Source organism: Acinonyx jubatus, chromosome X, assembly GCF_027475565.1.
Source record: "Acinonyx jubatus isolate Ajub_Pintada_27869175 chromosome X, VMU_Ajub_asm_v1.0, whole genome shotgun sequence".
Lineage (NCBI taxonomy): Eukaryota > Metazoa > Chordata > Mammalia > Carnivora > Felidae > Acinonyx > Acinonyx jubatus.
In genome coordinates this window covers 72,342,276-72,486,454 of record NC_069389.1, presented here as the reverse complement: position 1 = coordinate 72,486,454, position 144,179 = coordinate 72,342,276, and the positions used below count along the sequence as shown (strand labels likewise).

The 144,179-nt window shown below is 36.0% G+C and overlaps 2 protein-coding genes and 1 long non-coding RNA gene across 6 annotated transcripts; 2 read left to right on the top strand and 1 right to left on the bottom strand.

Annotated features, from left to right (window-relative positions):
• Positions 1-30,877: 30,877 nt before the first annotated feature.
• FAM133A (family with sequence similarity 133 member A) lies at positions 30,878-86,123 on the bottom strand. Its single transcript, XM_027053557.2, is given in 6 exon segments — positions 30,878-33,974; positions 33,977-34,157; positions 34,159-34,525; positions 49,973-50,056; positions 85,158-85,227; positions 85,999-86,123. Coding segments are annotated over 3 exon segments (684 nt in total). The 5' UTR covers positions 34,396-34,525; positions 49,973-50,056; positions 85,158-85,227; positions 85,999-86,123; the 3' UTR covers positions 30,878-33,708.
• Positions 86,124-86,206: 83 nt separating this feature from the next.
• Positions 86,207-129,816, top strand: LOC113597447 (uncharacterized). Of its 4 annotated transcripts, none has more exons than XR_008289793.1 (3): positions 86,207-86,506; positions 93,479-93,566; positions 128,111-129,816. It is a non-coding gene; the product is annotated as an uncharacterized LOC113597447 (long non-coding RNA). The 4 variants fall into 4 exon arrangements; XR_008289794.1 differs by lacking the exon at positions 128,111-129,816 and adding an exon at positions 124,579-128,104 and having other exon boundaries at positions 93,479-93,570; XR_003418212.2 differs by lacking the exon at positions 128,111-129,816 and adding an exon at positions 107,679-108,514.
• NAP1L3 (nucleosome assembly protein 1 like 3) lies at positions 86,504-88,405 on the top strand. The gene has a single exon (XM_027053558.2). The coding sequence runs from the start codon at positions 86,585-86,587 to the stop codon at positions 88,016-88,018; it is 1,434 nt and encodes a 477-aa protein (XP_026909359.1). The 5' UTR covers positions 86,504-86,584; the 3' UTR covers positions 88,019-88,405.
• Positions 129,817-144,179: the final 14,363 nt, after the last annotated feature.

Sequence of the window (144,179 nt, the reverse complement as noted above, 5' to 3'; positions counted from 1 at the left end):
CACCCAGTGTTTATAGCAGCATTATCAACAACAGCCAAATTATGTAAAGAGCCCAAATGTCCAGTGACATTTGGATATGGATAAAGATGTCCAGTGACTGATGGATGGATAAAGAAGAGGTGATAAAGAGGTGAGGTATATATACATACACACAATGGAATATTACTCAGCCATAAAAAGAAAATATCAAATAAAATCTTATCATTTGCAATAACGTGTATGAATGCAATAATGTGGATAGAGTATTAGGCAAAGCAAAATAAGTCAGCCAAAGAAAGACAAATACTGTATCATTTCACTCATATGTGAAATTTAAGAAACAAAACAAATAACATAGGGAAAAGAGAGGCAAACCAGAAAACAAACTCAACTATAGAGACCAAACTGAGGGTTTCTTGAGAAGAGGTGTGCTGGAGGATGGGTTAAATGGGTGATGCATTAAGGAGGGCAGTAGTAGCTGTGAGCACAGGGTGTTGTATATAAGTTACCAATCACTAAATTCTACACCCGAAATTAATATTACACTATATATTAGTCAATGGGAATTTAAATAAAAACCTGAAGAAGAAAGATCTTCTTTATACCTTATAAAACTGATATTGAATACTATGGCCTCCATGAGAGGTAAAGTATGGTTCTTAGCACTGAATCCCTAATTAGGCCGACTCATGTGCTTAGGTAACAAGTAGCCATAGAACTTCTAGGCCTTGTACAGAGGGGCTTGGCCTTACTGCAAAGCATATGCAGACAGAACCCAAACAGGATAGGTGAAGTAATCACTGAGCTACACACACACTCAGTTCCTTCTCCTAAACTCATTATTCAGAAAAGTGACTAATGGAGTTCCCTCCACATGGAAGAAAACAAAAGAGGTAGGGAATAAATGTCCCCCCCCCCAACAGTAAGATTCTACCCCTTTCTGCTACCAATTAGTCAGCCATTTATTACGAACAATCAAGAGAGATAACTGATCCTGAGTAAGATACAAAATGCTAGCAGGAAAATAAACCTATCTAATCTTACACACAATTAAATGATCTGCTCAGTTTTAAAATTCAGAAAGGATGATCTATTAGCAAAATCTTTTGCACTTTGGGACTATTAAAAGTGTCATTTGACATCATTAATTAACATTCCTACAATGTGTTTCTAAGCTTTTATAACTACTCTAAATTTGAGGGGAATTTTTCTATTAAGAGAACTCATATATATATATATTTTTCCAATTAGAAAAGAGTAAAAACAAATGAATTGGTAAATAAAGTCTCAGAACAATATGAAGACACTGAGAATACGTAAGCTAACAAGTTTATTTACCTATTGGCTGTCATACATTGGACCTTATCATTGTTCAGGGCTGCTTCACTGAACACTAACCTGTCAACATTGCTTTGGGTGTTTTTATTTCCTTATTCCTACTATATTCTTTAAGCTTATCTAGTTCTCTGGTCCCTTCATCTTTTCCTTTTTCCTCAAATCATCAGCCCCCTTCTAATATCACTTTCCTCCCTATTCAACTCTAACCCTAGGATCCATCTCTTCAACTACTCTCATGTTAACATCCTCTGCTACCTTGTTTCTACATATTTGCACTGATATTGACCTTCAAATTCCAAAACCTGGATAATTTCGACATATTAACTCACTGAATCCTACATTAGGTCACTGAGATTGGCCATCTTCCCATAAATATGATTATTTGTACAATTACAAATACATAGATTCCAACCACAGCTGAGCTCTCAGCAAAGCAGGTTAATTTGTTTAAGTGTCCCTGGGAAGATCCTTCTTCCATTTCCCACATAATCTATTCTTCACAATTTTCTACTCACCTCAGAAAATAGATGTCTTCAGGAAAAACTACTGCAATTTCGTGTTTCCAACCTGCAAACTTATCTGTGCCTATGTATAACCTTATTTCTATTGGTTCAGTCTTTCTCTTTCCAAGATGAATGTTTCTGCCAATGCTCTGAGATATATTCTTTCTTGTCTCCTCTGAAATATTGCTTTAACTACTTTTTTTCCTTTACTGTATCTTCAACCTATCCTCTATTTTCTGTCTGGTTTACTTTGGCCTATAAATATTTTAAAGTCTCTGTACACCAAAAATATTAAGTCCTTGACCCTTCTGTGCCCTCTTCTAGTTACTAGTCCCTCTCCATTTTCCTTAACTATTAACCTTAAAAGGATTTTCTATACTCACTCTTAATATTCCCCTCACCTTTCATTTGGTCTACATTTCCATATAGTCTAGCTTTTCTCCCACTACTACATCAAACCTGTACCATTCATCTTCAATATATCAGTCAGGGACCCAGCAGAAAATAGATGGCATCCTAAAATTTGATAATTTAATGATAACTCAGTAAAGGGATTATTTATAAAGATATGGGCTTAGGTGTAGGGAAACAACTGTAGAATCTTAGGGTTAGTAATAGTGTGGTCACTTTACCACCCTTCTACCTGAAGAGGCAAGAGAAGGAAGCAGTTCCTAAAATCCTGGAAGTGGAGAAAACTGTTTGCAGATAGACACTGGGCAGAGGCAGTGACTTTCCATCATTTTTCTGTCATGAAAATGTCTAGTATATGCTAACACAGGGAGGGAGGGAGTAAGATGAATAAATATCCAAATCTAACTCTTCTCTTTCCCTGAGATCTCCTTCAAGGGCTCCCCAGCATTTAAACCTAAATCAAAGTCCATTGATGAGGTTTATACACATCAGACACCCAGGCACAGATCAGAGTGCAATGGAGAAAGGTAAATGATGGATCTGGAGAGGCCTACAAAAGATAATTAGCACATCTATGTTCCCAGATCCAATGACCACCTTATAATTCTTAACTTTTTAAATATCTGCAACATTTGACCCTGTGGTTTTATCTGATCATTTTAAAACTCTCCCCTCCAATGATTTACGAATTTTTGCCCTTTAATATATATCTGACCTCCCTGATGGCTCTTTGAATTTTTTGTCACCTTTTCTTTCTTTCCCTTCCTACCTCTTACCTATGGTATATCCCAGGATTTTGCCCTCAGCCTACTTGTCTCAAAATGTGGTCCTTAGTTTTATCCCAGTCACATATAATATTTCAACCTGTGTGCTGAAAAATCCCAAATCCATTTCTCTTGGACATAATTTTTCCTGGAGCAACAACCTGTTTTTAATTCTTAATAGTCTAATTTCAACTTTTCCATTTTCAACAATTTTCAGTTCCTTATTGGACATTGTTTTCCAGATGTCCCACAAATAACTCCATTTCAACAGATCCAAAATATAATCTTTATTTTTACTGAAGTAAAGCTATTCCTTTACAAACCAGCTCTTCTTCCTGTGTTCCCTATTTCAGTCAATGGAAACAATTATTCCACTATCTGTCAAAGCCAAAAACTGGGTGATACTTTGTCAGTTCCATCTCCTTTACCCCACATGCCTGAGCAATTCTTAGGTCATTTAGACACTACCAATATAAAATTTCATATCTATTTTCTCTTCTCTATCATACGGCTACTCTCTTACATTAAGTCCTTATTTCTCCCCTGGACTATTGTTGTAGTCTTCTGATTTTCTTGACTTCAAATGTCATTCTCTATTTATTGTGCTGCAGAATTATCCCTTAAAAAGGCAAATATATTCATGAAATTGTCCTTTGGGAGCAAAATGGACAAGGTCTTTTCTGATTTAGCCATTGCCTATCAATATAACCTAATCACCATTCTCTATGCAGATGTTCAATGAATATTTGCGTAATAAATATATAATTAATGACATTCAGCTGCTTATAATAATTGCTACCATATGTAGAGGAATTACTAGGTGTTAGGCACTGTGAAAAATGCTAGATGTGAGGCTTATTTCACTTAAACCTTATGACAATTCTGTGATACACATATAGTTTTCCCTGTTTTACAAATGAGGAAATGCAGCTCAATAAAGTTATATACCTAAAGTAATAAAGCTGGGAATTGACAAAGGCTGCAGTGTAATCCAAGCTGTCTGAGCCCAAAGCTTATGTATCTGGCAGTATACACATGGCTTTACAGATCCAGAGCTTTGGAGTCAGATTGCCTAAATTTTGTTCTGTGTTTGGAAACTTTCTAATAGTTATGATGATTAAAAGAAACTATGTCGAACCCTTATAAAAGTGCCTGTCACTTGGTAAGTATGCTAAAAATGTTAGCTACTGTTATTAGACTGTAGGCTTTAATGATTTCTGGGACCTGAAAGAGTTAATTGATTTCTAAAGCATCTACATTGATTACTTTTCTCCCCTTATTTTTCCATTGCTTTTCTGTAGGAAACTTGATCAAGAATGGTGCTGATCCTTTTTCTGCATACAAGGCAGGTTTTGCCTGAAAAGGGACTTCATGTAGTCTCGTTAGGAATTCAAGACCACATTCACCTGAAGCCTCACAGTGAGAACTTATCTTTTTGAGCAATCAATTTGCAAGACAACTTGAAAGCCCCAAGTCCAGGTATAGTTACTCATTTTGTAGGTATGGGGAGGGGGGATTGCAGTTTTTGTTAGTCTATTTGTTTGTCTTTGAAGGAAAGGGAAGGAAGTGCCAAACTGTCTTTATGAATATTTGGAGAAAAGTATAATACATCAATATTAAATCAATTTGTGGATAGTATTGGACACACACACACACACACACACACACACACCTCCTTTCTTTTTCCTAGCCCACTCTCTGTCTTTATAGCATGGATTAATCATCTACCATCATGACTACCTACACAATAAAGAAACAGCAGTAGCCTGTGTCCTTCTGTCACTGACAAGGGCTCTGGATCTCCTGCTGCCTAATGAGAGGGCAGCACAGTTGAATAACCGTAACATTTGCTTTTTACCAAGTGCATATTTGTTTTCAATGCCTTGTTCCAGAATCTCCTGAAAAACGGTGCGCTTCAGTTTTTACTAATGAAATAAATTAACCATGCATACTCCTCTTTCTTTTTCTTTTTTTTTTTTTGTTTGTTTGTTTGTTTGTTTGTTTTGGCTTAAGAATTAAACCAAACAGTTTCCTAACAGGTTTTCAGTAAAATCCACTTCTGGCCAAAACTCATTTTTTAGATATTATTATTTCCTTTTATCCCTCTCTCCTGTAAGCTCAAATAAAACAGTTAATTAAAAAAATTTCTTGCTCCCTTCCATTATGCCAGACACTGCACTTGTCACTGAGTATTCAGGGGATTGGATCTACTTCCTGCCATGAAGGAGCTTACACTTTAGAAAAACCAGTTGCTGTCTCTTAGGTAGCTTAATACCCAAGGGATCAGTGAAATCAGTCATCTTGAAGTCACTTAGAGATAGGTGCACCCAGAAGAATACATCATCATACTGCTTTACTTTTAATTGCTTAGGAGATAAGCACCAACCCAATGCATTAACAACATAAAGTTTTTATAAGTTGAATCAGTATCATTATAATAAGATGAGACATAAATAGTCAAAGTTTTTGTATGACTAGAATTTTAAACAATTCTTATTCCATATCAGTGTAATGGTTACTTCCACTTATCTCAAAGAATAGACTGAAATACAATGATGTGCTAATGCATACTGTGGTGTTCACCAGAAAGTTTTGATCCAATTCAGTGTTTCATCATTAAAAAGTCCATCATTCTCCTATGATGAGAATGTGTTCCTTTTCATATATATTTGTATGTTGGTTCAGAGTGATTCTCAGGTGGATAAATGAGATGGAGGTTGGATACAGTTGCATGGGTACTCCCCTCTTGTCCAATTCCCCATGTTATCCAAGAAGATGTTTTTGTTTAAAGATAGCTAGTTTGTATCTTTACCATGATACCATCTTTGGTCCACCTTTGGACCATGAACCAAAGCAAAAGTCACTAGGTTAACAGGAAAATAAATTGAACAGCTTCTACAACTGGATCTGAATAAAAATATAAATTATGTCACAGTGACCTTTGACACAGCTTATCTTATCTTTTTATTTTTTTGGAAGAAGGATTGGAAAACTTTATTTTATACATCTGGTTAGCCATACTGCCTAATTTTCAATAGACTATTATAACTTATATTTTAAAGTTTTTTTAAACAGCTTGCACACCAGATTCTTTTAATGTTTATTTTTGAGAGAGGGAGAGAGACAGAGACAGAGACAGAGACAGAGACAGAGAGACAGAGCATGAGTTGGGTAGGGTCAGAGAGAGGGAGACACAGAATCCAAAGCAGGCTCCAGACTCTGAGCTGTCAGCACAGAGCCTGATGTGGGGCTCTAACCAATGCACAGTGACATCATGACCTGAGCTGAAGTCAGATGGTTAAGAGACTGAGCCACCCAGACATCCAAGTTTTAAAGTTTTTATTTAAATTCCATTTAGTTAACATACAGTGTAATATTAGTTTCAGGTGTACAATATAGGGATTCAGCATTTCTGTACATCACCTGGTGTTCATCACAAGTGTACTCTTTAATCTCTATCACCTATTTCACCCACCTCCCACCTGTCGTAGACTCAAAGTCTAAAGTTCTCTTTTGACCAGCAAAAGAATGGACACAGGATTAAAGTGAGAGATGGCTAATGTCTGCGGAAAGACAAGAGCCCCAAATAAGGGTCCTTGCCCTGTATTTATTCATATCAGAAGGCTTACAAACGTGATGGGCATGTACAAAGAGACAAAGAAACTGGAAACATTAACTTGGGGGCATGAGGAAAGTGGGGGGTTTTGAAGATATACAGTGTTTGGGGTTTGGGTCAAGATAAAACAAATTCCAGGCACCAGGTAGTCAGTAGGAAGGTTTCCAGCAGACAGAAGACAGCACCTCTGTTTATCTTAGTTAGCCTAGGGGATAAGACAGATAGGGGAAATCACCTCAGGGTTAATAAGGCACCTTTTCTTTTGTTAACTGTCTCTTCTCTGGGCTGCTTTGCCTGCTGCAGCACAGCAGTCCATAGTCCAATTCACCAATTTACCTAACCTGGCCCTATTCTCCTCTGAAAGCAGCTTTTCTGCTATAGTACTAAATTGGGGGTGCTTCCACCCTGAATATCTAATCTTGTTTATTTCATATACCTATGTATTGGGCACCTTTGAGCCATTCCTATTTTAGGACTTTGCCTCTCCCTCTCTATTCTGGGGGCTCTTCACCCCCTCTCTATTTTGGGGTGCATTTGTACCTCCCTATTCTGGCACCTTTGAGCATCCCTATTCTCAGGGTGCCTTTGCACCCCCTATTCTTGGGGTGTCAATCTGATTTATCCAAACTCGGGTGTGAGCATTTTATGACTTTGTATTTCTTTATGCCTTGTTAACCCATTGGTGTAAACCCAGGGGATTCCTAAACTTATCCCCCACACTCACCCACCTCTTATATTTTAAAATATTTGTCAGACTTTATTTCTCTTGTATCATTAGATATCAAGTGCCTTCCTGCTACACTTATTGCTCTTCTATTCCAGAATAAGAAAGTATTGTATATACTAATGAATACCAATAAAGAAGTTTTATATATCAATAATTAGATTTCAAAAGAAGAATTTTCAGAAGATACAATATTTAACCAGGTGTTTCTCATACCACATCATGCAGCTGGCCATTTTTCATTAGGTTAGTCCTTATAACATATTAGATCTGGGTTCTGACCAACAGTTGTTTAGGAAGAAAGTCTCTGGGCTGCTGGACTACAAAGCACTTATTGGTCCCTAGTGAGTCAGGCCCAACTAGGATACAAATGAGTTGGTGGATATAAGTCTCCCTTCCTCATAGAAGCACACCATATATCTGATGGTCATGCAGAATGAGGATCTGACCACATCAGATGCACACCAAAACACAGACTCTGCCTTCTATCCCATTATATTTGGGAAAAGCCATATCGAAACTTTAAGATGTATTGCCAAATAAGTCCCTGGCATTCAAACTTTCAAGTTTTCTTATTGAAATCTATAGTAAGAAATATATTTTATATCTTGAATCATTAAATACACACATACACAAAAACTTAAAGTTCCACAAAGGAATACTTATCATTATTGCTTAAGATATACTCATATCTCATTTTTAATTTTTATTTAAAAATAAAAAAGAATTGTCATGACCTACTAAATTGATTTACAATCTACTAATAACCCCAACCGACATTATTAAGAAACACTGATATTACTAATATAAGGTAATTCCATTCCACACAAGACCTACAAGTTTCCTTGTTCTCTTTCTTAGTGAGTCATGAACCACACAGTGGCCCTGCTCATTGATTACTAAATATCATGACTAAAAACTGGAGGTACCTCATTGACTACCTGACTTATTACTAGGGAATTCGAAGAACAAAAGTCTCTTAATTACAAGGCTAATTATCACAGACTTATTCCACCCTATGTTCTATAACATTATTAAGGACTATGATTCTTTTTTTTTGTAAATCATCTTAGATAGTAAGAAAATACATGCTGAAAAGCTGTTTTTTTTTAAGTTTTTGAGGTAAAATTTTTGTATAATAAAATTTTCCCTTTTAAGTATAGAGTTCAATGAGTTTTGATAAATGTATACAGTCAACAATGTAATTAGCATCATACACAATATATAGACTATTTTCATCATCCCAGAAAGTTTCCTTGTGCTCCATTCTAATAAATTCACTCTATGAACACCCAGGCTCTGGAAACTGCTGCTCTGATTTTTGTCCCTACAGTTTTGCCTTTTCTAGAATCACATATAAATGGAATCATACAGTATTCAGTCTTTTGTGTCTGGCTTTTATCACTTAGCATAATAGTTTTAAGATTCATTTATGTTATTACTTAGCATAATACTTTTAAGATCCATTTATGTTAAAACTACAATGAGATACCATCTCACACCTGTCAGAATGGCTAAAATTGATAACTCAGAAAGTAACAGATGTTGGTGAGGACGCAGAGAAAGGGGAGACCTTTTGCACTGTTGGTGGGAATGCAAACCGGTGTAGCTACTCTGAAGAACAGTGTGGAGGTTCCTCAAAAAATTAAAAATAGAACTACCCTATGACTCAGCAATTGCACTACTAGGTATTTATCCAACGGACATAAAAATGATGACTCAAAGGGGCACATGCCCCCCAATGTTTATAGCAGCACTATCAACAACAGCCAAATTATGGAAAGAGCCCAAATGTCCATTGACTGATGAATGAATAAAGAAGGTGTTGTGTGTGTGTGTGTGTGTGTGTGCGAAATAAGTCAGTCGGAGAAAGATATCATAGGATTTTACTCACACATGGAATTTGAGAATCTCAACAGATGAACTTAGGGGAAGGGAAGGAAAATAAGATAAAACAGAGGGAGGCAAACCAAGGGAAATAACATAAAACAGAGAGGGAGGCAAACCATAAGAGACTTTTAAATACAGAGAACAAACTGAGAGCTGCTGGAGGGGTCGTGGTGGGGAGGGGGGTTAAACATGTATGGGCATTAAGGAGGGCACTTCTTGGGATGAGCACTGGGTGTCATATGCAACAGATGAATCACTGGATTCTACTACTCCTGAAGCCAAGATTACAATGTATGTTAACAAACTTGAATTTAAATTTTAAAAAAGAGAGATTCATTTATGTTATTGCATGTCACTGCTGACATTGTATGAACATAACTCAGTTTCTTATCCATTATCCATTTACTATTGATAGACAGTTGGGCTGCTTCCACTATGTGACTATTATGAATAATGATGTTATGGACATTCACATAAGGTCTCAGTATGAAAATGTGTTTCATTTTCTCTTCTGTAATTACCTACGAGTACAATGGCTGGATCATACGATAAGTATATTTTTAACAATTTAAGAAGTTGCCAAAGTGTTTATCACAGTGAATATGCAATCTTTCATTCCCACTAGCAATGAATTACTAATTACTCCACATCCTTGCCAAAACTTGGCGTTTTCTGTCTTTTTAATTTTAACCATTCTAGTTGTGCATAGTGATGTTTCATTGGGAGTTTTGACTAGTTTTTTATAATAGTATTTGAGAAAGAAAACTTAATTAACATATACACTACAATTGTCATATTTAAATAATTGAAGGCAGGGTGCCTGGGTGATTCAGTCGGTTCAGTGTCCAACTTTGGCTCAGGTCATGATCTCGTGGTTTGTGAGTTGAAGCCCGGTGTAGGGCTCTGTGCTGACAGCTCAGAGCCTGAAGCCTGCTTCAAACTCTGTGTCTCCCTCTCTTTCTTCCCCTCCCCCACTCCCACTCTGGTCTCTCTGTGCCTTTCAAAAATGAATAAACATTTAAAAAAATGTAAATAATTGAAGGCACTCATTCCATTACAAAAGCTAGCCAGATGACAGAGCTTATTGCTAAAACATCATTCCAAATCTCTCTCTTCTTATGATGCAATGGCTTTGAAGCCCAAAAAAATACATTGATTTTCAGTACATCTCCTTTTTGAACACTGCATTGTTAAATCTTAAATATTTTGCAGGTGTACAATTAAAGCCTGTGATCTGCCTTTTCAGAATGTGAGGTTTGTTGTTGTTTGTTGTTGTTTTTAATATTTGATAGGTTTAAGCATATAATAGGGAATAGGTCACAAATCTTAGTCCCAATTAAAACAAAACCACACCAAAAAGAGCAAAATTAGAACCTAATAATTGTTTTGTGATGAAAATGCTATCTAAATTGAGAAGGTTTAGAATTGAAGTGGATTATGGAAAATGAAATTTGAATGGTATTTTATCTTAAATGCTACGACAAGGAACCAAATATTGAATGACTTTTAAAGCAGACTCCAGACTGAGCTATCAGCACAGAGTCTGATGTGGGGCTCGAGCCCACAAACCATGGGACCATGACCTGAGCCAAAGTCTGACCCTCAACTGACTGAGCCATCCAGGCATCCCTTACTTGTTGATATTTGTGTATGCATACAACTTCATGTATTGCTGTCCATATTTTGTCTGGTACTGGCTTTACCCACATAATAAATATTTCTTTAGCAAAATCTTCTACTGAAAACTCCCCCGTCTGTAATTTCTTGATGTAGCTACCCCTGATCACTATTTTAACCTTATCTATGTTATTTGTCTCAGCACAGACATTACTTGACCCAGCTCCCATTTTGAGTTAGGTGGCCCTCCTCTGTGATCCTATAGCTATCTGTGCTTAGCTCATCACACCTACCAATACTGTTTACCTTGCACTTTAATGGTATATCTACTTGTCCATTTCCCCTATCAAACTAGAAATTCTTTGAAGAAAGAGACCCAGTTATTTTTTTCACCATTGCACCAACTAAACCAGGTACAGTACTGAGTGCATAGTGGATACTGAATAAATATTTGCTTGGTGAATCAACCATTTCTACTCATTTATGGCTGGTGCATTTAACAGGAGTATTCAATGTCTTGCAAAGATGTGTTGAATACTGAAATTTTAATCAGGCCATGTATTGAAATAGTCCTTGGATAAGGTATCAGTTACTTTCTTATCCAAGAGTAGTCCTGCCTTCACACCCTACCCCACTTCTCTTATGTCTGCCTTAATGTTTTAAGTGTCCATGGAGAGTTTTAATAATGCTTTTAACTCAATCTCAGAAAGAGAGGAACTTGATCCAAGGTTTCTGTAAATTTGGTATCAGTCACCCTTAAATATTTCAGATATACCTTCTTTGACTAAGGTCTTTCTTCCCTCTATATTTATTTGTTCCCCAGGTCCTATTTTAAGATGCATACAATCCATTTTGTGTCTCTAAGTCAGCTTTGTGTCTGTCTATAATGTCTCTGTGTATAACTTAGAGTTTGCGGCTTGACGTGGAAGAATGCAAAGAAAGCATGAATGTGAAATTTTTAGACTCCTTCTATATCCCCTTAGGTCTGTATATTTGGCACACAACAGAAGTCATTGTCTGATTATGTGAATTCTCCTTAAGAACTGCTTCTCTCATTTCGGCAAAATCTTCTTTCCTGCACGGTGTTCTCCTTGCCAAATAATTGTCAAACTGAATAGATTCTTAGAACTGAGACCATTTAGATAAATGTGTTATTAAAAAAGCAAAAAAAAAAAAACAAAAAAAAAAACAAAAAAAAACACCTCCCAAACCCTGAAATTCACAGAGCTAAAAAGAAAATTTAGATCATTTTTACTTTAAAATCTGATAAACAATGTTACTTCCATTCATTTAAGAAGCTGATGTAATGAATGGCCAGAAAAAAATTGATTCTAAGTCTCAGTCAATAGCAGCTAGCAAATGATTCTAACAAGTACCCTTCAAAACGTGTTGCATTTAAAACAAACTTTTCTTTATGTTAATATAGCTATATAAGAAGAACTGATTTTTTTCTTTCAAATGATTACATTTTGAAGCAATATTTGCTGTTGATATAAACATAGTTAAGAAACTGCTTGTTATGTGTGTCAACACTCCAAGTGGTTGTGTCCTAATGTATCAATCAGAAGAATAAGGAAATAGTGGGTAAGAAACCAGAAGACTTACAAATTAACTAATAGGATATTTTATATTACTATGGCATAATTAGCACAAGAATAAATATCTCAGCAACTGAGTGATAGAAGGTAGAGGAGGGTTAGTAATGAATCCACCAGACTGAGAAGGTGCTTTGAGACGAAAAAATAAAGCAAGCCACCGCATATCATTTACACTGTATTTATTTATTTATTTATTTATTTATTTATTTATTTATTTATTTATTATTTTGTTATGTATTAATTATTTTTTTCTCAAGTTAGCTAACATACAGTGTAGTCTTAGCTTCAGGACTAGATTCCAGTGATTCATCACTTACATACAACACCCAGTGCTCATCCCAACCAGTGCCCTCGTCAATGCCCATCACCCATTTTCCCCACCATTCCAATCCCCATTCCCATCAACCCTCAGTTTGTTCTCTGTATTTAAAAGTCTTTTATAATTTGTCTCCCTTTCTGTTTTTATCTTATTTTTCTTTCCCTTTCCCTATGTTCATCTGTTAAGTTTCTCAATTTCCACACATGAGTGAAATCATATGATATCTGTCTTTATCTGACTGGCTTATTTCGTTTAGCATAATACCCTCCAGTTCCATCCACATTGTTGCAAATGGCAAGATTTCATTCTTTTTCATCACCGAGTAGTATTCCATTGGGTGTGTGCATGTGTGTGTGTGTATCACATCTTTTTTTATCCACTCATCAGTCAATGGACATTTGGGCTCTTTCCATAATTTGGCTATTGTTGATAGTGCTGCTATAAACATTGGGGAGGATGTGCCCCCTCGAATCATCATGTTTGTATCCTTTGGATAAATTTCTATTAATACAATTGCTGGGTGGTAGGATAGTTCTATTTTTAATTTTTTTGAGGAACCTCCATACTATTCTCCAGAGTGGCTGCACTAGTTTGCATTCCAACCAATAGTGCAAGAGGGTTCCCCTGTCTCCACATCCTAACCAACATCTGTTGTTTCCTGAGCTGTCATTTTAGCCACTCTGACCACTATGAGTTGGCATCTCAGTGTGGTTTTGATTTGTATTTACCTGATGATGAATGATGTTGAGCATCTTTTCATGTGTCTGTTTGCCATCTGGATGTCTTCTTTGGATAAGTGTCTATTCGTGTCTTCTGCCCATTTCTTCCTTGGATTATTTGTTTTTTGGGGTATTGAGTTTGGTAAGGTTTTTTAATAGATTTTTGATACTAACCCTTTATCTTATATGTCATTGCAAATATCTTCTCCCATTCTGTCGGTTGCATTTTAGTTTTGTTGGGATTGTTTACTTTGTTGTACAGAAGCTTTTTATCTTCATGAGGTCCCAATAGTTCATTTTTGCTTTTATTTCCCTTGCTTCTAGAGATATGTCAAGTGAGAATTTGCTTCTGCCAAGGTCGAAGAGATTGCTGCTTTGTTTATCCTGTTCGATATTGATGGTTTCCTGTTTCAAATTGAGGTTTTTCATCTATTTTGAATTTATTTTTTGTATGGTGTAAGAATGTGGCCCAGCTTCATTCTTCTGCATGTTGCTCTCCAGTTTTCCCAGCACCATTTGCTAAAGAGACTGCTTTTTCCCCCACTTTGGGTACTCTTTCCTACTTTGTCAAAGATTAATTGGCCATATACTTGTGGGTCCATTTTTGGGTTTTCTATTCTATTCCATTAGTCTATGGGTCTGTTTCTGTGCCAATACCATACTGTCTTGATGATTACGGCTTTGTAATAAAGGCTAAATTTTGGGATTGTGATGCCTCCAGCTTTGGTTTTCTTTTTCAACATTACCCTGGATATTAAGGGTCTCTTGTGTTTCCATACAAATTTTATGATTGTTCTAGCTCTGTGAAGAATGCTGGTGCTATTTTGATTGGGATTGCATTGAATGTATAGATTGCTTTGGGTAGTATAGACATTTTAACACTATTTGTATTTCCAACCCATGAGCACAAAATGTTTTTCCATTTCTTTGTGTCTTCTTCAATTGCCTTCATAAGTTTTCAGTGTACAGATCTTTTACCTCTTTGGTTAGGTTTATTCCTAGATATTTAATGGGTTTTGACACAACTGTAAATGGGTTTGATTCCCTAATATTTCTTTGAGTTGCTTCATTATTGGCATATAGAAATGCAACCGATTTCTGTGCATGGATTTTACATTCTGCAACTTTGCTAAATTCATGTATCAGTTCCAGCAGTTTTTTTTTTTAATCTTTCAGATTTTCCATGTAGAGTATCATGCCATCTGTAAAGAGTGAAGGTTTAACTTCTTCTTCACCAGTTTGTGTCCTTTTTATTTTGTTTTGTTGTCTGATTGCTGAGAGTAGGAGTTCCAACACTACGATAAACAACAGTAGTGAGAGTGGACATCCCTGTCATGTTCCTGATCTCAGGGGCAAAGCTGTCAGTTTCTTTCCCATTGAGGATTATATTAGCTGTGGGAATTTCATATAGCTTTTATGATGTTATGGTATCTTTCAATACTGACTTTCTTTAGGTTTTTTTTATTAAGAAAGGATGCTGTATTTTGTCAAATGCTTTTTCTGCATCTATTGACAGGATCATATGGTTCTTACCCTTTCTTCTATTAATGTGATGTATGTATCATGTAGATTGATTTGTGAATATTGGACCATCCCTGCAGCCCAGGAATGAATTTCATTTGATCATGTTGAATAATTCTTTTAATATACTGTTGTATTTGATTTGCTAGTATCTTGCTGAGGAGTTTTCCATCCATGTTCATCACGGATATTGGTCTGTAATTCTCCATTTTAGTGGGGTCTTTGGTTTGGGAATCAGGGGAATGCTGGCTTCATAGAAATAATCTGGAAGTTTTCTTTCCATTTCTATTTTTTTTGGAAGATTTTGAGAAGAATAGGTATTAACTCTTCTTTAAATGTCTGATAGAATTCCCCTTGAAGACATATGGCCCAGGACTCTTATTTGTTGGGAGATTTTTCGATAACCAATTCCGTTTCTTCACTGGTTATGGTCTGGTCAAATTTTCTAATTCTTCCTGTTGCAGTTTTGATAGTGTGTGAGTGTCTAGCAATTTGTACATTTCTTCCAGATTAGCCAGTTATTTGGCATATAATTTTCATAATATTATTTAATAATTATTTGTATTTCTGTGGTGCTGGTTGTGATTTATCCACTTTCATTTGTGATTTTATCTACTTGGGTCCTCTCTCTTCTTTTTGAGGAGTGTCACTATGGATTTATCAATATTCCCCTTATTCTTTCAAAAAATTAGCTCTTAGTTTCATTGATCTGCTCCACTGTATTTTTAGATTGTATATTGTTTATTTCTGGTCTAATGTTTATTATTTCTCTTCTTCTGCTGGCTTTGGACTTTCTTTGCTGTTGTCTTTCAACTTTGTTGTAAGTTTTGTCATGAATGGATTTTGCACTTTGTTAAAAGCTTTTTATGCATCTATTGAAATGGTCATATTGTTTTTATACTTTCTCTTGTTAATGAGATGTATCACTTTGATTGATTTGCTAATATTGAACCACTTTTTCATCCCTGGAATATATTCCACTTGATTGGAGTGCATATAGCAGTCTATATTAGATTGAAAGTCACTTAAGTTTGAACCCATTCTAAAAGCAATACATTTTTACTCCTCCTTCCATGTTTTATGTATATGATGTCAAACTACATATCTTTTTATTTTGTGAATCCCTTGACTGATCTTTATAGATATAATTGATTTCACTGCTTTTGTGTTTTTATTTCTTTCTGGTTTTATGTGATTAATCTACTAGTTTTATTATATTGGTTGTACCTGTGAACTTTCTCTTTCCCTAATTGTTTTTACTCTTGATTATGGCCTTTTCTCTCCACTCAAGGAATTCCCTGTAACATTTCTTGTAAGGCTGATTATTGGTGATTAATCCTTAAACTTTTATTGGTCTGGGAAACTATCTCTCCTAGTCTGACTGATAGCCTTGTTTGATAGAGGATTCTTGGCTGCAGGTTTTTTTGCTTTAAACACTTTGAATATATCACACCACCCACTTTGTCCTGCAGTTTCTGATGAAAAATCAGCTGATAACTATGGGGTTTCCTTCGTGTAACATTTTGTCTTCTTGCTTTAAAATTTTTCTCTTTATCACTACTTTCTGCAATTCATTATGTGTTTTCCTGTGGACCTCCTTAGTTTGATTTTGTTGGGGGCTTTCTGTGCCTCCTGGATCTGGGTGTCTGTTTCCTGCTCCAGACTAAGGAAGTTTTTAGCTATTCTTTCTTTCTTTCTTTTTTTAAAATTTTACTTATTTTAATTTTTAATGTTTATTTATTAGAGAGAGAGAAAGAGAGAATGAATGGGGGAGGAGCAGAGAGATAGAGAGACACAGAATCTAAAGCAGACTCCAGGCTCTCAGCTGTCAGCACAGAGCCTGATGCTGGGCTCGAACTCACAAACTATGAGATCATTAAGTGAGCTGAAGTGGGATGCTCAACCAACTGGGCCACCCAGGGGCCCCAGCTAATTTATTTCTTCAAATAAATTTTCTGTTCACTTTTATCTCTCTTCTTCTGGGATCCCAAAATATGAATGTTATTATGCTTAAAGATGTCATTGAGTTCTCTTAACCTATTCCCAATTTTTACTAATATTTTTTTTGTTTTCTTTTCACTGTTCTGCTTGGTTGCTTTTCATTACCCTGTCTTCTAGCTTGCTGATCCATTCTTCTGTTTCCTCTAGTCTACTATTTGTTCCCTCTGGTGTATTTTTAATTTCAGTTATTTAGTTCTTATTTTTGATGGTTTCTTTTTAATGTTTCCTATACCTTTTTTGAATGTCTGAGGTCCTCCACTCTTTTCTCAAGTACAGAAAGTATCTTTATGATCATTATTTAGAATTCTCTATCAGGAATATTGCTTATATCCATTTCATTTAGCTCTTTTGCTATGATTTTGTCCTATTATTTTATTTGGGACATATTGCTCTGTCTCCTCAGTTTGTCTAAATCTCTATGTTTGTTTCTATATATTCAGAAAGCCAGCTATGTCTTTTGATCTTAAAGTAGTGGCCTTGTGAAAAAGAGTTCCTATAGTGTCTTGTAAAGTATCTCCTCTTCACCACAACCTGGCACTTCAGGACTATCTCCTATGTGTGTTATGTGCACTTTATAGTTGTCACAGAGTCATCTTTGACTTCAGTCCTGTTGACTAAAATGGTCCTCTTCGACTTTAATGGGTAGTATTTGGTCCCTGTGCTGTTAAGGGGCATGTCTGGGGCCTCCTTGGTCTTACAGTTGGGTCAGATCAGATACGTGTCCTCCGTCCATTTGCTGGAACTGCATTTGCACCAAACTGTAGGGCTTTCTCCCAATGTTGTTCCCTGAGGGGTTTTCTTTGGTGGTCAGGGCCTTCAGCCAAAGTAGATATCTGCCCCCAGTCTGTCTGCTGTATTCGCAGGGACCCAAAACTACAAGGATTTCTCCTTGTAATATCCCCTATCAGGTTTTTGTTGGTGGGCAAGACTGGCAGTCAGAGTAGATGTTTATCCCTGGCCCACTGCTTGGCTGTAGTGGAATTGTTATTTGTGGTTATTTTCCCCTTTCCACAGGGCAGGAGTCCCTTTGGAGTGGTATTTGTCACTTGTTGGAGCTGCTTGCAAAATAAAATGTGTCAAGCACCACTTTCGTGGGACTCCTGCCAAGTGGGGCAAGTTGGATGGGGCAGTACACAGGAGAAAACAGGGTTGTGGTGTGTAGTGTTAGCAATGTATGTGCCATTCCCTACTGTGGCTGCTTGCAAGATAAGGCCTGGCTGGAGCTGCTCTGGAGAGAGTCCCAGGGAATGGGGCAGGTTAGATGGGGAAGTCCACAGGAGAACATGGCACTTCATGTGGGGCACACAGTGTTAGCAAGCTATGTTGACAGTGTTCCTGGTGGTTCCCACAGGTGTCTGGCTATCTAGTCTGAAGGGGGAATGGAATGGCGCCAACCAGCTTTTTTGTTTTTGGAGAAGCCTCCTAAAGATTCCTGTCCCTCTCATGAATTTTCTTAGATTAGTACATAAATCTTATTCCATATACCCCAGGAGCTTTTCAAATTGCTGCTTCTATGCTGTATCTTGGCAGGGTTGTTTTTCATGCTGTATTTTTAATGGCGGGGACTAAGTTTCTAGTCAACATCCAGCTCCTCCAGAGTCAAGCCCACTGAGTTTTAAAGTTCCCAGCATTAAGCTCCACTTATTATAAGGTAAACCCGTCTGGTTTTCAAAGTCAAATTTCATGAGAACTCATCTTACTAGTGCAGGTCACCTATGTCTGGGGTGCATGGTGTAGAGTATGTTCCTTTCCCTTCTTTGTATTTGTAGTGTCCCTCCCATTTGTGATTATCCTCACTGGTAGTTTGGTTCTAGACTGGGACTCTGCCCTTCCTCCCATTTTCAATGTGGCTTCTTTTCTACAAATAACTGTGGACGGTCTGTTCTGCCAGTGTTCAGTTCATTTTCTGGGTTAGTGACACTGATGTGGCTCTTTTCTAGGTGTATCTGTGGGATGAGGTGATCTTATGATCCTCCTACTTGGCTATCTTCCAGGGTCCATTAATATCTTTATAGTTGTAGCCTGATTGGCTTTTCTACAGGCAAAGGCTTATACAAGTCTGTGGAAGTATCCACACAGGTCAGCACATATTTGCTCCATTTAGATACTGGCAATGGGCCTATGTAATCTTTTAGCCAGCAAGAAACAGGGTATGTAGTCTGCCCAGTGTGTCCTGGAGTGTGGTACAGTGGCCATTGCCTGAGGCAGCCTGTGGCCAGTTTTTGTCAGTGCTTGTAGATTGGAATATTTTAAAAGCCGATGCTGTCTTTTTACTATTTCCCGAGTCATTTTGGGACAGTGGTGTCTTGATTTACAGTGGATCCATTCTGCTGCATCAGGCTCAGCATTTCCTCCAGCAGAAGGGCTCATGCCTGGACTAGAGCTTCTGCCTAATGATTGCCTGGTATTGTGGATGTGGAGTTGAGCAGACACATGCCAGAATTAGATGCCTGAATTGGGTTTAGGGCATACTTCCCAATTCCCAATTATCTTCACATAGTTCCACTCTCCACAGGGGTCTATTTAATATAGAGCAGGCTTCATTGTGCCACTGGAGCATGCATGTTGCTAACCCTTTCCACACTCCCCAGCTGTCAGTAGCCAAATTAATGGGCATGAGTTCATTCATCAACAAAATCCATACTGCTCTCAATTTTGCCTACTCAAACCAAAGTGCATAAGAATCCAGTTGTATAGGAGAGGAATGCCAAATAGGTGGGTTTTCCTGGCAACTGCTGTCAGTGTACCATGTGCCTGCTAGAGGTAAGACCACCCCTTTCTTTGCTTGGGTGAGGGGAGGCATAATGCCGGCAACTTCTGGAAGTTGGGCTTGGTCAACATAGGTGACTTGCCCTAGTAATGAGTGTAGTTCATGAGATAGTAGGCTGATGTTGTAATTTCTCTTCTGCTGTGTAAGCATGCCATTTCTTTAAGGTGATTACCTGGGTACACTCTTAGGCTTGCTGAATATGTCCTTAATATATCCTCCTACCAGCAAAATGATTCATATCATCATGGGCATGTTGGCAGTCAGTCCTTCCATCTGTTGCAGTGCAAGATTATGCAGCTAATAGTTGTTTCTTGATTGGACTATACCTGGCTTCTGTTCTCTTCCATAATTGAGACCAGAATCATAATGGGATTTGTTTCCCATTTTGTGATTGCCACAAGCCCCAGTCAAACCCTTGTGGATATGAGCTTATATCTAATTAACAAACTACATCTAGCATGAATATCCCCAGGGCCTGTACTTGTTTCACTACCATTTTTTACCTTTAAGAAAGCCTCTTGTTCGTTAGAACCCCAATCCCATCAGTTTCCCTTTTGTAACCAAGGCATATAAGAGTCTTAATATCTGTGCTAGAAGGGAAATAAAAGGTCTCCCATAACTTAATAAACCAACAAAACCTGTAATTCCTTTACCATTTCAGGGATTATGGAATGCTTCTTTGTATTGGTAACTGCCTCCAGCATCACTTTTGTTTTACCTGACCAGATCATGCCCTGGAACTTTACTGATTGACTCAACACTTGGATCTTGTTGGTGTTTACCTCTCATCCTCCTGTCTTTAAGTAGGCCTGTAAAGACATAACTGTTTGAGACAGAAAAGATAAGTTATCACCAGTTAAAAGCACCATTTCCTTTGGCAGTACAATTTTCTCAAATCTCTGGCTACCATCCTGTGACAAATTCGGAGATTATGGAGATACCCTTAGGGCAATGCCTGTAAGGTCGATTGTTTCCTCTTCCATGGGAAAGCAAGTTGGTTTTGGGATTCAAGTCCTAATAGAATACTGAAAAAGGTGTTAGAAAAGTGTAGTACATACTGATATGTCTTAGTGGATGTCCTGTTTTTTTCCTAACCAAAAGGATATATTAGGTACCCCATGGGGCTGACTGCAAGATATTGTCTTTCATACCAGAGGAAAATAATTCTTTCTCTGTTCACATATAATTTCTTGTAGTTCTTCCACTGAGATCCAGCATAATGGAAGGGAGGGAACAGCCCCTTTGTTAGGCCGGGTTATCTTTTTTTTAACTTTTTAATTTTTTAATATAATTTATTTACAAATTGGTTTCCATACAACACCCAGTGCTCATCCCAACAAGTGCCCTCCTCAATGTCCATCACACACTTTCCCCTCTCCCCCACCCCCTATCAACCCTCAGTTTGTTCTCAGTATCCAAGATTCTCTTAAAATAGCCAAATGATGGAAAGAGCCTAACTGTCCATTGACTGATGAATGGATAAAGAAGATGTGGTTGATACATACAATGGAATACTACATAGCAATGAGAAAGAATGAAATCTGGCCATTTGCAGCAATGTGAATGGAACTGGAGGGTATTATGATAAGTGAAATAAGTCAGTCAGAGAAAGACAGATACCATATATTTTCACTCATAGGTGGATCTTGAGAAACTTAACAGAAGACCATGGGGGAGACAAAGGGGAAAAAAAAGTTACAGAAAGACCAGGTTATCTTAATGCTATCTTAATGCTCCAGTCAGTCAAATTAGCTGAGCACCTGCAATTCTTGGCTAGGTCCGGTTATCTTAAGGCTAGCATTTATCCAGACAATCAAATTAGCTGAGCACCTGCATTTCTTGCTCATGCCTGTGGCACATAATATCAGCTGCAGGGTAGACTGAGTAGTGACTGAGGCCATTTCTAACATCTCAAACCCATTTAACATAGTACCATCTCTCCCAGAATCCCATAGTTGCAACATCCAATCTGCCACCACCTATCAGCCTCCCTTCTCAAAGTAGCTGGCTAGCTACACCAATTCAGTGGCAGAATATTCCCTCATAGTCATCTTCTAAATGGTGGGAACTTCCTCTCGGCCATCTCTTGACTCCAAGATGAACTTGGTCTTTGTTTGACTCAAAGGATATGCCTGAAAATCATTTTCCTCCTATATTATAATGTCTTCCTCATCAGAGGAGTCATCATTCCAGGGATCTTATGCCTCAGGGACACAACTCTCCTGAGATACAATAGTTTTCACTTCGATATGAGTCAGTTCATACCCATACATCCCTGCTTTGCCACATGCCACAATCTCTAAGTATTCCTCCCTGTTCTGTTCCAATTTTCTCCTTACTCATAATTGTCTTTCCATGGCATCTCAAAATGTTTAGATCAATGGCCAAGCTATTGCCACAATAGTTTGGTCACTTTCCCTTCTCCATTTCTCCCCACCTTTTTGGATAGGATATCCAACAACCCCTTGGGCATTTCTAGGGCATCCCCCTAGTCATGCACTGCTCCAAAATGCTCAAAAGACCTGGCCAAATTTCCCCACACAGTGTGACTAGCCAGTTTGGGATTTCCCCCATGGACAATGGGCTTTCCTTCAGCACATCCCCTTTACCTTTGCTTGTTTCATTGTTGGTCTTCTGGCTGGTTCACCAATTATTAGAAGGTGGAGGAGAGTCAATAATGTACCCTCCAGGGGCACCTGGGTGGCTCAGTCAGTTGAGCTTCAAACTTTGGCTCGGGTCATGATCTTGCAGTTCGTGGGTTTGAGCCCCATGTCAGGTTCTGTGCTGACAATTTGGAGTCTGGTGTCTGCTTCAGATTACATGTCTCCCTCTCTCTCTGCACATCCCCTGCTCATGCTCTGTCTCTCTCTCTCTTTCTCTCAAAAATAAATAAATGTTAAAAAAAATTAAAAAATATAATGTACCCCCCCCGAACTGAGAAGATACTTTAAGACTGAAAAATGAAGCCAGCTATTCAATACACAACTTTATTCAGGATAGCTTGCTGACAGGATAGATCTGGAAGCAAGATATATGATTCAGGAGGTACAGAACCATTCTCTGACCCATTTTACATTGAGTCTGGGCCTTAAACCTCAGCTTTTATGGAGTGAGAGGCATGGTGGTGTGGTCACAGGGCAAATATCTAAAGCAGTGCAATCTGTGCACCAGGGAATGTCTAGTAGTTATATAAAGTGGGGCTTTCTATGTGCCAGTCATCTCTCCTAGTTATCTTAAGTTGGGTCTTCTGTGTGCCAGTCAACTCTACTAGTTATCTGAAATGGAGCTTTTTAGGGATTAGAACAAGACTTAGTGCATTCCACTCAAGGCATATATTAACCTCCATGGGACCTGGGAAAATAGCCCTAAGTGAAGTCATTGCACAGGCATGAACAAGATGGAGGGCCAAAGATGGAGTCAGTGTTGTCAGCACTTGTGCAATGAGTATGGAAAACAAACCTAGAAAATGGTGGAGTCCAACAGAGTAAATAAATTGTGGTGTGTGTGTGTGTGTGTGTGTGTGTGTGTGTGTAGATTGTCAAGGACAAGAAAAGAAGAAAAGTTAAAGAAAAGCCCACAGGTTTATGCTAAGAAGAAATGGTCTAAAGAGCAGCACATCATGAGGGGAGATTTAAGGAACAGAGCTTGAGATCTTGGAAGATGGCAGTGTTGGAGGACGCTGGACTCACCTCATCCTGCTGATCACTTAGATTCCACCCACATCTGCCTAAATAACCCAGAAAACTTCCAGAAGACTAGCAGAATGGACTCTCTGGAGCTAAGCATAGACAAGAGCCAACAGAAGAGGCCAAAATTCCAAAAGGAACCAGTTCCCCTCAACGAACTTGCTTGCACCACACGAATGCCCAACACTGTGCTTCTATGGATCCATCACTCCAATAGGCCTGCCTCCCTCTGGTGCTGCAGGGTCCCTCCCTCAGGGGACCACCTATGACAAAGCGAGCTAAGCCTGCCCTACTACCCCTGTGCACCTTTGGGATCCACCCCAGCTAATACTGCCTTGGCCAGATCCCATCAAAGCAGCACCACAAGCCTGGAAAATAGCCCAGATAAGGAACACACCACTCCACAGTAAGTCCTGCTCCTGGGAGAGGGGAAGATAAGGTATAAAGCAGACTGACTGTGGCCCCAGCTGTGAGCTGGGGGCAGACATCTGGTCTGACTGCTGCCCCTCCCACCAACAAAAGTTACTCTGGACAGCACAGGGGAATTCTCTGCAGTTTGCAGCTACCGCAGTGACTACCCAAAATGACAACATGGGGGAATTCTCCTCAAAAGAAACTCCAGGAAGTAGAGACAGCTAACGAATTGATCAAAACCGATTTAAGCAATATAATGGAACAAGAATTTAGAATAATAATCATAAAATTAATGCTGGGCTTGAAAAAAAGCATAGAGGACAGCAAAGAATCTATTGCTACAGAGATCAAGGGACTAAGAAATAGTCATGAGGAGCTTAAAAATGCTGTAAATGAGGTGCAAAATAAAATGGAGGCAGCCATAGCATGGATTGAAGAGGCAGAGGAGAGAATAGGTGAATTAGAATATAAAATTATGGAAAAAGAGGAAGTTGAGGAAAAGAGAGCTAAAAAAAATACAGGAGTATGAGGGGAGAATTAGAGAACTAAGTGAGCAATCAAATGGAACAATATCCATATCATAGGAATTCCAGAAGAAGAGAGAGAGAAAGGGGCTGAAGGTGTACTTGAACAAATCATAGCTGAGAACTTCCCTGATCTGGGGAAGGAAAAAGGTATTGAAATCCAAGAGGCACAGAGAACTCCCTTTAGACATAACTTGAATCAATCTTCTGCACAACATATAGTGAAACTGGCAAAATACAAGGAAAAAGAAAATTCTGAAAGTAGCTAGGGATAAACAGGCTCAAACTTACAAAGGTAGACACATAAGAATAGTAGCAGACCTATCTACTGAAACTTGGCAGGCCAGAAAGGAATGGCAGGAAATCTTCAATGTAATGAACAGAAAAAATATGCAGCTGAGAATCCCTTATCCAGCAAGTCTGTCATTCCGAATAGAAGGAGAGATAAAGGTCTTCCCAAACAAACAAAAACTGAAGGAATTCATCACCACTAAACCAGCCCTACAAGAGACCCTAAGGGGAACTCTGTAAGTGAAATGTTGCAAGGACCACAAAGTACCAGAGACATCACTACAAGCATGAAACCTACAGACATCACAATGACTCTAAATCCATATCTTTCAATAATAACACTGAATGTAAATGCACTAAATGCTCCAACCAAAAGACATAGGGTATCAGAATGGATAAAAAAACAAGACCCATCTATTTGCTGTCTACAAGAGACTCATTTTAGACCTGAGGACACCTTCAGATTGAAAGTGAGGGGATGGAGAACTATCTATCATGCTACTGGAACTCAAAAGAAAGCTGGAGTAGCCATACTTATATCAGACAAACTAGACTTTAAAGTAAAGGCTGTAACAAGAGATGAAGAAGGGCATTATATAATAATTGCAGGGTCTGTCCATCAGGAAGAGCTAACAATTATAAATGTCTATGTGCCAAATACGGGAGCCCCCAAATTTATAAAACAATTAATCACAAACATAAGCAACCTTATTGATAAGAATGTGGTCATTGCAGGGACTTTAATACTCCACTTATAACAATGGATAGATCATGTAGACACAGGATCAATAAAGAAACAAGGGCCCTGAATGATACATTGGATCAGATGGACTGGACAGATATATTTAGAACTGTGCATCCCAATGCAACAGAATATACTTTCTTCTCGACTGCACATGGAACATTTTCCAAGATAGATCACATACTGGGTCACAAAACAGCCTTTCATAAGTATACAAGAATTGAGATCATACCATGCACACTTGCAGACCACAATGCTATGAAACTTGAAATCAACCACAGGAAAAAGTCTGGAAAACCTCCAATAGCATGGAGATTAAAGAACACCCTACTAAAGAAGGAATGGGTCAACCAGGAAATGATAGAAGAAATTGAAAAATACATGGAAACAAATGAAAATGAAAATATAACAATCCAAATGCTTTGGGATGCAGCGAAGGCAATCCTGAGAGGAAATTACATTGCAATCCAGGCCTATCTCAAGAAACAAGAAAAATCCCAAATACAAAATCTAAAAGCACACCTAAAGGAAAGAGAAGCAGAAGAGCAAAGACACCCCAAACCCAGCAGCAGAAGAGAAGTAATAAAGATCAGACCAGAAATAAACAATATAGAATCTAAAAAAAACTGTAGAGAAGATCAATGAAACCAAGAATTGGTTTTTTGAAAAAAATAAACAAAATTGATAAACCTCTAGCCAGGCTTCTCAAAAAGAAAAGGGAGATGACCTGAATAGATAAAATCATGAATGAAAATGGAATTATTACAACCAATCCCTCAGAAATACAAGCAATTACCAGGGAATGCTATGAAAAATTATATGCCAACAAACTGGACAACCTGGAAGAAATGGACAAATTCCTAAACACCCACACACTCCCAAAACTCAAACAGGAAGAAATAGAAAGCTTAAACAGACCCACAACCAGTTGAGGAAATTGAATCAGTCATCAAGAATCTCCCAACAAATAAGAGTCCTGGACCAGATGGCTTTCCAGGGGACTTCTACCAGACATTTAAAACAGAGATAATACGTATCCTTCTCAAGCTGTTCTAAATACATTTGACTGAGAACAGAGCCAAATTAATTGCAATGTTGGTATACAACTGTTATTCATTCCACACTTTAATAAAACAGAATATTAAAATATGGAACCAAAGTGAGTTTCTAATGAACGATTAGGCCACCCACGAAAAAAAAAAAAAGCTCTTTGAAGCAATTCCATGGCAGTCAAGCTATCAGGTGATAGTCTGAATGATGGGAACTCTAACCTCATAGTCTGTGTGACTATAACTCAGTAGGATGCAGAAACCAAATGCAGAGACTCCAACTATCCAGGTTTTTCTCCTTGTGTGGAGAAAACCTGGCTTTTACAAGGTCATATTTTGATTAGCTATTCTTAGATAGTATTACTAAAAATATCTGGTGAAGATTTATTGAAAAATGAATTCCATTTAAATATTTGGTGACTTCCTATAACCATTTCAAGTGATAAAAGTAGTTATTTTAAAGGTTGATAAGTTGGTTTCTATTTATATTTTTGTAAGTTTCCATAGAGCTATAGCATTCTGATTTCTCAGTAAGATAGAATGAGTGATCATTTTGTAGTATATAAAGTAATTTTATAAACCACATTTCAGCTCAAATTCAAGAGAAAAATAAGAGATTTACTTCCCCCAGATGGGCAACAAGGTGCAAAAATAGCAATTAGATCATTTATAATGGCAACATTACTAATAATGATAACCGTTTAATTTTAGTAAACATCTTCTGGGAAAAGTTCTGAAAATACCATATAGTGTTCTTGATTATACCATTTAGAAAAGTAGCTTATTGGAGGAAATATTACCATAGAAAAGTAGCTTATTGGGGGGAATATTACCAATCCAAACTCTCCTCAAAACACTTCTATTCTTGCCAAGTTTCTGAGCACAAAAACATACTAATATTGTATCATTGTTATCAGCCTCCATTGCAAAAATTGATCCAATTTCCTCTTATGAATCCTTTGAACATTTTTACATCCAGGAAATATAATCCTTCAAATAATCTGCTGCATCATCAGGATTTTTAAAGTAGTGCAAGGCATATTAATGGTGCCAAAAATATCTATGAAAGGTGTTGTTTCTCCTGGTTCTAGCCGAAACTTGGTAGGATGTACTAGATTTTCTTTTATCTTATCTTGGCATAAAAATTCTTTATACATGCTACAAAATGAATGTACCTGGAAAATACTATGTTCCAATAAAGAAACCTGCCACAAAAGACCATATATTGTATAGTACCATTTATATGAAAATTTCAGAACAGGGTGGTCTATAGAGACAGAAAATATGTCAGTAGTTGCTTCTTTTGGTGGGGTAAGTTAGAGAGACTGGGGGTAGTAGGGAGGACAGGATATGGAGTTTCTTTTTGAGGTGATTAAAATGTCCTAACATTTATTGTAGTTTTGATTGCATATATCAGTGTGTATATTAAAAACATTGAATTGTATATTTTACAAAGGTGAAGTATATATCTCAATAAAGTCTTTTAAAAAGTGAGACAGTTGACCCTTGAACAGCATGGGTTTGAACTGAACAGGTATTCTTACACACAGATTTTCCTTGTTAAATACAATACAGTGCTGGGTAAATGTATTTTCCTTATGATTTTCTTACTAACATCTTTTACTTTATTGTAAGAATACATATAATATAAAAATATGTATTTTAAAAAAAAATTAATGTTTATTTGTGGGAGAGAGACACAGAGTATAAGCAGGAGAGGGGCAGAAAGAGAGGGGTACACGGAATCTGAAGCAGGCTCCAGTCTCTGAGCTATCAGCACAGAGCCTGATGTGAGGCTCAAACTCACAAACCGTGAGATCATGACTTGAGCCGAAATCGGTTGCTCAACTGATTGAGCCACCCAGGCGCCCCAACATAAAAATATATGTTAATTGACTATGTTATCAGTAAAGCTTCTGGTCAACAGTAGGCTATTAGTAGTTAAGTTTTGGGGGAGTCAATAGTTGTACACAAATTTTTCACTGCACAGTGGTTGGCGCCACTAAACCCCCAAGTGGTTCAAGGGTCAACTGTACATAGTGTTGCATTGCATTCACTCATATTCTATCTCCCAGGACCTAACCAGCTAACTCAAGTAAAATAATGAGGAATCTGTGATATGCAATATACTGTGTACCATGATTGCAAAAGATAAAAGATTAAACAGCCTCTAACTTTAAGGAGTAGGGGGTGATATATTAAAAATAACTATACTAATGATGATGGTGGTGGTGGTGGTGGTGGTGACGATGATGATGATGATGATAGGAGGAAAAAGGAGAAATAACATTTACTGAGAATTTACTATATGCCAGAAATTGTGTTAAATGCTTTAAATGTTATTATGTCTTATTCTCATAACAATCCTAGAGATATACACTATTAATTTTGAGTTTGTACCTAAGGAAATTGAGACACAAAGAAATGAACTAAGGGTCACATATCAAGAAATGGAAGAGTGAGAATTTCAACCTAGTGCTTAGCCAAAAGCCCATGTTTTTAACAACCAGAGTCTATAAGTATATAGATTATATACTGATATAATACAAGGTAGATTAAGGTAAGTGTTATGAAAGAAACAAGTAAAAGTGATTGAGCCATTTGAAGAAAGAACATATCCTGTTTGCAGCTCAGGAAAGATTAGGAAATTCGGTTCAGTTGAAAAATACATAGGTATTTTTGAATGATAATTTTTCTGAGTCATAAAGTAGCTACAAACCTACACAAGTATTTTTTGTAAAATAAATATGATCAAACAGAAAATGACTACAGAATTACAATTTGCAACTTTCAAAGGTGCAACTTTCTCCTCAGATAAAGTTATAATAAAGAAAAGAACTATTATTCCAAGATGCAAAACCAGAAACCCAAATTTTATTCACTCATCTTAAGTCCAATCTAATGTATCTTCAGCCTGAGATCTTTCAAATTCTTCTTTTGGTGCTTACAATTACATTCTTAATCTAGATTGTATTGATTTTTCTCTTCTCTCATCTACTTTCTTATTGATTTTCTCATTGTTTCTCTTCCCATAGTCAAAGTTAGCTGAATGTTATGTCTAAAGCTCTTTTTTTAAGTTTTTATTTTAAATCCAGTTAGTTAACATACAGTGTTATATCAGTTTCAGGTGTACAATATAGTGATTTAACATTTCCATACACCACCCTGTGCTTATTGCAACAGGCGTACTCCTTAATTCCCATCACCTATTTAACCCTTCCCCCTCCCCCATTCCTCTCCCATGTGGTAACCAACAGTTTGTCCTCTATAGTGAAGAGACTATTATTGGTTTGCCTCCTTCCCTTTCCCCTTTGCTCATTTGTTTCTTAAATTCCACATATAAATGAAACCATATGGTATTCGTCTTTCTCTGACTAATTTCACTTAGAATAATACTCTCTAGCTCCATCCATGTTGTTGGAAATAACAAGATTTCATTCTTTTTTAGAAGTTTATTTATTTTGAGAGGGGGAGGAACAGACAGACAGAGGGAGAAGAATTCCAAGCAGGATCCCCCCCCCCCCCCCCCCGTCAGCACAGAGCCTGAAGTAGGGCTTGATCTCAGGATCAGGGCTTGATCTCAGCAACTGTGAGATAATGACCTGAGTCAAAATCAAGAGTCAGATGCTTAACTGACTGAGCCACCCAGGTGCCCCAAGATTCCATTCTTTTTTATGGTGCAGTAGTATTCCATTGTACATATATACCACATCTTTTTTATCCATCCATCAGTTGATGGATATTTGGGCTCTTTCCACAATTTGGCTATTGGTTATAATGCTGCTATAAACATCAGGGTGCATGTACCCCTTTGAATTAGTATTTTTGTATTCTTTGGGTAAATACCTAGTAGTGCAATTGCTGAATCATAGGGTGGTTCTACTTTTAACTTTGTTATGAGTCATATAAAGTGAGTCACGAATAATAACTTTACTGCTTTTCACATAAGGGTAAATTATTTTGTTTTCAATCTGAAGGCTAACTATTGAATGTTCACCTAAATCTATTTAATCTATTGTCCTGTATATAGTTTCGTATCATTTCACCATATCATCTATACTTACATCTAAAAAATTGCATTCTTCTTCCTTATCAAGTCCCCATGAGTGCTTTTAAATTTTTCTTCTAAACGCTTTATTGGAAGATTATTTTGGCTATATTCAGAGGAATAATGAAATAGTTTTGCTTTTTAGACAGCATTGTTGATAACCATAAGTGTTATGCTAGACCATCCTCTTCCTCAGTCATTAAACACCAATGCAAATAAAATAACATTTCCTTCTATTATGACATAAATGATAACCTCTGAAACAAGTTGAAAAAAGATGTGATAGAAGTAAGTTATTTATGTAAATAACAAAATAGACATTCTAGAATGCTACAATATTAGATTAGGTTAGGTGAAGCTGTGGTAATAAAAAAGACCCAAAATCTCAGTGGCTTAACACATAACAGTTTATTTCTTACTCTCAAAAGTTTCACTGCAAGTCCATCAGCTCTCCAAGGCAGGTCCCTTGTAAAGAGTAACTTAGAGATACAGATTGCATCCATCTTATAGATACACCATTTGGAGTACATTGCTTTCAGGTCACCATGGCAGGTAAAGAGAGGGCTGGAAGGTCACGCAGGACTTTTTCTGCTCCAGTATTGAAATGACACCTCATTTCTGTTTACAATCTCTGTAATCCCTCTGCTAGAAGTAGTCAAATGGCATTACCTAAGTACAAGGGGCTGGGAAGTAAATGAGAGCACACAGATATTTGGTAAGCTGTTAATGTCTTTACCATATTCTACAAATAATATAAGCTTCTTTCATATGTTAATCAAAACCAAATTTGAAAAATTCTATATGGATATAAGATATCCCTTAACTATAATATTTTTATCAGCATATATAGTGCTGTTGTTTTTTTTTAGAAAACAACTAAAGTTATGAAGCTTTAAGGTGATCTATCAGGATATTAAATATATAATGTTCCAAGAAACTTACTGAGAGAACTGCAAAAATTTGGGGAGCCAATATTTATTTACTTGATATTTTCTATCTTTATAATAACTTTACCTGTGATTCAAGGAGGTTGATATGAAATCAGCTATTAAAAAGTAGCTATTGATTCCCTCATCATGCCAAAATATTTTGTAAATATGTTACAATTAGCACATCCTCTGTAACAGGTGGGTTTTTTTGAGACATCAATTTATAATTAATATTACTCTGATATATCAATATGTAAAATAAAAATAATTCTCAACTCATTTCAGAATTAGTGGTAAACATTAATCAGCAACAAACATGAGGCACCATTTAATAAAATATAACACAGGAAGATCAATGATGTCATTATCTTCTAAATTCAACTCCTATTTTAAATCAATACTAATGCTTAAGATACTGAACTTCTAAACAGAATACTTACTAAGATTTTGGAAATAGTTTCATGTAACAAGACACATAGCGTACTAGAGGTCTGGCACTTAACTTGCTTGCAGTAAACAAGCTTCAATATGAATGAAATATAGTAATGAAATATAGTAAGATTAAGAAATTACAAACTTGTATCCTAAGCATAAATCATATAAAAAGGATTAATGGTTGTATAGAATATCCCTGGATAATCAAAAATTAATAGTATAAAACATGCAAAATACTTCACATCTTTATTAATAAAAAAGATACCAGGGTTTATATAAAATGATTCCCCTCCAAATGGCATCAAAGTTAATTCAAACAATGTAACACTCTAATGCTAAACAGTATTCAGTACTATTGAAGTGGAGGTAAATTTCATAGAAATGGGGGTTTACTTATCCTTTCTTCTTGTTCACATGAAGGAGCACACAACATCCCAGAATTTCACCAAATAAGAATAGAATGGCTGTTGCACTGGCAAAGATAGGATGTGTAAAGATCAAAGGCACACACTATTCAGCTAGCTAAAGTTATAGCAAACTCTTTTTTCCCCCCACAGGCCCTTTCCTCATGTAAACTAAAGTTTATTAAGAAGTAAAATAAACTAATTTTCAAAAGTAAGGATTCATAGTATTCCCTGATAATTGCTTGTATCTCTGAGGGATTGGTTATAATAATTCCATTTTCATTCATGATTTTATCTATTTGGGTCATCTGCCTTTTCTTTTTCAGAAGCCTGGCTAGAGGTTTATCAATTTTGTTTATTTTTTCAAAAAACCAACTCTTGGTTTCGTTGATCTGCTCTACCGTTTTTTTAGATTCTATATTGTTTATTTCTGCTCTGATCTTTATTATTTCTCTTCTTCTGCTGGGTTTAGGCTGTCTTTGCTATTCTGCTTCTCTTTCCTTTAGGTGTGCTGTTAGATTTTGTATTTGGGATTTTTCTTGTTCCTTGAGATAGGCCTGGATTGCAATGTATTTTCCTCTCAGGACTGCCTTCGCTGCATCCCAAAGCATTTGGATTGTTGTATTTTCATTTTCGTTTGTTTCCATATATTTTTTAATTTCTTCTCTAATTGCCTGGTTGACCCATTCCTTCTTTAGTAGGGTGTTCTTTAACCTCCATGTTTTTGGAGGTTTTCCAGACTTTTTCCTGTGGTTGATTTCAAGCTTCATAGCATTGTGGTCTGCAAGTGTGCATGGTATGATTTCAGTTCTTGTATACTTATGAAGGGCTGTTTTGTGACCCAGTATATGATCTATCTTGGAGAATGTTCCATGTGCACTCGAGAAGAAAGTATATTCTGTTGCTTTGGGATGCAGAGTTCTAAATAGATCTGTCAAGTCCATCTGATCCAATGTATCATTCAGGGCACTTAAAAGTAAGGATTTAGAGATATCATTAAGTCCATGCTTCAAAAATGTCAACTATAGTCATCTAGATATTTCTAATTACATTTTATATGTGTATCCAAATTACACACTTTTAAATAAGATACATTCCGGGGGGTCAAATTATTATCTAAAACATTTAAATTCAATTCCAAACGTCTTAACCACTAGTATGAACAACAGGGTTTTAGCTCCCAGAAGAATTAACCAATGGAAGGAAAAACACACAAACTAACAAAATTATATATTTGTGCTGCAGGCAATGATTATGGCCCTTTCTGGCACAGTGGCATATGACTGACACTCAGTCCAGGAATAATTCTATTAGCACAGGGAAATTCATGCATTTTTGTAAATATGCCCTAACATTCACAGTTAAAGTTTCCTTAAGTGCTTGTTTTTTTAAATAGGAAAATCTTACTTCTTTATGTTATCCTGACTTGTGACTTGTACCTGACTTCTTTTTCTTCTTCTTACTATGTTTCTTGTGATGTTTCTTCTTCTTTGCTTTTTCTGTTGCTTTTTCTCACTCTTCATGTCTCTTCTTTTTTGCTTGAACTTCCACTTCATAATCTGATTCTGATGAGGATTCTAATGAGAAAGGTTTATCTTCAGGCTAAGTCTTCTTTCTTTTTTTGCTGAGTCTTCTAATATACTTTTCTTTATCTGTTTCATCCTTTGACTTTTCTTTTTTACAGATTCCTTGCTTTCTGATTCAGATTCATATGTAGAGCTTTCTGATGACCTGTATGAACAGTTCTTTTCCTTTTTTCATTGTTTCTTTTCCTCATTCTCAGAATCTGAACTGCTTGAAGAATCAGAGCTTGATGAAGAAGATGAATACTGATAAGATTTCTTCTTTTTCTTTCTTTCTTTTTTGTTTGGATGAACTTTCATTTTCACTTATTAATTTCTCTCTGCTTTTTTCTAATTATTTTTTCCAATTCCCATTCATTTTTTCTTCAAATTAAGCTAATGCCTTGGAGCCTTTCTTTTTATTTTCTAATTGTTTCTTCACTTCTTCCCAGGTGGGCCTTGGTCGATTCAGATAATCTTGTATTGTTGGGCCTACAGATTGAGTTGGGCCCCTCCATCTGGCCATTGATATAGGATTCATAAAGTCCACTCAATTATCCCACTTCCCCATGGAGTCTGAAGGCTCCAAGAGCAGACCCTCAATTCTAAGGAGAATAAAAATAAACCCTCCTTCAGTTCTTCATTTCCTGGTATATCAAGCAGGCTCTATTCTGTTAGAGAAACAGATGGAATGGTTACAAAACACCTTTAATGTAAGAAAAAAATAATAATCTTAATTGTTCACTATCGTTTACATAGTACAATAGACATTTTCAAAATCTTCGACCTTGAGAACAAAGAATATACACATTTAAGACTTTTGCATACTTTTTATATTGTGGTATGAATATAACATTTTATATATCTCATAAGGTTCTCACTTATCTAAAAGTTTTACTAAATATTTCTTTTTATATTGTATGATACTTACCTTTTTTTCTTTTTTATTTGGCCTTATATAGTATAAAAAGAGAGAGAGAAATATTTCTATAGCTGAAATCTGTACCAGGCAGATCTTCCCCAACTTAGAAAAGTGCAGCAGAATCCACTCCGCTCTGACAGAAACCTAGGAGTTATATATGGAAAACTCTCTACTTCATCTCTCACATATAATTCATCACTACATCCTGCTGTTTTAAACCTTGACAATAGGTCTCATATCCATTCACTTATTTCCAAATATATGGTCATCAATTTAGTCGAAGCACTATCACTTGGACTATTAATCTCTGGTATCAATTAAGTGTTATTTGCCAGGGACTGCTTAGTGTTTTCAAATGGCTTATCTCATTCAATCTCTAGACTAATGCTAAGAGGTTGATTCCATTATTATCCCTGTTTCACAGATGAATAAACTGAGGCTTAGAGAATTTGAGTAACTTGCATAAAGTAACAGCTAATAATTGTTAGAACTAGGATTTAAACCAAGGGAGCATGACTTCAGTGTCTTTTTTTTTTCAATATATGAAATTAATTGTCAAATTGATTTCCATACAACACCCAGTGCTCATCCCACAAGGTGCCCTCCTCAATGCCCATCACCCACCCTCCCCTCCCTCCCACCCCCCATCAACCCTCAGTTTCTTCTCAGTTTTTAAGAGTCTCTTATGCTTTGGCTCTCTCCCACTCTAACCTCTTTTTTTTTTCCTTCCCCTCCCCCATGGGTTTCTGTTAAGTTTCTCAGGATCCACATAAGAGTGAAACCATATGGTATCTGTCTTTCTCTGTATGGCTTATTTCACTTAGCATCACACTCTCCAGTTCCATCCACGTTGCTAAAAAGGGCCATATTTCGTTCTTTCTCATTGCCCTGTAGTACTCCATTGTGTATATAAACCACAATTTCTTTATCCATTCATCAGTTGATGGACATTTAGGCTCTTTCCATAATTTGGCTATTGTTGAGAGTGCTGCTATGAACATTGGGGTACAAGTGCCCCTATGCATCAGTACTCCTGTATCCCTTGGATAAATTCCTAGCAGTGCTATTGCTGGGTCATAGGGTAGGTCTATTTTTAATTTTCTGAGGAACCTCCACACTGCTTTCCAGAGCGGCTGCACCAGTTTGCATTCCCACCAACAGTGCAAGAGGGTTCCTGTTTCTCCACATCCTCTCCAGCATCTATAGTCTCCTGATTTGTTCATTTTGGCCACTCTGACTGGCGTGAGGTGATATCTGAGTGTGGTTTTGATTTGTATTTCCCTGATGAGGAGCGACGTTGAACATCTTTTCATGTGCCTGTTGGCCATCCGGATGTCTTCTTTAGACAAGTGTCTATTCATGTTTTCTGCCCATTTCTTCACTGGGTTATTTGTTTTTTGGGTGTGGAGTTTGGTGAGCTCTTTATAGATTTTGGATACTAGCCCTTTGTCCGATATGTCATTTGCAAATATCTTTTCCCATTCCGTTGGTTGCCTTTTAGATTTGTTGGTGGTTTCCTTTGCTGTGCAGAAGCTTTTTATCTTCATAAGGTCCCAGGAATTCACTTTTGCTTTTAATTCCCTTGCCTTTGGGGATGTGTCGAGTAAGAGATTGCTATGGCTGAGGTCAGAGAGGTCTTTTCCTGCTTTCTCCTCTAGGGTGTGGATGGTTTCCTGTCTCACATTCAGGTCCTTTATCCATTTTGAGTTTATTTTTGTGAATGGTGTCAGAAAGTGGTCTAGTTTCAACCTTCTGCATGTTGCTGTCCAGTTCTCCCAGCACCATTTGTTAAAGAGACTGTCTTTTTTCCACTAGATGTTCTTTCCTCCTTTGTCAAAGATGAGTTGGCCGTACGTTTGTGGGTCTAGTTCTGGGGTTTCTATTCTATTCCATTGGTCTCTGTGTCTGTTTTTGTGCCAATGCCATGCTGTCTTGATGATGACAGCTTTGTAGTAGAGGCTAAAGTCTGGGTTTGTGATGCCTCCTGCTTTGGTCTTCTTCTTCAAGATTACTTTGGCTATTCGGGGCCTTTTGTGGTTCCATATGAATTTTAGGATTGCTTGTTCTAGTTTCGAGAAGAATGCTGGTGCAATTTTGATTGGGATTGCATTCAATGTGTAGATTGCTTTGGGTAGTATTGACATTTTGACAATATTTATTCTTCCAATCCATGAGCAGGGAATGTCTTTCCATTTCTTTAAATCTTCTTCAATTACCTTCATAAGTTTTCTATAGTTTTCAGCATACAGATCTTTTACATCTTTGGTTAGATTTATTCCTAGGTATTTTATGCTTCTTGGTGCAATTGTGAATGGGATCAGTTTCTTTAGTTGTCTTTCTGTTGCTTCATTGTTAGTGTATAAGAATGGCAACTGATTTCTATACATTGATTTTGTATCCTGCAACTTTGCTGAATTCCTGTATCAGTTCTAGCAGACTTTTGGTGGAGTCTATCGGATTTTCCATGTATAGTATCATGTCATCAGCAAAAAGGGAAAGCTTGACTTCATCTTTGCCAATTTTGATGTCTTTCATTTCCTTTTGTTTTATGATTGCTTCCAGCACTATGTTAAACAACAACGGTGAGAGTGGGCATCCCTGTTATGTTCCTGATTTCAGAGAAAAAGCTCTCAGTTTTTCCCCATTGAGGATGATGTTAGCTGTGGGCTTTTCATAAATGGCTTTGATGATGTTTAAGTATGTTCCTTCTATCCCGACTTTCTCAAGGGTTTTTATTAACAAAGGGTGCTGAATTTTGTCAAAGGCATTTTCTGCATCGACTGACAGGATCATATGGTTCTTATCTTTTCTTTTATTAATGTGATGTATCACGTTGATTGATTTGCGAATGTTGAACCAGCCCTGCAAACCAGGAATGAATCCCACTTGATCATGGTGAATAATTCTTTTTATGTGCTGTTGAATTTGATTTGCTAGTATCTTATTGACAATTTTTGCATCCATATTCATCAGGGATATTGGCTTGTAGTTCTCTTTTTTTACTGGGTCTCTGTCTGGTTTGGGAATCAAAGGAATACTGGCTTCATAGAATGAGTCTGGAAGTTTTCCTTCCCTTTCTATTTCTTGGAATAGCTTGAGAAGGATAGGTATTACCTCTGCTTTAAACGTCTGGTAGAACTCCCCTGGGAAGCCATCTGGTCCTGGACTCTTATTTGTTGGGAGATTTTTGATAACCGATTCAATGTCTTCACTGGTTATGGGTCTGTTCAAGTTTTCTATTTCCTCCTGAATGAGTTTTGGAAGAGTGTGAGTGTTCAGGAATTTGTCCATTTCTTCCAGGTTGTCCAATTTGATGTCATATAATTTTTCATAGTATTCTCTGATAATTGTTTGTATCTCTGAGGGATTGGTTGTAATAATTCCATTTTCATTCATGATTTTATCTATTTGCGTCATCTCCCTTTTCTCTTTGAGAAGCCTGGCTAGAGGTTTGTCAATTTTGTTTATTTTTTCAAAAAACCAACTCTTGGTTTCGTTGATCTGCTCTACAGTTTTTTTAGATTCTATATTGTGTATATCTGCTCTGATCTTTATTATTTCTCTTCTTCTGCTGGGTTTAGGCTGCCTTTGCTGTTCTGCTTCTATTTCCTTTAGGTGTGCTTTTAGATTTTGTATTTGGGATTTTTCTTGTTTCTGGAGATAGGCCTGGATTTCGATGTAGTTTCCTCTCAGGACTGCCTTCGCTGCATCCCAAAGCATTTGGATTGTTGTATTTTCATTTTCGTTTGTTTCCATATATTTTTTAATTTCTTCTCTAATTGCCTGGTTGACCCACTCATTCTTTAGTAGGGTGTTCTTCAACCTCCATGCTTTTGGAGGTTTTCCAGACTTTTTCCTGTGGTTGATTTCAAGCTTCATAGTTTTGTGGTCTGAAAGTATGCATGGTATAATTTCAATTCTTGTATACTTATGAAGGGCTGTTTTGTGACCCAGTATACGATCTATCTTGGAGAATATTCCATGTGCACTCGAGAAGAAAGTATATTCTGTTGCTTTGCGATGCAGAGTTCTAAATATATCTGTCAAGTCCATCTGATCCAATGTGTCATTCAGGGCCCTTGTTTCTTTATTGACCGTGTGTCTAGATGATCTGCCCATTGATGTAAGTGGAGTGTTAAAGTCCCCTGCAATTACCACATTCTTATCAATAAGTTTGTTTATGTTTATGAGTAATTGTTTTAAATATTTGGGGGCTCCGGTATTCGGCACATAGACATTTATAATTGTTAGCTCTTCCTGATGGATAGACCCTGTAATTACTATATAATGCGCTTCTTCATCTCTTGTTACAGCCTTTAATTTAAAGTCTAGTTTGTCTGATGCAAGTATGGGTACTCCAGCTTTCTTTTGTCTTCCAGTGGCATGATAAATAGTTCTCCATCCCCTCACTCTCAATCTAAAGGTGTCCTCAGATCTAAAATGAGTCTCTTGTAGACAGCAAATAGATGGGTCTTGTTTTTATATCCATTCCGATACCCTATGTCTTTTGGTTGGCGCATTTAATCCATTTACATTCAGTGTTATTATAGAAAGATACGGGTTTAGAGTTATTGTGATGTCTGTATGTTTTATGCTTGTAGTGATGTCTCTGGTACTTTGTCTCACAGGGTCCCCCTTAGGATCTCTTGTAGGGCTGGTTTAGTGGTGACAAATTCCTTCAGTTTTTGTTTGTTTGGGAAGACCTTTATCTCTCCTTCTATTCTAAATGACAGACTTGCTGGATAAAGGATTCTCGGCTGCATATTTTTCTGTTCAACACATTGAAGATCTCCTGCCAATCCTTTCTGGCCTGCCAAATTTCAAAAGAGATACCAGTCACAAGTCTTAGAGGTCTCCCTTTATATATGAGGGCACGTTTATCCCTTGCTGCTTTCAGAATTTTCTCTTTATCCTTATATTTTGCCAGTTTCACTATGATATGTTGTGCAGAAGATCGATTCAAGTTACGTCTGAAGGGAGTTCTCTGTGTCTCTTGGATTTCAATGCCTTTTTCCTTCCCCAGTTCAGGGAAGTTCTCAGCTATAATTTCTTCAAGTACTCCTTCAGCACCTTTCCCTCTCTCTTCCTCCTCTGGGATACCAATTATGCGTATATTATTTCTTTTTAGTGTATCACTTAGTTCTCTAATTTTCCCCTCATACTCCTGGATTTTTTTATCTCTCTTTTTCTCAGCTTCCTCTTTTTCCATAATTTTATCTTCTAGTTCACCTATTCTCTCCTCTGCCTCTTCAATCCGAGCCGTTGCCGTTTTCATTTTATTTTGAATCTCGTTTAAAGCGTTTTTCAGCTCCTCGTGACTGTTCCTTAGTCCCTTGATCTCTGTAGCAAGAGATTCTCTGCTGTCCTCTATACTGTTTTCAAGCCCAGTGATTAATTTTATGACTATTATTCTAAATTCACTTTCTGTTATATTATTTAAATACTTTTTGATCAGTTCATTACCTGTTGTTATTTCCTGGAGATTCTTTTGAGGGGAATTCTTCCGTTTGGTCATTTTGGATAGTCCCTGGAGTGGTGAGAACCTGCAGGGCTCTTCCCCTGTGCTGTGGTGTATAACTGGAGTTGGTGGGCGGGGCCGCAGTCAAACCTGATGTCTGCCCCCACCGCTGGGGCCACAGCCAGACTGGTGTGTGCCTTCTCTTCCCCTCTCCTAGGGGCGGGATTCACTGTGGGGTGGCCTGCCCCATCTGGGCTACTTGCACACTGCCAGGCTTGTGGTGCTGGGGTTTCTGGCATATTAGCTGGGGTGGGAAGGCAAGTTGCACGGGGGCAGGAGGGGCAGGCTTATTTCACTTCTCCTTAGGTGATCCACTTCAGGAGGGGCCCTGTGGCACCCGGAGGGAGTCAGACCCACTGCCGGAGGGGTGGCTCCTCAGAAGCACAGAGTTGGGTGTTTGCACGGAGCAAGCAAGTTCCCTGGCAGGAACTGGTTCCCTTTGGGATTTTGGCTGGGGGATGGGTGAGGGAGATGGCGCTGGCCAGCGCCTTTGTTCACCGCCAAACTGAGCTCTGTTGTCCGGGGGCTCAGCAACTCTCCCTCCCTTTGTCCTCCAGCCTTCCCACTTTCCAAGCAGAGTTGTTAACTTATGACCTCCCAGATGCTAAGTCACACTTGCTGTTGGAACAGACTCCGTCCGGCCCCTCCGCTTTTGCAAGCCAGTCCTGGGGGCTCTGCTTGGCCGGCAGGCTGCCCCTCCGCCCCGGTTCCCTCCTGCCAGTCCGTGCAGAGCTCACCGCCTCTCCGCCCTTCCTACCCTCTTCCGTGGGCCTCTTGTCTGCGCTTGGCTCCGGAGAATCCATTCTGCTAGTCTTCTGGTGGTTTTCTGGGTTATTTAGGCAGGTGTAGGTGGAATCTAAGTGATCAGCAGGACGCGCGGTGAGCCCAGCATCCTCCTAAGCCACCATCTTCTGCTTGTCCTCTAGCTGTTTATTTTAAAGACACAAGTATTTCACTTTTATTAATCTTAATATAGTAATATTGTGTATTTTATATTCAGAAAAACAAATCATTGGTATTTTTAGCTTTTATGCTAATGAAGTCAAATGCTTTTTATTATTTTTATTAAAAAAATTTCAATGTAATATAACATACTATAATGTGGTTATATATGAATTCTGGGTAGGAAAGGACTTTTTTATTGAAATGCAATTGAAGTACAATGTTATATTAGTTTATTGAATTTTATTGAAGTACAATGTTATATTAGTTTTGGGTGCATATCATAGTGATTCAACAATTCTATACATTATGTAATGGTCACCACAATAAGTGTAGATACCATTTGTCATTATACAAAGTTATTACAACATTATTGACTATGTCCCTATGCTGTACTTTTCATCCCCATTACTTATGTATTTTATAACTAGAAGTCTATACCTCTTACTCCATTTTTTTGCCCATCCCCCTGCCCCTCTGGCAACCATAAGTTTGTTCTCTGTATTTATGAAATTGTTTGTTCATTTGTTTTGATTTTTAGGTTCCACATGTAAGTGAAATTATATGGTATTTGTGTCTGACTTATTTCACTTAGCATAACACCCTCCGAATCCATCTATTTGTCAAGAATAGCAAGATTTCTTTTTTTTATGACTGAGCAATATTCCATTTTACACACACACCTTTTTTATACATTAATCTATCAATGTACACACATTGCTTCCATATGTTGGCTTTTGTAAACAATGGTACCATAAGCAGGGATATATATATATATATATATATATATATATATACACACATACATATATATATATATATATGTTCAAAATTAATATTTTCATTTTCTCTCTGGGTGAAATATCCAGTAGTGGAATTATTGGGTTGTATGTATTTATATTTTTAATTTTTGGTGGAACCTCCATACTGTTTTCCATAATGGTTGCAATAATTTACATTTTTCACCAACAGTGCACAAGGGTTCCTGTTTCTCCACATCCTTGCCAACACTTGTTGTTTCTTTTTTTTTTTTTTTCAATAGTAACCTTTCTGACTCTTATGAGGTGATATCTTATTGTGGCTTTGATTTGAATTTTTTTTTATTATTAGTGATGCTGCACATTCTTTCATTTGGCCATCTGTATGTCTTCTTTAGAAAACTGTCCATTCAGGTACTCTGCTCATTTTTAAATAAGATTACTTGTGAGTGTGTGTATGTGTGTGTTGAGTTGTATGAATTCTTTATATATTTTCAGATTAACCCTCTATTGGAAAAATCATTTACAAATATCTTCTCCCATTCAGCAGGTTGCCTTTTCATTTCGTTGATGGTTTTCTTCACTGTGCAAAATCCTTTTTATTTTGATACAGTCCCAATAGTTTTTTGTTTTTGTTTTTGTTTTTGTTTCCCTTGCCTGAGGAGACATATTAAAAAAAATGTTGCTAAGGCCAATGTCCAAGAGATTATTGGCTATGTTCTTTAGGAGTTTTATGCTTTCAGGTCTTATATTTAGGTCATTAATCCATTTTGAGTGAAATTCTTTCTTAAAATGATTTTTATATACTTGAGAATATTTTTAGCTTTACATAAAAGTTGTAATTCCTGTATCTGCTGTACCCAGTTTCCCTTTTTTCTTTCTCTTATTTCCCTTATATCCTACATTAATATGGAACACTTGCAACAACTGATGAGACAATGCTGATGTATATTAACTAATGTCCATTGAGTATTCAAATTTCCTTAGCTTTTAGCTGATTTTTTTTGTTGTTGTCGTTGTTAGTTTGTTTGTTTTGTGTGTGTGTGTGTGTGTGTGTGTGTGTGTGTGTTTCTATCACAGGAATCAACCCAGAATACGGTGGTACATTTAGTCATCATGTCTCCCAGGCTCCTTGTGATTATGGAAGTTTCTCAGAATTTCCTTGGTTTTGATGACCTTGACTGTTTTGAGGAGTACTGATCAGATATGTTTTAGAATCCTCTTCAATTTGGGTGTCCCTGATGTTTTTCTCATGGTTGGAATTAAGTTTAGGTTCTTGGAAGAAAAGAACACAGGTAAAGTACCATTTTCATTACATCATCTCAAGGGTACATACGTTGATCACCTAACTGATGAGTGTTCGTCAGATTTCTCCACTGTAAGATTATACTCCTTGTCCATACTATACTCTTTGAAAGGAAGTCAATTTTTGCAGCCCACACTTAAGGAATGGAGATTTACCCTCCACCTCCTTGGAGGAGTATCTATATTAATTACTTGAAATTTGTGTGTATGGGAGATTTGTCCATTCATAATCACTGATTCAGTTTTTCAATCATTTTTATCCATATGGGTCAAGAGTACTGATTTTTATAATTTGGTGAATATTTCAGTGCTACTTTATTTTGCTGCCAAAATAGTTCTAGTTTTGGCCTTTGGGACCTCTTTTAGTTGGCTCCTGTGTCCTTTTGACATGGCCTCATCATTTTTTTTCTTAAGCACTCCCTACTTTCTGGCTAAGACACTCCAGGATATTTTGTATACCACCCGCATTAGCCCTAGAATCCTATCAGGGAATCATTGCACTAGGTCTTCTCAGTAGACAGGGCCAGGAAGTATATGAAGTGGTTTTAATTCATTCAATCACATATGAAGTTTGAAATAAATACATGACATTTGAATATAAATTATTTACAGATGGTATGCAGAACACTATGTTGACTATAATATGACATCCAGGTCATATGACTGAGTCATCATCAACAGAGTCTATGTTATGATTATTTCCTGATTAATAGGAAAGGAGCTCTACTACATATTTCTGAAATTTCTTGAAAAGTCTAATGGTCTAAAAAAAAAAAGAGCAAAGGTCCTCAGAACTAGCTCTGCCCCTTTAGCATTTGCCCTAGTCAACAAGCCATGAACAAAATAACAGTACTGTTTATACTGTCAATGTCAATGTTTTAAGAAACCCTATGTAGAAAACCATTATATACAATGTTTTAAGAAACCCTATTAAGAAACCATTGTATACATAAGTATAAAATTCAACTACGCATTTTCCAAGAAAATGCATTTGGCAAGTTTTGGATACTCACTGGCAACTTTCTTGAGTCTTCCTTAACAACAAATTTTGCCCTACAATGTGTGTTTAGATGTGATATGACTATATGTGATGTAACTAACATATCCTTGGAGCACTGAAAATTCTAGTTCTTCTATTCAAGGAGTCCTCTTACATAAACCAAAGCTATTTGGATACTAGTTTCTTTCCATCTGTGTGATGAGTCCTATGAAAATACACCTCAAAAATAAGGTTTGCTACATATCTTCTCCATACTGACCCGGTTTCTATTTAACAAATGTCTCATTGTATGAATTCTGTAGAAACCCTTGACAAGATCCCTCAAGTCCTAAAGTTTATTGAGTTTGTTTGTTTGTTTGTTTATTTATTTATTTATTTATTTTTAGCACTGAACATCTAAAATCAGTTTGCTCACATTTGGCCAGAGCGTAAATGGAATACCATTAATATATGAGACTTTCAAAGTGAGATAGAACTGCATCTATCACATATTCCTTACAATTTCATCTACATGTTTGTGTTAAAAAGTGATATATTCTTTATTAGAGAATTTTGATATGTTTCTTGAGTAAATACACTGTGTACCCAAAGTCATTTGTAATCTAAAATCTGCCAAATATTCCCTAGGATCTAGTTGTTGCAGGATACACTTGTCCCTAAGCATAGAAAGCAAAATACCAGGGGAACCCTTTGTTATTCTGCCAGAGAACACAGTTCAAAACCACATCTATGGCTTTAAATAGCCTTACTTGGTTTTACATGAATCAATGTTTCAGTCACTACCTTCTGTACCCTGCTACCCTAACACAATATTTAAATGTATTTCTGAAAACAGAACAGATAATTTGATGTAATGTATACAGATGAATATACTGGCTATGAAATAGCTAAAAGCATCAAAGTTAGTTACTGAATCTGGGTACATTTACATGAATCACATCTCTTCTCATATTTGAAATTACTACATGTGCAAATTTCCTAATAATTCAAATGCCAGAGCATATAGACTTATTTGTTACAATAGCTAAATTATGATGCTTATCAGAAACGATAGTAAGTTGTGCTCAGAAGCATCACAAACTAAAAATTTGTATTAGCATTACTTTATTATATTAGAATCAAAGGGGACTACATTTCTGAATGTAGTCCCAAAGGGGACTACATTTCTGAATCCAGAAGATTCAGAAATCCATGACTGGCCTGATTTGAAAACATATGTGGGAAAATAACTCAGTATGGAAAGGAAAAAACAAAACAAAACAGATTTCAATTCAGGAATAACACTGAAGAAGGGTTGGCTTGATGAAGGCAGATAAAATGTAGGGAAAATTCACTAGGCAGGCTACTTCACACATGCAGCAAATCATCATTAGAATTCATTATCATTAGAGTTGAAAGCCTAGCTTTCCCATTTACTTGCTGAAGCTGTCAGACAAATCATATAACCTCTCTGTGTCTCAGTTCTCATTTCTGAAATTAACATATGATCATTCTTTTTTATAATCTCATTCCCTGACAGGTTCAAATGGAATACTGTTTGGCTCTCATTCACTGTTCATGGTGAATACTGAATAGTGAATTCACCATGAACAGATACTGTTCCAAGTAGTTTACATGGTTTATCATTTAATTCCCATGAAGTAGATGCCATTATTTTCCCCATTTGACAGATGAAGAAACTCAGTATCCAGAAGGTTAAGTAATATGTCCAAGGTTTCATAGCTAGTAAGTGCTAGAACCAAGATTAGACACCTAGCAGCCTGATTTAAAACCTGCATTATTAAAGAATGTTATAGCATGAAAAGTGGCCATAAATTCTAGTTGAGAACTCTAATGAAAATATGATGGTTATTTGTAGTTGTACCTCTATCCCTCAAGTTCAGAAGGTCACAGGACAAGTACTTACTTGAAAGGGCAGAAGAGAGTCTAATGTTAATAAAATTTAAATTGGTTGATAGTATCAGTTTCTATAAATTGGGACAACTTGAATCAGGAGTTCTACTAATTTGTTAAATCAATCTAAAATTTTCAGATACATGAAGCATACATCTCTCTTTGGTTGTGAATGGGGATGGAAGTCTAGCCTAAACTAGTCAATGTTTCTTTTTGTATTACCAATACCACTAAATTTTATGATAATGAAGATTAACTTGAGAAAATGGAAATATATAGAAAACTTTAAAACACCATTATTTTCAACTTCTTTCCTTGCCCAACCTGATGATTACCAGAATTGTTAAAATGGACTGATTCAAGTTTTCCTTCTCTTTTCAAACTTGCAAGTGTGGCAATGCATAAGGAACAGTGTTAACTATAATCAGCAAAAAATAAAATGGAAACTATCCCAGTCAGCCTGGATTATCTACAAACTCTACTAAGAGTTTCTTCCTTTTAGATTACAGATTACTTACTACCTAGCTCTGTTCCTTTGTATGACTGTATATGTTTCTGTATTGTAGATTGTCATTTCTTTTTTTCTTAATATTTACTTATTTATTTTGAGAGAGAGGGAGAGGGAGACAGAGAATGAACAGAGAGGGCCAGAGAGAGAGGGAGAGAGAGAATCCCAAGAAGGCTCTGCACTGTCAGCACAGAGTTGAACATGGGGCTCGATCTCACAAACCATGAGATCATGACCTCAGCCGAAATGAAGAGTCAGACACCTAACTGAATGAACCACTCAGTTGCCCTGACTGTTCTTTCTAATTTCCTTTTCCCTCACTGAACTGCAGATCCCTAAAAGATAAAAGAATAGCATGTGCCCAAACTACTATGCCCTATCTACTGTGTTAGCAGATATTCTGAGTGACAGAATTTGCTAACTTGACACTTAAAAACATATCATATCACTTATTTTCACCTATTTGTTATATAATTGCCAGTTTTTATGCAGTATTCAGAAATATAGGAAAGTTCCACACTGGGAACTCAGATGTTTTTACTTAGACTCTTCTGAATCTTTTTTACCGTTTTACTGACACTGAAATAATCTGCCTATATAACTGCCTAAATCTGAAGATTCAGAAATCTGAAGGTTCAAGTACGTTTGTTTGATTCACTCCAAACTCAGTAATTCTAGATAACTTTCTCTCTATACAAGAAGTCAATTCTAACCTGAAATTATTCAACCACCTTGAATAGAAGCATACAGATTACTTAATGCAATCCCTTAAATCTTTTGATAGGCAGTCCTTCCAAAACCTTGTAATATTTTTGGGTTAATCTATTCTAAAATGTTTGAGCATGAAATTCCTCATCATGGAAATAAAGTTTGTATCCTAAAAATTAATGAAACATCTAAAATGTTTATCCATGCTAAAATGGAAGAAAACTTACTTTTCATCAGTACAAATTACTGGCCTAGAAAATAAATCATGGTTCTAGAACTTTATTCTGACTATACTAAAATTTAAAATAACTTAAACTAAGGTTCAACCTATATGGCAGAAATACATAATCTGAATGAAGGCGATTCACTTATTCACATAACAAATATATACTGAGATTGTACTATGAGATAGGCACTAGTGTTAAACAAGACAGATCAAGTCCGTGACTTCATGAGGTGTACATTTTAGAAGAGGAAGATAATTACAAATTTGGGCTTTATTCCAAGTATGTCATAATACATGTAATCAAGACTCTAATAGAAAATACTAGGTGGGGGATATTGAAGAACAAATTAAATGACATAATGAAGAAACACATAGATAAATCCAAAATATGGGACATTCTATAAAACAAACAGCTTGTCTTTTATAACAATTACATGGAAGAAAATGAAGATGATTCTAGAAAAAAAAGTTTTAATGAGACATAATTAAATGCATGAACTTTGATTTTATCCTGGTTCAATAAAAAACAGGTATATGAGGTTTCTTTTTAGGAGTGATGAAAATGTTCTAAAATTAGATTGTGGTAACAACTGTACAACTTCTGTAAATTTACAGTAAATTACTGACTCTTACATTTAAATTTATATCCCACAAAGCTGTTAAAAAAGATTTTGAGGGGACACTGAAGATACCTAATATTGATGGGTATTAAATGATATCAGGAAATTATTTTTAATTATCTCAAATATTATAATATTGATAGTACAGAAGAAAACATCCTTATTTTTAAGTGATGCATGCTGAAAAATTTTCATCTGAAGTATCATGATGTCTATAACTTACTTTTAAATTGTGCAGCAAAACAGAGAAAGCAAATACAGCAAAATGATGTTAGTTCTTGACTCTAGGTTGTGAGTATATAGGTATTCATTGCAAAAGTCTTTCAAGTTTTCTACATTCTTGAAAATTTAATAATAAAAAATTGTATATTAATTTTCAAGAGGGAAAAAAAGATGGGTGCCTGGGTGGCTCAGTCAGTTAAGCATCCAAGTTCAGCTTAGGTCATGATCTTGATGTTCGTGAGTTTTGAGCCCCAGTCCTGCTCTGTGCTGAGAGCTCTGAGCCTGAATCCTGCTTTGGATTCTGTGTCTCCCTCTCTCTCTGATGCACTCATGCTGTGTCTCTCTGTCCCAAAAATAAAAAAAAAAATTTTAAAAAGAGGAAAAAAAGAGAGCCATTTGAAGACATTAAGTAAGGAGTGATATCTGTTGTTTTGGGGCATCTTAAATTGGATTTGTCTACTGTATGATTTGATAAGTTATACAAAAATCCCTCAGTTGCTGAAAACTGAATAAATTGAATATATTGGGAAATAACTGATTATGAAGCTACAATATAGACTTGGCCTAATGTTCTGTCTCCAGCAGGATAAATAGTGAACAAGCAATTCACCTTTCTATTTTGCTTCCTGTCTCTTTCACCTTTAACTTTTCAATTCTGGCTGGTTCACTTTTTTCAAAATCAAGGATCCCTAATGCTTTTGGCATTAAAAAAAGACAAAGTGAATTTACAGGCTCCAGTCTAAATAATCTCATCAGTCTACATAATCTCATCACTGCTTATCTCTTCCTCCTTACCTTCTGCCTCACTTATCTTCCTTCCTCTCTCACTTCAAAATCAATGGCTTTCTTTTCATATCTCAGATATGACACATTCTCCCCTAACCAGAGTCTTTGCCTGTACTATTTCCCCTCCTAAGTGCAACTTAAATATCATTCATTTAGAGAAACTTGTCTTGATGTTCTTGAAAAAGCTAGGTCTGACAATTATACTCTCTGATGGAACTTTGTACTGTTACTTTTAATATTCATTGCAATGATAATTATCTAATTATTTGTGTAATCACTTAATATAATTTCCTCCCACTAGATTATGAGTTTTATAAGGAAAGGATTCTGTGTGTATTGTGCTCACTAATGAAGATTTCAGGAAAACATTAGCATATATATATGTTATTGTTTCACTTACAAAGCAACAGAAAACCACCTTTCAACCCCATTTCTCCTATTATCTAACACTCCATTTCTCTGTTACCCTTCTTTAGAAAAACCTGTGGAAAGGGCTGTTCATACATTGTTTTCAAGTCTTCTTATTCTCTCTTGAACACACACCAATTTGGGGTTTTGATCTCAACCACTTCATGAAGACTTTTGTTGTCTAGGTCACTAATGACCTCTATGTCACTAAATTTAATGATCAATTTTCATTCTTTATGTTAATCTCATCAACTGACATCAATTGACAGAGTGAATGACTCCCTTTTCCTTGAAACATTTACCTCAGTTGGCTTCCAGGATTAAACACACTTGGTTTTCCTCTCACCTTCCCACCTTTTTGTTCCTTCCAGTTTCCTTTTCAGGTTCTTTCACATTGACCAAAAAAATAAGAAAAAATAAGATAATATTTGTTAAAGTTCTTGCACTAAACTGGTGGTAAGTTTTAGGTTATAGAACTAAAACTTAACGTAACAGAAAATGTAATAACCGAATTTGAAAAAGTATGCTAACCAAAACAAAAGACTCTTTTACTCAAAGCAATAATCTACCTTAAAGTGTTATGATTAGCACTTTAACCATTATTATTACTTAATCAATTGTAAATAACTACTATAAGTAACTATAGGTTGCTCCCTGTTAATCACACTTTCCTACCTATAATTGGTCACCTAATACATTCTTCCTCATTGTTGAAATTCCTCTACTCTCAAAGGAATCATTGTTCTGAAACCCAATTTCTTTAAACAAAATTCTGCTCCAACATCTGGACCCCTAATTTTATATTTCTATAGTGCTTTCAAATTTACAGAGTAAATTATTCATAAAAGCAATATTGGAGTAAATTTTATGAAATAATTTAACAATCCATCACAATCTATGGAACAAATTAATTTTCTATCTTCTTTGACGTCTCTAAACTTTTATGACCAAAATGGACTGACCCACAAAAACTTTTCTGATAGCAAAAAACAGATATTACTATAAGACTATAACTCAAAATGGGGCCCCAGGACCCATGGGGTTCTCCAAGATCCTCTCAGGGGTCTGCAAGGTTTTCATTTTTCCAATTATGTTATTTGTATGAGGCCTTATTTTACTCATATACTTCAACCAAAATATCATATCACAACAGATTAAATGCAGAAACATATATGAGAATTATTGTCAGTATTAAAGAAGTTTAAAAATATGAAATGATATATACTGTTCACTAAATATTTTTAATTTGGAAGATATAATTACTTTTAATAAAATGTTACCCAGTTAAAATACAATTGTCTTATTACTGGTATTTTTAAATGAGTTAATAAGCATTTTAAACATTTCTTAGTTCTCATCTTTAATATCATAAATATCAATAGCTATTTTTATCAGATATTATTTACCATATAAACAAATGTACTTTGGGGTTCTCAGTAATTTGTCATGAAGTAAAGGAATCCTGAAACCAAAAACATTGAGAACCATTTTCATTGAGAAAATGTTTCTGAGTATGTGAACTGACCATGTGCATCACAGCCATCTGGGATACTTGTTAAAAATATATATTTCTGGACTTCAGAGACCCAGGGGTCATGAACTTACATTTTTAAAGCAGCTCTCAGGTGACTCTTATGCATACTAATACTAGAAAATTCTAATAAAGAGGTATATTGACTTTGGAGTTTGATGGATTCCAACCCTAGTTGTGCTGCTTCCTTGTTATAACCCCAGCCTATACCACTCTTGCCTGATTCCCTAATCTTACTTTTTGTCCCTCCCTCCATCTCCCGAATCCTCTTCCAACTGCACATTCTCAACTAAATAGTTCCTCATTTATAGAGGAAGCCCAAAACTTTCTATGTAACAGGAATTTAGAAGCAGCAATCTAGTTCTTAAAGAAAGGGGCCTAAAGTTGCACTTCTAAAGCAAGCACATTGCTTTTACTCAGGTTGTTTTACTGGGGATGACTAGGGAGATATCTGGTGGGGGCATAATATTTCCTAGGCTACTCATTGGCATTACCACCTACCTATATGCTTCTGCTCCTAAACAGGGTAAGCCTCCTCAAAGGATTTTATTTACTGTTCTTTACTTCGAAGCACATGGAACCATGAAGCTGGCAGCCATTTTGTCTTTCCTTAGCCCCACCCCAAATCAATTATCCACCTAATGCTGCCATCTTCTACTTCCTCAATGTTTACTGTGATTTGCATACATTGTTCCTACGAATCAGAGGCCTGGAACTGTTTATGATGTTATCAATTTAGCCAATTAACAGAAACCAATGAAATTTTGCCCAGCGGTGAAAAAACACTTTCAGCACCACAGGGTTATTTAAAGACAGCAAAATTCTCTGTAGAACAGTGCTGCTCAAGGTATAGTACACCAACCTTCAAGATCAGAATCATATACGATGTTTTTAAAAAATGCAGATTACTGTGCTCCATCCCAGACTAAGTGTATCAAAATCTCTGGCAGTGAGTGAAATCTAGGAATTTGTAATTTTAATAATTTCCTCAGGTTATTACACTATAAAGTCTGAAAACCATTGCCATAAGGGAAATTTCAATCAGAAACAATAAAAATAGGAAAAATAAGCATATTCTGTTTCACTACCTAACTGTTTTATTGATCGTAAATGTATGTCACCCATGTGCCCTTCCACACAGATTTAATATTTCCTTCCTTCTGTGTAAACATTATTTACTATTCCATCAGTGTTCCAGTAGTATCAGGATTAGGGAAGTTAATTCAAACTAACTACAGTTACAAGATATCAATGTATAAAACAGAATGCCCATCTATTAGTTTATAATGGGAAATATTTGTAAACACAGGGATGTTTAGTTTGATAACCAGCATATTCTGAATCTATCAGATAATACATATACAAAAATAAATTATAATAAGACATTACCACGGTGAGCCAGGAATCATTAGAAAAGTAGTCAGTAGATATTCTTAATGACTACTGCTTTAATAGTTAATTTGATCTGCCTATCCATCTCCAATATTGGGTTGAGGACTAGAGAATGTCAATCTGATAATTAGGGCATTTCCTTTCCTATACATTGCTGGAAACTCACAGCTAACTCTCCAATTTTCTCTAATACAGTAATTTTCTTTCTGATAATTCAGTCTTCTGAATTAAATGATTAGATTTTACCTTTTAAATTTATCAACACATTCTATTCATGCTTCCCTGCAACTCAACCAAAACTTTTGGTGTTTCCAAATCAAATTATCTACTCACAAGCAGTCTCTTGGGCTAATTCTGCAAGTGGCTTATCTTACTGTGGCTCTTTATTTTTCTTAATTTCACCTCGAATTTCTAACCTTAATTTCCTTGATTTTATAAGACACTCAGAATTTCTAACCTTAATTTCACCTTGATTTTATAAGATACTCAGAATTTTGCAAATATAAATAATAAATTTGCAAAGAGTTCTTAAGAATATTCAGTATGCTGTCTCTATATTATATTCTAATGTTTAAAAGTATCAGGACAGAAGTTTCATATTATAATTCTTATATTATGGTAATTGGAGAATATTTTTGAAATTTTTTCCTGTGTTAAAAGGCACTGTATAAAGATGGCAAGTAAGCACATGAAAAGATCTTCAACAACATATGCCATCAGAGAAATAGAAATTAAACCAGCAACAAGATATCACTACACACCTATTAGAATGCCCAAAATGTAGGACACTGACAACACCAAACATTGTCAAGGATGTGGAGCAACAGGAACTCTCATACATTGCTGGCAGAAATGTAAACTGGTATAGCCACTTTGGAAGACAGTTTGGCAATTTCTTGCAAAACTAAATATACTCTTACCAAATGATTTAGCAACTGTGCTACTTGGTATATACCTTAAAGAGTTAAAAATTTATGTCTGTACAGCTATCTGGACATACATGTGTAGAGTAGCTTTATTCACAATTGCCAAAACTTGGAAGCAACCAAGATGTCCTTCAGTATGTGAATGGATAAATAAAGTGTGATACATCCATACACTGGAATACTATTCAGCAATAAAAAGAAATAAGCTATCAAGGCATTAAAGGACATGAAAGAAATTTAAATGCATATTACTAAGGGAAGTAAGTCAATCTGAAGAGGCTATATACTGTATAATCCCAACAATATGACATTCTGAAAAAGGTAAAAGTATGGAGACAATAAAAATATCAGTGGTTTCCAGTAGTAACAAAATGAAAAGGCAGAGCACAGAATTTTTAGGACAGTGAAACACTCTGTATGATACTATAATAGTGGATATATGTCATTATACATTTATCTAAACCCATAAAAACCAAGAGAAAACCCTAAGGTAAACTATAAACTGGATAATTACGATGTGTTAGGAAAGGTTCATCCTTGGTAAAAGAAATAAAAAATACCATTCTGGCAAGTGATATTGGCAATGGGGGAGCCTATACAGGTATGGAGGGCAGAGGGTGTATGGGAAATCTCTGTACCCCACTCTCAATTTTGTTGTAAAGTTAAAACTGCTCTAAAAATTAGTCTTAGAAAAGACATTCCAAACAAAACTATTACAGATAATAAACATGCTATATTATCTTTCTCAAAAGATGTTCAACCATATTGGCATTTCCATCTTTTTGCATTTCTATTCTAGTTTCTTTCCATCCTTTATTCACCTTCTAAATGTAATGAGATGATCCCTGTTCTGCCAACCCAACGCAATACTTTTATGTAGACAGTCATTCTTTTCTTTTTAAAATTACCCTTAGATTTTTTAAAAGTTCTAAAATATGGGTGTTATTTTTAATAGATAATAATCATCATTTGAATTTTTATTTTCATTTTTTTAGTGTTTTTATTTATTTTTGAGACAGAGAGAGACAGAGCATGAGCAGGGGAGGGGCAGAGAGACAGGGAGACACAGATTCTGAAGCAGGCTCCAGGATCTGAGCTCCCAGCACAGAGCCCAATGCAGGGCTCGAACTCACGGACAGTGAGATCATGACCTGAGCCGAAGTTGGATGCTTAACCAACTGAGACACGCAGGCACCCCATCATCTGAATTTTTATGACAATTAAATTTATAATCCATTTATCTATGTAATTTTTTGTTTAGTCTTTGCTTAGGCCTTATAGATTGTGGAAATATTTCAAAAGGGCAGCCTAAAGGTAGCAAATGCTAATCTTTGTTGTTACTTCAAAGTTATAAGAGCTTGTTGTGAAACCTTTATTAAAAGCATTAGTTATAAAAAGTAACAACAGTAAAATCAGTACTAAAATGCATGCAAATGTGCTGAATTAAGAAGGGCCTTGGACTTAGAAAAGAGTTCTAATGCTACATCTCACTTATGCTAGTTATATAAACTTAGGATGGTCTTTTAGCCTGTGTGAAGCTCTGATAAAATAAGAAAAGCTGTCTCTATTTTATGAGTTTTGGTGAAAATCAAATAAGGTAGTATATATGAACATACTTCAAAAAGGTAAATGTGTCAGGCTTATATAATTTCATATTGTTAGAATTGTTAGTATTATCATGGTATCATGAGGGTATAATAGGAGGACCTATAACCATATTTAACAAAAGTTTCAAAGAAAATTCTGAAATTAAATAATATATATCTGAATGACATTACACACACATACACAATGGTAAATGTTTAGGAGGGTCCTATAAATAATGCAGATTACTATGCAAATGCTGTGCACCAAGTATGCTCTACTTGCATACATATTTTTCTTTACCCTATTCTCTGTCCAGTATATCATCCACACTGCCAATTCTAGTTACCTTCCCTAAAAACAAAAACAAACAAAAAAAAAAAAACTCATTTGGTCACTCCTTAATATTTATTTAATTACATTTGAATTCCCTAGTTAGGCAGAAAGATCTTTGCCTTGATCTAACCTCATCTCCCCTTAACTCTCTTCCTCTTATTCTCTCTTCTTCTTCCATATATCACTGAGATCCTTATGCTTTCGTCACAAAAGGTAGCTTACTAGTCTTCAAATATTCCAAGAACTTGCCTAACTCTTTGACTTTACACAAACATGTTTCTTTGCCTAGAATATTTTCCCTTTAATTCCTGACTGTCCAGATCCTCCTGGAAGGAAATAATGTCTTTCTCTCTTATATTCCTATACTATATCCATTCATTCATTTATCCTATATTTATTGAGTGCTTACTATGTGCCCAGGACTGTGCTAGAAAGCACTGGTGACATTGCACAGTTATGGTCCCTAAACTCATAGATTTTATAAAATGCTCACATTAAATAAATAATCCACAAATAACTACATAATTAAAACTGTAATAGTGCTATAGGGGCACGTGGTGGCTCAGTCGGATAAGCATCTGACTTCGGCTCAGGTCATGATCTCGCGGTTTTTGAGTTCGAGCCCCGCTTCAGGCTCTGTGCTGACAGCTCAGAGCCTAGAGCCTACTTCAGATTCTGTGTCTCCCTCTCTCTGGCCCTACCCCTCTCACACTCAGTCTCTGTCTCTCTCAAAAATAAACATTAACAAAATTTTAAATTGTAATAGTGCCATAAAGAAAATGTATAGAGTTTGATGCACTTAACTAATACTTAGTCTATGGGATCAGGGAAGACCTCTCTTTGAAAGTATGATTTAAAATAAGACTTGAAAGATGAATAGTCTTTGGCCAGGTAAAGTAGATTGGGTCTTGTTCTGCGCAGAAGGAAATCATATGTGAAGGTATAGGAATTAGCTTGGCTCCTTCAAGAAACATTAGGACAATATGACTGGAGGGTAATAATCAATGATTATGGTGGCATGACATGATGCTGGAGAAATGGGCAGGAGCATGATCATGAAGAAACTCGTGGGCAAAAGTAAATATTTTGAAGTTTTTCCACAAGGCCATGAGAAGAGTTCTGAATAAAGGAGAAAGAGAGATATATTTAAATTTGCATTTTATAAAAATTATTCTCTCTGTAAACAATAATAGATAGGTAAGGCTGTATTCAAAAGGAATGTCAATCTAGGTGAGAGATGCTGTTTACTTGGACTATTTTGGGACTAGAATGTCACATCTCTTAAATGACACCCTTAATTAAGCATCATACTATATGCCAGGCGGGAAGCCACTGAAAATTTTAAGCAGAGAAGTGATGTGATCATACTTTCATCTTAAAAAGATCATTTTCCCCCTTGTGTGGAGAAATAATATTAGTGGGCTAGGATGGTATGCAGGATTATAAGTTAGGCAGTAGTCCAGGTATGATAGTTTAAATTTTCTTAATGTTTATTTGTTTTTGAGGTAGGGGAGGGGTAGAGAGACAGGGGACAGAGGATCTGAAGTGGGCTCTGTGCTGACAGCACTGAGCTTGATGTGGGTTCAAACTCACAAACCATAAGATCATGACCTGAGCCGAAGTTAGACACTCAAGACTGAGCCCCCCAGATGACCCCCAGGGTAGGATAGTTTCGAATGCAGTGGTGGCAATTAATGATGATAATCTGGACTATGACCTTGGAACTAGAGTAGGAGACAAATGGAAATATATGAGATACGATTTTTGGAGGTAGAACTAAGAGGACTCAAGGACTGATTGGATATGAGGTAAGGGAGAAAAAGGAGTCAAAGATGACTACCAAGTATCTAGAACTTGGCAGAGAGAGGTGCCATTTATTGAGATGGGGCTCACTAAAGAGGATTAGTAGCAAAGGGTGGGTGAGCAAATTCATTTTCACACATGTTAATTTTGGGATGCCTACTAGATATCTAAGTAGAGGTTTTGAATAGTCAATTGATAATATGAGTCTGGGGCTCAAAATAGATACACACTTGGCTGTCTACTTTATACTTCAATTAGTTTAGACTCTAACACTACATGGAGAATTTTGGTAAGACAGCAATAATGGTTTATTCATCTATTATTTCCTGTGGAATCAAACATACATAGGAGAGGAGCTAATATGGTAGCATAGTAGGAGGGCCCTAGACTAGGCTTGTCCTTCAAACAGAGATAACTGTCAAATCATTCTGAATACCCAAGAAATCGACCTGAGGACAGAACAAACTCCACATCTAGAATGAGAGAACAGGCCACAACATGGAAGGTAGGAAGTACAGAGACATGGTTTGGGGAAGAAGGGATCATGGGTGCTGCGGAGGGGAGGGAGCCCTGGTCACAAAGAAAGGCAAGACAGAAAGGAGCACACAGGGAAACACACAAGGAGAACACTTCCCCAACGCCATTGGCTGGGGAAAAAAAAGGGGAGGTCCGATTTTGGTGAGTTTCTAATACCAGCAGAGCTCAAATACTTGAGTTTTAAATGTCTGCAGGCTTGGCTGGGATAGAGACCTGAGGGTGCTGGAGTAAAGGCAGGCAAGCAACTCTGAGCAGATGGTGAAATCTGAGGATTGTCTAAGGTGCACTGGGCGGGGGGGGGGGGGGGGAGACTGTTCACTTTTCTTACAGCACATCTGTGAGGGGTAGCTTTCACAGAGACATCTCTCCAGGGACAAAGGAGCCTGTGGGAGCAATTTCCCTCCTCTACCCCTCAGCATAGACACAGAGACACCTGCTGAAGGCTTCTCATCCCAACAATGGCTGTTTAGCTTGCTTGCACCAAATCCCATAACCCTGTGTTTTGGCACTACTGCCCTTCTCTGTCAAACCTGCATCCATCCCAGCACAGCAAGACCCTCCCCTAGAAGATGAGTACAGGTCCCCACCATGGCAAGTCCTTAAAGTTTGGAGTTGTAAAAGTCACTAGACTTGGTTGGGATAGAGCTCACAGTACACTGTATTGTTCCAGGCACACAAGCAACCTGAAGACAGCTTAAAAATGGAGACCTGAAAAATGGCTGGGACACACAAAGGGAGATTATTTACTCTTCTCTGAGTGCTTACTTGAGAGCAGCAATCAAGAGCGTACTTTCTGGGGACAAAGGAGCTGGCTGGCATGATTTCCCTCCCCTGCCTCTCAGCATAAACTAGCTTCAGTAAACAGCACAGAAGCTATACTAGCTGCCTAATCTGCTTACACCAAGTCCTGCCCCCCTGCACTCTGCTGATATCGTGTTTCTCCTGCAAGTGTGCCTAAGTCCCAGTGCAGTAGGCTGCTTCCCCAGAAGACCAGCAGATACTCTTACACACACCACATCACCCACAGAGTCCTGAAGGGCGTCATTTCTAGGGCAAGAAGCATCAAATCTCTTGTAACAAGCAGACCAGAGTACATCTAGTTAAAAGTCACCACACTCTGGTCAAAGTCCAAACACTGCCCACTGCAGACAAGGAGAACTTCTGCAGACAACTGACCTAAGGAAGAGAGTAGCCAAAACACAGCAATAGAGTGACCACAATAGTGGAAGAAGCAGGAGCACAAATAAGTGATATAGAAGATAAAATAATGGAAAATAATGAAGCTGAACAAAATAATGGAGAATTCTGCAACATGAGAACATACTCAGTGATGCCATCAAATGTAGTAACACTCATATAATAGGAGTCTCAGAAGAAGAGAAAGGGGGCAGAAGGTTTATTGAGGAAATAATAGCTGAAAACTTCCTTAATGTGGGGAATAAAACCAACATCCAAATCCACAAGGCACAGAGAACTCTGATCAAATTCAACAAAAGGAGGCCAATACCAAGAAATATTGTAGTAATATTTGCAAAATATACTGATATAAAAAAAAAATCCTAAAAGCAGCGAGACAAAAGAAGTCCCTTAATTACAAGGGAAAACCTGTAATGCTAGCTGCAGATCTCTCCACAGGAACTTGGTAAGCCAAAGGAAGTGGCATGATATATCAAACATGCTGATTGGGAAAAATCTGCAGCCAAGAATACTCTATCCAGGAAGTCTATCATTCAGAATAGAAGGAGAGATAAAGAATTTCCCAAACAAACAAAAACTAAAGGGGGTCCAATCCACTAAATCAGCTCTGCAAGAAATATTAAAGAGGACTCTTTGAGTGGGAAGTAAAGACCAAAAGTGACAAAGACAATAAGAGAGAAAATCCAGAAATGGCAAAACAAGTAATAAAATGGCACTGAATACACACCTATCAATAATTACTCTGAATATAAATCAAAAGACATACGGTGCCAGAATGGATAAAAAAACAAGATCCACCTATATGCTGCCTATAAGAGATTAATTTTAGACCTAAGGACACTTGCAGTTTGGAAGTGAAGGGATGGAGAAATATTTGCCATGCAAATGGATGTCAAAAGAAAGCCAGAGTAGCAATATTTATATCAGACAAACTAGATTTTTTTTAATGTTTATTTGTTTTTGAGATAGAGAGCACCAGTGGGGGAAAGGCAGAGAAAGAGGGGGGACAGAGGATCCAAAGTGAGCTCCATGCTGACAACAAAGAGCTTGATGAGGGGCTCAAACTCATGAACTGTGAGATCATGACCTGAGTTGAAGTCAGATGCTCAACTGACTAAGCCACCTAAGCACCCCAAACTATATTTTCAACCAAAGACTGTAACAAGAGATGAAGAAGGACACTATATCATAATAAAGGGGAATTCCAAAAAGATCTAATAATTGTACATATTTATGGCCTCAACATGGAAAACACTCAAATATATAACATAATTAATAACAAACATAAAGGAATTCATTGATAATAATACAAAAATAATAAGGTACTTTAACAACCCACTTACATCAAAGGACAGATCATCTAAGAAAATCAACAAGGAAACAATGGCTTTGAATAACACTACTGGACCAGGTGGACTTAACAGAAATGTTCACAATGTTTTATCCTAATGCAACAGAATACATATTCTTTTCAAGTGACATGAAACATTACCTGAGATAGATCACAGACTAGGTCATAAATCAGGCTTCAACAAGTACAAAAGACTGAGATCATGCCATGCATATTTTCTGACCACAACTCATTGAAAAACTTGAAGTCAACCACAAGAAAAATTTTGGTAAGACCACAAATATATGGAACTTAAATAACATGCTACTAAACACTGAATGGGTAAACCAGGAAATCAAAGAATAAATTTAAAAAGATACAAAAACAAATGAAAATGAAGACATGATGGGCCTGCAAAAACAGTCCTAAGAGGAAAATATATAGCAATAAAGGTCTACCTCAAGAAGCAAGAAAAATCTCAAATAAACAACCTAACCTTACATGTGAAGGAGATAAAGAACAAATGAAGCCTCAATCCAGCAGAGCAAGAGAAATAATTAAGATTAGAGCAGGAATTACTGATATGGAACCTAAAACACAATAGAACAAATCAATGAAACCAGGAGCTGGTTCGTTGAAAGAATTAATAAAATTGATAAACTCCTAGCCATACTTATGAAAAGAAAAGAGAAAGGGCCCAAATAAATAAAATCACAAATGAGAGAGGAGGGATCACAACCAACACCACAGAAATACAATTATAAGAGAATATTATGAAAAACTATATGCTAACAAATTGGACAACCTGGAAGAAATAAATTAATTTTTAGAAACATATAACCTACCAGAACTGAAATGGGAATCAATAGAAAATTGGAACAGACCAAAGACCAGCAAAGATTGAATCAGTAATCAGAAATCTCCCAACAACAAAAGTCCAGGGTCAGATGGCTTCACAAGTGAATTCTACCAAACATTTTTAATACCTATTTTTCTCAAACTATTCAAGAAAATAGAAATGAAAGGAAAGCTTCCAAATTCAATCTATGAGGCCAGCATTACCATAATTCCAAACTAGACAAAGACTCCACCAAAAAAGAGAACTACAGGCTAATATCCCTGATGAACATGGATGAAAATATTCTCAACAAAATACTAGCAAACTGAATCCAAGAGTATATTGAAAGAATCATTCACCATGATCAAGTGGGATTCATTCCTGGGCTGCGAGGGTGTTTCGATACTCACAAATCAATCAATATGATACACCACATTAATTTTAAAAAGTATAAGAAAATTTTCTCTCAATAGATGCAGAAAAATCATTTGACAAAGTACAGTGTCCGTTCATGATAAAAACCCTCAACAAAGTAAGGATATTGAGAACATACTTCAACATCACAAAGGTCATATAAAAATATCCATAGCTAATATCATCCTCAATGGGGAAAAACTGAGTACTTTTCCTGCAAGGTTAGGAACAAAACAGAGATGTTCACTCTCACCACTGTTATTTAACATAGTACTAGAATTCCTAGGCTCATCAATCATACAACAAAAATAAATAAGATGAATCCAAATCATCAAGGAAGAAGTCAAACTTTCATTATTTGCAGATGACATACTATATATATATATATATATATATATATATATATAACCCAAAAGAATCCACCAAAAATTGCTAGAACTGATACATAAATTCAGTAAAGCCATAGGATACAAAATCAAAGTATGGAAACCTGTTGCATTTCTATACACCAATAATGAAGCAGAAAGAGAAATCAAGGAAACTATCCCATTTACAATTTCACCAAAAACCGTTAAGATACCTAGGAATATATCTAACCAAAGATGTAAAAGATCTGTACTCTGAAAACTATAAACACTGATTAAAGAAACTGATGGTGAAACAAAGAAATGGAAACACATCCCATGCTAATGGATTGGAAGAAAAAATATTGTTACAATGCCTATGCTACCCAAGACAATCTACACATTCAATGCAATTTCTATCAAAATACCACCAGCATTTTTCACAGAGCTAGAGCACACAATCCTAAAATCTGTATGGAACTACAAAAGGCCCAAATAGCCAAAGCAACCTTGAAAAAGAAAAGCAAAGTTGGAGGCATCACTATTCTGGACTTCAAGTTATATTATAAAGCTGGTGACAAGACAGTATGGGACTGGCAGAAAAACAGACACAGAGATTAATGGGACAGAATAGAAAACCCAGAAATGAACCCACAACTGTATGGTCAATTAACCTTTGACAAAAAAGGAAAGGATATCCAATGGAAAAAGACACTCTTCAACAAATGGTGTGGGAAAACTTGATGGCAACATGCAAAACAATGAAACTGGACCACTTTCTTCCTCCATACATAAAAATAAATTCAAAATGGATGAAATACCTAAATATGATACAGGAAACCATCAAAATTCTAGAGGAGAACAAGGCAGTAACATCCTTGACATCAGCCATAACAACTTCTTACTAGACATGTCACTGGAGGCAAGGGAAACAAAAGCAAAAATAAATTAATGGGACTTCATCAAAAGAAAAATTTCTGCACAGTTAAGGAAACAATCAAGAAACTAAAAGGCAACCTACAAAATGGGAAAAGATATTTGCAAATGACACATCTGATAAAGTGTTAGTATCCAAAATATATAAAGAACTTATTAAATTGAACACCCAAAAAATAATCTAGTTAAAAAATGGGCAGAAGACACGAGTAGACATTTTTCCAAAGAAGACATACAGATGGCTAACAGACACATGAAAAGGTGCTCAACATCACTGATCATCAGGGTAATACAAATCATAACTACAATGAGATATCACCTCACCAGTAAGAATGGCTAAAATTAATAACACAGGAAACAACAGTGTTGAGGAAGATGCAGAGAAAGGCGAAACCTCTTACACTGTTTGTGGGAACACAAACCTGTGCAGACACTCTGGAAAACAGTATGGAGATTCCTCAAAAATTTAAAAATAGAACTATCCTATGATATAGCATTTGCACTACTAGTATCTACCCAAAGGATATAAAAATACTGATTCAAAGGGATACATGATCCTGAATATTTATAGCAACATTACCAATAATGTTTATAGCAACATTATCAATAATGGCCAAATTATGGAAAGATCCCAAATGTCCATCGACTGAGGAATGGATGAAGAATATATGGTGTGTGTGTGTGTGTATACATACATACATACATACATAATGAATATTACTCATCCATCAAAAAGGATGAAGTCTTGCCATTTAGCAAATGTGGATGGAGCTAGAGAGTATTATGCTAAGCAAAATAAGTGAGTAATAGAAAGGTAAATACTATCTTAGTTCACTCATACATAGAATTTAAGAAGCAAATCAGATGAACATATGGAGAGGAAAAAAAAATAGAGAGGGAAGCAAACCATAGAGGACTCTGAACATTAGAGAACAAACTAAAGTTTGGTGGAGGAAGGCGGGTGGAGGATGGGCTACATGTGTGATGGGTATTAAGTAGGGCATGTGTTTTGATGAGCACTGGGTGTTATATGTAAGTGAGGAATCACTGAATTCTATTCCTGAAACCAATATTACACTATATGTTACCTAGAATTTAAATAAAAATTAAAAAAAATAAATTTAAATAAAAATAAATAAATTTAAATAAAAAAATAAATTTAAATAAAAATAAAATATATATATATATATATATATATATATGAATTCTGCAAAAAAAAAGTCAGTCAAAGACAAATACCATATACTTTCACTCACATGTGGAATGTAAATTTAAAAAATGAACATAGGGAAAAAGAGAGAGGAAACCAAGAAACAGACTCTAAACTATAGAAAGCAATCTGATGGTTACTGGAGGGGAGCTGGGCAGGAGATGGGTTAAATAGGTAATTGGTATTAAGGAGGGCAATTGTTATGAGGAGCAGCGGGTGTTGTATGTAAGTGATAAATCACTAAATTCTACACCTAAAACTAAGGTACAAGTGTTTGGAAACTTATGTATAGAGGCATATGAGAACAGACCTGTTTTTACCCCATTGTAAATGCACTATTTATGTAAAAATAAAAATCATATATATATATACATATATATATTTGCTTTATATATCTATTCATTTGAATTAAATTATATACTTAATCTCAGTCATTTTTATCACAACTCTAAACATAATTAATGCAAAGTAAAAAAATATCCAATCCCATATGTTTTATCTTTAAAGGACAAGTGGTAGTTTTATATGTTTTCTGACTGAACTTGCATAGATCAATTGATATCATGTCACTGGGCTTTTGGAGTTAAAAGTGTTTGGAACACAATTCTCATGGTACATGGTACCATGGCTCATGGTACTTGATACACGATACATCGTTCTCAAAGTTCATGGTAGTACTTCTGTCATTCTCTTGGGTGAGGAGATAAGGAAATCTTCTTCCTGGAAAGCACTATAAACTTGGACAAAGTTAACAAAAGCAACCACTTCAGCACTCTGGAAATTGACCAAAATAATATATCCATCCTACAAGTGTTTATTCTTGAAAAATTGCTGACTGTGGGAGACAAAGTGTGGGAATCAATGGCACTAGGGCCTGGACCTGCTCCCATACTCCCAATCCCCAGTTCGTTCAGCTCAAGAGTTCTGACTACCAAAATATGATCTCAGTTCTTTGTAGAAATTGACATTGACAAGCTGATCCTAAAATTCATATGGAAATATAAGGTACCAGAGCAGCCAAAACATACTTGAAAAAGTGGAACAAAATTGGAGTATTCACACTTCCCAATTTCAAAATGTAAAAGCCAGTTAATAAGACAGTGTGGTATTGGTATAAAGAGAGGAATTTAGAGAAATAGAACAGAATTGAGAGTTTATAAATAAATCCTTACATTTATGGTCAATTTATTTCTCACAAAGGTACCAAGACAATTCATTGGTGAAAAGGATAGCCTTTTCAGCAAATGGTGCTAGGACAATTAGATACCCAATTAAAAAAGCAGAGAAGAAAATTATACCCTTATTTCATACTATATACAAAAAAAAAAATTAACTCAAAATGGATCACAGACCCAAATTTAAGAACTAAAACTATAAAATTTCTAGAAGAAAATCCAGAAGAAAAAAATTATGACCTTGGGAAGGGCAGAGAATTCTTATATACAATATTAAAAGTATGATCCATAGAAGAAAAAAATGATAAATTAGACTTTATCAACTTTTGCTCTTCAAAGTCACCAATAAGAAAATAAAAATACAAGCCACAGACTAGAAGAAAGTTTTTGCAAATCACAAATCTGATATAGGACTTATATAGAGAATATTTGAATAATACAACTCAATAATTATTAGGAAGAAAAAATCCCAATTTAACAAATGGGCAAATAATTCAAATACACATTCTACCAAAGAAGATATATGGACGGCTAAAATAAGACGTGAAAAGATATGCAACATCATTAGCCATTAGGAAAATGTAAATCAAAACTCCAACAAGAAACTGCTACATATCCACCAGAATGGCTAGAATCAAAAAAAACAAATGATACCAAATGCTGAGGAGGATGGGGAGAAAGTGGACCACTTGTGCGCTGCTGGTGGGAATGGTAAGGACACTCTGGAAAATATTTTGGCGGTTTCTTAGCAAGTTAAACACAAATTTACCACACAAATATCAGCAATTTTACTCCTAGGAATCTAACCATGAGAAATGAAAGTATATGTCCACAGAGAGACATGTGTAAATATTCATAATAACATTACTCATAATAGCAAAAACTGGAAAAATCCAAATGTCCATCACCTATTAATTAAAAGGAACAAGCTATTGATACATGCTACAACAAGGATATACCTTAAAAACAGTAAAAGAAACTAAACACAATGGACCATATATTGTATGATTCCATTTATATGAAATGTACACAAAAAGCAAATTTACAGACAGAAAACAGAAGAGTTTTTGCTTAAGAGGGGTATGGTTGAACAAATCTATTAATTTACAGAAATAATTGAATTAAACACCAATAAGCGTGAATTTTATAGTATATAGATTACATTTTAATAAATTTGTTGAGGGGCACTTGGGTGGTTCAGTCCATTAAGTGTCTGACTTTGGCTCAGGTCCTGATCTCACGGTTTGTGAGTTTAGCCCTGCGTCAGGCTCTCCGCTGACATCTCAGAGCCTTGGAGCCTGCTTCAGATTCTGTCTGTCTGTCTGTCTCTCTCTTTCCTTCTCCCACTTGTGCTCTCTCTCTCTCTCTCTCTCTCTCAAGTAAATAAACATTAAAAAATTAATAAATCTGTTTAAAAATACAGGAATATAGTAAATGGAAGCATTTGGTGTACTTTAAGGCCTCCATTTGGCTTTCTTTCTTAATGTTTATTTCTTTATTTTGAGAGAAAAAGAGAAAGGGGGGGCGGGAGGGGGAAGGAGACAGAGAGAGAGAGACAGAGAGAGAGAGAGAGAGAGAGAGAGAGAGAGAGAGAGAGTGTCCCAACCAGGCTCTGTGCTGTCAGCATAGAGCTGGATGCAGGGCTCGATCCCACCAACCATGAGATCATAACCCGAGCCAAAATCAAGAGCCAGACACCTAACTGAATGAGCCACTCAGGCACTCCTTCATTTGACTTTCTTTAGGCCTACTGTATGTACTAATTTTTGTAATTTCTCCATCTAGACTAACACTCCTTACACACCAATGAATCACAATCCTTTATCTCCTATATGTAGGCCTTGACTGCTAAGCCCTTTTCCAAGTTCTAATTCTCATATATCCAGTTACCTATCATACTGCTTGCAAAAGTTAACAAACTCTTCTCTACCTTTTACCTCAATAAATTTTCCTGAACCTCAATTTTGTCATAACTATTAGTGTTACTTATATCTGTTCTGTATTTCTCACAACTTCAGTGTTATTTTCAGTCTCATTACCTTTTTTGACTTTTCTTTTAACTGTTGATTTATTGATTCAATGAAAGTTTTTTTTTAATCTCCTGTACATTCAGTTATGCTTTAAGTATCACATTTGTAGCACTTTCAGTCTCCAAATGAAAATATTCATCCTTTGTCTAATCTCATCATTACATAATTTTTCTGAGCTTCTGTAATACTTGGTTGGGGTTGTTTTCATGAACACATCCATAGTACTTAAAAGTATATATTTAAAAAAATAATATTTATTTACTTATTTATTTATTTTTAATTTATTTTTTTAACTTACATACAAGTTAGTATATAGTGCAACAATGATTTCAGGAGTAGATTCCTTAATGCCCCGTATCCATTTAGCCTATTCCCCCTCCCACAACCGCTCCAGTAACCCTCTGTTTGTTCTCCATATTTAAGAGTCTCTTATGTTTTGTCCCACTCCCTGTTTTTAATATTATTTTTGCTTCCCTTCCCTTATGTTCATCTGTTTTGTATCTTAAAGTCCTCATTTGACTGAAGGCAGTCTCATTACCTTAATCCGCAAATTAAATTGGAAATTTAGTCAAACTAATTTTTCCCCAAAGCGTTTCTTAAGTTTCCCCTTTCCACTATCTAATCAAGAATCCTAGCATGTCTTGATGGCTTTAGGGCCTTATATATAGATGTTAAAGCAATTTCCCTCAATTATTATCTTTTATATTATGTCCTTGAAAACCTATAGTACTTTTTTTTTAGTTGTCAGTGCCATTGATTTATTCAGAATATTTCCATGAATATTTATAAGATCGTAGTGTATCATGGGTCAAAGGGATTTTTGAGACTTTGGAGTCTGGAGTCCAGATTCCTATATTTATCATGAACTGAGGCTCAGTGATATTAAGACTTGACTATGTTTACTTAAGCAGATAAAGGTGAATATCTAGATGTAAATATCACTGAATTAAAAGAATGGAAAATCTGAATTGGCTGCCATGGAAAGGTAAAAGCACTAAGGATGGAAAACCTATAGTACTTTTTTTAAGTTTTTTTTTAAAGTTTATGTATTTATTTTGACAGAGAGAGAGAGAACACAAGCAGGGGAGGAGCAGAGAGAGAGGGAAAGAGAGAATTCCAAGCAGGCTCCACACTGTCAGCAAAAACCCAAATGTGGGGCTTGAGCCCATGAACCATGAGATCATGCCCTGAGCCTAAATCACGAGCTGGACGCTCAACCAACTGAACCATCCAGGTGCCCCAAAACCTACAGTACTTTTAAGTATACATGTACATATTTTTTTCTGTCAACCAAATATATCTGTTGGAAAAATTTTAAAAAGCAACCATGGAGTACACCACCTACATCCAACTATAATTAGTACCTTGTTGAGTATAATTCCAGATATTTTGATGTGTTTTTATGCCCTTTATTTAAAAAAATAAATTCATGTACATAATATTTTGTAACCTGTTTTTGTGGCTGAATACTATATTTTGATCATATTTCTAAGTCACTAAATAATCATCACTGTGGGTAGCAGATTAATGTTCCATTATGTAAATAAACTTCATTCCATTTAGTGAAGCTATTGCTGTTCCCTCTAAATTTATAAATTTATTTTTCAAATACTTCCCCAACCCTGTGTTCTCTAATACTATCTTTTATTATTTTCCAACATGAACCCTTCATCCTAGACAAGGCAATCTGCTTGTCCCTCACATCTATCTAGTTAATTCCTGCTTTTTATATATTCTTATACTCTTAGTGTGGATATCAAACATATTCACATGATAGTTTTTACTTATTAATATAATTGCTCTTGAGGTGCTTCATGTTCTTACCTTTTTTCTCTCCTAAATTAAACTGCAAGCTTTATCGAAGGCAACTTTACAGTTTTCATCTTTTTTCTGCACCCTCAAAACAATCACCACACTGCTGAGTATAGAGTGTGTGATCATTAAATGAACATTGATTGAAATTAATAATTCATATTCTTGTATCCATTTACCAGAAGTTTATGAGCACTTACTATGTGCATGATACTGGGTTAAATGCCATCAAGGAAACAAAGAAAATATGATACATTATCTCTCTTCTCAAGGAGTTACAATCTAGATAGGAGAAAAAAGGCACAAGATGGGTTAGATAGTACAAAACCACTATTCAAAAAAGATGTCAAGAAATAATACATGATTAAGAGAAAATGAGAAAAAGAAAATCAGTGATTCAGGGATCAGAAAAAGAGCTAAACTAAGCTTTAAAAGAGATAAATAGGATATTATTAAAAAGTGAGAGAGGTTGAGAGCATTTCAGACAGGGAAAATGGACTGAGTAAGAAGGACAGAGCTGGATATTAAGGGTTTGCAGAGGATTCAGGGGAAAATTAAGTTTGAAAAGGCAGTTTGATGACAGAAAGTGAATGACCATGAATGCCTGACTAAGTCGTCTAGACTTTGTCTTGTTAAAATAGCCATTTACTGAGCACCTATGTGACTGGTGGTTTACATGCATAGTGGGTATTTGTTATGTGCTGGATATCAGGCATCCATTTTTTCAGTCTCATAGTACTGATTTTCCTTTGAGAAGAGTCCAGTGGGACTATAACTAGAAGTCTTACACTCCCATAGTGAAGGGACAAACAATTAAATTGAAAATGACTGAAGCTCCAGTTTATCTCATCCTCAACATCATGGTTAGACAATACTGGTTATGAAAACCTTGTGTTTTCTGCTTCCTAGGTATCCAAAGCTATTTCAGTTACTGTCTATTCCTGGACCTGATTCATTAGCCTTCCACAGAATTTGTAAGACCATGTTATTTTTTCCAATGAATCAAATTTTGAGTAAGACAACCAGCACTAGTTGATATTGCTTACAACTCAAAAGTCCTAATTGATATACATTATTTTCCACATTTCACTGATAAGAAGACTGGATTAATGAGATTAAATAAAACCCCAAGGCCATATAGCTAGCAAGTAGCAAATGTAGTTATGTTTGACTCTGGAATCTAAATTCAATAAAATTACCTACTAGAGGTTACATGGCGGGACCAAGATTCAAACTCTAATCCATCTGACTCCAAAGCTGGTGTTCTTTTCCTTATGCTATTCTGCCCTGCAATGGGGATTCAGTGCGATTTTCAATAAGGGTATGATATAAAATGGAATTTTAGAAAGGTTAATTTCACAGCAGAATATACTTTGAAGGGAAGCAAGAGAGCTTGAGGTAGTAAGAAAAATGACAAAGAAGAGGTAAATAATCCAGATGGGAAATGACAGCAGTCTGAAACAGTGAAATAACAGTTGGAATGCAAGACAGTAGAGAAGGAAATAGTAACTTGAATACTTTATCAGTTGTGATGCTATCTCTCTGAAATGTACATCCCATTACTTGCATAACTTCAGTGCAGTAATTTCAAATTTCAGTCCCGTAAGCATATGTCTTTTACTGAACTAAACAGAATCTCTTAGTATACTCATACTATAAACTTATAAGAAATGTAAACCATTTGCACCTAAAATATATAAACATCCTTTGCAGAAAAAAAAATGCAATGTGCCTAGTGATTTTATGAGCAAGCAACATTTTATGGATTGAAGTTTCAAGTTATCACAAACCCACAGGAAAAAAAATATCAAAAATCCAAACATATTTATAGGAAATAGCTTATTTTTTCCTCATAAAGATAAAAATAAAGTTGTCAAAGAATGGTTGATCTACTCATGATCTTCGTTTTCTGGGCAACATAAGTCACTAAAAGTAAGAGACATTTTCACCATTAAAAATAGCTGTACAAGTAAATAGGAAAAATGAGATGAATTTCAAAACAAGAGGAAATGATTTGAATGAAAAAAAAAAAAAAAACTTAGAGGGGGGGATCCAGCCCAAGATGGCAACGTAGGAAGACTCTGAATCCACCTCATCCATGGAACACACCAAATTATATCTATTTATAGAACAATTCCTCTTGAACATCTGAGGGTCAACTGAACAGCTTCTGTACAACAAAAGATAGAATGACAAAAAAAAAAGAACAGCAAGAGAGACAGAGACATGGTAACAAAGGGAACCCCAACCCTCTACCTTGTGAATTTCATTGGGGTGGGATAGTACTGAGGGGCTGAGAACAGATTCCTATGTCCTTGGGCACAATAAAAAAAAGTCTTGGGTTTAAAAAAAACAACTAGCATATAAAAAAGTCAACCCCAGAATTCTGCCAAACAGCAGAGGACCTGCAGGAATGCACTACAGGTCAGCGGGATTGAGCAGCGACATGGGTTTATGCTCTCTCTCCACCTTAAAAATGGATACTGGAGTAGGAACTTATCACCATAGCTGGCTTGCCACCTCAGCAAACCCCAGGTCCACAAGCCGACACCAGCCCTGGTCACACCGAGGCACAGAAAAAAGCCACGGTTTAATAGAGCAAATAGCATACAAAAGAGCCAGCCTTAGAACTCCACCAGAATGGCAGGGAAAGCTGCCTACACTTCCACCCCCCCACCTTGAAAGCACAGATAGGTGCACAGTACCGGCACCCAAACTGGCCTGCCACCTCAGTGAGCCTTAGGTCCCTAGTCCACACCAGCTACAGCCATCCCACCAAGGTGGCCACAAGGCAGTGCACACCAGGGTACCCCTGGTTAGCACTCTCTGTAGCCCCAGCTTTCATGCCAAGGTGAAACAGGTGCAAAGAACCCTGGAATATCTCCAGGCCTATACCACTTTGGCTTCAGAAGGCTTGCGAGGGCACCCCCGAAGCAGAGTGCTCTAGAGCCACCTGGCTGATGTCCCCTTTAGACCCAGTTGCCCTGCCAGGGAGACACTGTATGGAGTACTCTGGGAATCCCTGGCCCTTTTCTGCATCAGTTCCAGCCATTCTGCCGGGCACCCCCTGCATGAAGTGCCCTAGAACACTTCTGTCCATACCTGCCTCAGTTCCAGTTGCGAGGCAAGGGCACCTCCTGCATTGAGCACCTTGGGCATCCTGGCCCGCACCTAATTTAGCTTCAGCTGTCCTGTCAGGTTGCCCTCAGTTCAGAGAGCCATGGGACACCCTGGCTTGCAACCACTTCAGCTTCACTTGTCCTGCCAGGGCACATTTTTTCAGAGAGCCCAGGGGCCACAGTAGCCCATGCTCACTTTAGCTTTAGCTGTTGTTCCAGGGTTCCCCCTGCACAGAGCAGCCCAGAACCTCCTGAATGATACAGTGCCTTGGCTCTATACACCACTTCATGGAACCCTCTATGCAGAGATTCCTGGAACATCCCAGTTTACACTCACTTCAGCTTCAGGTATCCTGCCAAACTGCCCTCTGTTCATAGAGCCCTGGGTATGCCCAGCATGCACCCACTTTAGTTTTAACTATTCTGCCAGGGAACCCTCTGCACAGAGAGCACAGGAACATCCTACTTGTATACTACCTTGCTCCAGAAATTCTGCCAGGGCACCCCTTGCACAGAATACATGGGATACCCCAGTTTGTACCCAGAGTACCCTCTGCATGGAGAGCTCCAGGTGCTCCCAGCCTGCTCACCACCTCAGCTTCAGCAGCTCCACCAGGTACTCCCAGCATGGAGTGCCCCAGGATCCCCCAACTTTCATCTACTTCAGCTTTAGTTGTCTTGCCAGGGTGCCTGCTGCATGGAAGTCCCTAGGATGTGATGGCCCACAATATGCCTCAGTATCAGCCACCTCACCAGGGCACCCTCTGGGTGGAGAGTTCCAGGATGTTCCAGATAACATCACTTTAGCTTCAGCTATACTGCCAAGGTGCTCTCTGCATGTAGATCCTTGAGACATCCCAGCTTATGTCCTCTTTAGCCTTAGCTGTCTTACCAGGGTACCTGCTGCATGGAGAGCCAAAGGAGCACACTAAACTGTACACATCAGCTTTAATTGTGCTGCCAGAATGTCCGCTGAGTGGAGTCCTATGACCCCCAGCCAATGCACACCATAGATCCAGCTAGCTAGCAAAAGTAACCAAGCATAGTCTACACAGGGGATGACCATACACTAGGCCATTCCTTCAAGTTTAGGCGAAGTAGCTGTTCCACCTAATCCATTGAAACAAACAGAGAAAGTCAAGGAAAATGAGGAGACAAAGGAATATGCTCCAAAAGAAAGAACAAGACAAAACCTCAGAAAAAGATCTAAATGAAACAGAAAGCAATATGCCTGATAAAGAATTTAAAATAATGATTGTAAAGATGTTCATGAGGGTGGAAAGAAGAGTGGAAGAACTCAGTGAGACTACCAAAAAAGAGATAAAGAATATAGAAAGGAACCAATGTTAGTTGAAGATCACCATAACTGAAATACAAAACATACTGGAGGGAATTAACTATAGATTACCAGATGCAGAAGAATGAATCAGTGATTGGGAAACAGAGTAATGGAAAGCATAAAAGTTGAACAGCAAAGTGAGAACAGAGTGAAAAAAAAGTGAGGATAGGTTAAGAGATCCCTTGGATAACATCAAGCAAAGAAACATTTGTATTATAGGGGTCCCAGAAGAAGAAGAAGAAGAGAAAGAGGTAGAAATTTTATTTGAATAAATAATAAATAATAAATATAATTAATTAATTAATTAATTAAGATAAAAATAATAGTTCCCTAACCTGGTAAAGAACATAAACATCCAGGTTCAAGAAACACAGGGAGTTGCAAAGAGGCGAACCCAAAAAGGTCCACACCATGACACATAATAATTAAAATATCAAAGGTTAAAGATAAACAGAGAATTTTTAAAGCAGCAAGAGAGAAGCATGAAGTCACCTGCAAGGAAAATCCTATAAGGCTATTAGCTGATATTTCAGCATAAATTTTGCATGTCACCAGGGAGTGGCATGATATATTCAATGTACGGAAAGGAGAAAAAAAAAATACAACCAAGAATATACTACCCACAAGGTGATCATTCAGGTTTGAAGAACAAATCAGACAAACAAATGATAAAGGGGTTTATCACCACTAAGCCAGGATTACAAGAAAGTTTAAAGGGATTTATTTACATTTTTAAACTTTAACATTTATCTGAGAGAGACAGCACGAGTGGGGGAGGGGCAGAGAGAGAGGGGACAGAGGATCTGAAGTGGGCTCTGAACTGACAGCAGAGTGCATGATGTGGGGCTCAAACTAATGAAATATTAGATCAAGATCTGATCCAAAGTCAGAGGTTTAACTGACTGAGCGACCCAGGTGCCCTGACCCAAGTGCCAGGACTAATTTAAATGGAAAAGAAATTGCCATAATTAATTAGATACAAGAAAATCATGAATAAAAATATGTAAAATAAGATAGCATATACATAAAACATGGAAGGAGTAAAAAAGAACTTCTTTTGAATGTGTTTGAACTCAAAAGACCATCAAATTAATATAGAGAGTTATATACTTGGGATGTTATGTATGAACCTCATGGAAATGAAAAACCATGGAAATGACAAACCCAAAACCTATAATAGATATACAAAAAATAAAGAGAAAGAAAGCCAAACATAACACTACAGGAACTCATCAATCACAAAGAAAGAAAGAAAAGAAAATGGGTAGAGAAGAACTATAAAACAACCAGAAAACAAATAACTAATAGTTACTTTAAATGTAAATAGCCTAAATGCTCCAATAAAAAGACATAGGGTGACAAAGTGAATAAAAAAGCAAGGCCCATCTATATGCTGCCTATAAGAGACTCACCTCAATGGAAGCCAAAAAAATAAATAAACAAAGCTAAAGTAGCAATAATTAGATCAGACAAATCAGACTTTAAAATAAACACTAAAAAATAAGGACAATATTTAATGATAAAGGGATCAATCCAAAAAGAGGATAGAACACTTGTAAATATCTCTGAACCCAACACTGGAGCATGTACATACACAAAGCAAATGTTAACAAACATAAAAAGAGAGATTGATGGTAATAAAATAATAGTAGGGGACTTTAATACCCCACTTACATCAATGGATACATCAACCAAGCAGAAAACCAATAAGTAAGCAGCGACTTTTTTTGTTATGTTTATTCTGTTTTGAGAGACACAGAGAGACAGAGTGTGAGTGGGGAAGGAGCAAAGAGAGAGGGAGACACGGAACCTGAAGCAGGCTCCAGGCTCTGAGCACATAGCCTGACATGGGGCTCAAACTCACAAACTATGAGATCATGACCTGAGCTGAAGTCAGCCACCTAACCAACTGAGCCACCCAAGCGCCCTGTAAGCAGTGACTTTGAATGACACATTAGACCAGATGTACATAACAGATATTTACAGTGCATTCCATCCCAAAACAACAGAATACACATTCTTTTCCAGTGAACATGGGACATTTACCAGAATACATCACATGTAAGGCCACAAAACCAGCCTCAATAAAATTAAGAAGATTGAAATCATACGATGCATCTTTTCTAACCACAATGGTATGAAACTAGAAAGCAATCACAAGAAAAAAAATGAAAAAATCACAAACACATGGAGGCTAAACATGATACTAAAAAATAGGTCAATAAACAATCAAAGAGGAAATTAAAAAAATACATGGAGACAAGTGAAAACACAATGTTCTGAAAACTCTGGGATGCAGCAAAAGCAGTTCTAAGAGAGAATAAAAAGGCACACAGCCCTAGTTAAGAAATAAGATAAAGCTCAAATAAACAATCTAAACTTACACCTAAAGGAACTAGGAAAAAAAGAATAATCAAAGCCCAAGGTATACAGAAGGAAGGAAGTAACAAAGGTCAGAGCAGAAATAAATTACATAGAGACAAAAAACAAACAGACAAAAAAACAAACCAAAAACAACAAAACAAAACAAAAAAAAATCAATGAAACCAAGAGCTGGTTCTTTGAAAAGATAAACAAAATTGATAGACCCTTAGCCAGACTCATCAACAAAAAAAGAGAAAGGACCCAAATAAAAAAAATCAGAAATGAGGAAAAGAAGTAACAACTGACACTACAAAAATACAAAGGATTATAAGAGAATACTACAAAAAATTATATGCCAGCAAACTGGACAACTTGGAAAAAATGGATAAATTCCTAGTAACATATAAATTACCAAACTTGAAACAGGAAGAAATAGAAAACTTGAACAGACTGATAACCAGCAAAGAAATTGAATCGCCGATAAAAATCTACCAACAAACAAAAGTCCAGGGTCAGATGGCTTCACAGGGGAATTCTGAATTTAAAGAGTTAATACCTTATTCTCCTCAAACTATTCCAAAAAACAGAAGAGGAAAGAAAGCTTCCAAGTACATTCTGTAAGGCCAGCATTACCTTTGTAACAAAACCAGAAAGACACCACAAAAAAAGGAAAACTACAGGCCAATATGCCTGATAAACATGCATGCAAAAATCCTGAAAATATATTGGCAAACCAAATCCAACAATACATTAAAAGGATCATTCACCATGATGAAATAAGATTTATCCTGGGATGCAAGGATGGTTCAATATTCACAAATCAATCAATGTGACATACCACATCAACAAAACAAAGGATAAAAATCATATGATCATCTACATAGGTGCAGAAAAAGCATTTGACAAAATACCACACTCATTCATGGTAAGAACTCTCATCAAAGTGGGTTTAGAGGGAACATACCTCAATCTAATAAAAGTGTATATGAAAAACTCACAGCTAATATCAATGGTGAATCTGAGAGCTTTTCCTTTAAGATCAAGAACAAGACAAGGATGTCCATTTTTGCCACTTTTATTCAACCTAGTATTGGAAGTCTTAGTCACAGCAATCATTCAAAAAAAAAAAAAAAGAGGCATTCATATGAGGAAAGAAGTTTCACCAGTTGTGGGGCACCTGGGTGGCTCAGTTGGTTAAGCGTCCGACTTCAGCTCAGGTCATGATCTCACAGTCCGGGAGTTCCAGCCCCGTGTCGGCCTCTGTGCTGACAGCTCAGAGCCTGGAGTCTGCTTCAGATTCTGTGTCTCCCTCTCTCTCTGCCCCTCCCCTGCTCATGCTCTATCTGTCTCTGTCTCAAAAAAAAAAAAAACAAAAAAAACATTAAAAAAAAAGGGTCACCAGTTGTGGATAACATGATACTAATACATAGAAAATCCTACAGAATCCACAAAAAAACTAGAAGTAATATAAATGAATTCAGTAAAGTTGTAGGATCCAAAGTTAATACCTATAAATCATTAGGGTTTTATACACTAATAATGAAGCAGCAAAAAAGGGAAATTAAATAAATAATTCCATTTTAATTGCACCAAAACAATAAAATATCTAGGAATAAACTTAACCAATGAGGTGAAAGAACTGTATCTGAAAAATATAAAGCACCGATGAAATAAATTAAGTACAGCACAAACAAATGGAAAGATACTCCATGCTCATGGTTTGAAAGCATTAATATTGTTAAAATGTCCATACTACCAAAAGAAATCTATAGTTTCAATGCATTCCCTACCAAAATATCAACAGAATCTTTCACAAAACCGAATCAAATGACACTAAAATGTGTATGGAACCACAAAAGACCCCAAATTAATAAGCAACCTTGAGAAAGAAAAACAAAACTGGAGACATCACAATTTCAGATTTCAAGATAAACTATAAAGCTCTCATAATGAAAACAATATGGCACTGGTACAAAAATAGACACATAGATCAATGCAACTGGATGGACAGCCCAGAAATAAACCCATACTTATACAGCCAACTAATCTACGACAAAAGAGGCAAGAATATACAATGAGGAAAAGGCAGTCAGGCAGTCTCTTCAGTCCTGTTCCTTGTAGTGACAAATACCTGGAAAAACACAGAATGTCCATCCAATAGGTAAGGCCTCAGTTTCCCCAATATGTGTATGGTTATTGGGCTAAATGATTTCTAAAATCTCTTCCACCTCCAACAAGGATAATATTTTCACACAGCTGTGAGTTAGGCTTGAGACCATTACTCTAAACAAGATGAAAAAAAATAGGAAAATCTAAGGCATTTGGTGGATATTTAAAATTGTCACAATGCATAGTACTCTAACCACATAAAAAGTTAAAAAAAATGTTATTAATATCAAGAATAGAAGTCACTATTTAAGACATTGCGAATTACTTTATTATATTTTCATATATATATATAGTTAATTGTATGCAAATATTATATTCTTAATCTTTATAATGGAATAAAAAATAAATGGCATCAAAAATAAACATGAGATATAAATTTGAGGTTTAGGTAATGAAGATTGAGTAATTTAGGGCTGTCAGGAAGTTTAATAGCTCTCAAGAAAGAAAGGATGCTGTGTGAGGTGTAAAATATTAAAACAATATTTGGCTTGGAATTTTATTTGTGTCGTGCTGATTTTTCTTCCTTTGAAATAACAGGAGAACTTCTGTAGGCAGATAATGCCAACCAGGATGAGTAGCTATTTGACCTTAGAACTATCAAGATCTAATACTATTATTAATATCAAGGAGTTGCCAATATCCATGAAATGTCTACTTTCATGCATATTATAGATGGAAAATTCATATTTGTAGATTCCTGTGCTGCTTCCATAAGAGAAGTCACAGCATACTGACTTCATAGAAATGCTGAGTGGCTTGAGACTATATACTAAGAAAGGTTTCTTTAAAACACTACCTTGATAAATAATAATACAAAAAGTAGTAAACAATATTGAATTGTAGTTCTATGTCCCATTCTTAGCCCCATTTTAGAGAGGGAGAACAGAATAAAAGTGAGGTAGCTTGTCCAATATCTAATGCAACTAGTAAGAAAAAAAAAAAAAAAAGGATTCAAGCCCAGCAATTCTGACTCCAGCACCTACACTAACAATCTGGTCATAATGTCTCAGTAAGGAAATCAAATGCTAAGGTTTGATGATTATTTGGATTCTCCTCTTTATACTCTAAAAAAGGTTTTTGTGAATTACATGTATGTTGTTTGATACAAAAATGACCATCACCTCTGAAGAGCTGTGGAACATGTATTTGTTCCTACCAGCAGGAATATTTGCAGTATCATAAGACTCATTTTTCCTCAGAGGATGCACTAAATCAAATTGATTAAGTATATCTGGGTATTCTGGATAAAATTTGGCAGAGAATATCCATTTGGGCTTGTTCTACATTGTCCAAATATAATGAAAAATTTAAAAATAGTTATTGTGGTCATATATACATGCAAAGACATTTAAATCCTTCAAAAATTTTCCTCCTTTAAAAAAATTTAAAGTTTATTTATTTATTTTGAGAGATATAGAGAGAGTAAGTGGGTGAGGGGCAGAGAGAGCAGGGGAAAGAGAGAATCCCAAGCAGGCTCTGTACTATCAGCGTGGAGCCCTATGTATGGCTCCAATCCATGAACCATGGGTTCATGACCTGAGCCAAAACCAAGAGTCGGTCGCTTAACCAACTGAGCCACCTAGGCAACCCCTTCCATTTTTAGTAGCATTAAATAAAATGCTTCCAAAGTTGCAATAAAAAAGATTTGCTTTATTTGAGTTTTAATGTGAGAATTCTTCAAATGAGCACCAATGGAAAAAGATCCTTGAATGCCCTTGTAAAAGTGTTCCTCTGCAATGTGGATTTACGTTTTTGAACATGTATGCTATTGTTAAGTTGAAAACTAGCATTAGAACAATATCCAAATTAGTAACTGATTCACCTACTCTGCCATTGCATTAATTGTAAGTGCCCTTTCAAACACCATGAAGTTAAGGCTATAATGCCAGAAATGTAATTCACAAATATTTCCTTTAAAAATCAAATTTTATAGCTATATGCCATACTCTACTCATTTGTGTGTGTCCTTAATTTAGGAATGAGTATGGAATGAGATAATTTTGCTTTGAAACTCACAGTATGAAATAATAACCAATTATTCATAACAATTCTGTCTTTAGTTATAATTTATTAATAGCCTGAAAATGCTTTCTACTTACATTTAACAAAGAGATCTTTCTTATCAAAGGTTGAGAAAAGCACAGGCATTATTCGTGCTCTTGAATAATACTAGCTACCATTCCTGTGGCTGGGCTGTAGACAGCCATACACTGGCAACTCCACAAAATAGAAAAGCATTTCTGTTTCTTGTTTTGATTTGTTTTCTAGGTTAACATTGCTGTTATTTTCCTTTTCTGTCAGATATTTGGGAGCAGAAATGAAAGGCTAAGGATGAAGACCTAGCTACTGTAATTGCCTCCACTATCATGAAATTCTATTATCCCACAATTTGGTTCTCATTCCCTCCCAAATATAAACATAGCTAACAAATATTTACAAATTAGGAAGTTAAAATAAGCACACAATGGAACAGAATAGAGAGCCCAACATACACCCACACATATATTGACAATTTTTGATGAAGATACAAAGGTAATTCAGTAGAGAAAGGATAGTTTTTCAACAAATGATGGTGGGACAACTAGATGTCCATATGTAAAAAAAAAAAAAAAAGAATTTCAATCCATATCTTGTACCACATACAAAAATAGATCCAATCTGAATGTGAAACTAAGCATAAAAATTCTAAAAGAGCATAGAGGAATGTCTTAGTGATCTTGGGATAAGCAAAGATTTCTTAGAGATGACACCAAAAACATGGTTCATAAAAGGAAAAAAAAAGATGATAAATTGGACTCTATCAAAATTACAAACTTCTGTTCTCTGAAAAGCTACGAAAGGTACTGCTAAGAGAATAAAAATAAAATCCATGGATTGGTAAAAAATACTTGCAGAGCTTTTATCTCCTAAGGACTTGTATCCAGAGTATATAACAAATTCTCAAATCTCGATAGTAAGACCAGAACCCAATAGAAAAATGGGCAATATATGAATAGACAGTTCACCAAAGAAGTTATGTGGATGGTAAATCACTACAAAAAAGGTGTTTAAAATCATCAGTCATTAGGGAAATGCAAAGTAAAACCACAATGAGATGCTACTACATACCTATTAAAATTGCTAAATTTAAAAAGACCAACGGTACCAAGTGTTGGCATTTCTGATACGAATGCAAAATTGTACAACCACTTTGGAAAACAGTTATTTCTTAAAAAGTTAAACACAAACATAGCATGTGACTCCTCCGTTCATTTATATAACATTCTACAAAGTGCAAACTAGTCTATAGAAACAGAAAGTAGATCAGTAGTTGCCAAGGTAGAGACAAGGAGAGGCATAATGAAACTTTTGGGGGTGATAAAAATTTTCATTTTCTTGACCGTGGTGATGAATTCACAGGTGTACAGATTTATTAAAACATCATATTGTACATTGTATGTACAGTTGTATCTACTATAGTTCAATAAAATTGTTTCTAAAAAGAATTACCTTAGGGGCACCTGGGTAGCTCAGCTGGTTGAGCATCTAACTCTTGATTTTGGCTCAGGTCAAGATCCCAGAGTCATAGGATTGAGCCCCGTGTGAGGCTCCATGCTGAGCCTGCTTAAGATTCTCTCTCCCTCTCCCTCTGCTCCTCCCCTGCTCATGCACAAGCATGGGTACACGCATGAGTGAGCACTCTCTCAGAAATAAATAAATAAATAAATAAATAAATAAATAAATAAATAAATAAAGAGAGAGAGAGAGAGAGAGAGAGAGAGAGAATTAACTTATATGTTCAGATAAAATCTGTCTAGATGAACAAGAACAACAACAACAAAAAAGTCCACCAATAAATGAAATTGCAATGCTTGGCTTCTTAAATATCTACAACAAAGATAATTCTGTAACACTTATTGTGTATTACATACATGTGTTTGTGTGACAGGCATGATAGCTGGGGTTGTATATATGTTCATAACAGGGAAGATATAAACAGATGTCAAAGAGCCATGTTCAGCCTGAATATACCAATAGATTCTGTGTTAAGCATCATTTCATGTAGAAGTATGAATATTTGACCCCAAAAAAGAATGTCATAAAATAATGAAATGGTGAACATATCACTATGCAACTAAAGATAGCTTTATGAAAAAAATAAGCATATTATATACTAGAATACTTATAAAAATATTCACTATAGAAAATATATGCTATAATGCATACATTAAATTCATTATATAAATAAAATACTTATTTTCTCTTAGGAAACTGCCATAATAAAATTAACAATAGACAAAAAAGCTACAAAAATAAAAGTGTGTTATAAGATACCTAAGGCAGCGCATACACATCAAAAGTAGAGCACTGTAGTTAGATGTCACCAATAGTCTTTGGCTTGGGAAAAAATACTTACAAATAGAAAAATCAAAATAGTTCATTAATATATTATCTTTGTATGAGTTTTTTTACAAGTTTTTCTCTTTTTATTCTGTTTCATTTCAAACTTCTTTGATCAGTGTGATTAAGCACGAATTCTTGAAAGACATTATTCAGATGACAATTTAAAATGAAATTGAGTAATTTAAAATAAAAGCTTTAGTTAAGTCACATTTGTCCAATATTATAAGTCAGAACAGAGATATTTTCTAAGTGAGTCACAGTTGTTTTAAATCAAGACCACAATTATTTAACCTGTAGGATCTCACCACTGATTAATTTCTTTCTTAATTCAGTGGAAAAGCAAGTGAAGGATATGAATAGGCATTTCTCAAATGGACAATAAAAATATGAAAAGACATTGAATCTTACCACTAACCTAAGAAATACAAATACATAATGATAAGAAATTAATTTGGAGGGGCACCTGAGTGGCTCAGTCGGTTAAGCATCCAACTCTTGATTTCAGCTCAGGTTATGACCACACAGTTCCATGGGATCAAGCCCTGCATCCGGCTCCTCACTGACAGCACAGAGCCTGCTTGGGATTCTCTCTCTAACCTCTTTCCCACTCACATGCTCTCTCTCTCTCAAAATAAATAAACATTTTTTAAAAGAAATTAATCTGGAGATTTTCATTAAAGATGTGAATAGTGATTACTCTCAGTGTGTTTTTAGTTACTTTTCTTGTTTGGATTTCAACATATTATCTAACCTTTTTTCAATGCATATCATTTTCATAAAATATAAAGTTTTCAAAAAAAACCTGCCAGTACCTCATCAGTTGTTTGTAGAAAAATTATGGCCAACAGATCAGAGAACAGAATTCAGAAACAGAACCAAGCATTTTAGTTAATATGATAGAGTTGGTATCTCAAATAAGTATGAGTCAGAGAGATTACCAAACAAACAGCACAAAACAATTAGCTAGCTAATAAAAATATATTTAAAAATATTTGAGGGGTGCTGGGTGACTTAGTCGGTTAAGCATCCAACTTGATTTTGGCTCAGGTCATGATCTCATGGTTAATGGGATCAAGGCCCTCATCAAATTCTGTACTGACAGTGTGGGAGCCTGCTTCAGATTCTCTCTCTGCCCCTCTGCCACTCATTCTCTCTCTCTCTCTTTCTCTCTCAAAGTAAATAAACTTAAAAAAAAAATTGAATCCCTAACTCAATACTTACTCCAAAATATTAATTCCTGATGATACAAAATTTAACATGTAAATGAAACCTTTAACATACTATCAAAATATAAGAGCATTCATTAAAAAAGGATATCTATCATTTTAAATGAAAATAATAAGTTTCAGGACAATATTTATGGCATAAACCTACTGATTTAAATAATTGTTTCCATAGTATATGTTGTGATTAAAATTATGAAATGAAAGAATACACACTCAGTTTAGTTTTTTTAAATATTTTTTAATGTTTATTAAGTTTTGAGAGAGAGAGAGAAAGAGAGAGCAGGGGAGGGGCAGAGAGAGAAGGAGACACAGAATCCAAAGCAGGCTCCAGGCTCTGAGCTGTCTGTACAGAATCCCATATGGGGCTTGAATTCATGAACCTGTGAGAAACCTAAGTCAAAGTCAGAAGCTTAACCAACTGAGACACCCAGGCACCCCTCACACTCAGTTAAGTTTTATTCACCATTAAACTGCCATCCTCTACCACATGTGCCTAACACATGGCAGGCACAAAGATATATTAGTTGAAGGACAAAATTAACTCTTAGCATTGTTTGTAGGAGTGTAAACTGTGATAACTTTTCTGGAGAGAAGTTTGGCAATATGTGTCAAAGAATAAAATGAACACAATTTACTCCTGCATTCCCATAATTTTCACGAGCGCATACAGTAGGTATCCAAGGCTAATTTTTTTATAGTAGGAAAAAAAAATGTGTATGCTAGTAGAAAAATGATGTGGGAAGTAGCTGCCCTACAACAGGAATATGGTTAAATATTAAATAAATAAACATTTCCATGGAATATGTATCTATTTTAAAATTAGGTGTTTATCATTTACCATGAAAATATAGCCACAACTGATAAATGAGCAGATTACAAAACAAAATATGTTATATAGATAAAACAGTATATATAAACAGGCAGATATGTAGATGTACAGAGAAATTTCTGGGAGAAAATGCACCAAAATGTTAAAAATGGTTACCATTTGGTTGATAAGATTGTGTATATATACCATCATTGGAATTTTCTATATTTTTTTTCTTTATAATGCTTATATAACTTGAAGATCAAAAATAAACAATAAAAGTAAATTTATTTACAAAATAGAAAGTGTTTCCTAACTTTTTAAAAATATGTGACTAAATGACAAAGCCCAAATTCTATAATAAAAAAGTAATGTAAAGATTAATCTAACTTTAAAATTTTTCCACATTTGAAGTGAATAATTCATCATATTTTATATTTTAATTTACTACTTGTGTTCTGTGAGGTTTAGACAGTGAATTTAATTAATTAGGTTATTTTCTGCATTAGTATATCAAACGACGTCTAGGTTTTGTTTTTTTTGTTTGTTTTTACTTCCACAGAAAGATCAAGGTATCTTCCAATGAACTCTTTAAGAGACTATTAATATATCCTGTGAATTTTTATTCAAATATAGATAGGTAATTGTGGTCATTCATAAAAAGGGGCTAAATATGTTTCTTACCTTTTAATGAAAAGTAAACACTGGTCTTTTTTGTTGTACCAAGGGAGGTGTTCTGTAGCAGAAAACAATCCTGTAAATAAAAATAAGATACCTGTTTTTAAATCTCATTTTACAAAAGTTTATTTACATATTACTGGACTGGTAAATCATACTTTAGTGTGGCCGGAATGATACAATATTGGAAGGAAACTGGTGGTAGACGACATTGTAAAGTATACCCTGACAGAGGATGCACTTTCATCAGCACAAATTCCCTCTCCCATCCTGTTGTTAATGGAATTGAAAACTGCTCCACAAAAGTATAGAGCAAACCGTCTGCTTTTAAATAATACTACTTAACATCTGAATGTCCTTGCACTTCATCTACAAGGTTGTTGCAAGCTTTGAGAACAGCTAGAAGCAAGTCGGCAGCAAGATTGGAGTATATTATATGCCAGTTAAAAAAAAAGAAATGCAGTAAAAATAGTCTAACTGACTCACAGCATCGCCACCCTTGTAGATGGATATAAATCAGGCTTGCCCAACACCACAGATAGTACTTACTAAAAACTGTTAGGTGGAACTCAATATGCCTGCTTTCTAGCCCCTCCCCGCTTTGCCAATAAACGACTCCCTTTTCTCTCCAGTGTAAAAATACACGCTAATAGGATATTTAGATATAGTTTTAAAAAAATTCCATATTCACACTACCCAATGATGCCATTTGAAGTATTTTCATCCAATTTTTTAAAAACAGATTTTTGTCAAGAGGCTCCTGACAAACCAAACGGGAATTCAGGATGAAATGATAGGAGAAAGATACTCCTCTTCCCTTGTTAGGAACCATGGATAGTATTTTTACCTCATATCTAAGCTTTTTTAATTTTTATTTTTTGAATTATAAAACTATAAAGATATAATTTTCAGGGGAAATAAACGTCTTCCACGAGTGTGTGCCTCAGCTACCAGGCAGCGTCTGGGAAGGTGGGCGGAGCCTGGAGAGCGGCTCGTGCGTTTGGTCATTCAATAGGCTTAGACATTGTCAATCAAGTTTGCCCAGCAAATGAGGTGAGAGCTAAAAGGCACACTGGGAACTAAATTGACTGCAGGTGGGTCCGCAAGGCGTGGGAGCTCGCGATCTAAACCGCGAAGAGATCTTGGGGTCTTACACTACGCCATTAGAGTGCGGCACTTCTCTGTCTGCCGCAGCTGCTGTAAGAGTCCTTGCCACCGCCGCTCTTGCCCAGGCCTCTACTGCGGCTTCCACCTCTGCGGGATCACAGCAGCCCAGCCCAACCCCGTCCTGCGCTACTGCTGCCTTCGCCGCTGCCACCTCCTCAGCCTCGGCCTCCGCCACCACCCAAGCATCCGTGAGTCATTTTCTGCCCATCTCTGGTCGCGCGGTCTCAGCGGTAGTCACCACATTAAGAGGTTTGCAGGGTTGCAAAATGGCAGAAGCGGATCTTAACACGGTTTCGGAACCTGCCGCCCAAAGGGTTGCTGAAGAGAAGATGGCTAGCTCCTCTAGTGATTCTGGGGAGGAATCTGACTGCAGTAGCTCTAGCAGCAGCACTGGTTGCAGCAGCAGCAGCAGCAGCAGCAGCAGCAGCAGCGGCCGCAGCCGCTTATATAGAAAGAGGAGGGTATCTGGGCCTTCCAGAAAAGCACGACGGGCTCCTTTGGGTAAAAGTTTCGTGGATAGGCTGCCTCGGGCCGTTAGAAATCGTGTGCAGGCGCTCAGAAATATTCAAGATGAATGTGACAAGGTAGACATCCTGTTCTTAAAGGCAATTCATGATCTCGAAAGAAAATATGCCGAACTCAATAAGCCTCTATACGATCGGCGATTTCAAATAATCAATGCAGAATATGAACCTACAGAAGAAGAATATGAGTGGAATTCAGAGGATGAGGTGTTCAGCAGTGATGAGGAGGTGCAGGAAGACAGCCCTAGTGAAATGCCTGCTTTAGAGGGTGAGGAAGAAGGTAACGTGCCTAAAGGAAAACCTGAGGTAAAGGCTGAAGAAAATGAGGTTCCAAAAGAAATTCCTGAGACAAAGGCTGAAGAAAAAGCAGAGTCTAAAGATTTTCTGGGGACAAAGCCTGAAGTGAAAGAAGACCCTAAAGTAGACCCTCAGGTAAAGGCAGAAGATAAAGAACAGACTAGAGCAACAGAAGCTAAGGCAAAGGCTGCCATAATAGAGGCTCCTAAAAGAATTCCTGAGGCCAGGCCTAAAGAAAGAGTGAATCTTAAAAGAGCTCGTAAGGGAAAGCCTAAAAAAGATCCTAAAGGCATTCCTGACTATTGGCTGACTGTTTTAAAGAATGTTGACAAGCTGGGGCCCATGATTCAGAAGTATGATGCACCCATTCTGAAGTTCTTGTCAGATATTAGCCTAAAGTTCTCAAAACCTGGCCAGCCTATAAGTTACACATTTGAATTTTATTTTCTACCCAATCCATACTTCAGAAATGAGGTGCTGACCAAGACATATATAATAAAGTCAAAACCAGATCACAAGGATCCCTTCTTCTCTTGGGGATGGGAAATCCAAGATTGCAAGGGCTGTAAAATAGATTGGAGAAGAGGAAAGGATGTTACTGTGACAACCACCCAGAGTCGAACAACTGCTACTGGAGAAATTGAAAGTCAGCCAAGAGTGGTTCCTAATGCATCATTCTTCAATTTCTTTAGCCCTCCTGAGATTCCTAAGATTGGAAAGCTAGAGCCACGAGAAGATGCTATCCTTGATGAGGACTTTGAAATTGGTCAAACTTTACATGATAATGTCATCCTGAAATCGATCTATTACTATACAGGAGAAGTCAAATGTACCTATGAAGATAGTACAAATTATGGAAACAGGAAATATCGAAAATAAAAAAAAGCTGCTTGAAAGAATTTTCAAGAATCTCAAAACTTCAATCAGAAGTGAAGCAGGTTTATATAGCCTTAGGCGAGATGGGAGGGGGGCGCTGCTCTATAGCCTCAACACTAGCATTCCTTATAGTCTTGTGTTTTCATATTTTCTTGGTAGTCTGAAAATGGTCTTACAGTGTCTAAGTATCAGTTTATCTAGCCTGTTGTAGTGTAATATTCTTCAAAATATATAAATGTTGCAGTTATCTAAAGCATGCTCATTTTGTGCTATAAAGTTCTGATTTTTGTGAAGTCTTTTTGTCATGTTCCTATTAGAATGTAGCTGTGAAAACTGTCAGAATTGTCAATTGAGACAAATATTTGCTTGAAAAAAACAGTTCCTGAAGTAGCAACGCAAGTGTTTTTTTATTTCCAGCCTGGAAGACTAAAAGTTTAAATCTGCTTGCACTAGCTGTGCCTTCATTACTTTGCTATAGAAATATGGTACTTACAGTGACTAGAACAGCTTAACAGTGAAATTTGCTTAAAAAAGATTAGCATACATTTAAGAATGTCCATCGAGCCCATATATGATATGACTGTGAGCTTATTTATGTGACATAGTGGTCTATAAATTAATAATTAAGTTATTGTTTACCACTGAAGTGTTAGTGACATGGTATTTTTTAAAAGTTTCCTCATATTATACTGTGTAATTGTAAACTGAGGTTACTAACCACATTTTCTTTGTAATATGTTCTACTTTATCTTTCACTAAGATGATCACTTTATATCAATTGATATTTTTTCATGTTCTATTGCATCCTAAAATGCCAAATAAAGTGTATCATGCTATAAAAATCTAACATTTTTTCCTAATTATAAAAAATGTAGGTCTTCTCAAAAAAGTGGAAAATACTGAGAAAAGGGGAAATTTAAGAAATATATAACTATTACTCACATTCTGATTTGTTTCCCAGATCTTAGCTCTTCTTTGGAAGGTACACATTCAAGTGATTGGAGAGAAATGGGACAGAGGAGGAAGGCTAAGGGGGAGGAGGAGAAAGAGAGGGTAGAGGGGGAGGGAAAAGGAGAAGGAAGAGGGAGAGGAGGGTGGAAGGAGAAGAGGGTGGTTGGAAGGGAAGGGAGAGTGGAGAAAGAAGGGAAAGGGCTTGAGGGGAAAGGGAAGAGGGTGGGGAATGAAAAGGATGGGAGGTAGTGGGGATAGGGCAGAAGGGGAAAAAGGGAAGGAGTGCCTCACTGAGAAAATACATCTATATAAGCTGTTGCTTTCACTTCCAAGAGTAGGATGGGCAAATGACCTAGGATGAACAAGTGACCCAGGCCCACCTTCCGCCTGACTTGGGAGAAGGTCACACTCTTAGATGTGGCATTTTTTAAAAATAGGTGTCTCAGGCTTTCACCTCTTCAATACCATGCAACTGGTTATCACCTCTTCAATACCATGCATCTGGTTACAGGGTAATGAGATCCTGCGATTTTGGGGTTGAAATTAGTGTGAAGAGGAGGTCCCTTAAAACTCAGCTTACCAGAGAGCTTTGCACAGGGCACAAAGGCACAAGCACAACAAATGGTAAAGTAGTATCTTCTTTCACATTTGCCATTTCCCTGTCCACATATATCTTCCATCAAAACCTTAAGGAAAGAGCTGAAGCAGGAAGAAGACAGGATTTGGGGGTTTCTGGCTCTTTAGGCATAGAATTACCTAATAGTCTTTCCAAATCCCATCATACATAGTTTAATATCTTGCTTTTATCCCTGTTTAACAATAGCCCAGACCGTGTCTACAATGTAAAAATATTACAATATATGACACTATATTTAACCAATCTGGGGTGTTTGGATATTTGGGTTTTTATTTCTGAGATATTTGCATCCATCAAGAAAGGGTATGGGAATAGATTTACTAATATAGCAGGGCCAAAACGAAGGCTATAATAAATATGGCGTACCTGGTTCACTGTTGGGGAGGTTCCCAAATCAGATATATACTGTGCTTGTCAGACATCACAGATATAGCAGAGCCCTTAAAACTCCTATATGGAATGCAAAATCCTTATCGCATCTTAGAACACTTACTTAAGTATTTAGCCCCTACCCGTTCTGTATTTTCCAATATTAAAGGAACACATCTCAGAATATTTGCAACAAAGAAGCAGAAATGCAGAAAATAAAAGTCATTCAGAAACACGCTACAGGAAGATATCGTGTTTGTAGATTGGTGTATTTTCTCCCAGTCTGTCTCTTGATTAGGTTTTATCACAACTTCTTGGCTCAAATCAAAAGGTTAATTCAAGCTGGGTGGGTTTAAGAAAGCGCGGTGGAAAAACAGCTTATTGGTATATTTACCGTTACCGCTTAGGGGGCTGGTGGGAGGGTAGAGGAAAGGGAGGGGCGGGGTAATCGCCAAAGTTTTTTACATTAGTAAAGCTAGAATCACAGAAATGCAAACTGTCTATGCTAGGTGCTTCTACCACCATGGCTAGTGAAGGTGGCTACAGCCGGGAAACCTCTGGGCTTGCACGTTTGTTGGGCTGCAGGTTTGTCCGTCACACTTGCCCAACCAATGAACAATGCTGGAAGGAGGAGCCTACTGGGAATGAACCCCGTGAGCGGAGAGCAAAAGCTTGGGGAGAGCTTTTATTCAGTCTTCTGTGACTTCTTTCTGGCGCGCTGTTTTCCCTTTGCTGTCATTTAAGGCTGAGGCAAGCTGCCCTCTTTCTTGTTCCCACCCCGACCGAGGAGGACCCCCACCACCACCAAGTCCCCCCCTTTCCCACATCCTCCTTTGTGAGTTCTTTCCCGTCCTGGATTAGGCAATGAGCGTCCATGGTAGTCACTTCAAAAGTTTGCTCTTTTCCTTTAACCTTGCTGACTGATGACGAAGAATGTGACTAAGCAGCAGCAGGGATTGCTGAAGAGATCATGGAAGAAACTCTGGATCGAAGTGAACAAAGTGAAAATGCAGATAGTCAAATGAAGCAAATTACCCATTATGTCGCAGTCTAGCGATACTGGTGCCCCTGCCCCCCCCCCAAAAAAAAAACACTTAAGGGACCATATGACAAGATAGAAGCCAAATGTGAAAAGGAATTGCAGGCTTTTGGAAAAAGTATAAACTCTTACTTGATGAGGTAGGTGTTTGTGCCAACTAGTGCATGTATTAGGACAACCTGCAGTATAATAACTTTAATACACATAGGGATTACTTCAAATGTTTTGTGAGTTTTGTAGAGTATATTTTTTAAATAAAAAATGAAATATTTAAATATTAAAACAGCATTTAGAAGTATACTTTTCTTCAAGAGATACAGAACACAGCAAATTCTCTAAACCATCTTTTCTCATTGCTATGCAGTTTAGTCCTTATAATTTTTTTTGTATTATAGATTTTAGAGAGTGGGAAAATTATTAGAATTCTCCACTGAAGCTAATATTTACCTGGGGGGGGGGGATATACTTGGAAAGCCAATCAATTCAAGTATGTGTTTTGCCTCCAGCTCAGAAGTAAAAGAGTTTAAGTCAACTTAGCCCAGGTGTGCCTTTATTATTGTGCTATAAAAATGTGGTTTACTATGATATGGTACCTAACAAAATTTTATCACTTGAATAAAGTAGCATAGAGTTAAGAATTTTAAAAAACACATTAATATCAAGTCTCTGAGATCACTTCTTAAATTTTTGTGTGACACAGGATTTATAAAGGAAAACATAATGAAGCTGTTTTTCCCTGGTAGTGCTGAGAAAAGTTAGTGTTTGCGAGCGTTTTTCTCAGCTGTACTCATGAGTTATGTAAACTAAAGTGATTAATTATATTTTGTTTGAACTGTGCTTCACTGAAAGTTGTAACTTTATTACTGTTGTATTACATCCTCTGATTATAAAGTATGTTCATTATAAAAAATTTGGAAAATATACTGAAAAGCATAAAAATTATTTTAAACAGTTCTGCCTTCAAAGATAACGACAATTTGCACAAAAATGTCTATATCTTTATTAATATTGTTGCATCCACACGACTCCTGAAACAATGCAACCGGCACCAGTGACAGTCACAACAAAATTTACTGCAGCGAGAGGCAAGGCCAGCCGATCAGGACTGACACTCTAAACCAGAGTGCGGTCCAACAGCCAGGGTACAGAGTTTTTATAGCTGACCACATTGTCTTATCATCACCTGGGGACAGAACAAAGAAATAGTTCCCAGATGGGGGTGGAAACAGTTCAGACGTGCCCTTGCCCCAATCCAATCAAACACTAAACCAGTTAATTTCCCTTAAACTTTTGTTCCCTTGATTGATAGGACAAGGCTGTTATCTCTTAATCTACAATGTTAAAACAAAGCTATTATTTCTTAAAGCTACAGGTTAGCCCTACACTACAATTTAACCCTTACAATATAACTACAATTTTATCACTTTCACTTTTCATTTAATATATTTTGGAGCCCTGTGCATGCAAAGTGTATTCCTTTTAACATATATTAAATGGATATGCCATAACTTATTGTATCTGCTGCTTTTCATGGGCATTTAGGTTAGGAGCATTTTTTTCTAATCGGTTAGTAATTATGAACACTATTTGAATTAAGGAAAAATGTTGCATATGTTGAAACATTTTCGCTTTTGATTTTGTTCATTTTTTTTTCTTTTTCCCTGCAGAAGAGTTTTAATGTTAATACAGTCACATTTATCCTTTTTCCCCCTATTATAGATTTTGGGTATTTGGCTTAGATCTTTCCACACCAAGATCATTTTTTTTTTACTTGATCATGTTTTCTTACAGAATTATTTAATTTCATTTAAAGCTTTAATCCTTCTGGAATAATTTTGATGTAAAGATTGAGATACCTGTACCATTTTTTTTTTCTCAACACAACTCACTAGTTGTTTCAACACCATTTATTGAGTATTAAATATCCAATGTAAATAATTGACACCTTTATTATATAATCCATTACCTCATGTGTTTGGGTCTATTCGTGGACTATTCCGTTCAAAATGGTTATTCTTGTGCTAGTATAAATCTTTTTAAAAAAATCTCTGATGTACATTTTAAGATTTTTTATTATACATTTTTAAAGATTTTTGGGGGGGAAATTTTCACCTATTTATTTTTCCAGATGAGCTGCAGTATTGCTTTTTTTCACACTTCCTCCCCAAAGCCTATGGATATTTTGATTTGGGGTTTGTTTGAATTTGTAGATAGATTTAGAGAGAATCGGGAATTTCATATTATTCAGTCTTTTTATCCAAGGACAAGATGTGTCTTTCCATTTAATCAAGTCTTTCTTATATCCTTCAATAGAATGTTAAAGTTTACCTGTTAAAATAGGCTTTTCAAAAATTTTCAGGACCTGTTCCTTAATTTCTTCTTCCTTAGTCTGCCTTTTGCTTATGTTGTTTTGCTTCTTATTTTTAAATCATCTATGCTTAGGGGTTGTCTCATTTTTTTTTTCCAGTTTTGAATGGGGGCAACTGTTTGCTGAAGTGTGATGTGTGAAGAGGTGGAAAGAAATGAACTCAAGCATCTCAGAAGTTTCAATTCAGGTTTGTATAATATCATTCTCTCTCTAAATTGCTAATATCTCTTGCCTAAGGCCATTTCTATCAATTTATGGTGTTCTCTCCATTGCCAGCTTTGGAATGAACAGCAGATCAGTATGATTCAGTGAAATGTCTTGAGTTAGAAGTGTTCTGTGGCGATCTAGTAGTTAATTTCTGCTCAACTGACTGACCAGCATCTTTAGTTACTTGTTGTTTGTCTTTCTCATATTGAAGCAATCTCCAGAAAATAAAGATGATATACTGGTATAATTTTCTTCTTTACTTCAGTTCCACTTTTGTTCTGTGTTATGGAGGTGATGAAATTTTGGGGTGATGGTGGGGTTCAGAGCTGATGGGCAAGAAAGAATTCTCGAAGATGTCTTTGGTGTAAAAAGATGATTGTATTAAAGCACAGGGACAGGACCCCATGGGCAGAAAGAACTGCACTGGGGTTGTGAAGAGTGACTGATTATATACCTTCAGGTTGGGAAGAGGTTAGGGACAGCATAAGTCTCTAAGGAATTTTGGAAGCAAGGTTTCCAGGACCTTGAGGGGCTAGCTGTTGTTAGGAAAACATCATTTATTACTACTTCGTAAAGCCTCAGTCATGAACCCTTCAGATGTGTAAACAGTAAAACTTCAGTCATGAGACCCTTCAGATGTATATCAGGGGTCATATGCTTGGAGTACAATTGCCAACATATACTTGGTGGTTAAAGATAAAGGAGGTTTGCAAAGGAATTTTTATGTATTCGGGGAGACTCACAGGATCCTGGGGTGTTAGGATAATGTTAAGCCAAGATTCCCTTTTACCCCTAGAAAAGTGTCATCATCTAGGCAGCTGAGCTCCTAGAGGAAGGTCACTCTACCTGTTTCAAGGACTTGTCAATGAGCTGTAGTCAGTAAGGGAATTTAATTTTTCATTTTCCTTTGTTTCCCACATCACCATGGCAAGGAATTAAACCCCCTTAACATCTTGATAAGGGTGATATTAGGGCTCTAGGGAAAGGAGTGTATAGGCTTCTGGAAATTAGGGTATAGATGACATTGCCTTTTTCTTGCAGTTTACTAAATTATACATAAACTGAAAGAGATTCCTGTCCTGCATGACTGTGGTCTGTATCAGTCAGCCATTTGTTTTCTTTACTTACCTTTGTTTATGGGCAGTCAGGAGTGTCAGAGGAATATCATACATATCCTACCTGGGGGTGGGTGCTTTTAGCATGTACTTTGCCCTCAGCTTGCCCCATGCTTCCTCATCAGAGCTGTTTCCAAAAGGGGTTATTTTTTTTCTGCTTTCACTATCTGCCACAGGCCTAAATCAAATATTTAGGGCTTGAGACCTGTGAAACCTGCCTGAGACCTGTGAAAGCAAGCATTGATTCATAGTCTTGCATTTTTTTTTTTTTTTGGTTAAAATTTCATTGAAACTGAAAGATATTCTTTCCAGTGTGTGTCAGATGATTCTGATGCACGTGCAGGATTGAGAACCACAAAGCAATATAGAGAAGAATCTCTGAGAGGGACATATATAATGCTCTCTAAATGTATTGACCTCAGAAAACTTTTTCTGCAGCACAGCTATTAACAACTCTCCTAATTCAGTAGGAGTACCTGTTTGGTGAATTTGGCTTTGGCTAAATATGTAAATTAGCCCAGATTCATTTATTGGTAAAAGCCTCCCTTAACACTTAAAGAAAAAAAAAACTTTTGCTAAAAAGAAACTTGCAAATACAGTATAGAAAGGTCCGGTATGCCCTACATCCAACTGTCCCAAATGGTTAACACCTTACATGACTATAGTACTATACCCAAACCAGGATGTTAAGTTGGTACAATTTACAAACCTCATTCAGATTTTGACAAATTTTACACACATTCATGTGTGTATGTGTGTGTGTGCATGTGTATGTCCACATAGTTCTATGCAGTTTTACTACATGTACAGATTCATGGAACTACCACTGCAATTAAGATTCAGAAGTGTTCCATCATCACAAATTAATACTAATATACTAATGTTCTCCCTCTTGTCCCTAATGCTTGGCAACCATTAATTTGTTTTCTGTCTTGATATGAAAAAGTTATACAGATAGTTATATAAATGGAATTACACAGTATGTAACCTTTTTTGAGAGTGGCCTGTTTTCACTCAGCAAAATAACCTTAACGTCCATCCAAGTTGTACCTGTACTAATAGCTGTTCTTTTTATTGCTGGGTAGTATTCCAGTGTGTTAATCACTGATCTGTGACTATGCTATAGGAGAATAAAACTGGGTGAAAAAGCAAACAGGACTTCCAGTGGCCAGGACCTCCCATAGGGACAGAAGAAGGAATTACAAGGTCTTTCTTTGTAAAATTTGAAAGTTTAATAGTATCAATAGAAAATGCTTATGTGATGCTTACTATGTACCAGGAATATACAAATTATTATTTATGTAATCTTGCTACAATCTTTTTTTTTTTAAGAGAGAGAGAGTGCACACATTACAGCAGGGGAGGGGGCAGAGGGAGGGGGAAAGAGAGAATCTTAAGCAGGCTCCACGCCCATCACAGGTTCCACTACCCTTGAGATCATGACCTGAAAGGAAATCAAGAGTCTGATGCTTAACGGATTGAGCCACTTAGGCAGCCCTCTTGCTACAATCTTGAATTGGTACAATTATTATTTTTTTCTAACAAATGGAGAAACTGAGGTACAGAGAGGTTAAGTAACCTGTCCAAGTTCACACAAATGGTAATTGACAAAGCCAGGTTTTAAACTTGGCTGTCTGGCTTGAGTCCATGTTTTTAACTGCTCTACTGTACCACTCTCTACCATGCTTTACCACCTAAAAAAGCACCTTCTTTGTCCGTACTCAAGACTACACACAAAGGCTCAGGGAAGCAGCAGAGAAAAAATAAGTATAACCTGCAGACAAAGTGGTTGTTCATCTATTGAGGAAAACTAAGAATTTCATCTTATCTAGCAGTGGTGCCCCCTGAATCCACTTGTAACTCATGTCTGAGTAACTTTGTCAAGGTTTATAGCTTAATTAGACCACTGGGTGGAGCTTAGCCCCTGGGTCATATCCATCATATTCAGGGGTAAGATGAGAAATGGCTTAGTAAATTTATATTTTGGTTAAGTTCAGGATTATCTATTACCATTAAAGATTTCTTTTACCTTTCCAACTTCTTATATATTTATCATTCCCTGTTTTCCTGTAGTCAGCAGCAATAAAGAGCCTTTTAAATCAGTCAACGTAAGAAGGGAAGAGAAACTGGAGATTTACTCCTAAGCATCCTTGAGCATAACCCAAAGGGACATTTATAGGATTTGAGCATTGTAGAGGATGAAAGCAGGGATTTGAAGTCTGTGATAGGCTTGGTTTGACTCCCACTTTTGTCACTTACTGGCTTTGTGACCTTATGCAAGTTGCTTAATCCCTCTAATCCTCATTTTTCATATCTACAAAATGTGGCTACCTTACTACATCATAGAATTATTGTAAGGCTTAAATGAGATATTGTTTATCAAATACTTAGCATACTTACTGGTGTGCAGTAACCATTCAAATAATAATAATTGTGATTGCTATAATTAGAATAAATTAGTTTTAGTTGGAATTCCAATGAAATATAATGATATTAAAGATTTTACAATAGGTATTCACACATCCAGTTATGTCCATCTTTGAGGAAAAAAATCTTCTTTCATGGGTTTCATGTAATCATTACAGTTTTTTCTTGTCTTTTTCCTCCCTAAATCAGTTCCTGGTAAACACCTACCTGCCTGCATCATTACTATATCTTCAGTCTTTCAAGATCATTTTGAATTTTTATCCATTTCTTTAAAGAGCCAGTACTCTACCCAATCTGTTTTCTTACCAAAAGACTATGAAATAAACATTTTTCTTTAGTAATATTGAATACAACTGGATCATTTCCAGAACCCAGTTGCCCATTTCTATGTAAAATAGGGATTTGCAAACTATTTCCAGTGTGGAATGCTTTTTATACAACCTCTTCTAGTTTTAGCCAGAGTATTAATAGGGGTCACAGAAAACAGGTTAGTGATATTTTGACGTGGTTTCTAAAAATGCTCTTTTGGTCAGGAAGTTTATTCTTAAGAATTGCTTGTAAAAGTTTAAGAGAGCATGAGAGGTGAGAAGTGAAAGGCAACGAACAGCATATCAGATGACATCTACTTAAAACATTTGCACCACATCCCATAAAAAATGAAATTTGAGGAGAGTATAAATATTTCATGTAATATTTCCCTTCAAATACCACCACTATTTACAACTTCAGGTAAAATATCATGATGTTAGATTTGCTGAATTTGTTATTAACTCACATTAGCCGGTCTTGCTTTAAGGAAAAAAACATCTCTTTAAATCCAATAAAAAAGATTTCAGGAATAAGATGCATTACTTATAATTATTTAAGTATAATTCAAGTTTTAATAGAGTTCTTCACTTTTTGGATTGAAAAACAAAGAAAAGCACAAAGACCAGTAAGTCACTTAAATTTTTTGCTGTTATTTCTGGCTGGGTTCAGGGTGCAAGGAAAGCATTCCAAAAATATAATATACTTTTAAATATTGGAAGAATTGGATTTTCTTAGCCTAATTATCATGTCAGCGGGTTGTCAATTAATTGTTTGATATTCCTTTATGCAAAGTCTGCAGCTGTATTTAATTAAGGTGAAGAGTTAGAGAAAGAACATAGCTATTTTTTAAAAATCTGTATAAATGATGAGGTTTAAGAAAATGAATTTAGTTTTGTAACTGAATCTATACTAAGCAGCACATGGTAATTTATCAGAAAATTTCTCTAGTTTAGGGAAATCCCTGGTTGATTTTCTAGACAATGGTTTTAGAAATAAGTCTTTTCAAATATGTTTAGGTTTGTTTAGCTTGTGTTATTAAATATTCTCACAAGTCTAATAGTGAAAAAGAATAACTTGACAAGACCCAACAAAAAAAATGCTATATCTTAAATTACATGTTGGAAGAAGTATTATCCCAACAATTTAATATCATTTCATTTTCATGAGGAAGCAAGAGATCAGAAATGATACCTCAATTACCATAATAATTTTATGTGAAAAGAATATATTTAGTTTTTTTTATTTGATGCAGAAACACTGGTTTGATATTAAATATGGCTTAAATCTCTGTATTGTTCTAATATTTTTAGTAAACAAAAAGTATTTGTGTATAGTAAAGAGCAGTTGAGTCAGAGTTTTGTTACTCAGGGTAGATTAATTTCCATCCACCAAAAATGCATCATGTGATATTTTTTAAAAATACCAGAATTTATTGATGTTTAAGATTTTTTTCTTGGCATGTCTTCTCTATCTATCAACCTGCTTTGTGGTAGTTATCTGGAGGGTACCTTGTACCTAAGGAAAGGTAGAAGAAAGAGTACTGGGTGGCATTCCTTATCTAATTTTTGGATCTGTCTTGATAGTCTCAACTTAAAATCATATCATTTATAAAATAATATATAGGATGAATGACAAACTTAAGAAAACTTGTAAAAGAGTGAAAGAGGCAATTCCAAAAAATATTTTTATATGTATATTAGCCTTTTGGCTGATAAATATGAGAAATCTCACCTTCACTACGAATAAAAGAGATGAAAATTAAAATAATGATGAGATACTGATGTTTACCTGTTTTGTTGGAAAAATTAAAATTTAAAAGTTGCTATCATTCTTCCATAATGTGAAGAAAATTCCATGCCAGATACTGCAATGGAAAGGTTTGTACATATTTCCTGGAGTATTATTTGGCAGTAGTTAATAAAAACCTTAAAAAATGTGCATATTCCTTGCTGCAGCTGGGTGGCTCAGTTGGTTAAGCTGCCAACTCTTGATTTTAGCTCAGGTCATGATCTCATGGTTTGGTTAGTGAGATCGAGCCCCACGTTGGGCTCTGCCCTGACAGCACTGAGCCTGCTTGGGATTCTGTCCTCATCTCTCTGTCCCTCCCCTATTCTCTCTCTCTCTCAAAAATAAATAAATGAGCATGAAAAATATTTTCAAAATGTGCATATTTCTGGGGTGCCTGTGTTGCTCAGTTGGTTGAACTTCTTTCTTTGACTCAGGTTATGATTTTGTGGTTCATGAATTCAAGCCCCTTTTCAGGCTTGGTGTGGACAACTCAGAGCCTAGAGCCTACTTCAGATTCTGTGTCTCCCTCTCTCTCTGCCTTTCCCTGATTCTCTCTCTCTCTCTCTCTCTTTCTCTCAAAAAAAATTAAAAAAAATAATTAAAAATGTGCATATTCCTGTTGTTTAACATAGTGTTGGAGTTCTAGCATCTACAATCAGACAACAAAAGGAAATCAAAGACATCAAAAGTGGCAAAGATGAAGTCAAGCTTTCACTTTTTGCAGATGATATGGTATTATACATGGAAAACCCAATAGACTCCAACAAAAGTCTACTAGAACCACTACATGAATTCAGCAAAGTCACAGGATATAAAATCAATGTACAGAAATCAGTTGCCATTCTTATACACTAATAATGAAACAACAGAAAGAAAAATAAAGAAACTAATCACATTCATAATTGCACCAAGAATCATAAAATACCTAGGAATAGACCTAACCAAAGATGTAAAAGATCTGTATGCTGAAAACTATAGAAAGCTTATGAAGGAAATTGAAGAAGATATAAAGAAATAGAAAAACATTCCATGCTCATGGATTGGGAGAATAAATATTGTTAAAATGTCATTACTACCTAAAGCTATCTACACATTCAATGCAATCTCAATCAAAATTGAACCAGCATTCTTCTCAAAGCCAGAACAAGCAATCCTAAAATTTGTATAGAACCGCAAAAGACCCTGAATAGCCAAAGTAATATTGAAGAAGAAGACCAAAGTGGGAGGCATCACAATCTCAGACTTTAGCCTCTACTCCAAAGCTGTAATCATCAAGACAGCATGGTATTGGCACAAAAGCAGACACATAGACCAATGGAATAGAATTGAAACCCCAGAACTAGACCCACAAAAGTATGGCCAACTCATCTTTGACAAAGCAGGAAAGCATATCCAATGGAAAAAAGACAGTCTCTTTAACAAATGGTGCTGGGAGAAGTGGACAGCAACATACAGAAGAATGAAACTAGACAACTTTCTCACACCATTCACAAAAATAAACTCGAAATGGATAAAGGACCTGAATGTGAGACGGGAAACCATCAAAACCCTAGAGTAGACAGCTGGCAACAACCTCTCTGACCTCAGCTGCAGCAGTTTCTTACTTGACATATCTCCAAAGGCAAGGGAAACCAAAATGAAACTATTTGGACCTCATGAAGATAAAAGCCTTCTGCAGTGAAAAGGAAGTAATCAGCAAAACTAAAAGGCAACCGACGGAATGGGAAAAGATATTTACAAATGACATATCAGAAAAAGGGCTAGTATCCAAAATCTATAAAGAACTCCCCAAACTCCACACCTGAAAAACAAATAATCCAGTGAAGAAATGGTCAGAGAACATGAATAGACACTTCTCTAAAGAAGACATCCAGATGGCCAACAGACACATGAAAAGATGTTCAATGTCACTCCTCATCAGGGAAATACAAATAAAAACCACACTCAGATATCACCTCACGCCAGTCAGAGTGGCTAAAATGAACAAATCAGAAGACTATAGATGCTGGAGAGGATGTGGAGAAATGGAATCCTCTTGCAGTGTTGGTGGGAATGCAAACTGGTGCAGCCATTCTGGAAAACAGTGTGGAGGTTCCTCAAAAAATTAAAAATAGATCTACCCTATGACCCAGAAATAGCACTGCTAGGAATTTACCCAAGGGATACAGGAGTGCTGATGGATAGGGGCACTTGTACCCCAAGGTTTATAGCAGCACTTTCAACAATAGCCAAATTATGGAAGGAGCCAAAATGTCTATCAACTGACGAATGGATAAAGAAATTGTGGTTTATATACACAATGGAATACTACGTGGCAATGAGAAAGAATGCAATCTGGCCTTTTGTAGCAACATGGATGGAACTGGAGAGTGTTATGCTAAGTGAAATAAGTCATACAGAGAAAGACAGATACCATATGGTTTCACTCTTATGTGGATCCTGGAAACTTAACAGAAGACCATGGGGGAGTGGAAGGAAAAAAAAAAAAAAGTTAGAGAGGGAGGGAGCCAAACCATAAGAGACTCTTAAAAACAGAGAACAATCTGAGGGTTGATGGGGGGTGGGAGGGCGGGAAGGGTGGGTGATGTGTATTGAGGAGGGCACCTTTTGGAATGAGCACTGTGTGTTGTACGGAAACCAATTTGACAATAAATTTCATATTTAAAAAAATGTGCATATTCCTTGACCTAGCAAATCTTCAAGGAATTTATCTAAGAAAATAATAGCAAAACCAATTATAAGCATATTAATTTCAGGACACCTGGGTGGCTCAATTGGTTGAGCATCCAACTTAGGCTCAGGTCATGATCTAGCAATTAATGAGTTTGAGTCCTGGGTTGGGCTCTGTGCTGACAGCTCAGATCTAGAGCCTGCTTCAAATTCTGTATCTCCCTCTCTCTCTTCCTGCCCCCCTCCCCCGCTCACGCTCTGTCTCTCTCCAAAAATAAATAAAAATACTTTTAAAAATTTAAAAAAGATGGGTACCTGGGTGGCTCAGTCAGTTAAGCATCCGACTTCAGCTCAGGTCATGATCTCACGGTCAGTGAGTTCGAGCCCCGCGTCTGGCTCTGTGCTGACAGCTCAGAGCCTGGAGCCTGCTTCAGATTCTGTGTCTCCCCCTCTCTCTGCCCCTCCCATGCTCATGCTCCATCTCTGTCTCTTGATAATAAATAAACATGAAAAAGAATTTTTTTTAATTAGAAAAAAGAATGTTAATTTCAGTGTTGCTTATAATACCAAAATGTCAGAAACAAGTTTAATGTCCAGAAAAAGGGATTCAATTTATATGTTTACTTTATTCAGACAGTTGAATAAAATGAAGGCATTTAAGATAATATTACAGTTCTGTACTGACATTGAAAGTTAACTACGATAAGTTGTTTAATGAAAACGGTGTCAAAAATATGGAAATATGTGCATATATATGTAAATTATATATAGTACACAAAAATTCTGATACTAGTTATCTATATGTAATGGGGTGTAGGTAATTTATATTCATAATTTTGGGGATTCTAAATTTTATATAATGGCCAGAACTTACTGTTGTGATCAGGAAAAAATATAGTGGAAGAAAAAGAACATGTTAGAATTATAGACAATTATGTGGAGCTGTAGAGTCAGAAAACAAAGAATTATGAAGGCACATATTTGAGCTATGCAGTATTGGAGACTATTTTTAAAAATAATGTATTAAAATAATTCACATAGTTTGTGACCCTTCATAGCAGTCACCTTAAGACCAAACACAAATTCCAGTAATGTTGACGCCAAATGTTAGAGATGATCTACTTTCTCATTTCATAGGTAAGAAATCTTGGGCTCATTGTATCTACTTATTACCCAAGGTCACAAAATATGTAACTAGTGGGAAGTTCAGAAAACCATCTGCTTTCCCTTTCAATTTTTTGTGCAATTAACAGTTACTATAAAACCAAGTTTCTCTAACACTTCTGACTTTCAATGGTTACATTTCCCTTTAATACTCAAATAATGTAACTTCAGCCTTCATTCCCTCAAGTAACTTCACTAGTCTCTGCCTAGTTTCCTTTTCCAAGTATTTCTGAGAAACCTAGAAAATACTTGGTTATATGTTCCAAAAGTGTGTCTGCTTGTCACTTTCTTAGAGCAAGTGCTTTAGACTTTTCCACTGGTCATACTGTGCTGTCTTACAACCACTTCTCCATGCTGCTGCCACTTACCCCAGTCCACATTACATTAAAAATTAACACATGACACCAAAAAGTAAACCCCTAAAACAGAGCTACTATCTGACTCTTATGCTTAACAAAATTTTAGTGATGATTTGGGAATAGAAGGAAATTATCAGACAAAAAAAGGAAATTTATTTTTTTTAATTTTTTTTTTCAACGTTTATTTATTTTTGGGACAGAGAGAGACAGAGCATGAACGGGGGAGGGGCAGAGAGAGAGGGAGACACAGAATCGGAAACAGGCTCCAGACTCCGAGCCATCAGCCCAGAGCCTGACGCGGGGCTCGAACTCACGGACCGTGAGATCGTGACCTGGCTGAAGTCGGACGCTTAACCGACTGTGCCACCCAGGCGCCCCCAAAAAAGGAAATTTTAAAACTAGCTATCAGAGATTCATTGTCTATGCCTCTGCACAAAGATTCCTTAATGGTAGTCCTTCCTTATGCCATACACGTTGCAAATGCCAACTTATTTCCCATTGGGAGAGTCCCCTTCACCCCCTCCTTTAAAGATGACGCTAGAGTTCCCATTTTTCTTGGGGATTAGAGAAAAAATGAATATCTTTCTCTCTTCCTGTCAAAGGCCTGTTGTTTTCCCAGTGAGAAAGTTGAAAAACTCAATTCCTCCAAAATATAGTCCATCATTGCCACAACTGGTCTAGTCACCATGTTCCAGATAAAACCATTGTAATAGCGTATTTCTTAGTTTGGATTATTCATTTATATGTGAAGTATATGAATTTCCCTCTGCAAATGGACAAAAAAATTTTTTTAAGTTTATTTATTTTGAGAGAGAGCAAGTGTGAGCAGGGGAGGGGCAGAGAGAGAGAATCAGAGACAGGTTTCTTACACTGTCAGCAAAAAGCCCAATGTGGGGCTCAATTTCACGAACTGTGACATCATGACCTGATCATAACCAACTGAGTCACTCAGGTGCCCCCAAATAATTTTTGATTGCAGGACCTAAACCATCCTTTCAACTGCCTTTCTCTCTCTTTGCTTCAGCTTGTCTTTCACTGTTTTCTAGTGTTCTACTTTATCTGTAGTTTTGTCTGCCTTCACTCCCCCTTCTCTTTTCACATGTTCTTACTTTTAATTTCCTGGACAGATGATTAAGTCAGTTAGACTTACCTACTTGTTTTCTATATCTTTTTTTTTTTCAAAGTTAAGTCTACTGCAATCTGTAAAGATGAATTGAAAGTCTCAGGAGGATTGTTTTTAATTTTAATTTGGGTAAGATAAATTTACCAACTAATCTAGTTATAAAAATCCTAGCTGAGAAAATGACTATCCAGCAGAGATTCTGTTTTCATACAGATACAAAATACATTAACAGCATCACCCTCAGACAATGTATTCAGACAATTTAATTGTATTCAGACAATGCCTGAAAACTTCAAACATCCCCAGTATACACATCAGAATAAATTTTGATGGTGAACATAATTTATACCTTTTTTACATTCCTCACTTTAAGATTTCAAGTTATCTTGTTAGTAATTGACAAGATATGTTTTCTGTAGTTGCTAAACCCTTGAGACAAGTCTATAACTTTCTATTTTCAACAATACTGAAGTGAAAGGAACCCAGCATTTCTCCTGTCTACTCTCTCTCCCATTTTATATTCCCACCAGCACTATATGAACGATCCATTTCTCTATATATTTTCCAATACTTATTATCTCTCTTCATGATTCTAGCCATTCTAGAGGGTGTGAAATGATATCTCAAAATGGTTTTGATTTTAATTTCCTTGATTTTTATTTGATTTGAATTTCAATGGTACTGAACCACATCTAATAAAAGACATAGAATTATTGATTATTGATTGACTTTTCAAGGTGAAGAAGAAGAAAGATTAGAAAATATGCTCCCTTTTAATAATAATAAACATCACTTACAAAGCAAAAAAATGTTTTGAATACCCCCCCCTTTTAAAAAATACTGTCTCAGTACTGTTTACATGGCTAATTAAAAGTTGGGAATAACTGAAAGTCTGTACTCAGGACAAATCTTTATTTTCTTTCTCTCCACACCATTTTCATTTTTTCCTCAAGTTGAAGGATCTATTGCTTGGAAATATCCTTAGACAGAAGAGAGCTGAGTAACATACCCCTCTTCTTTTTCCCTCTACTTTCTGTGCACCACTGGTGTACATTAGTTTTTTTCTTGCTGCTGTAACAAATTACTACACGTTTAGCAGCTTAAAATAACACAAATTTATTATCTTACATTTCTGTAGGTCAAAAGTACAGTATGGGTCTCCTTAAGCTAAAATCAAGGTGTCAGCAAAGCTGGGTTCCCTCCTGGAGGCTCCAGGAGAACACTGTTTCTATGCCCATTTAGGCAGTTACTCATGGTCATAGGATATCTCCATTTCCTTGGCTGGCTGTCAGCTCAGGGCTGTTCCCAGCTTCTAGAAGCCACTCATGTCTTGGTTCACAAACCCTTTCCTTCTTATTCAGAGCTGACAACTCCTCTGCCTTCCTTTTCCACTTTTATTTTTTAGTTTTTTAGCTTTATTGAAGTATAATTGACAAAAAATTGTACAGTTTTTAAAGTTTACATCATGGTGATTTGATATATGTATATATTGTGAAAGGATTCCCACTTTCTAGATAATTAATATATCCGTTACCTCATGTAGTTATTTATTTACTTATTGTTTCCTAAAAACATTTAGGTTATACCCTCTTAGCAAACTTCAATTCTACAATACAGTGTTATCAACACTTTTTTTCATGAAATTGTTTTTTTCTCTTTTTGTATAGGTCCCCTATTTTAACATATCTTTTGTTTCTCTACCTACGTTATAGTATTCTGTAGGCTTTGTTTGTTTTATGTCTTGTGTAAGGATCTGTATTTCTTCCTTAAAAAGTTATTAATTGCATGCTTACTTCACCCTGGAGAATGGTAGAGAGGAGAGAGGTTTGCACTGTGGTTGGTGATAATTCTTTCAATGAGAGTTCCCATTTCAATATAGGTCGTTTATTTGGGTCCATCACAGCAATTTCTTACTTCTCTGATATTTTAGGTGATTTCCCACTCCCACCATACTCCCATCAGTTGCTTAAGTAGCTCTGGGCTAAAGGAGAGGGAGGTCAGAGATTTACTATTTTGTTGGTTAGTATCTTTACAATATACTGTGTCAGTGAAAAACTCATTCTGAGAAGCAATATTTAAGGAGTAATTACCCACACAACTCTACTGGGTCTACTGCTCAGTTGGTTATTATAAGGAACTCTTCTTCAGCAATTCTTTGCAGGGGGAATATTTAATGTCAGAGCTTTAATGGCCTTGTAGTCATGAGTCCATTATGTTACTGTTCTGTCAGTTAGCTTTTGCAATTTTTCCACACAACCTTTTCCTGCCTGCCCTAGTAGTGTTGTGTTCATGAGGTGCCCTGATATTTGGTCCAACATTATTCTTGGTGTGCCAGTGAGAGCATTTTGGGATGAGATTCACATTTGAATTGGTAGACTGAGCAAAGCAGATTTCTCTCTCTAATGTGATTGGGCCTTACCCAATCAGTTAAAGGATGAGATTAGAACAAAAAGACTGACTGTCCCAGAAGTAAGAGGGAGTTCCTCCTGCCTCACTGCCTTGGAGCTAGAACATCATTTTTCTCCTGCCTTTGGACTGAAACTGGAATATCAACTCTATCTGGATCTCAAGCCTGCTGGCCTTTGGACTGGAATTGCACCATCATCTCTCCCAGTTCTCAAGCCTTTGCACTTGGACTGACACTATGCCAATGGCTCTTCTTGGTCTCCAGCTTGCTGACTGAAGGCCTTGGGACTTGTCAGCCTCTAAATTTTTAAGACAATTCCTTATAATAAATCTCTTTGTGTGTGTAATATACATATATATTTTTATTTTTATTTATTTGTATATACATATATACATATATTACATACACGTACATACATACACAAATATAAAATCTCCTATTGGTTCTATTTCTCTGCAGAACCCTAACTACTACAGCCAGTATACTCATTTCTCTTTATGGTAACTCCTCTCCTCACCCCCACGTTGGGAAAACTTTTTTTTTTCTCTCATAACTCTTATGCAACCTATAACCACCCTTCTGATAGACGCTAATCTCAGTGAGTGTTGGAGGTACACTATCCCCCACCCTTCTAAGGAATGTTTTACTTTGTATATATGTTAAGGCTCTAGTCTCTCTACCACTACATAAGGAGTAGCCCTCCACTCACTATTTATTTTGCATTTTCTAGGCAATTCCAGTTGTGAAAGCAATATTTGGTCCTCCCTTATGTCTCCTGGCATCATAATTGGAAGTCAACTCTGATTTAGCTGGCATGTTTTCTCACTGAAAAAGAATAAATAAACCCCATGTTTCATCATTGCCTTGCTTTCTTCTCTGGCAGTGCCTCTGCTACACATACAAGTGAGAAAACTGGTTTTGGAGTTCAACAGAACTAAATTCAAGGCCAAGATATGTGAGGCACCTTATTTTCTTTCAAAGTCAGTGGTTCATTAATAAATGGGGATAATAATAGCACCTGGCTCATAAATTTGTACTGAATAAACAAGACAATGTGTATAATGCTTAGCACAAAGTCTTTGCCACATAGTAAATAATCAATACATTTTAACTATAATTAGTACTAATAGTATTATTATTCAGTAGACTAAGGCTATCAATGAAATTCTGTCCCTGTTACTAGATTGTTTCTTTATCTCTAAGATACATTTATTAGTCCTATATATGAAATGATTCTCTGGGAAATCTAGCTCATTTTTTACATCTATCTACAGAGAATACATATATTTATTGACAAGATTTGGAATAGGTTTTTAGTAAACAAAGCTAATCTTTTAGAACCTCTGATGAATCACGTTAAAAAACAGGAAGAGTTATTTATGGTACTAGGAGAAGCAATATTTCTTTTAAAGTACATGACTAAGATTTTCTACATGAAAATTCTGATAAAATATGAGGAAATTGCAAATTCAATATTCCAAAATTGACAACTGTATTATTAAGTCTCATAAAACAACCCCTGTCCTTGAGTTTCTAAGCAAAGAAAAAGTTATTAATGATGTTATATTCTAGTTGTTCAAATAGATCTTTGCTTGCATTTTGACAAAAGTCAACACTTATGCATGGATAAGCTTTAAAAGTTTTTTTCTTTTTTTTAATGTTTATTTTTGACAGAGAGCGCGCGCGCGGGCGCGGGCGCGGGCGCATGAGTGGGGGAGGGACAGAGAGAGAGGGAGACACAGAATCCGAAGCAGGCTCCAGGCTCTGAGCTGTCAGCACAGTGCCCCACGCGGGGCTCCAACTCACAGACCGCGAGATCATGACCTGAGCCAAAATCAGACGCTCAACCAACTGAGCCAACCAGGGTCCCCAAAAGTTTTTTCTATATACACACACATGTGTTCACAGTATTGAATAGAAATCAAAATGGAACAAATTTTGATGCTGATCATCATTCATACTTTTTTTTTTTTTTTTTACTTTCTTCACTCTAAAATGATCCAGACCTGGGATTCAAATACTGCATCTCTAGTTATCAGTTACATCATCTTAGGCAATGGAATCACTTTTAAAACAAGGGTATAGTTATGGATCATGTCTGCGTGTCCATATTCTTTATACTATTTATTTACTTTTGCAGTTAAATTGTGCACATATACATAGAGTAAAAGAAGTCATATTTTTAAACTGAATATATTGTGGGGCACTTGTTAGAGGGCAGGTCTTTAGCAAAAAGACAAGATAATTAGAAATTAGTAGCTCACATATTTCTAGACTTCTGGGTTCAAATATGTTTCCAATTGCTATTCAAAAAAATCAGTTTGACTGTAACAGCCCCAAACCATGATTTTGTCTGCTTACATGAAAATATAGAAATGTTGTGATAGATCATCCTCAGGCAAGTAACATACCTGTTGAACAAAACATTTTCATGACTATTTCACAAGAGATACGTTGTCTCTCAAAATATATTTTCTACTATCAATTATCAATTCTGACTAAAGAATGTAACTAGTAGGTCTTATTTACTGTGACCCACTAAGATGACTGGGTAGGGTAAGTGGCATTGTGGTTTTTTATCTGTGGATTCTTGCCATCCTCAGGATTGTGCTGGACCATGGCAAATCAAGACAGCTGAATACATTATTCCTATTCTATTATCCAGTGTGTGTCACTATGCAGATATAGCTTAATAATAGTAACAGCAACATATTTTCTCTATATCCTCTAATACTTACATGATGAGTATATTCTATTTCACAGAAGTATTCCATTTTATTGAATATACTGGGAGGAAATGAATCTTTTCCTAGAAGCTGGGACTTAGGATCTTTTCCAAAGTTTCTAGAATATAAATCTACGTAGACATTTGCGTACAAATTGAAGATTTCCAGATTAGAAGTATGTCAGAGAAGCAAGTTCCATCAAATATCACTTTGGCCTTTTCCCCCTTTAACCAGCTCTCTGCAAGTGATAAGCTTTTAGTAAAGGGAAATTTTGACATTTAGAGAGAAACATTCATGGAGATGCCTAGTGTGGAGAGGAAGAGTGTTCCAGGCAGTAATTATTATCTAATTTAGTGAGATAGTTCTGGCTTATTTTATATGACTGCATTTATAAGAATGTACACAGGCATTCTGACATGCTGTTTCATATTTGTCAGTCTCTCTAGAAGTCACAATATTCTTGTAATTTCTCTGTAGTAACATTTCTTTCAACCTTGTTGGCCCTTGGATCTGCATATGCAATTTTTGTAAGAACTACTGCATAAGCTTTAATAAAAAGTCATAAGTCTTCCTCAATATCATGAGGAAATAGCATCATTTTGAATCTAGAAAATATATTGGTACAAGAAAATCCTCCATACTCCTGCTGTAGTTTTTACCTATTCCAGCAGTTAACATAAACTTGAATGCCTGGAATCTGTAGAAAAGAATAGTTGTTTGGCAGACATTTGATCCTGCCCTGATTGTGTGAACTTGGCAAGTTTTAACCTCTGAGTGCCAGGAATAGCTTATTAATCTGCTTTGTGTGAGTCTGTTAAGAAGATGAACTTTAGCCAAAAACATCCTACATCTATTATTATTGGTATAACAAAATCCCAGTATTATTTGTATGAGTAATAGAATCATACAGGGAGAATAAAGTAATATTATTTAGTGAGTGATTATGTTTTGTAACTTAAAATTTAAGTCTTCATTAATAACACTTGTTTTCATATTTGCATGGGGAGAACATACTATATATATTTTATTATTTTAGCCTTGCCATCCCAGGTACAGCAGACAAGTTAACTGGTGGATACCCCCAGGTGTCATTACTTCTTCAGGCACAGGGCCACAAGGGGTCTCACTCAAACTTCCTGTCCTTCTTGGCATCATATGTGCATGCCAGTAACTCCAAACTACAGAAAGAGGGATGGATGGGCTGGGGAAGTCTGTATTTACACAAACATAGAGGTGTCAGAATCCCATGGGCAGGAAGTTGGTGAGAAGCAATGAGTGAATTAATTGGTCTTTCTGAACTGGCAGGCAGATTCCCTTGAAATGGTCCCAGGACTTGACTTCTTAGCACAACTTGGGGCACAGAGAGGGACATGTGAGGGAAACAAGGAGTAGCTGGTGTCTATCCATCTCCAAAACAGAGTACCTAACTCCCCTGAGATCAGATCTCACAGGAACTCAAAGTGTCATAGAGACTCCAAAATTGCAGGGACTCCTTAGCCATGTCATTCAGGGCAGGGAATGAGGACATACAATATTGATGTGTGTTTTGAACATAGATCTGGAAATTGTGTCAAATTATTTCCTGACAAATCTAGGCTTGAAACCTCACAATAATTTTGCCTACTTCACTTTCACACACACCCCAACTGAATCAATTGCTAAACCTCCTCTTATATTTTCTTTATATTCTCAAGCCCATTTCTTTCCTTTGAGGGACCCTAGACTTTGTCTCATTTTAAATTCCAATTTGGCCATCTACTAATTGCATAACCTTGGGAAAATACTTAATCTTTCTAAATCTCAATTTCTTTGTAAAATGTAGATAATAAGATGGTTGTGCTTCTGTATATCCCACAAAATGTAGGCAGGCTTTTATTCTGCGCAAATTTGTTAAATTAATGAGTGTCTCTCTACCCAAATTAAAAAAAAAAAGACTCATCTTAATTTGGTACTGTGGCCCTAGGATTATTAACCAATGTCATTACAGACTTTTACTACTTGGCCTTAAATGTTGCCCTGCTTGCTATAACATTTTGCATAGCTTTCAATTTATCCTTTCTTTTTTTTTAAAGAGTCAACAACCATCACAGCTGCAATTATTTTTATTGCATACTTACTAGGTATCCAGCAGAGTTAGAAGTTATGTAGAATATGGAAGTGTATGCTGCTTTTCCTGTATTTAATGAACTCAGAATCTAATTATGGAGGTAGGAAACAAATAGTTTATGCATGAAAATTTTAATAGCAATGCAAAATTGTCTGAAGGATACACAAGAAACTGTTAACGGTAATTACTTGAATGAGGAAGGGGGATTTACTGTTTGTGTATACACTAAGTCATACATTGTTATTGTTCATGTTTCTGTACTGTTATTACATAATTTTTTACATGATGTTTTTACATCAAATTCATTAAAATGTGATATATAAATATAGTTTATAGCTAAACTCAATTTTTTTAGCACAGAATATAAATGCATTTCCAAGGAGGGAGTGAACTCCTTCCCTCATTATTTATATGGAAAAATTTGGGGGTGCCTGGGTGGCTCAGTCAGTTAAGCGTCTGACTTCAGTCATGATCTCATAGTGAGTTTGAGCCCTGTATTGAGCTCTGTACTGACAGCTCAAAGCCTGAAGCCTACTTTTGAGTCTCTTTCTCTCTCTCTCTCTCTCTGCCACTCCCCCACCTGTGCACTTGCTCTCTCTCAAAAAAATAAATATAACTTTAAAAAAATATTAAAAAAAATTGTGGAGCATTTCACCAATACCATTAATGGGGCTAGACTGTGGGGATGAAAAGGTGAAAAATGTCTTGCTTATTCTTTAAGAAAGCCTGTACTGGGGCAGGAAGATAGCCAACAAATACGGTAAAATTGAATAGGGACTATAATTAGGGTATGCACATGTGGGTTCAGCTTTCCGCTTTGTCCTTCAAAGTCAATGGCAGCAGAAAGAATTACTCAGGACCCTACACAAGTCAAAAGAGATGAAAGGGAGGCTAAGGGAAGTCTCCCCAAGCTGCTCTCAAGCTCCCATATTTATTAAGCATACATTTTGGGAGACAATATATAATACATCAGTGGGCTACATGCCAGTAAGAACATATTGAAAATATTCACAAAACCAAGTTAAGGCGTTCCCAAGACTTCAAAAGAGCAGATGTAGAAAACAGGGTAGGAAACAGGATAAAATATTCCATGTGATAACATGATCTAAGGAATTTATGAGCACAGGCAGGACCTAACCCCTAGAAATACATTAACTAAATAAGATACTTTCCCTAGATATACATGAACTAGATAGGCAAAGTGCAGCCTGCTGTTTTCAGCAAGACCAGAAAGCAGTGTTCTGCTTTGCAGTGGGTTCCCTATAATCTCCTAAGCGAGTATACGGCTGATTGATTTTCCACATGCACGTGGAATACATGGGAACACATTTGAGAGTCTTATTCATTAAATCACTTAAAATTTTGTGCTGGGCTCTATACTGAATAGAGAGACTCTCCTCTAGAAGTACATTATAAAAGAGCAGTGCAAAATCTTTGATGTAGCTTGGAAAGCCAGCATAAACAAACAAGACATATTTCACCCTGCCTTACCTAGCCCATATCATTATTCGTCTTAAAAAAAATAATACCCCAGTTCTAGCATGCCAATAATGTTTTGACCAGGTCACCTGATCACCACAGCAGTTTCATCTAAATCCCACAGCTTACTCTTCTGAAAGTCCCTGCTATTGGCTGATTAGCCTCTGAGGAAGATGAAATACATAGATATTACAAATTCCAGGGAGAGAAATTGGGTTTATCTCATGTACTGGATAATTACATTGACAGCTGTTGCAACAGAAATGTTGGTATAATAAAAAAAAAATTAAGTCCTAGCTAAGAACTTATTTATTTTAGTCAATATCCAGTCCAAAAATGTCTGTTCCAGTGTGCCACAAGATTTAAGCTAGATGAATTGCAATAATTTCTAATGTGTTTTCTCTGAAAATCTAGATACATATATTTTTAAAAGTTTGTTTTATGTTAGTTTTTATACAACTAGTTTGGTTTGACCTATTTATGCTGAAAATAAAGAACAATTATGAATTTTTTCCTGTGGGGAAATGATTTCTGAGATTTTCACAGCCTAATCACAGTTCCCCACTGAAAGTATACATTGCACATACTTGCCAGAATATTTTTAGAGGCAGAAGAAGATATACAAGGTACTTCAATTGTATAGTGGTTCAATGTTGAAAATGAAGGTTCTAGTCATTATTTAGTGAGAAACTGTCACAGAGGATGAAAGTTAAAACTTGAAATCAGTTAACTCAGTTCAATACTCAGCTATAATAAGTTTGTTGTTATTGTTGGTAGTAATCTTCTGCACTCTTTTCTCCTACAATAAAACCAGCATGCAAAGCTTTAGTTTCATGAATAAAATAGATGAGAATTTATCCAAACCAGTTTTAGTAAGTACACAATGAATTGCAGATAGACAAAAGCCTGGCAACATACTCTGTTTACATAAATTACAGGAACAAGATTTGTGATTCTGTATATTTCATACATGGTATTCAAATTTTATTAAACCTTCATCAATGTTGTTACCTACAAAATAGGTAAACAAGAAGTTCTAGAGATAAATCCCAATCTTGAAAACAGAAACTTTATTATAATTGATCCATGGTGCCCGCTCTTAGAGATGGAAAATGTCACAAGTCTTGGCAAGGATGTGGAGAATTTGGAACCCTTGTGCACTGTTGGTGGGAATGCAAAATTGCGCAGTTGCTATAGAAAACGGTATAGAGGATCCTCAAAAAATTAAAAACAGAACTACCATAAGATCTACCAACCCCACATCTCTTTCACTTTCAAAAAATTGAAATCAGCATCTGAAAGATATCTTTGTACTCCCAAGTTTATTGCAACATTATTCACAGCAGCTAAGATGTAGAAACAACCTAAATGTACATCAACAAATGAATGGGTAAAGAAGATGTGGTATATACATACAATGGAATATTATTCAGCCTTAAAAAGGAAGGAAGCTCTGCTTAATGCAACAACATGGATAAAGCTTGAAGTAAAATGTTAAGTAAAATAAGTTAGTCATAGAGGACAAATACTGCATGATTACACTTACATGAAGTATCTAAAATAGTCAAACTTCTAGAAGCTAGAGAATAGAATGCTGGTTGCCAGGGGCAGGGAAATGTAGAAAATGGGGAGTTGCTTATCAACAGGTGTAAAGTTTCAGTTATACAAAATGAATAGGTTCTAGAGATCTGCTGTACAACACTGTGCATATATTTAACAATACTGTATTATACACTTAAAGGTCTGTTAAGAAGGTAGATCTCATTTTAAGTGTTTTTACCATAATATACAACATTTTAAAAGGGTAGAGAAAGGCAAGTTTTACTCCAAGTCCATTATAGTACCTTTTCATTAATCAGGTTAATGCTATCAATATTTTTAATCTTAAAAATATATGTGTTCTCTTGTAGGTATCATAACATATCAGGCATTTTTCCTGTTGTTTCATATGTTAATCTTAATTGTTTTAGAACTCAAGCTTCTTTTTTTCCCTACTTTGTTGAAATATAATTGACATATTAATTTTAGGTGTACAACATAATGATTTGATACACATATGTATTGTGGAATGATTACTACAGTAAATTTAATGGACATCTATCACCTCACATAGTTACATTTTCTTCTTGTGATGAGAACTCTTAAGATCTGCTTTGTTAGCAACTTTCAAATTTATAATACAGTATTGTTAACTGTAGTCACTATGCTGTACATTACATACATACATACCTAGCACTTAGTTATAACTGGAAGTTTTTACCTTTTGACCACCTTCAACCAGGCCTCTTTCTGACTTAAAATGGATCTTATAACAACGGACCAGGATGTTTAGGAATCTCTGTGGCAAGAAATACAAAATTCAGTAATCCAACTGTTTAATTTTACTTAAAATTCTGAAATACAGATATCTAAACAAGAAGAATATGAACACAGTAGCATCCGTCATTTTGGTTTCTAAGAGCTGAATACCTCTATATTCCATACCACAGAAGTCTGAAATAATTTGGACTCAGCCTAAAAGCACACATATAAATAGTTGTCCATAATTTTTATATTGATAGACCACATGTCTGCTGAATACTGTATGACATTGAACTGTTATATTTCTTTATATTTTCCTGAGGCATATGTGCATTTAGGTTGCCTAAGTAGAAGATAGCATGTTTAAATTATTTACATATATAAATATACATATATTCCATTGCTAAAAGCGTAAGGTATTAAAAAATCTTTATAATAGGAAGTTATATATTCAGACTAGGTGTGACATCAAACTTGTGAATTTAGAAAAGTGAAACCTATTTTGAAACCAGATTTAAATGTTTGTTGCTTTAAAGTTTTGTCTTAAAAATTTATGGAAGATGTTTAATATTATACTGAAACAACCTAACAAGCTGAATTATATGACAGATATATAACAGCTGGTAGGAAGTGTTTAATTCTACACAAAAGTAGAATTTATTATCTAATATGTGTTTATCTAACATTTATTAAGATGTGCCAAAAGCTCTGTGCTAAGTTACTAAGACTTTAGCACTGTGCTAGGTTCCTAAGACTTTAGCACTTAGCACTTTGCATGCTGTGTTAGTTAAATGGAATATATTGTGATTCTACGGGTAGAAAGAAGTATAGGAGGCATGGATGAAATCAATGTGCCAGAAGTATTGCTTCACTTTCTATAATAATGTAATCTCTGCCTCTCAGCCTCCCATTCCACAAGTTAGTGGAAATTTAAATTTTCATGTTTAGGGTTCCCTACCCTATGGAGATTATGTCACACTTTTAGAGTCTTATGCCATAACAATATTTTAGGTAAGAGTCTGTTTTTCAGATATCTGACTATTCCGATACCACAGAGATGCCCATTATCCCAGCCTAAGTGACTATCAAGTATTGGGAAAAACACCTGATTTTGTGCCAAATCTGGACACAAACTTTGCAGAGGCTTGAACTCCCGTGCCAGGGGTCACATGCACGCATACACATACACACATACACACACCAGCAATTCCTCTCCAGGAATTTTTACCTCTTGTACAGTACTGATAAGAAATAGAACTCAGGGAACCTCAGGAATCTTTCTCTCTCCTCCTCCAGACATTAGAAGTTGTTTTTTTTTTTTTATTTCCTACTTTCTCTGGTTTGTATATATATGGCCATACTTCAGAAGAACCCAGGAATCTCATTTGTTCAGTGCAATGTAGCAGTCAGGTGTTTAGGCCCTTGAATCAGGTAATATCTAAGTTCAAATTCCCACTTCTACCAATTGCTGACTGTATGACTTTAGGCAAGTAATCCTACCTGTCTGGATCCTCATCTTGTAGAGTAAAAAAAAAAAATGCCTACTTCATAGGGATGTTGTAAGGATGAGATAATTCAATGTATGACCAACTTGCTTTTTCACACATTTTCTCACAAAGATCATTCTTCCTTTATAACTATAGTGCTGTGTGTGTGTGTGTGTGTGTGTGTGTGTGTGTGTGCATCTTTTCTAGGCATAGGAACCTTTTCTTTCTTTGATCCTGATATCTGAATCTGGTTCACACAACCAGGCTGGTCTTTTCAAGCTGTGCTTTCCTCATGTGTATGGACATGGGGATAAAATTTCAAGAAAATGTAGTTTTTGCAGGATCCTTATCATTGTCTACCTATAAATTTCCTTCAGGGTATAACCACCCCAAATTGATCCAAATCAAGTTAAGGATGGTGACCTGAAGTGACAACGTGAGGAGTAAACAAAGAAGTTTCAGAGCCATATGTCAGATCCAGCTGGATAAAAGACCTACTGCCCTGCAAAGTGCAGCTGTAGGTCGCAGCTGTAATAGATAAGAGCCTCTTCCACCCTTGCACTGCAACTTCACATTACACTACCCAGATGAGAGCTCTACACACCCCTGTGCCATAGCCCCACCACAGCAAGAACACACAAGCAGTTCACATAGGGGATGTCCCTTAAATGCTTGGTGGCTAGTGGGGAGACATGATTCCGAGGCCCATGAGGCTTCTCATATACAAGGCAAATCCTTTAAGACACAAAGAGATAGCTGATTTGCCTAATACATAGGAACAAACACAAAGAAAAAAGCAAAATAAGGAGGCAGAATAATATGCTTCAAATGAATAGATAAGACAAAACCTATGAAAAAGATCTTTATGAAATAGAGATAAGCAATCTACATGAAAAATAATTTAAAGTGATGGTCATGAAGATTTTCAGTGCACTTGGAAGCATAATGAGTGACCACACTGAGAACTTTGACAAAGAGATAGAAATACAGTTCACCCTTCAATGACTCAGAGGTCAGGGTGCTGACACAGAGTTGACAATCTATGTATATCTTTTGACTCCCCAAAAATGTAACTAGTGATAGCACTACTGACCATAAGACTTACCAGTAACAGGAACAATTGATTAAGATATATTTTGCATGTTATATGCATTATATACTATATTAGTACAATAAAGTAAGCTGGAAAAAAGAAAATTTTATTAAGAAAATGATAAAAAAGAAGAAAATACATTTATAATATCATATAGTTCCTTCACAGTTCAAATCCATATTGTTCAAAAATCAGATATAATAAGAAAGTACCAGACAAGTTACAGAGCTGAAAAATACAATAACTGAACCGAGAACCAGCACACTAGATGAAGATGAAGAACAGATCTGCAAGCTGGAAGACAAAACAATGGAACTCACTTAGACAAAACAGCATAAAAGGAAGAGGAATTCTAAAAGTGAAGATACTTAAGGGATTTTCAGGACAACATCAAGCAGAATAACATTCACATTATAGGGATGCTGGAAGGAGAAGAGAGGGGGAGCCAAAAAACTTATTTGAAGAAATGATGCCTGAAAACTTCCCTAATCTGGGAAAGAAAACAGATGTCTAAGTCCAGGAAGCCCAGAGAGTTCCAAATAAGAAAAATCCAAAGAGATCCATATCAAGACACATCATGCTTAAAATGGTAAAAGTTGAAGATAGAATTTTAAAAGCATCAAGAGGAAAACAACTTGTTATGCATAAGGGATACCCTATAAGATTATCAGCAAATTTTTCAGCAGAAACTTTGCAGGTCATAAAGAAGTGGTGTGACATATTCAAAGGGCTGGAAACAAAAACAAAACAAAATTTTTCTAGCCAAGAATTTTCTACTTGGCAAGGCTATCATTTAGAATTGAAGGGGGAGATTAAAAGTTTTAAAGACAAACAAAAACAAAAGGAACTCATCTCCAGGGCAACTGGGTGGCTCAGTCAGTTAAGCATTTTACTCTTGATTTTGGCTCTGGTTGTAATCTAACAATTAGTGAGAGCAAGCCCTGCATTGAGCTCCCTGCTGAGAACACAGAGCCTGCTTGGGATTCTCTCTCTCCCTCTGCTCATCCCCTGCTCATACTCTCTCTTTCTCTCTTTCTCTCTCTCTCAAAATAAATAAATAAACTTTAAAAAAAGGAAGTCATCACCACTAAACCAGTCTTACAAGAAATGTTAAAGGGATATCTTTAAGCTGAAAAGAAATAGCACTAATTAATAACAAGAAAACATATGAAAGTAAAAATATCACTGGAAATGATACATATATAGTAAATATAGTTTATCAATCACTTATATAGCAAGTATGAAATTTAAAGGACAAAAGTAGTAAAATTAACTAAAACTATAATAATTATTTAAGGGATCCATAAAATAAATATTTGTGAAATGTGATTAAAAATACAAAATGTAGCAATGGGAGTAAAAATGTAAAGTTTTGGAATGTGTTCATATTTAACTTTCTTTCAACTTAAAATATACTGTTAGAGGTGCCTGGGTGGTTCAGTTAGTTAAGCACCTGACTCTTGATTTCTGCTCAGATCATGATCTCATGGTCATGAGATTGAGCCCCACATTAGGATCTGTGCTGGATGTGGAACCTGTTCAGGATTCACTCTCTCCCTCTCCTTTTCTGCCCCTCCCCTGCTCTCTCTCAAATGTGTTCTCTCTTTCAAGAAAGAAAGAAAGATCAGTCAAATAAAACTGACGTATATATAGGATGCTACTTGGGAACCTCAGGGCAACCACCAAGCAAAACTTTATAGTAATGAGAAACCCATCAAACCACAAGGGAGGAGAGAAGGAGAAGAAGAAAGGAACAGAAGGAAAGTACAAAAACATCCATAAAACAATTAACAAAATTGCAATAAGTACATCCTAATCAATAATTATGTTATATGTAAAAGGACTAAATTCTTCAATCAAAAACCATAGAATGTTTGAATGAGCTAAAAAAGACACATCTATATATTACTTACAAGAGATTTACTTTAGAAATGAGGACACACAGAGACTGAAAGTGAAAGAATGGAAAAAGATACTCCATACATATAGAAACAAAAAGTTGGTATAATAGTCATATCATACAAAATAGACTTTAAAGCAAAGACTATAGTAAAAGACAAAGAAGACCATTACATAATGATAAAGCAATCAATCCAATAAAAGATATACCACATAAATTTATATGCACCTAACATAGGAGTACCAAATATATAAAGCAAATATTAATGGAGATAAGGTAGAAATTGACAGCAATACATTAACAGTGGAGGATTTTAACACCTCACTTACATCATTGGATAAATCATCTAGACAGAAAATCTGTAAAGATAAGTCAACCTTAAAAAAACATTAAGCTAGATGGACTTAATAGACATATGCAGAACACTTTATCCAAAGTCAACAGAATACACATTCTCCTCAGGTGCATATAGAACATATTCAAGGAGAGATCAAATGTTAGGTGACACACACACACAAGTCTCAATAAATTCAAAATATTGAAATTATATCCAGCATCATTTTTGACCACAATGGCATATAATTAATCAATTACAAGAAGAAAGTGAAAAAACACAAAAATGTGGAGATTAAGCAACATGCTACTGACCAGTCATCAAAGAAATCAAAGGAGAAATAAAAAATACCTATGGACATATGAAAAAAAAACACAGCATATAAAAATCTATGAGATGCAGAAAAAGTGGTTCTGAAAGGGAAGTTCATAACAATAAAGAAACAATGAAGGGACACCTGGGTGGCTCTGTTGATTGAGCATCTGACTTCCACTAAAATCATGATCTCACAGTTTGTGAGTTTGAACCCTGCCTCAAGCTCTTTGCTTGAGCCTGGAGCCTGCTTTGGATTCTGTGTCTCCCTCTCTCTCTTGCCCCTCCCTTACATGTAATCTCTCTCTCTCTCTCTCTCTCTCATAAATAAACATTAATTTTTTTAAAAAAAGAAAAAATAAAGAAAAAATCAGATAAACAGTTTAATTTTACACTTAAAGGAACTAAAAAAAATGAATAACAAAGCCCCAAATTAGTAGAAGGAAGAAAATAATAAAGATCAATGGAAATATAGAGAGACTGAAAAAATCAATAGAAAATGTCAATAAAACAAAGAGCTGGTTCATTGAAAATATAAACCAAACTGACAAACAATTAGTTAGACTCACTATGAAAAAGAGAAGTCTCAAATATATAAAATCAGAAATGAAAAGAAAGTTAAAACTGATAACACAGAACTACAAAGGATCATTAAAAACTGTAAACAACTCTGTGCCAAGAAATTGGACAACCTAGTAAAAGAATTGATACATTCCTAGAAACATACAATCTTCCAAAACTGAATCATGAAGAAATAGAAAATGTGAATAGATTGATTTCTATTAAGGAGATTGAATATGTAACCAAAGTCTTCCTCCAAAATTGAAGCCCAGAACCAGATGGCTTTACTGGTAAGTTCTAAAAAACATTCAAAGATTTAATACCTATTCTAAAACTGTTCCAATGTATCAAAGTAGAGGAAATGCTTCCAAATTACTTTTATAAGGTCACCATTACCCTGATACAAAAACCAGACAGGAGGTCACAAAAAGATTAAGAGTCAATATCCCTGATAAATATAGATGTAAAAATCCTCAACAAAATATTAGCAAACTAAATTTAAAAATATATTAAGGGAATCATAAACCACGATCAGTTGGGATTTATTCCAGGAATGCATGAATGGTTTAATACCCATTTTCAATCACTGTGATATACCACCTTAACAAAATGAAAGATAATCATATGATCATCTCAACCAATGCAGGTAAAGCATTTGACAAAATTCAACATCGTGATAAAAATGCCCAACAAAGTGGTTATAGAAGGAATGTACCTCAACATAATAAAAATCATATATGACAAGCCCACAGCTAATCTCATACTCAATGGTAAAAAACTGAAGGATTTTCATCTAACATCAGGAACTACACAAGGATGCCTACACTTACCACTTCTATTCAATATAGTACTGGAATCCCTAAAGACAGCAATATAATAAGAAAAAGAAATAAAAGCCATCCAAATTGGAAAAGAAGTAAAACTCACAATTTGTAGATGGCATGATATTATATATAGAAAATTACTTTTTTTAAATTTTTTTTATTTTTGAGAGAGAGAGAGACAGAGCATGAGCAGGGGAGGGGTAGAGAGAGAGGGAGACACAGGATCCAAAGAAGGTTCTAGGCTCTGAGCTGTCAGCACAGAGCCCAATGTGGGGCTCAAACTCATGAACCATGAGATCATGACCTGAGCCGAATCTGGTGCTCAACCTGACTGAGTCACCCAGGCGCCCCAATATTATATATACAAAATTCTAACATGTACACCAAAAGAAATTTTAGAACTAATCAATAAATTCAGTAAAGTTGCTGGGTACAAGATAAATATACAGAAATCTGTGCTATTTCTATGCACTAATAATGAACTATGTGAAAGGAGAATTAAGAAAGCAACCACATTTGCAATGGAACCAAAAAGAATAAAATACCTAGGAATAACTTTATCCAAAGAGGTGAAATTCCTGTATGTTGAAAACCATAAGGCACTGAAAAAAGAAACTGAAGAAGACACAAATAATGAAAAGACATTCTGTGTTCATAAATTGGAAGAATTAATATTGTTAACATGTCCATACTACCCAGAGCAATCTACAGATTCAATGCAATCCCTGTCAAAATACCAACAGCATTTTTTCAAAGAACTAGAACAAATAATCCTAAAATTTGTATGAAACAACAACAAAACCAAATATTCAATATAATCTTGGGAAAGAACAAAGCTGGAGGTATCCCATTTAATCATTTCAAACTACACTACAAAGCTATCGTAATCAAAACAGTATAATATTGGCATAAAAATAGACACATGGATCAATGGAACAAAATAGAGACCCAGAAATAAACCTACATATATATGGACAATTAATTTATGACAAAAAATCCAGGAATGTATGATGGAGAAAGAATAATCTATGCATAAATTGGTGCTGGAAAAGCTAAACAGTCACATGCAAATGAAACCAGACCACTCTCTTACCCTATACAAAAAATTAACTCAAATGGATTAAAGACTTGAATATGAACCCTTGAAACCATAAAATTCCTAGGAAAAAAAATCATAGGTGGCAAGCACCTTGACATTGGTCTTAGCAATGTATTTGTGTATCTGATGCCAAAGGCAAGGGAAACAAAAGCAAAAATAAACAAATGGGATTATTTCAAACTACTTCATTATACACGATGAAGGGAGCCATCATCAAAATGAAAAGGCAACCCTCTGAATGGGAGAAGATATTTTCAAACTATATATCTGAAAATGGGTTGATATCCAAAATATATAAATATCATACATCTGAACAATGAAAATCAAATAACCTGATTTAAAAATGGGCAGATAATCTCAATGAATATTTTTCTAAAGAAGACATACAGATGATGAGCACTGGGTGATGTATGGAATTTTTGAATCACTGTATTATACACCTGAAACTAATATAACACTGTATTTTAACTAACTGAAATCAAAATAAAACTTTTAAAAAGAAGACATACAGATGACTAATAGATACATAAAAGATGCTCAATACCACTAATCATCAAGAAAATGCAAATCTAAACCACAGTGATACATCACCTTACATTAACCAGAATGACTATTATCAAAAGGACACAAAAACAAGTTTTGGTGAGGATGTGGAGAAAAGGAAACCCTTGTTCACTGTTGGTAGGGTTGTACATTGATGCAGCCACTATGAAAAACAATACTGGAGATTCCTCAAAAAAAATAAGAATTGATCTACCATATGATTCAGCTTTCCCACTTCTGGTTATTTGTCAAAAAATATGAAAACACTAATTCAAAAATATATATGCACCCCTATGTTCATTGCAGCATTATTTATAATAGCCAAGATGTGGAAACAATATAAGTGTTCATCCTTAGATGAATGAGTACAGAAGCTATGAGATAAATGTATGTATGTATATGTATATATACACTTACCCATTTATCTATGGATGAATACTTGCATTGTTTTTGTATCTTGGCACTATATATATATATATATATATATATATATATATATATATCTTGGCACTATATATCTTGGTACTATATATATATATATATATATATATATATATATATATATAATTAATACTACTCAGCCGTGAATAAGAACAAAATCTTGCTATCTGTAACAACATGGATAAAACTTGAGGGTATTATGCTAAATGAAATAAGCGAGACAGTGAAAGAAAAATACCACATTATTTCATGTATATTTGGAATCTAAAAAAAGGAATAGAATTACTATGAAAATATTTTTTCACATACTTAAGACATAAGATGCTCTATAGAGTATGAGGAATACTGAATGCCATGATGGGTAAGCTCCTAACAATAAAGAGCTCAATATTTAAAAAAAAATTGTTTATTTATTTTTTAGAGAGACAGAGAGAGCACAAGGTGCGGAGGGTCAGAGAGAGAGAGAGGGAGACACAGAATCTGAAGCAAGCTCCAGGCTCTGAGCTATCAGCACAGAGCCTGATGTGGGGCTTGAAGCCATGAACCCTGAAATCCTACGCTAAACTGACTGAGCCACCCAGGCTCCCTAAGAACTCAACATTCTTAAATGTAAAAAGCTAAAATAACTAAGTGAATGAAGTCGAAACATACTTTTCAATACAAAAAGGCCACAGAAATGATTTCTTCAAAGATTTTTTATGTTTGTAAATACATTTGAAATCTCAGAATTCGGATTCATTAGAAATGTTAGTGTCATGTAACCAAGTACTTGGCTGTTTCCCATGGAAATTTTTGAAGAAAATAAAATTTTAATCTATAAAAGATATTATATTTAAATTAAAATAAAATCCTATTATTCTTTTAAACAATTCCAAACAAGTAATTTGTTTTAATATTGTTCCTCCACATTTCTACAAACAATCCCAAATAAGAAACCATTTTTCCCCTTAGGGTAGAAACATAATTCCTCCACAATCTAGGCAAAAAGCAAGACCCTAACTATAACAGTGACACTTTTACTTAACTGCCCTTTTGATCTATGACAAATAAGTTCTCATTTCCTTATATCACATTAAGATAAATATATCCATAACTACTTGAAGTGTTACCAATCCAAGAATATTTTATTCTAGTAAATCAAAGCCCAGTGTTTAGAAGCAAAATTATTGAGCTTCAAGCATTAGGCTCCTTCCTATAAGCATTGATCTTATTCCCAATCCCTGAATCATATCTTTCAAGTGTGTCACTTAAAAAGTTTACTGATAAGACCAACCCTTCAAAAAAAGACATATTAGCTGCCCTTAATTTTTTTTTCATTCTGTACCCTGCTTATGGTTGTTTCATATTTGATCACCAGGGATTAATTTAGTTTCTTCCCATTAACAGTTCAGTATACATTATCTTTTATGGAACTGAACAAGTTTACTTCAGAGTTAGTGGCCAAATGTATATTATACCTATTTGCTATTGATGAACCTATATTATCACTGCTCGTGAAAAATGAAGAAAAAGTTTCTGAAGAGACTGAGGATGTTATATGCAGTATAATACAGTGGGTACAGGCTTGGTATTGAAATCAGACACATCAAGATCAAAACTAGATTATTGGCCCCCACTGGAGGTATGATATTGAACAAATCATTTTAAGCCTTTTATTTTCATAAGCGGGTTAAATAATGTATAGAAAGTCCTGCACAAATAGTAAAGACTCAGTAAGTGTTAACAAAGATAAAACCAATATACCCCAATAAAAACTTTAGAGTGCACCTGGATTTCATAGCCTCATTAATAAGTAGATTGTATCATTAGTCAATTAACCTTTACTTTCCACAGCTAAAATTATATTTTAAAAGTATTTATACATTACAAAATGAAGAATTTAGGTAATGACTGCAACAGACTACAACACAGAACTTAAAGCTAAATTCCCTTGTTTTACATGTTTGAATTTTTCAGTGAACTTTCTGTGTCAGAACTCTGCCAATGTTTGTGTAAGTCATATGCTAAACTTCTTGGTTCAGTTTTGTTTCATTGATCACTTAATAAATAAATATTTTTCTAACATCTATTATTTACCATGACTGTATTATTTGTTACTACTATAAATTTGCATAAGATATTGCTTCTGTTTTCAAGTCTGTTTGCACAAGTCTGGAAGAAGAGGCAGAGATGTAAATAGCTGATAATAATAAAAAGTTATGTGTACACAAATAACTTATTATAGAAATTGTGACAAATGTCATAAAGTAGTTTGACATGAATCATGATAAGAATAGGTGTGGAATAGTAAGATTCATAGCACTCATCTCATGTACAATGTTAAGATTATAAAGTAAAACATAGGTTTCTTACTCACAGTGGGATGTAACAGAGCCATACTGTGCTTTGCCAATTATTAGTGATATGATTATGAGCCCTAGTATTCTCTGTTGTAAATTGGGTTAATAAAATTTTCATTTAAATATTTATTTTGAGGACTTGTTCTTTCACCTTGCAAATATTTATTAAATCCTTATTCTTCCAGGCAGTGTGGTAAGTGCTGAATTAAATAAGACTGTGAAAAATGCACTTGATACATGACAGGCTTTCAGTAAAAGACAACTATATAAGGGGGGCCTTGAGTAGTAATAATAAGTTAGCAATAATAACAGTTATTATTTATTGAATATTTTCTATGTGATACATGTTATATCACTTTTGAATACTGATAATGACCAAAGAAGATAGTTCATGTATTTGAGGGGCTAGTCTAGCACATACTTTCATTATTTGGATATGTTTCACAAAATTCCAATTCCAAAATGAATATATTTATCATATTAATATATTATTAACATATATTAGATTAATATTATATAATTATAATACATAATAATATTAACATATACATTATATTATATAGTATAACTATAATACAATGTAATACTTTTATATTAAAATAATATTGATGTTAATATATTAAACATATTTAAATATGTTAAATAATATACTTCTTGTATCATTGATATATAAATGATATATTGATTCAATATTTATAATATAAATATTAATATTTCCTTTTTATGATTGCAATAACAGAAAGATGAACATGTCTCCCTAAAGTAACATAGGCTAGTTTGCTAAAGCACTGAGTGAAACATTAGTTTGCTGAAGCTGAGCCTAATATTTCTTCTAAGGAAACATGCTGCTTTTGATTAATACAATTTGTAGTCTTTTAACTAAAGACACAGATTAAATGATTTGACCATTGCTGAAAGCACTTCTATAAGCATTGGGGTACAATTGCCCCTATGAATCAGCACTCCTGTATCCTTTGGATAAATTCCTAGTAGTGCTATTGCTGGGTTGTAGGGTAGTTCTATTTTTAATTTTTTGAGGAACCTTCACATTATTTTCCAGAGTGGCTGTACCAGTTTGCATTCCCACCAACAGTGCAAGAGGGTTCCCATTTCTCCACATCCTTGCCAACATCTGTTTCCTGAGTTGTTAATTTTAGCCACTCTGACAGGTGTGTAGTTGTATCTTAATGTGGTTTTGATTTTTATTTCCCTGACAATGAGGGATGTTGTGCATCTTATTATGTGCCTGTTGGCCATCTGGATGTCTTCTTTGTAAAAATGTCTATTCATGTCTTCTGTCCATTTATTCACTGGATTATTTGTTTCTCGGGTGTTGAGTTTGGTGTGTTCTTTATAGATTTTGTATATTAGCCCTTTATTTGATATGTCATTTGCAAATATTTTCTCCCATTCTGTTCATTGCCTTTTAGTTTTGTTGATTGTTTCCTTTGCAGTGCAGAAGGTTTTATTTTGATGAGGTCCCAATAGTTCATTTTTGCTTTTATTTCCCTTGCCTTTGTAGACATGTCAAGTAAGAAGTTGTGTGGCTGAGGACAAAGAGGTTGTTGCTTGTTTTTTTTCTCTAGGGTTTTGATGGTTTCCTGTCTCACATTTAGGTCTTTCATCAAAATCATGGAAAGAGCCCAAATGTCCATCAACTGATGAATGAATAAAGATGTGGTTTATATATACAATGGAATACTACTTGGCAATGAGAAAGAATAAAATCTTGTCATTTGCAACAACGTGGACAGAATTGGAGGGTATTACGCTAAATAAAATAAGTCAGTCATAAAAAGACAGATATCATATGTTTTCACTCTATGTGGAACTTGAGAAACTTAACAGAAGACCATGGGGAAGGGAAGGGGAAAAAATGGTTTCAAACAGAGAGGGAGGCAAACCCATAAGAGACTCTTAAATACAGAGAACTAACTGAGGGTTGATTGGGGTTGTGTGGGAGAGGGGAAAATGGATTATGGGCATTGAGGAGGGCACTTGTTGGGATGAGCACTGAGTGTTGTATGTAAGCAATGAATCATGGGAATCTACACCCAAAACCAAGAACACATTGTATACACTGTATGTTAGCTAACTTGACAACAAATTATATAGAAGAAGAAGAAGAAGAAGAAGAAGAAGAAGAAGAAGAAGAAGAAGAAAAGACACATGGAGAAAAGATGGTCATGTGACAGTGGAGGCAGAGATTGGAGTGATGCATCCACTAGCCAAGGAATGCCTGGGGCTACCAGAAGCTGGAAGTAAGGAAGGATCCTTTCTTGGAGGCTTCAGCGGGAGCATGGCTTTGCCAACATCTTGATTTCAGACCTCCAGCCTCCAGAACTGTGAGAGAATACATTTTTATTGTTAAGCCAAAAAAAAAAAAAAGACACAGATTCAAGTTTAAAATTTACTTGCCATTTTAGGAGCATAAAAATTGGGTTAATTGCTGGTGGTTGAAAATTTCTACCCACTTTTTCTTGAATTTGTCATTCAAATGGATGATTCAGAGGAAAGGTAGCTGGAAAATATCATATCCAACATTCTCATTGTGTTTAGGCAATATTATATTGTTTATTTTTTCATTTGCTTTTCTATATATGTTTCAAATAAGAAATTGAAAGTAATTTCTAAACAAAACAGATATTAGTTAACATTTTAGAATGAATTATCCCTTTTTGAAATTCTTGCCCTCAAATATCCTGCTACTAACGGTTACTTTTTGCATGTAGGCAAATCAAAGACTTATACAGCATTTATTTTTTAATTCAAAATGTTATTATTGCAAGATATTCATATTGACTGGTGTAAGATAATTTTAATTATGATTTGCAGATGAAATTCTAAATGTCAAAAATTTACACAAGCAAAATCAAAGAACTTCCAGGCTTTCTGAGGATTGATCTCTTATCACTAAACACTCTCTGCTTGAAATAAATTATTGTCAAAAATTTTCTAATTTTATTGTGGTTCTTTATAAATTCATTGTTGCTGATTGGTTGTAATAGTTAAGGAATCTAAATTAGTTACATAAGATTAATTTTAAAATTAAATTCCAATGATTGCAAAAAAAGGTATCAGAAATCAACTTTCTTCACAAAAATGACATGTCATCACAAAATATTTAAAGGTTATTTAATTATAAACTATAAAACATTAATAATTTAGGTCATAAGTTTGGAAACATTTTCTATGAAGAGCCTCACAGTAACTATTCTAGGACTTCTGTACTTCATGGTCTCTTTGGCAAGCTACTACTCACCTCTGTCATTGTAGTGTGAAAGTAACCAGACACAATATATAAAAAGATGGGGGCGCCTGGATGGCTCAGTCAGTTGAATGTCTGACTTTCAGCTCAGGTCATGATCTCACACTCTGTGAGTTCGAGTCCCATATTGGGCTCTGTGCTGACAGCTCAGAGCCTGGAGTCTGCTTCAGATTCTGTGTCTCCCCCTCTCTCTGCCCCTCCCCTGCTCATTCTTTGTCTCTCCCTGTCTCAAAAATAAATAAAAACATTAAAAAAATTAAAAGATGAACATGTATATATTCTAATAAAACTTTATATATGCCAAAATTTGAATTTCATATAATGTTCACACAATATTCTTTAAAAAATTTTTTCAATGACTTAAAAATGTAAAAAAAAAAATGTCAAGAGTTCTTAGGTCAAGGGCTATATACAAACAGGTGGAGCAAGATTTAGTTTATAAGCTATAGATTTTTACCCCTTTTTTAGGTAACTTTCACTACCCCTTGCAGAAGAACCTCTGTTTTGGAATATCAATTGATAGGTATTAATATAAGATCATAAAATTAACCATAAATGATTATTAATAAGTATGCCAGCATCTCTTTCAATTATAATCAGAAATAAATTGAAAATATAACTAGTGTCCCAGGGCTAGCAACATGTCCTTCATCAGGACACAAAAGCCTAAATTTCAACTTCAGTTTTTCTATGGACTGGCATGGGTAATGGAAATTTCTAGAATTTTTATTATTTTTTTAATTTAAATTCTGGTTAGCTAACATACAGTGGTGTGATATTGGTTTCAGGAATAGAATTCAGTGATTCATCACTTATATACAACACCCAGGGCTCATCAACAAGTGCCCTCATTAATACCCATCACCCATCTAGACCATCTCCCATCTACATCCCTCCATCAGCTCTCAGTTTGCTATCATTAGAGTCTCTTGTGATTTGTTTCCTTCTCTTCTCTTTCCCGCTTCCCATGGGTTTACCTGTTTTGTTTCTTAAATTCCACACATGAGTGAAATAACATATTTGCCTTTCTCAGACTGATTTATTTCACTTAGCATAATATATTCTAGCTTCATCCATGTAATTGCAAATGAGAAGATTTCATTTTTTGATGGCTGAGTAATATTCTATCGTATATTTGTATCACTTCTTTATTCATCAGTTGATAGACATTTGGGCTTTCTCCATAATTTTGCTATTGTTAGTAATGCCACGATAAACATTGGGTTACATGTACCCCTTCAAATCTTTGTGTTTTTTTTATCCCTTGGGTAAATAGCTAATAATGCAAGTGCTGGATCATACGGTAGTTCTAATTTTCGTTTTTTTGAAGAACCTCCATATGTTTTCCAGAGTGACTACACCAGTTTGCATTCCCAACCACACTGCAAGAGGGTCCCCCTTTCTCTGTATCCTTGCCAACACATGTTGTTTCATGTGTTGTTAATTTTAGACATTCTGACAGGTGTGAGGTGGTATCTCATTCTGATTTTGATTTGTATTTCCCTGGTGATGAGTGATATTGAGCATCTTTTCATGTGTCTGTTGATCATCTGGATGTCTTCTTTGGAAAAGTACCTATTCATGTCTTCTGCCAATTTATTAACTGGGTTGTCTGATTTTTGGGTGTTGAGTTTGGTAAGTTCTTTATAGATTTTGGATATTAACCCTTTATGAGATATGTCATTTGCAATTATCTTCTCTCATCCCGTCAGTTGCCATTTAGATTTGTTGTTTTCTTTGCTGTGCAAAAGCTTTTTTATCTTGATGAAGTCCCAATAGTTCATGTTTGTTTTTGTTCCCTTGCCTCAGGAGACATATATAGTAAGAAGTTATAACAGCCAATGTCAAAGAGGTTACTTCCTGTGCTCTCCTCTTGGATTTTAATGGTTTCCTGTCTCACATTTAGGTCTTCCATCTATTTTGAATTTATTTTTGTTGATGGTGTAAGAAAGTGTCGAGTTTCATTCTTCTGTATGTCGCCATTCAGTTTTCCCAACACCATTTGTTGAAGAGACTGCTTTTTCCCCCCTTTGGATATTTTTTTCCTGCTTTGTAAAAGATTAGTTGGCCTTACAGTTTTGCATGCATTTCTGGGTTTTCTATTCTATTCCATTGATCTATGCACCTGTTTTTGTGCCCATACCGTACTGTTTTAATGACTACAACTTTGTAATACAGTTTGAGGTCCAGAATTGTGATGACTCCAGCTTTGATTTTCTTTATGAGAAATGCTTGGGCTATTCGGGGATTTTTGTGATTCCATACAAATGTTATATTATCTTTTCTAGTCTGTGAAGAATGCTATTGGTACCTTGATAAGTATTGCATTAAATATGTAGATTGCTTTGGGTAGTCTAACAATGCTTGTTCTTCCAATCCATGAGTATGGAATGCTTTTCCATTTCTTTATGTCCTCTTTAATATCTTTCATAAGTCTTCTATAGTTTTCAGAGTGTAGGACTTTGAACTCTTTAGTTAGGCCTATTCTTTGGTTTCTTATGGTTTTTGGTGCAACTGTCAATGAGATCAATTCCTTGATTTCTTTTTCTACTGCTTTGTTATTGGTGTATAGAAGTGCAACAGGTTTCTGCATGTTGCTTTTATATCCTGTGACTTTACTGAATTCATGCATTACTTCTATCAATTTTTTGGTGGAGTCTTCTGGGTTTTCTACATAGAGAATCATGTCATCTGCAAATAATCAAAGTTTCACTTCCTCCTTGATGATTTGTATGTCCTTTATTTCTTTTTGTTGTCTGATTACTGAGGCTAATGCTTCTAGTACTATGTTAAATACTAATGATGAGAGTGGGTACCCTTGTCTTGTTTTGACCCTAGGGGAAAGTCTCTCAATTTTCCCCGTTGATGATGATTTTAGCATGTGTCTTCCATATATGGCCTTTATCATGTTGAGGTATTTTCCATCTATCCCTACTTTGTTGAGGGTTTTTATCAAGAATTTTGTCAAATGCTTTTTCTGCATCTATTGAAAGGATCATATGGTTCTTAACCTTTCTTTTATTAATGGGCTATATCACAAAGAGTGGTTTGCAAATACTGAAACAGCCCTGCGGCCCAGGAATAAATCCCACTTGATCATGGAGAATAATTCTTTTAACATACTATTGAATTTGATTTCCTCATATCTTGTTGAGAATTTTTGCATCCAGATTCATCAGTGATATTGGCTTATAATTTTCCTTTTTAGTGGGATCCTTGTTTGGTTTGGGAAGCAATATAATGCGGGCTTCATAGAATGACTTTGGAAATATTTCTCCCATTTCTGGTTTTTGGAACAGTTTGAGAATAGTTATTAATTCTTCTTTAAATGTCTGATAGAATTCCCTTGGGAAGCCTTTGGTCAAAGACTCTTGTTTATTGGGAGGTTTTTGATTCCTGATTCAATTTCTTTGCTAGTTATGGGTGTATTCAAATTTTCTTTTTTTTTCTGTTTCAGTTTTTGTAGTTTGTGAGTTTCTAGGAATTTTTCCATTTCTTCCAGATTGCCAAGTTTGCTGGCATATAAATTTTTATAGTATTATAATTGATGGTATTTCTTTGGTGTTGATTGTGATCTCTCCTCTTTCATTCTTGATTTTATATACTGGAATCCTTTCTCTTTTCTTTTTGATAAATATGGATAGTGTTTTATCAATTTTGTTAATTCTTTCAAAGAATCAGTTCTTAGTTTCATTGGTATGTTCTACTATGGGTTATTTTGGTTTGTTTATTTCTATATTATTTATTTCTGCTCCAATCTTTATTATTTCCCCTTTTCTCCTGGCTTTAAGCCTTATTTGCTGTTCCTTTTCTAGCTCCTTTAGGAATAACATAGGTTTTGTATTGGGGATTTTTATTGCTTCTTGAGATAGGCCTGAACTGCAATATAATTTCCCCTTAGGAGTGCCTTTGCTTCATCCCAAAGAATTCTCATGTTTTCATTTTCATTGACTTCCGTGTATTTTTAAATTTCTTCTTTATTTTCCTGGTTAACCCATTCATTCTTTAGTAGGATGCTCTTTAACCTCTATGTATTTAAGGGTTTTCCAATTTTTTTTCTTGTGATTGACTTCAAGTTTCATATTGTTGTGACCTAAAAATGTGCATGGTATGATCTCAATCTTTTTGTACTTTTTGAAGCTTGATTTGTGACCCAGTTATGTGATGTATTCTGGACAATGTTCCATTTGTACTCAAGAAGAATGTGTATTGTGCTGTTTTAGGAAGAAATGTTCTAAATATATCTGTTAAGTCCATCTGGTCCAGTCCATTTATTGTTGTATGTGGAGTAGTCAAGTCCCCTACTATTATTGTATTATTATCAATGATTTTGTTTGTTCAACATCAATTTATATACTTGGGTTTTCCAAGTTGGGGCCATAAATATTTACAATTGTTAGATCTTCTTGATGCATAGACCCCTTAGTTATGATGTAATGTTCTTCTTCATCTCTTGTTACAGTCTTTATTTTAAAGTCTTGTTTGTGTGATATAAGTATGGCTGCTCCAGCTTTCTTTTGATGTCCATTAGCATGATAGATTGTTCTCCATCCTCTCACTTTCAATCTGCAGGTGTCTTTAGGTCTAAAATGAGTCTCTTATGGGCAGTGTATTGATGAATCTTGTTTTTCTTTTTTTTTTATCCATTCTGATAACCTATGTATTTTTATTGGAGAATTTAGTCCATTTACATTCAGAGTGATTATTTAAAGATATGAATTCTGTGCTATCATGTTACTTGTTAGAGTTGATGTTCCTGGTATTGTTCTATGTTTTATTTTTCCTTGTCTTTGTTGCTCTTGGTGTTTTGTTTTATTTTGTTTTGTCTCTACTCAGAGAGTCTCCCTTAACATTTCTTTCAGGGCTGGTTTAGTGGTCACAAACTCCTTTAATTTTTGTCTGGGAAACTTCTTACCTCTCCTATTTTGAATGACAGTCTTGCTGTATAAGGAATTCTTGGCTGCGTATTTTCCCATTCAGCACATTGAAAATATCCTGCCACTCTTTTCTGGCCTGCCAAGTTTTCTGGAGAGATCTTCTGAAAACCTGATCTGTCTTCTCTTGTATGTTATGGACTTTTTTCCCTTGTTTATTTTATAATTCTTTCCTTGTCTGTGTATTTTGTAGATTTGACTATGATATGTCTTGGTGATGGTCAGCTTTTGTTGAATTTAATGGGAGTTCTCTGTTTTTCTTGGATTTTTATATCTGTGTCTTTCCCCAGATTTGGGAAATTTTCAGCTATAATTGTTGACATAAGCCTTCTGCCCTTTTTTTGTCTCTCTTCATCTTCTGGTCTCCTATGACACAAATGTAATTCCTTTTTAATAAGTTACTTTTAATAACTCCTTTTAATAAGTCACTGAGTTCTCTAAGTCTTGTATCATGATCTTTGGCATTTGTATCCTTCTTCTATTCAGCTTCATTATTTTCCATAATTATCTTTTATATCAGTGATGCACTATTTTACTTTGTCCATCCTCACCACCATGCCATACAGTTGAGACTGCATCTCAGTTATAGCATTTTTAATTTTGCCTGATTAGATTTTAGTTATTTTATTTCAGCAGAAAAGGATTCTCTGGTGTCTACAGTACTTTTTAAATCCCAACTGGGATTCTTATAATTATGGTCCTAAATTGTAGTTAGACATCTTAGTTATGCCTGTGTTGAATAAATCTCTAGTCCTGAGCTCTATTGTCTTTTCCATCTTTTCAGGTTAGTTTCTCTGTCTCATCATTTTGTTCAGAAAAGAGCAAAGAAAGAAAACACACAAGTAAGAAACAGACAAAAAAACAAAGAAACAAAACAAAACAAACAACTAGATCCTGGGTGTGTTTTGGTGTGCTTGTTTGGTGTGCTTGTTAAAAGAATCTAGATCCAAGGTCACCTGGGGGGCTCAGTCGGTTAAGTATCTGACCTCGGCTTGGGTCTTGATCTCACAGTTCATAAGTTTGAACCCCACATTGGGTTCTGCACTGACAACTCCGAGTCTGGAGCCTGCTTTGGATTCTGTGTCTCCCTTTCTGTCTATTCCTCCCCCACTGATTCTCTGTCTGTCTGTCTCTCTCAAAAATAAATAAACATTTAAAAAAATTAAAATAATCTGGATCCAAAAATAAAATAAAATAAAAAATAAAGGAATATGTGTATATAAAATATGTCTATATAAAAATAATAATAGTAAAGAGTAAAAAAAGGAATTAAAAATAAGAAAAAAATAATAATAGTAAAAAGTGAAAAAAGGAATTAAAAACTAAGAAAATAAGTGAAAAAATAATATTTAAAAAAATAAAAAAAATAAATGGAAGTTAGATCCTATTTGCCTAGAGCTGAAGGTTTGCAGTGCTATGATCATAAACTCAGTGCAAAGGGGTTGTTTGTGCTGGTGTCCTGTAAGGAGAGGCTGCTGCACTGACTCTCAGGCTGACTTATTTTAGTGAAAATGCACCTCTGGTGTGCAGGTGGGTGGGGCTTGGTGAAACTGGCTCAGGCCTCTAGTTGGTGGTGCTGTTTTGCTCCCTGATGGCTTTAGCTCTGCAGGATGGAATAAATATGGCTGGGCCCCATGCTATAGTACCTGAGCTGAATGTTCACACACCCCACTCTTCAGAGAAACTTCACAGAAAAACTGTTAATCACCCCTCTTCTGTCCCCAGTTTCTGTCAGAATCCCGTGTTCACCCAGCCTCTGTCCAAGCTTTTTTATTTTAGGCACACGACTGTTTCAAAACTCCAAATTTTAGGGATCCCTGCGGCTTGGACCTGAGCTGCTCCTCTGGGGTAGGGTCTTGCCATGCTTTTGCCAGCTGATGCAAAAAAAGCAGTGGCTAACTGTACTTCTGTTCAGAATTTATGTCAAAACAGAGCAGAAAGCAGGCACCCCTTGTTGCTGCCTTCAGCCCGAGCTAGTCCCCTCTCTTATGCTTGGAAACAGCACAGCATGTTGGGGTGACCCCTCTTTCTTATGACCTAATGGATCCTCAGACCACATCTGGGATTCTAACCTGCTTTACCACTTGAGTGCCTCTTGGCCAGATGCTCCCCCCATAGTAGTGGACTGCTAAACTTCAGATTTTGTGCTTAGCTGCTTTTACTACTTTGCAGTAGCCTACTTAAGTTGGTCCCTTCTTGGGGCCTGACAGAGCAATATCTCTCCCAGTAAATTCTCTGCACCTCCTGCCTTCCAAATGCTTGTCCCTTTTCTACATGTAGTCTTGGAATTTTTGTTCATTCAGACCTGTTGTTAATTTCTTTTATGTTCAGAATGATTTGATAACTATCTGTGTTCAAGGGAGGAAAAAAGCTTATGGTTTCCCTACTCCTCCACCATCTTAACACTCCCCCACTAGACCTTTTATATTTTTATTACAGCCAAGTATTCAAATAGTTTTCTCAAAACATTATAGAGAAGCTGCCAACATATAGGAAATTAACTGATTCAAATACTTTTTTTGTTCCAATTTTAAAGAGAATGCTATTAAAAAATGTAGACAGTAAACAGTATAGCAGAAAATAAAAGTATAGAAATATCTACCAGTAGGTCACTTACTTGAAAAAATGTGAACTATGTAAGAACATATCTTCAGTAAAACATTTAAAAAAAAGGAGCCATTATGCAACAGTTAGAAGGGTCTTTTATGTTATGTAGTGATGAAGTACTAGCTTGTGTTGTATCAAAACAATCCCCTAATCCCACTGACTTAAAGCAATGAAGTTTCTTCTTGCTTATGTTACAGGCCTATAACAACTGAGCTACTTCCTAGGCTCACACCTGCCACCACCAACCATGTTGATTGAGTTCCCTAGATATACTCTAAGATGGGAGTTAGCATGTACAAAATTTATTTAAAAATACCTTACCTGTAGTGAAGTAAGAAATAAGAATTGGGTAGAGGGAGAAATCAAGCACAATGCCCTTATAACTGATTCTTCAACTGTTACTATAGTAGCTCTGGGGCTGGGATGGCCCTTCAGGGTTGCTCCAACTGAATCAAGGGTCTGGTCTTTTGTATCCCTGCATTAACCAGTCATTGGCTGCAGGCTTTTTCCTTTTTGGGAGCACGATCTAAGCTAGGGCAATTCCTTACAGACAATTTTAATTGCCCATGAAGAAGAATATAGCTGTGACCTGTCAGTAGCTAATTCCCAGCCAGAATCTGGAGAATGGATGCAACAGCTCTGGAAAGGGGATCTGGGCACAACACCATAGTATTCACTGCAATGCTCTACTATAACTACTAGGCTTTAATTAATTTAACTATCTCCCCAACTACAAAGTATCTTATTCTGTTGGTGCAGAACTTAAGGTGACCTACAGAATTTAATGGGGTCCTTTGCTTTTTAAACATATAAAATTATGATAAAAATTCTCTCATAATAAGAGAAATGAGAAATAAATTACAATGAGATGTTTTCAGAACTTTTAATAACCCACTCTGTTGGGTAGTGTTAACTTTAAAAATAAAACTGCCAGTTATTTTACAAGCGTAAAAAGAGTTTATTTGCCAATGACAGAGAATTGTAATCTGGGACAAGCAAACTGTGGAAAAACCACAAGCAATAACACAGAACAAAGGAGAGGAATGTTCTTTTATAGAGTAAGAGCAAAAGGTGGGAAGACTAATATAACCAAAAAAAGTCTATTGTAATAAATTGGGAATTTGAAATATAGTGGCTTTTCATTGGTTGAGTTGTAACAGTCTTTCATTGGCTAAGAGGAAAGCTTTTCTTCCACTTGCTTGAATAGTAAAGTAGTATCCATGTGTAAGGTTCATCTCTTCCTGTCTGCAATTGACAATGAGTCACGGGGCATGGGATCTCCCCCCTCAGCCTCCCAATTCAAATCTAAATAAAATTTCCCTTTATTGATTTTCACAGTAGTATAAATAAATAATTGGACTGTAATAGTCTTTGGTGGAAGTGTAAGTTTTTACAATTCCTAAGCAAAATATCTAAATTTTTGGACTCAGTAATTCTTCTAATAATTTATTCTATAAATATACCCCTACATATATGCAAAGAAAAACATAAAAATAATGCACTGACAGAACCAAAATATCATAGTATTAGAAAAGTTACACTAACAGAGTTTTGTTTAAATGAATTATGATATATCTTGTCAGTGGAAAGATATTCACTTCTGACAGCAATAGCAAAAAATAAAAAATAAATAAAGAATGAGAAAGTTATTTATTGAGATAGAAAAACAGCCAAGGTAAATTACTAAGTAGAAAAGTAAGGTATTGCAAATCTTGTATGAGATCATTTATGGAATAAAATATATGCTTAAAATTAATCAGCCTATCTCTGGAAGGATATGTAAGAAGTGATAACATTTGTTGAAGTAGGATAACTATTGGGGAGTGATGATTAAATTTAACACCATATTAGTAAAAGGATCAGAATATTCTACACCAAGATATGTCACAATGGTATAAAAATTATTTTGAGCTGAAGACATCTGAGAAAAACAAGATATGAGAAAAGCTTTCTACACTCCCCCTATCTGCCTAAAAGCAGAGCATAAGTTTTCCTTGTGAAGACATCCCCACCTCTCTCACCAGGAGGGAAAGAATAGCTTTTATCATCAGAGATGGAGATGGTGCTGAGATGCCACTGAATTAATGAAACCTTATTCATGACCTATATGACCCTTATCTTCTATTAGTTTCCCCCATATATTTACCTTCCCACACATTACTGCTCCTAGAAACCCAACTCCTTTTTATTTTGTGTTGTCACTTCTCCAAAATTTTATTGTCCTTTTTTAAGACAGTATATGTTCCCCAAATTTAACCACTTCTTTGGGGCATCTCGGTGGCTTAGTCAGTAGAGCGTCCGACTTTGGCTCAGGTCATGATCTCACAGTTTATAAGTTCAAGCCCCGCGTCGGGCTCTGTGCTGACAGAGCCTGGAGCCTGCTTCAGATTCTGTCTCCCTCTCTCTCTGCTCCTCCCCTGCTCATGCTCTGTCTCTCTCTCTCTCAAAAATAAATTAACATTAAAAAAAAATTAACCACTTCTTTGTCTTTATTTCTTTCTACGAAGGCCCTTCATAAAATAAATTAAAATATTAACATCAAATAAAATTTGTATGCCTTTTCTTCTCTTGATATTTTTTTTTTCTGTCAGTCTATTTCACAGGTTCAGTCACAGGACAAAAAAGATAGAAGAAAGATTTTTTTTTTCTCCCCTACAGTTCTAGAGACCGTGAAGGGACAGCATTAGCTGGGACACCCTGCTCACTCTGAAGAGTGCATCTAAGTTCTCAGAATGCCTGATAAAGATGGAAAAAAGTTAAAATCAATGAGTCAGCTTACTGGATTTCTGTCTGTAGGGTACAGTTGAGAGAGGGCAATAACAATTGTCTTTTTCTTTTCAAATTAGATTAGCAAGAGAAAACATTGGGCGAACTAATTCATTGCGTATTGTAACTTTTGTTTTGGCCTTTGCTGTTGATCTATTCCCTCTCAAGAGTAGCCATAATTTTGCTTTATCATTGTCTTTTGTGTCATTTCTCATAGAATAATCATAGGGCAGAACATAGGCATAGGTCCTATAAGCTTATTGTTTGAGCCAGCCTCACAGACTAGTTAATTTATGGTTCTTAGACTAGTGTCCATTTGGGCAAACTTTACTATGGGACAACAATAAAACTTTATTGAGATTCTCCTTCCACCTCCTTTTATATTCTGAGACCTTGGCTTGGATCTAGTGAAAGTGTTCTCTGTTTTTTTTCTGCCTACTGGGAGGTGCAGATTATTACATCTGCATTTGGTAGCTAATTGTAAGGCTAGAAACCTGAGACATGAGGTTCATAAGCAGCATTGTAAGTCCAACTGTGCCAGCTCTCAGGGAAATTTGTCTAAATAAATTATCTCTGTCCATGAGGTGTCCTTGTGATCTCTCTCCATGGACTTATGAGTACTGAGAAAATTCCCAATCAAGTATTGCCTGCCCAGCATCACAGATGGTGAGTCTGTGATTAGAGGCATCTCACTTTTGTAGGAGACTGATGACAGGAGTTTTAATAAACACCATTCTTACCACCTGGCAACAAGAGTCTTTTCCATAGGGGCTGTGTCTTCTGCATTGGTTCCAGGGATGTCTCTTGTGTCCATCATAAGAACTTACTCTAAGACTGAAAAATTTCCCCTGGATCTTTCCATAGAAAGACTTCCTGTTTTCAAGGTGCATTTGTGATGGGTACACCTCTGGAGATACTACTTGTCAATAGCTAGATAATGGATCTTTTGTTTGGAAAACCTTTAATATTGAAAAGGATTTTTAGGGAGCTTTCATCCTAAACAAATTCCTTATTGGTACCTATGGAAAGATCAGATTGAAAGGAGGACACAAAATATTACAACTGGCCTGAGGGACTCCCGTAACAAAATTAAAAAAAACACAAAAATCAGACTTAAAAGTTAAAATCCATACCCCCATAAAATTTCCTCCTTTCCCTCCTTCTTATACTCTCCTTCAACCTCAACTCCCTATCCCTGACTCTCCAGATCTCTGGGATCAATGGATCCCTGCTACAAATCTCTTCCCCAAAATCTGGCCCTATCTCCTCAATAAATTCCTTTAATCCTCAAAATTCCCACAACTTCTCCCCAAAATCTCTTAAACATTCAGCTACCATTTTAACTTTATTTACAAGGATTGCAAAACATATTCTGGCCTGACCTCCAGGCATAGACATAAAGTTATTTATGTAAGTGCTGATAGCCAGGCAATAACTTTGGCAGAGGCTCCAGGAACCTACAGCAAAGCTTATTTTGCTGTCCTTTATTGTTCCACCTACTTTCCACAGCCCTGTTACCAATCCCATATACTCAATGCCTTTTCAAGCAACACCATTTGTGAATGTATCCTTAATCCCCACCTCAAAGAATTAATGTTCCCTGGACAGAAACAGATCTTTTACATTACAAAGCCCCTTTACAAACACTTTTAAAAGTTCCTACTAACTGAGAACAAACTGAGGGTTGATGGGGGGTGGGAGGGAGGGGAGGATGGGTGATGGGTATTGAGGAGGGCACCTTTTGGGATGAGCACTGGGTGTTGTATGGAAACCAATTTGACAATAAATTTCAAAAATAAATAAATAAATAAATAAATAAATAAATAAATAAATAAGTAATTTCCTACTAAATTTACACATAAACTAACAAGATTAGTGTTCATTCAAAATCTTATTAATCTTATTAATAAACACCTCAACTGGCTACTAAGAGATGTCATTCTCCCTCATGATTATACTGCAGTTATATAGCAAGCCAGATATCCCCCTGAGGAATCCCCCCACCACTACCATCACCATAGGGGAACACAGTGGCCCCAGATCTTCTCCCAGGTTCTCCTATAAATGACGAGGGATAGCTCAGCTAGAAGTAAGTATATAAGGCCTGATAAGAATAATCACAGAGGCCTTTTCCCCTAAGATAAGTTGATTTAAGTTTAAATTGTACTCTCAGAAAGGAAGTGAAATAACCAGGACATTTGTGGAATACATCATACAGATTTTTCCAAAGCACACTACATTAAATCTAGAGACCCAAGAGCATAGAAATATTTTAACTTCTGCCTTAGTCAGAAATTGCCTTCCAGATACAAAAAAAAAAATCTAAAATAGTTTTGCTGGGTTGATTGGACATCCTCTCAGAGCTATTATTGAGGCTACTACCTGATGATTTGAAAATAGCTTGCAGGAAAGCAAGAAAAGAAATAATTAAAACAGTCTGCCTTGGAAACTTGATTCTACAAAAACAAAGAGGCACTCTGAGAATAACTCAAAGCCCAACCAACCACAGAGCTCCCCCTATTCATCTTAAGATACTTGCAGATTCTATAAAAAGCCAGGACATTGAAAGTGGAAATATTCTGCAGTTAAAAGAAAGAAAAGCCCAAATAGCAAATTCCTTAGACCCTAGCATGTTTATTATAATACCCATTTTTCCCATTCTGTCAAAAAACTCCTCATAAACTAAACTGATTGATGGAGTCAGCTGATCTGCAGTTGCATAACAAAACCCATAATTAAAATTAAAATAGAAGATCAGGAAATGGATTTCTTAATTGATAATGGTGCAAATTTATCTACTATCTGCATAGATTTATCTCTACTTATCATTTCCAGTTCCATTGGAGTCTCTGGGTAACATATTTTGCTGCCCTCATTTCAGGCCATCCTAATATCCTTAAGTTCCCTTAACAGCCACCATGACCTTCTAGTTTCTGACACATCACTCTCTAATCATTTTGGTAGAGATAAGGTATATACATTTTTGTCATTATACACTTTAAGGAGGAAATTTTTATTTCCTTTTCCTCAGACTAAACCTCAAACTTCCTACTTCCCCTAATGTAGACACATCTCAATTCAAAATCTTCTGAAAAGGAACCAACCTTAACAGATGTCCCAGTTAGTCTTTGGATATCACATACACTACTACTAAGGGCAAAACCTGTGCACATTGTCTACAAAATATATCTTTCCCCTTAGTGGCCTGATACTCTCTCTCCTAAGATGCAGAACAAAGAATTAAACGGTAAGTTTTAGACTCCCTTTTACATGAGGGTGTTCTCATCTTTACTCCCTCACGTTGCAATACCCAAATCTTGCCAGTAAAATTATAAAAAGAAAATTTCATTTAGGAGAGAATTAAATTCATCAACTTGTACAAGATGCAGGGGTCATAATCTATTTTGTAATTCCTCTGCATTTCATAGTCCCTAACCTGGCTATAATTCTTACCTCAATTTCTGCAGATGCAGCTTGATTTACAATAAGTGGCCATTGTTTAGCTTTCTTAAAGATTCCATTGCACCCTGACTCTGAATTTTTCTTTGCATTTAATTTTAGAGTAAAACAGCATGCACTTGAATACCTATGGGTTATTGTCAATCTTCCTCAATATTTTCCCCAAATCTTTAAAGTTAATGTAGGTTCAATGGCCTTAATCCAAGTATCCTCAATAGGTTCAATATGTTGATGACCTCTTCCTTTTGAGAGGGAAAAATCTGTTATAAGATGGCCAAAAGGACTGATAGGGGAATTTCAGTCCCTGTCTGAAGACCCTCCTTCCTGGCTCTTCTTCCCACCCTGCTTGCCTCTGGCACCAAATTACTATTAATGAGGAATGCCGAAGTAACAGACTATAAATTGCTCCCTCTGCTTATGCTCAGGTCTCAGACCTCTGGAGAATGATCTCCTCTGAGCCCACTGGTGTAAAATAAACCTCATGCCTTCCAAGATCTTTGAGTGATGTTGGTTCTTCTGCCGGGTGATCCAGACCAGTTTCTGTAACATTTCGTTCCCTGACTGGGAAACCCAACCATGCTGGCCCATTGCTGCCACCAGTTTGGGAGAATGGCGAGGCAGTGATGGAATGATGAATCACAATGAAGAAGG

What these genes read in the sequence shown, in the direction of transcription:
- NAP1L3 (XM_027053558.2), top strand. Translation starts at nt 86,585, where the DNA reads ATGGCAGAAGCGGATCTTAACACGGTTTCGGAACCTGCCGCCCAAAGG.